The following is a 144179-nucleotide window of genomic DNA, read 5'->3' on the forward strand; positions in this document are numbered from 1 at the left end:
TGCCAGTATTATGTGAGTGAGTCAATACTTTAGAAAACAGTCATTTTCCGCTGCAGATATCACAGCAGTTGTGTGTTTTTGTTCATGGCGAGGTTTGGGGCAGGATAGCCTGCTCTTACAGCGGTATAAAGGTGAAGCGCGTCCCTGTGAAGCGCGGTCAAGTCTGCAGATCTCAGCGCTCCGCTCATACAGCCGTTGCCATGGCGCGGGAAAAACTATGCACTCGCTTTTCTTCCCTCTCCTGTCGCATCTCCCATAGTCTCTCAAAAGACGAGTCACGTGTCGCTGTTTGCGGTCGACTATATGGGACTCCACAATGAGTTTCACTTTTACAGTGTATATCGCGTTCATAAAGCCAGTGAAGTCTACTTGAAGTCATAGAAAGTTATTAAATTTAACCGAAAAATAACGTATGCACCTTTTTCTTTCTGTAATGGTGCGTAACGCACCGGACGCGAATGAAGCGGCAAGCGCGAGTGATTTACATGTTAAGTCAATGCAAAGACGTGAATAGCCATCCTGCGGCGCAAAACGCGCGAATAGCGCGAATGAAGTGGCGCCAGTGTTGCCAGATCGGGTTGAAGATTTCCAGCCCAAAAGCTCACCAAAACCCGCCCACTTCAACAAAAACCAGCCCAAATTTTAACTGCCAAAACAATGAGAATTTTATTGCCATGTCAAGGTTAATAAGGACCATTTTTATCTCTTTAAAAAAAGAATAATGACAAAATAAAATAAAGATAAATCAATTTAACAGGAATATGGATCAAAACAGTCCGAAAACATGCGTAAAATGTCTTCTTTTCAAAGTGGAAATTAACCTATGACTTTAACCCTGGGAAAAACACGTGCATCATTTTCAATGTCTGTAAAAATATGCTAATTTCTGTGCAAAAAGTGCACAATAAAGTGATGAGAAACAAATTTAATGTAGCAGGCATTTACGTTCATGAAGAACACACCCACGTTTTCTTATTTCAGTTACAATTATATTTAGAAGTCTTCTATTCATCTCTCACATGTAATCCACTTAGACTTTTTATCGTGTAACTTATATTTAGGCCACTTTGCCATCGCAATTACTTAAAATGAATAAATGAATAAGCTGCATATTCAAAATCTTGCCCGTTATAGGGCCAAAACCCGTCACTCACAAGTCATCACATCTCACTAACGTTAAAGACGTAAATTGATTGACAGGTCTCTGTTAAACTAAACCAGTAAGGGTTGCGTTAAGCAAAAATGAGTTGATGACTGCACTACACATTATATTACTGTGATACTTTGAGCTCGGAGGTATTAAAATAACAATGACTAATGATAAAAGCGAAGAAAAAAGCAGCTGATTGGCCGGCTTTTGTTTTTTTAAAGCAGCCCAAATTTTGTCTACCCGCCCAATGCGTTATTCTCCGGTCCAAGCCGATCAAAAGAAGCCCAATTGAGCGGAAACCAGCCCAATCTGGCAACACTGAGTGGCGCGCATTGAGTGTTTCAAGCGTTTGCCGCGCCATTCGCGCGAATTGAAAAATCTGAATTTTGGCGAAACTCCGCGCCGCGGTAACCAATCAGGAGCTCGCTCTAGTAGTGACGTGATCAGTAAACAGAGGCTGAATTTTTTTAACAAAGATGGAGAAAATTATCGTTGCTGTGTGCGGACAACATAGTAAATCAAACATAATAAATCAGACATCATATTGTTACATAAAAATATTATTTATGGCAAACATTTGTACATTCATTCTAATTATATCCTATTGCAAATCCACTCAGAGTAGTATAGTCAAAAATGATTTATTTGTGATTGGTAGAGTTGGGGTACTCGGACTCGAGTCCGGTCTCGAGTACAATTTTCAGCGGACTCGGACTTGTCACGGACTCAAGCTTTTTGTACTCTGGAATTATTGCTGAGTCCAGCCGAGTCCAGGGACAGTTGATGGAAATTTTACTGACTCGATACATTATTACGAAAGTGACATTCAGTATTCACACGTGTTTAAAAGTCTTGCCAGTACTTAAAAGCCTGCTGGTTTCTTTGCATACACAAACACCCAAAGCGGGCTCACCAAAAGCGCCCCTCAGTCAGCATGTGAATGCTGAAATAAGCATTCTTTTGCATGTTATTGCTACACGCTTACACGAAAAGTAATGTCAAAATGCACCATCTTGGAGATTATTCATGCAAATGCAGTCGGTTTTGTCTTGAGTGAATTTGAACAGTTGGGAGAAAAACGGATGTGTCAAAATATATGATCTGTGCGTCCGGTCTTAAAGTGACAGCAGCATAAACCTGCTGCAGCAGACTGCGTCATATTACATTTACCTATTTTATCTCACAATCCAGAATTTTTTTATATGTTGTTTATATGTTGTATTTCGGACTTTATAACTCAATTTACCTCAACAGTAGTGAGTTTGTCAGTTATAATGGAAAAAATGCCAGAAGTGTGGGATTCATTTATTCATTAATTCTCATTAATTTTGTGCTGAAAAGGGAAAAGGGAGGATGACTTTTCTTATCAGAATTGTGAGATATAATCTCGGAATTGTGAAATTTTTAAATATAAACTCATATTTACTTTTTTTACTCTTTTATTCTCTGGCTTCCATAGACTGCTACTTAAAAACTGTCATTAACCCTCACAGCCTCATTTTCATCCAAGAAAAAAATAAATAAATGCCATCTACCCTATCTAAGGTCTAACCATTCATCATATAAAACCCAAAACACAGCCACAGAGATAAGAGGTGCTTTCTCTGCTCCTCAGGTCTCATTCACTAAGCTTCCTACCCACCCCGTTGAATTTATACATTTACTATATAACAACAAATAAAGTCAAGTCCTGTCCTGCCCTATAATTTTTCACATTCTGAAAGATATTTCACTCCGAAATATGTCACAATACATAAGCTATAACTTCTGTTACATGACTTGTAATTTTGCTGAGCAGGACACTAATTATGAGATGGTGTGAAATCAAAAATCCAAATGGCAATATGCAATGGTTTGCTTTTGTTACATTTAAATTGGCATTGCCTTATTCTAGTTGTAAAGGTTAAAACAAGGTTAAGAATCTGACAAACAGTAGTGTTTAGTTGGACTCGGACTCGACCCATTTGGACTCAGACTTGAGTCCGACTCGGACCATTTTGGACTCGGACTCGACACGGACTCGAATGGTTAAAGACTCACGGTGTGTTCACACGGTGTGTTCACACACAGCGTCAATGCTTCCCATTGATTTTGAATGGGAGACGTCAAGCGTTGCCAAAAAGAATTGTGGATCGGTCGGCGGCGCTTCACTGGCGTTGCTCATTTTTCAACTTCTGCCGCGAGCAACGCCAGTGAAGCGCCGCCGACGGAAGCATCAGCCAATCAGGATCGCTCTATGCAAATACAGTAGCCAGGCGGCAGCCAATCACGTTCCTGTCTAATTTCATTGGCTGACGCTGCTATGACCATGGCATCAGCCACGCCTTCCGTCAAGCGTTGACGCTGACGCCCCGTGTGAACACACCGTAAATTGTTCAAGCATTTTTTCCGTGCAAGTCGCGTCCGGAGTGAACGCACCTTTAGAGTGGGCGCTACCATTTGTAAATTATATGGGTGTGGCCTTCAGCATTTTTAACTACAAAACAGCTCGTTTTGCTGTGTGATATTACAATTGGTGTGTCTTGCCATAATATTTTTATGTATTATCTGAATTATGAACACACTGGTTTGTAAACAGTTTTATTGTTTACTGCATTGTTTTTCTTCTTGGTATTTCCCTATAGCGTCTAATAAACCGGAAGTCTCGCACATAGGCTTACTTTCGCGTTGAAGAATAAGGTGGATAAATTGTGTCGAATTGAATTTGAATATCATTTATTATTGTAAATTCTTATCAAATCATTTGTATTTTTTGTATGCTATTACGATTATTCAACATTACTGCAAAAAATAATTCATAAGCAGAGCAAGTGATTTAGGTATTTTTACTGAAATATTGTTTACATTAGGCCAAATCGAAAGGTAAATATGGCTAATTTTATGTTTATTTTTCAGTTCACAAAACAAACACAAAATATTCCAAAACAGTTATTTTACAAACTTTCAAAAGAAAATAAACAAATAAATAAATACTGTATAATTATATATTTTATCTTATTTTATTAATTAAATTTTATATGATCTTATTTATCTAACCTTTTTTATTTATTTTAGTGTTTTATTTTATTGTATTCTTTTCATTTTATTTTAGTATATATTTATTTATGCTTATTTTATTTTATTTATTTGAACTTACTTGTTTTTATCTTGTTTTGTATTTAATTATATATCTTATTTCATATTAATTTATTTTTTTCTTTATATTACCTTATTAATGTAAGCTTATTTAATTTATTTTAGGGTTTTTGTTTTATTTTATTGTATTATTTTCATTTTATTTTAGTATATATTTGTTTGCTTATTTTAACTTAATTTTATCTTATTTTGTTTTATTTTAGCCTTTTTTATTTGATCTCTTCTATTTTGTTTTTTATTATTTATTCTATAGGTTTTCTTTCTTTTCTTTTCATTTTTTATGTATTTATTTACTATCTATCCATCTATCTTAGCTTATTTTAATTGTTTATTTTATTGTATCCATTTTTTATTTTGAATGAACAAATTAATTAATTAACAATCAAAAAAATAAAAATACTAAAAAAACTTTAATAAATAAATTAAATTCTATAAATAAATAAATAAATTCTATAAATATTTTTTACTTATTTAATGTGATCTTATTTTGTTTTATTGTAGCTTTTTTATTTTATCTCATCTATTTTGATGTTTTATTATTTATTCTTCAGTTTTTCTTTTCATTTCTATTATTTACTATCTATCTTAATCTTAATTGTTTAGTTATTTTATTGTATCTGTTTTTTATTTTGAATTAATGAATTAATTGACAATCTAAAAAAGCAATTGAAAACATAAATAAATGTTAATAAATATTTTTAACTAATTTAATGTTATCTTATTTTGTTTTATTTTAGCTTGTTATTTTATCTAATCTATTTTGTTGTTTTATTATTTAGCTTTTCTTTCTTTTCATTTCTATTATTTATTTATTTACTATCTATCTATCTTAGCTTATTTAAATTGTTTATTTATTTTATTGTATCTGTTTTTTATTTTGAAACAATGAATAAATTAAATAACAATAAAAAATAAATAAAACAGCAACTGAAAACTCTAATAAATGTTAATAAATAAATTATTATTTAATGTTATATTATTTTAGCTTGTTTATTTTATTTATTTATCTATTTCATTATTTATTCTATAGTTTTTCTTTTTTCATGTCTACTATTTATTTATTTATTTATTTATCTATCATAGCTTATTTCAATTTTTTATTTTTTATTTGAATGTTTTTTGTTTTGTTTTTACAAAAAAAAGCTATTGAAAACCTTAATAAACATTAATAAATAAATTAAATTAATTCCAAAATCTGCATACAGGGTATTTAACTTAAATGTAATGTTATTCTTCTCAAATTTCATTTTATTATTTTACGTATTTTATTTTAGCTTTTTTATTTTATCTGATTTATTTTGTTGTTTTATTATTTATTATATAGGGTTTTTTTTTTCATTTCTATTATTATCCATTATGAATGAATGAATTCTATGGAAAAATACTTAATAATCATTAATAAATAAATTAAATAAATTCCTGCAATTCAAGTATTGAACTTGAATATCATGTTAATGTTGTCAATTTTTTTGTATGCTATTATGACTACTACCCATAACTATTAAAAATAAATGTCCATCAAAGTCTAGTCAGAACCAAAGTTATTCAGTTTCACTTTAATTCTAAAATAAATAAATAAATATTATGGTTGGTCAGCATTCCGTCTAAAATAAATACATGGCTCAGGTCTCTTTTATGTAAGTCTATGGAATTTTTTTCATCTACTTTATTGTCTGCCGGGCAAAAATTGGATTCTGTGAGTTTGATTGACAGGCGAGCTGACCAATCATAATGCCGAATCTATTTTTGTCCGATTAACGTCAGTGGACTTTAACTTGACAAATGTTGTGTATTGACATCTTTTCGTCATATTTCATCGTGCTATAACTAGGATAATGGATAAGACAATCACTTCACAACTGAGTGTGATCTGTCACAACACATTAAAGAACCACAAAACGCTATTTATTGTTTGAATTTCATACAAAATGTTGTCAATTTTCTGCAATATGCATGATGTGTGGCACGAGAGCAACATTGCTTGTCGGACAAAGCAACGATAACATAGTTTAATAGTGATTTTATTAGCAATAGTAATAGATGCTATTTAGTCCATCTAATCTTGATGTGAAAACACTCTTCCAACTTTGCAGAAATTTCATCCTGGTGAGAATGACAAAACCTGCCATAACACATAATATATACACTGGCTCACAGTGACTCTCAAGAGGTCCCATGCTATTGTCACCATCTCTTCTCACTCTTTCCCTTTCCAGTGACTCATTTCTTACACATATCTGCCACAACTACCCCTCGCATGGCTCCAGTCGATATTCGGCCACACTTCTGGAGGAGTATAAACACAACAGCCCATATCTCAGCAGCGGGCTGACTCACGGAGAGTTTATCAGGCCTGAGCTGCTGGAAGGAAGTTGAGGAAACGTAACTGGACGGGATGCTGACCTACGTCAACGCCGCAGTTTGAACCAGGGTTAGTCTCTAAAATCACATAATCTCAAAACCTGCGAGTCACATGAGGACATAACCAACATTGAGTAATATTTATTGCTGTCATCTGAGCTCATTTCTAATCTAGGATGACCCAGAGCCAATGCTCTGGAGTAACTAATACTGTATTATATAAATGTAATTTTAAAATATATTGTATAATATATGTGTAAAAATAAGGTGTATATATATATATATATGTGTGTGTGTATACATTTATACATTAATTGTCAAAAATTAATAATTTTATACTTCATATAAATTATTTTTATATAATTATAATATGTTATTAATAAATATTTATATACACACACTACTAGTCATACGTTTTGAAAACTTTTAATGTTTTTTAAAGAAGTCTCTTCTGTTCACCAAACCTGCAATAATTTTATCCAAAGTACAGCAAAAACAGCACAGTTTTCTATTTTCTATATATTTTTCTTAAATATTAAAACTATGAATGGCATTTGAAATATTATATACGCTTACACAAATTATAAAAACGAGCTGTATGACTTCTGCTATTCTAATCAACAGCCTCTCAACCACTGGAAGCCAACAGAGCCGAAATCTCATTATTTTAAATCTCACAAACACCCAGTTCTCAACCAATTGTCTAATTTCCTCCTCCAGATTGACTGCTCAGATAATGACCTAAGCCTCCCTGCCGAGACGCTAAAGCTTTTCCTTTAGTCACAGACGTGCTTCTTACAGCTAGCTATAGCTCTCCTCTTACCCTAATCCAATATTATACTGAAGGCCAAAACAAGCCTGCATCTCCATCTTCAAGTCCATTTGTACACTAAAACGCAACAGTGTTTCCATTAAAACCCTACGAGACTGAATTCTTGAGTGTTGCACATTAAAGGATACATGTTCCAGGATGCAAGTAGATGACTAAAGCATTACTCACAGCTGTAATGACCGTCTTGTTAAAGGACTGCCTCTTATTTTCCAATCCGGTTTCCTACACTCGGTTCCTCTGGTAAAATCCAGCACCACAAGCACAACACAAAAGCCAGGCCCTGTCTTATCGTATAATCATGCGGCTAGTGCCATATACCAGGTGGACGGGGGTTCACATCCCGGGAATATCCAAAAGTAAACTTTACACTGGAGTAACTACATGCTTCTAAAAATTCCATATGCAACCTTCCCATAAACTGACCATGAAGACTTTCACTATGTTTAAGACGGTAATTATAGCTTCAATAACATGAAGTAAGTCATGTCGAGTATGGGAATTGAACCCATGACCTTGGCATTGCTAGTAGAAAAACATAAATTGAGCTACCCTGTTGAAAAAACCAGCATATGGCTGGCTAGGTATGTTTTGGTGCTGGGATGCTGGTTTCAGCTGGTTTTTGTTGGCCCTTTGCTGGTTTATGCTGGTTCTTGCTGGCCCTTTGCTGGTTCTTGTTGGCCCTTTGCTGGTTTATGCTGGCCCTTTGCTGGTTCTTGTTGGCCCTTTGCTGGTTTATGCTGGTTCTTGCTGGCCCTTTGCTGGTTCTTGTTGGCCCTTTGCTGGTTTATGCTGGCCCTTTGCTGGTTCTTGTTGGCCCTTTGCTGGTTTATGCTGGCCCTTTGCTGGTTCTTGTTGGCCCTTTGCTGGTTTATGCTGGCCCTTTGCTGGTTTATGCTGGCCCTTTGCTGGTTTATGCTGGCCCTTTGCTGGTTCTTGTTGGACCTTTGCTGGTTTATGCTGGTTCTTGCTGGCCCTTTGCTAGTTCTTGTTGGCCCTTTGCTGGTTCTTGCTGGCCCTTTGCTGGTTCTTGTTGGCCCTTTGCTGGTTTATGCTGGCCCTTTGCTGGTTCTTGTTGGCCCTTTGCTGGTTTATGCTGGTTCTTGCTGGCCCTTTGCTGGTTCTTGCTGGCCCTTTGCTGGTTCTTGCTGGCCCTTTGCTGGTTCTTGTTGGCCCTTTGCTGGTTTATGCTGGCCCTTTGCTGGTTCTTGTTGGCCCTTTGCTGGTTTATGCTGGTTCTTGCTGGCCCTTTGCTGGTTCTTGTTGGCCCTTTGCTGGTTTATGCTGGCCCTTTGCTGGTTTATGCTGGCCCTTTGCTGGTTTATGCTGGCCCTTTGCTGGTTCTTGTTGGCCCTTTGCTGGTTTATGCTGGTTCTTGCTGGCCCTTTGCTGGTTTATGCTGGTTCTTTGCTGGTTTATGCTGGCCCTTTGCTGGTTTATGCTGGCCCTTTGCTGGTTTATGCTGGTTCTTGCTGGCCCTTTGCTGGTTTATGCTGGCCCTTTGCTGGTTCTTGCTGGCCCTTTGCTGGTTTATGCTGGCCCTTTGCTGGTTTATGCTGGTTCTTGTTGGCCCTTTGCTGGTTTATGCTGGTTCTTGCTGGCCCTTTGCTGGTTCTTGCTGGCCCTTTGCTGGTTCTTGCTGGCCCTTTGCTGGTTTATGCTGGCCCTTTGCTGGTTTATGCTGGTTCTTTGCTGGTTTATGCTGGCCCTTTGATGGTTTATGCTGGCCCTTTGCTGGTTTATGCTGGCCCTTTGATGGTTTATGCTGGCCCTTTGCTGGTTTATGCTGGTTCTTGCTGGCCCTTTGCTGGTTCTTGCTGGCCCTTTGCTGGTTCGTGCTGGCCCTTTGCTGGTTCATGCTGGTCCTTTGCTGGTTTATGCTGGCCCTTTGCTGGTTTATGCTGGCCCTTTGCTGGTTTATGCTGGCCCTTTGCTGGTTTATGCTGGCCCTTTGCTGGTTTATGCTGGCCCTTTGCTGGTTTATGCTGGCCCTTTGCTGGTTTATGCTGGTCCTTTGCTGGTTTATGCTGGCCCTTTGCTGGTTTATGCTGGCCCTTTGCTGGTTTATGCTGGCCCTTTGCTGGTTTATGCTGGCCCTTTGCTGGTTTATGCTGGCCCTTTGCTGGTTTATGCTGGCCCTTTGCTGGTTTATGCTGGCCCTTTGCTGGTTTATGCTGGCCCTTTGCTGGTTTATGCTGGCCCTTTGCTGGTTTATGCTGGTCCTTTGCTGGTTTATGCTGGCCCTTTGCTGGTTTATGCTGGCCCTTTGCTGGTTTATGCTGGCCCTTTGCTGGTTTATGCTGGTCCTTTGCTGGTTTATGCTGGCCCTTTGCTGGTTTATGCTGGCCCTTTGCTGGTTTATGCTGGTCCTTTGCTGGTTCATGCTGGTTCTTTGCTGGTTTATGCTGGTCCTTGACCAGCAATTTACCAGCATAAACCAGCAAAGGACCAGCACAAACTAGCAAAGGACCAGCTAAAACCAGCATCCCAGCACCAAAACATACCTAACCAGCATATGCTGTTTTCTTCAGCAGAGTAAAGGAAAAAATATCCGTCATTGTTTGGAAATATGCAGTGTGGCCACTAAAAAGTGTTCATCAGGTGCATATATTTCTCTGAAATGGCTCAATTATGGAATATCCATCTGCCACCTGGTGTCCCATCAAACAGTCATAATATAAGAAACGCAATTTTTCAAATGTGGAATAAATAAAACGTAGGCTATATATAAACTATATATAAATTTTCAATTCATTTATAGAGGAGAAAGGGCATTTAACAATCATTTCTAGCCGTTGGTAGAACTAACAAACAAGCCGTCAAGTTCATTAATGATTCACGGGGGTTGTTTTGATAAATGTCTGTTTTATTAATTAGACGCCAGTGGCCATGAGACAGCACTTTAAACAGATAAAACCCAGGTCATTTACATATTTTTGACATTTGTTTGAGTGGAAACCTTATTATAATATGAAAGAACGTGCTTGACACAAAGCGCTTGTGTATCCAATCATCAACGCTTCAACTTGAAGCAAAAATGTCAGCGCTCACAAAACACATATGCTGTGTATGAAAGGAGCATAAATCATCTATACAGCCATCAATGTTTCATTTACATCGCACAGAGGAGGTCTGACATATAAAGAGAACAAGTCGTTGTTTTGTGAGGCAGGCAGAGGGTTTCCTGTGGAGAATATAGTTTGCGAACAAAGAAATGCAACAGACTCATTTCGCATTGAACTGAGTTCAGTCGTGTTTTTTTTTTTTTTTCATGATATGGACGAAAAACTAAAATTCGCGTTTGTTTTGTTTCTAGAGCTAGTCAACGGCTTGTTTACTTCCGTCCCTCGTTTGATTAGCTCCAATGTTATCTTAGGGCATCACAATGTTATTTCAGCTGATTACAAATTTAAATTAAATCACTGCATAATCAATTATGTCTAAATCTAATCAGCCACACTCCAACTGGATGCAGGCACACGGCCAGATGTACAGCATCTTCATCATTATTGAATCGTCGATGCTTCAAACATGACAGTTTGTCCGTCCGTGGATACAGAATTACTCCACCAGTCCAAAACTTTATGCTGTATAGAGTAGGTACTATATTTGGGTTGAAACTTACTTTGTGACCATTATAAAAGTAAGTAGATCTTGTATAGCCCCGCCTCTTTTCCCTTTGTATTCTCACAGAGTGAAAGTAGGTTGTACAAATCTATGAATAAACCGCTCGTTTTAAAATTTCCCGATCTATTTGTTATGAGATCCACCTGGAACATTACAATGCTCATGATCACTTTCGTTTACTCTACAAAATGTTTTCACTATAGCCAATTCTTTAACAGCAAAGCTATCCACCTTATTTTTCTCTTAAAGGAGTAGTTCACTTTCAGAACAAAAATGTACAGATAATGTCCTCACCCCCTTGTCATCCAAGATGTTCAGGTCTCTCTTTCTTCGTAAGGAAATTATGTTTTTTGAGTAAAACATTTCAGGATTTCTCTCCATATAATGGACTTCTATGGTGCCCCTGAGTTTGAACTTCCAAAATGCAGCTTCAAAGGGCTCTAAACGATCACAGCAGAGGAAAAAAGAGTCTTATCTAGCAAAACAATCGGTTATTTTCTAAAAAAAAAAAATAATAATAAAAATAATAATAATAATTATATACTTTTTAACCTTAAATGCTTGTCTTGTCTAGCTCTGTGTGTACTCTGTGTTGAGATTAAAAAGTATATATAAGTATAAGTTGTAAATGTTTTTAGAAAATAACCGATCGTTTCACTAGATAAGAGCCTTCTTCCATGGCTGGGATCATTTGGAGCCCTTTGTAGCTGCATTTAAACTGCATTTTAGAAGCTCAAACTCGGGGGCACCATATATGGAGAGAAATCCTGAAATGTTTTCCTTAAAAAAAAAAACATTTCTTTACGACTGCACTGTGGGAAAAAAAAAAAAGTTGTTTTACCTTAAAAAAGTAAGTGTTCGTGCTGCCTTAAAATTTTAAGTTTACTCAACTCAAATATCCAAGTTGTCACATAATACAACTTAACATTTCACATTGACTAAACGTAAAATTTTAAGGCAGCACAAATACTTAAAGTAAGTTAAAACTACTTTTTTTTTTACAGTGTGAAGAAATAAAGACGTGAACATCTTGGATGACAAGAGGGTGAGTACATTATCTGTACATTTTTGTTCTGAAAGTGAACTACTCCTGTAAAGGAATAGTTCACCCAAAAATGAAATTCTGTCACTTTTTACTCGCCCTCAAGTCGTTCAAAACCTGTAAGACCTTCGTTCATCTTCAGAGCCCAAATGAAGATACTTTTGATGAAATCCGTTGTTTTATTTTTGTTTGCTTTGTGCACAAAAAGTAATTTTGTAGCTTCATAACATTACGGTTGAACCTCTAATGTCACATGGACTATTTTAATGATTTCCTTACTACCTTTTTGGGCCTTGAACATGTCAGTTGCAGGGTCAGAAAGCACTTGGATTCCATCAAAAATATCTTAATTTGTATTCTTAAAGGAGTAGTTTACTTTCAGAACAAAAATTTACAGATAATGTACTCATCCCCTTGTCATCCAAGATGTTCATGTCTTTCTTTCTTCAGTCGTAAAGAAATGGTGTTTTTTGAAGAAACATTCTAGGATTTCTCTCCATATAATGGACTTCTATGGTGCCCCCGAGTTTGAACTTCCAAAATGCAGCTTCTAAGGGCTCTAAATGATCCCAGCCGAGGAAAGAAGGGTCTTATCTAGTGAAACGATCGGTTATTTTCCAAAAACAGTTACAATTTTTATACTCTTTAATCTCTACAGGAGTATGCACAAAGCTAGACAAGACAAGCATTTGAGGTTAAAAAGTATATCAATTGTTATTTTTTTTTTTTGAGAATAACCCATAGTTTTGCTAGATAAGACCCTTCTTTCCTCGGCTGGGATCATTTAGATCCCTTTGAAGCTGCATTTTGGAAGTTCAAACTCGGGGGCACTATAGAAGTCCATTATATGGAGAGAAATCCTGAAATGTTTTCCTCAAAAAACATAATTTCCTTCCGACTGAAGAAAGAAAGACATGAACATCTTGGATGACAAGGGGGTGAGGACATTATCTGTACATTTTTGTTCTGAAAGCGAACTACTCCTTTAAGATAAACGAAGGTCTTAAAGGTTTGGAACAACATGAGAGCAAGTAATTCAAGACAAAATTTTAATGCATGGGTGAACTATTTCTCTAATGCTAGTCAATCAATGTCTTACAGTAACTCTTTAGAAACAGGTGTAAATTTGAGACACTTGCAATGCTTCGAACCTCAATCTTTTGTTAAATTACAATTGCTGACCGTTGTTGTAGCCAATCAGTCAACACAGTCAACTAAGACGCAACTTTAAAACCCTGTTTTTTCACAGTAATTTCATGCCAGTTTTTCTAATCTGGGCGACTCTTCCAGCAGCTGCAGGACCCAACAGCCACTAGGGCTATTAATAAAGCTCAAACTCTCAAGGGGGAAGGAAACAGAATGAAAGAAAGACAAAAAAGGGAAGATGTGGGAAGGCATGGAATGAAGTTCAGGATCCCTAATATTGTATCCCTGTGTGTGAGTGAGTGAGTGAGTGAGTGAGTGAGTGAGTGTGGTTATCAGAGGGCTGTTAGTGATGGGGCACTTGGAGTGAGGCTCCTTTAGGGGAAACTGAGGGTGGGCGGTGTATTAAGGCATCCAACCAAGCGTGCTAAGGGAATGGAAATGGGATTTCGCTGAATTGGAGCGAGCAAAAGCACACCCATAGGGAGGAGACTCCCACCCCGCTCGCTCGGATCCGGAGCCTGTAATTTACTAATGAGCTGCCCGCGCGGTTTCAAGCGAGAAGCCGCAGAACAGCGTGATAGTGCGTTGCATTTCAATTAATCACCATGTAAAAATGTCGATGTCGTTCCTGAGAATCTGAATCATGGTTTACGGGACGCACTGGACAATACGTGCCTTGTAGCCATGAGCGCTGAAGGACAGTGGCGATGTGACGTGAATCGTGGCTCTGAAGTCATCTATAGATAGTTCCCATCAGCTGCAAGGGTCTTGACAGAGGAAAAATGGCTTATGCCCCTAAATGGTCATTTCCTGGAGGCCTCCCTGAGAGGCATTTGTGGAAAAACAGCGGAGAGGCAACTTTTTTTTTTTTCTCCAGTCCTTTTTCTCTTTTTTGAAGAGGACATAAAGGAGAGAGTGGAGAAAGTAAGATCGAGAGAGGGGCTGTGAGTAATGATGGTGAAAGCATTAGGCCGGAGTGAATCTTCCTCTTCGAGGTTCTTTTTTTGGTCCTCAAAGAAGTAAACCTACAAAAGAACAGATGATTATGTCACACTGAAAGACTGATTCACAGGTGCACTCGGACTCATAATGACCCATAGCTGGAATAGGACTATTATTAAAAATGTATATACTAAATATAGAAAAGTAAACATAAATGAATGAATAAAACAATTGTATTGCTACATAGCTATTTTTAAACCTTTGTATATAAAATCAATCAATCGATCAAAAATAAATAATTTTATTGGTATAAAACTATTATTAAACCTTTATATATAGCTCAAAATAAATAAATATACATAATAAATAATTAAAACAATTGTATAGGTATATAACTATTATTAAACCTTTACTTATGTTTATTTTTATATATATATGTGTGTGTGTGTGTGTGTGTGTGTGTGTGTGTGTGTGTGTACAAATAAATATATAAAATAAATATAAATAAATAATTAAACACAAATAATTAAAAGAAATGGTATAGGTATGTAACTATTATTAAAGATTTACATAAATAAATTAATAGATAACATAAGTTTACAAATAAATAAATAAATGATTTTATTGGTGCATAACTATTATTCAACCTTTATATAAATAAATAAATAAATAACCTTATAAATAAATAAATGCTTTTATTAGTATATAAATATTATTAAGCCTTTATATTAATAAATAAATAACATGACTTAATAAATAAACAAATAAATAAATAAATAAAGAAACAACCTTATAAATAAATAAATGCCTTTATTGGTATATCATTATGATTAAACCATTATATAAATAAACAAGTAAATCACCTTAAAAATAAATAAATAAATATTTTTTATTGATATACAACTATTATTAAACCTTTATAAATAAATAAATTATTTTATTGGTATATAACTATTATTAAACCTTTAAATAAATAAAGAAAGAAAGAAAGAAATCATTTTATTGGTAAAAAACTATTATTACGCTTTTATATAAATAAATAAATTAGTAACATAACTTAATAAATAAATAAATAAACAAACAAATAACCTTGTAAATAAATAAATGATTTTATTGGCATATAACTATGATTAAACCTTTATATAAATAAATAAGTAAATAATACCCTTAAAATAAATAAATAAATAAATAAATAAATAAATACTTTTATTGGCATATAACTATTATTAAACCTTTATATTAATACATAAATAAATAACATACATCTTTATAAATGAATAAATAAATATTTGTATTGGTATATAACAATAAATAAATAAATATTGTATTGGTATCTAACTATTAAACCTTTATATCAAAATCTAAAATAAAATGTATCCTAAAATAAATATAAATAAATAATTATACATAATAATTAAAACTATTCCTAAACTTGTGTATATCTTAAAATAATTATAAATATATTATTGTATAGGTACAGGATACAGTTTATTATTTTACCTTTATATAAATAAATAAATGGATAGATAAATAAATAAATAACATACCTATAAATGAATGAATGAATAAATAAATAAATAAATAAATGTTTGTATTGGTATATAAATTAAACTTTATATAAAATGTATTAACAAAACAAAACAAAAATTATTTAATTAATAAATAATTTTTTTATTGTATTTAATGTTATTAAACCTTTATATATATCTAAAAAAATTATTTATTTTATAAATAATTTATAATAATTTAAAATAGCACAACTATAAATAAATAAACAAACAAATAAAATGTATTAATAAATAAAGCAAAATAAATAAATATTATATTGGTATATAACTGTTATATATCTCAAAATAAATATACATGATAAATAATTAAAACAATTGTATAGGCATATAATTATTAATAAACATTTATTTATTTATTAAAAACTGTTGTATTGGTATATAATTAAACAATTATATATAAAATGTATTTAAATAAATAAATTAATAATTGTTCTGATATATAACTATTATTAAACTTTTATGTATAAAATATCTCAAAATTAATATAAATAAATAACTATACATAATGTTTTCCGAGTGAGTTATGTTATATTAAATAGTTTGACTGTTATAATGCAAATGTGTGTGTGTGTGTGTGTGTATATATATATATATATATATATATATATATATATATATATATATATATATATATATATATATATATATCAGAATAAATATTAATATTTACTCTAAAATAAGACAGTTATACAAATAGACCAGCTCTTATGTAATCAGAGAGGGTTAATAAAAATGTGTTTCCCCGTCAAACTATGAAATAGTGAAAGGGGAAACAATCGAGGGATGTAAGTCTGGTTATTAATGTTAGCGGAAGAGATTTTTATCATTTATTTGTCTCTTTTTCCTGCATACCACATTAAAAAAGGTTCTGCGCAAACATCCAGAGTGGAAAACAGGCACTCAGCTGCAATCCACACTGTTAATCAAAGCAAGAGGTGAAAACAGAGAGAAGCAACAGTGCATCAGGTACAAGGGAAATCTTTGGAAGAATGTAATGGAAAAGCCAGGAGCAGAACGTCTGCATCCAAGACGGAATTCCCCTGTTTATGCCGCCGCTGCTTCTCTGATTATAGGATAACAGCAACTCAAGTGAGAAGAAAAAGGAAGTCATGATAATTTCATTAAAACAAACCAGGGATACGCAGACTGGGAAGTAGCACAAGTGACTTCAGATAGAAAGTGAATAGAATTAGACTTTGTGTGTGAGTAATGTGTTGGTCTGGATTTAGTGTGTGAATGTGGCTGTATAATCAAGCATATCAACGGTGGAAATCGTTCAGACCAACAAACAATACAGAGAAAGAGGGGCGTGGAGCAGATATGTAAACACGCCATAATTAAAGCGTCTCATTGGTCATTAAAATTCAATTCACTCTTACGACAACGGAAAGCGCTAATGACCAGATGTTGAGGGTGGAAAAACAAAAGATGCAATTTCTTATAATGGTATAGAGAAGAGGACAATGCAATGCAAGTAAAACTGAAACAAAAATCAAAACTAAAAAAAATATATTTTTTATGTTAATCAAATAAATAGATTATTATTTAAATAAATACATTTATAGATAAATAGATCTATTATTTTTCAATGAATTGATGAAAAACCAATAGTATCTAAAAATGAAAATATTTTTTGCTTTTTGTGCATCAGATAACAAAGATAAAATAAAATAATATGACTCGGGTGAGAAGACTACTTTTTGTGCATCAGATTACAAAGATAAAAAAATTAAATTATATTTTATTTGTTATATATATATATATATCAAATATATAAACAAATAAAATATACTAAAATAAAAACATGACTCGGTTGAGAAGACAGCTTTTTGTGCATAAGATAAAGATAAAAAGTTAAAATTAAATAAATAATAATAAACAATATATATAAAATAAATAAAATATAATAAAATAAAAAAAATGATGGTTGAAAATGATGGTTTGTGCATAAGATAACAAAGATTTAAAAAAATAAAAATAAAATATAAAATAAAATAAAAACATGACTCGGTTGAGAAGACTACTTTTTGTGCATCAGATAAAGATAAAAAAAATTAATTAAATAAAATATAAAATTAAGTAAAATAAAAACATGACTCGGTTGAGAAGACTGCTTTTTGTGCATCAGATAACAAAAATAAAAAAATTAAATAAAATAAATAATAAAAACTTGACTCGGTTGAGAAGACTGCTTTTTGTGCATCAGAAACAAAGATAAAAAAATCTATTTAAATTAAATATAAAATAAATAAAATAAAATAAAATCATGACTCGGTTGAGAAGACTGCTTTTTATGCATCAGATAAAGATAAAAAAATAAAATAAATAAGATATAAAAATAAAAAAATTACATACACATATATATATATATATATATAAATAAATAAGATTAAAAAAATAAAATAGAATAAAACTAAATATATGACTCAGTTGAGAAGATTGCTTTTTTTGTGCATTAGATACCAAAGATAAAAATAATCTAAAATAAATAAAATAAAATAAAAATATGACACAGTTGAGAAGACTGAAAAAAAATGTGGTACTATGAGGGCAGATTGTTGACTTTGTGTGCATCAGATAAAGTTAAAAATAAAATAAACGAAATATAAAAATATAGAATAAAGTAAAATAAACAAATAATATAAAAGAGAATAAAACAAAAAATATGACTCAGTTGAGAAGACTGCTTTTTGTGCATCAGCTAAAGATAAAAATAAAATAAAATATAAAAATAAAATATATAAATAAATAAAAATGATGACTTATTTAAGAAGACTGAAATAATGTTGGTACTATAGGGGCAGATTGCTGTTTGTGCATCAGATAACAAAGATAAAAAGTAAATACATAAATAAAATAGAAAAAAAAAAAACATGACTCAGTTGAGAAGACTGTTTATTGTGCATCAGATAACAAAGATAAAATAAAATAAATAAATAATAAAAAAAAAAAAAGGCCTGGGCCAAAGGTCCTCATCTGAGAAGACTGAGAAAATAATTTTGGTACTATGGGGGCAGATGGCTTTTTTGTTTATCAGATAACAACGATCAAGGCATAGTTCAGTGCGATACTGCTTCCTGTAGCAGATCTGATTGAATCACTTCTCCTAGCCATTCTGCACTGCCTTTAAACCAGCTTCTAGGTTTCCTTTAAGTTAAACCATAACATCAGAAAAGTATCCAAATCCCATTTGGAGTGAGAGTAAACTCAACTTTAGGGTTCACTTGAATTTGATTAGCTGTCCATAAACAAAAGATACCATAAATTTAGTTTAATACGCTTTTCAGCAGGCCCCGTTGATTCAACAAACAGCATAATCCATTATTGCGGTTAAATCTATGTACATCCATTGCTATTTAAGTCTTTCAGAGAGAGATTAAAACAACACAAAGCAATAAAACACACACACACACACACACACACACACACACACACACACACACACACACACACACACACACAATCATATAAGCAGCTATTCATTACACCAAAGATCAATTTCATGGTTTCTTATTCAGCAGCCTCTTTAAAGACAACATCAATCATAAACTAATCGAAAATGTATTAAACAATTTAGAAATGAAATGGGATTTGATGAAATAGTAAACCCTGTTATCAGTCATCAGTTTGAGACACCGTCTAATTCAGATTTGTCTGAAAGTGTTCATAACAAACAGAAGAGTTTAATCTAGAGACGTGCAGGTTTTCGTGCGTGTCTGAGGTTTGCAACTACATGAGAGTGAATAAATAAGGATTTCTGGGTGAGCTTTGCCTTTTAAGTGCATAATAACTTACAACAACAGATGCAACTTCAAGCATATAGCGTGAAGATATCATATAAAACTCAGAAATGATATAGCAGGTCCTGTATGTAATTGTTTGATTGCGTCATTTCCATTGCCTCTTATCCGTCGGCTGCAGACATCAGCACATCAGTGATGTGTGTGTTTATGTTTGGGAAAGGCAGAGTTCGCGGTCAGGATCCCAGACCGCAATGTGCTCCTGTTACAGTAACACTGCAGCCGTTTCCAGACACAGAGCTCAAAGGTCACGCCGTGCTTTTATACATACAAATCTGTCATTAGAACATCAGTGCATTATACACAAACACCACTATATATAGAGTGTGTATGTTGGAGTTTATGTATTGTCTTTAGTTGGCTCGTGGCTTTCCTGTTCAGACCTCAAAGTAGAGGATGTTGTTTAAAGTGAGTTTGACTGATAGCATAGCAGTGCTATTAATGTGTAAACATGCATCTCTGCATTTTTTCTTTCCATTTCTGACTTCCTTTTTTTCCTTTTATTAGTTGTCTATATTAGCAGTGGGCGCTATATCAGTATGAACGTGACTACCGGTATTATGTTGTGCCAGGATATGGATACTGTTACATATTCAATCATTTCCCAAAATGTATTTGTATGTAATCTGTATATGACCTTTTATTATCTATTGAAACCCACAATAATGTTTAAAATATCAGTAAGCTTAATCATCATTTATCGGGTTGGGAGGTGGCTGTCTCGAAGTATCTTCAAAGTATCTAAAACTGTCACTATCGAAACATCTGTTGAAGTTTAGGTAGAAACATCTTTGTTTTTTTGGCTGTTATCCCATAAAATTGTCACAACCAAAACATTTGGTGGAGTTTCAGTAGTGACATCTTTAAGTTGTCACTACCGAAAAAATCATTACCAAAACATTTGGTGAAGTTTCAGTAGTGAGTAGAAACATTTGGCAAAACAATTAATGGAGTTTCGGTAGTGACATCTTTGGGTGTTTTTTTTTTTTGGCTGTTATCCCATAAAATTGTCACAACCAAAACATTTGGTGGAGTTTCAGTAGTAACATCCTTGTTTTTTGGGGTATTATCCCATAAAATGATCACTACCATAACATTTGGTGGAGTTTCAGTAGTAACAGTCATGAGCAAAACATTTAGTGGAGTTTCGGTATTGACACCTTTAAGTTTTTTTTGGCTGTTATCCCATAAAATTGTCACTACCGAAAAAATCATTACCAAAACATTTGGTGAAGTTTCAGTAGTGACATCTTTGTTTTTTTGGCTGTTATCCCATAAAATTGTCACTACCAAAACATTTGGTGGAGTTTCGGTAGTAACATCCTTGTTTTTTGGGGTATTATCCCATAAATTTGTCACTAACGAAACATTTGGTGGAGTTTTGGTAGTGATATCTTTGTTTTTTTGGATGTTATCTCATAAATTGTCACTACCGTAACAGTCATTACCGAAACATTTGGCAAAACAATTAGTGGAGTTTCGGTAGTGACATCTTTGGGTGTTTTTTTTTTTGGCTGTTATCCCATAAAATTGTCACTACCAATTTTAATCACTACCAAAACATTTGGTGAAGTTTCCGTAGTGACATCTTTGTTTTTTTGGCTGTTATTCCATAAAATTGTCACTACTGAAATATTTGGTGAAGTTTCCGTAGTGACATCTTTGTTTTTTTGGCTGTTACCTCGTAAAATGGTCATTACCGAAACAATCACTACCAAAACATTTGGTGGAGTTTCAGTAGTGATATCTTTGCTTTTTGGCTGGTATTTCATAAAATTGTCACTACTGAAATATTTGGTGAAGTTTCCGTAGTGACATCTTTGTTTTTTTGGCTGTTACCTCGTAAAATTGTCATTACCGAAACAATCACTACCAAAACATTTGGTGAAGTTTCCGTAGTGACATCTTTTTTTTGTTTTTTTGGCTGTTATCCCATAAAATTGTCACTTCTAGAACGGTCACGACTGAAACATTTGGTGAAGTTTCGGTAGTGACGTCTTTGTTTTTTTGGCTGTTATCCCATAAAATTGTTACTACCAGAACGGTCACGACCAAAACATTTGGTGAAGTTTCGGCAGTGACATCTTTGTTTTTTGGGGTGTTGTTCCATAAAATTATCACTACCAAAACAGTCACTACCGAAACATTTGGTGAAGTTTCGGTAGTAACATCTTTGTTTTTTGGGGTATTATCCCATAAATTTGTCACTAACGAAACATTTGGTGGAGTTTTGGTAGTGATATCTTTGTTTTTTGGATGTTATCTCATAAATTGTCACTACCGTAACAGTCATGACCGAAACATTTGGCAAAACAATTAGTGGAGTTTCGGTAGTGACATCTTTGGGTGGTTTTTTTGGCTGTTATCCCATAAAATTGTCACTACCAATTTTAATCACTACCAAAACATTTGGTGAAGTTTCCGTAGTGACATCTTTGTTTTTTTGGCTGTTATTCCATAAAATTGTCACTACTGAAATATTTGGTGAAGTTTCCGTAGTGACATCTTTGTTTTTTTGGCTGTTATTCCATAAAATTGTCACTACTGAAATATTTGGTGAAGTTTCCGTAGTGACATCTTTGTTTTTTTGGCTGTTACCTCGTAAAATGGTCATTACCGAAACAATCACTACCAAAACATTTGGTGGAGTTTCAGTAGTGATATCTTTGCTTTTTGGCTGGTATTTCATAAAATTGTCACTACTGAAACAGTTATGACCGAAACATTTGGTAGAGTTTTGGTAGTGACATCATTGTTTTTTTTGGCTGTTATCCCATAAAATTGTCACTACTGAAACAGTTATGACCAAAACATTTGGTAGAGTTTCAGTAGTAACATCTTTGTTTTTTTGGGTGTTGTCCCATAAAATTATCACTACCGTAACAGTCATGAGCAAAACATTTAGTGGAGTTTTGGTAGTGACATCTTTGGGTGTTTTTTTTTGGCTGTTATCCCATAAAATTGTCACTACCAATTTTAATCACTACCAAAACATTTGGTGAAGTTTCCGTAGTGACATCTTTGTTTTTTTGGCTGTTATTCCATAAAATTGTCACTACTGAAATATTTGGTGAAGTTTCCGTAGTGACATCTTTGTTTTTTTGGCTGTTACCTCGTAAAATGGTCATTACCGAAACAATCACTACCAAAACATTTGGTGGAGTTTCAGTAGTGATATCTTTGCTTTTTGGCTGGTATTTCATAAAATTGTCACTACTGAAACAGTTATGACCGAAACATTTGGTAGAGTTTTGGTAGTGACATCATTGTTTTTTTTTGGCTGTTATCCCATAAAATTGTCACTACTGAAACAGTTATGACCGAAACATTTGGTAGAGTTTTGGTAGTGACATCTTTGTTTTTTTTTGGCTGTTATCCCATAAAATTGTCACTACTGAAACAGTTATGACCAAAACATTTGGTAGAGTTTCAGTAGTAACATCTTTGTTTTTTTGGCTGTTATCCCATAAAATTATCACTACCGTAACAGTCATGAGCAAAACATTTAGTGGAGTTTTGGTAGTGACATCTTTGGGTGTTTTTTTTTGGCTGTTATCCCATAAAATTGTCACTACCAATTTTAATCACTACCAAAACATTTGGTGAAGTTTCCGTAGTGAAATCTTTGGTTTTTTTTCCGCTGTTATTCCATAAAATTGTCACTACTGAAACATTTGATGGAGTTTCGGTAGTGACATCTTTGTTTTTTGGGCTGTTACCTCGTAAAATTTTCATTACCAAAACACTCACTACCAAAACATTTGGTGAAGTTTCAGTAGTGACATCTTTGTTTTTTGGGGTGTTATCCCATAAAATTGTCACTACCATAACAGTCACGACGAAACATTTGGTGAGATCTTAGTTTTTTTGGCTGTTATCTCATAAAATTGTCACTACCGTAACAGTCATAACCAAACATTTGGTGGAGATCCAGTCACTACAGAAATTTTTGTTTAAAGTTAAAATTCTGTAATGTGATGTGGTGGCTACAAAAATATTACATAAAATATTACCAAAAATGTGTTGTCACGACTGAAACATGGGATGTTTTGTCAAAAATAAAGTATACTGAAATATCAACTAAGATGTTATGATAGTGTTTAGTTCAATGTATATTTGTAAAACTTAGTGAAAATACAACATGACAAGTAACTGCACAAATACTAGAAATGTATTCCTTGGATATTATACAATTTGCATACGTACAATATTTTTGGAAAAATATTTTTTTTTTCAAGACGTTTTCAACATCTGACTTTGAACCAGTTCTGTAGAATGGCCCATATGCATGTATGTAATCTAAGTTTGGTCTTAAATTGGGTAGTATTAAAAAGGTCTTAAAATGTCTTAAATTGAACTTGTTTAAATAGACACCCTGATTTTGTGTTTACATTGTTTTGTTCAATTTGGTACAACTTTTAACGCTACTAATGACAATAGGTCACTTTTCCTAGTTACATAAGGTAACATGTTTTGCCTTTTTAACTAAGTGTGTAACTATGTGATTGCAATTTTTTCTTCTCATATTGCAAGATAATATCGATTTCTGGACCAGGGGTGCCCAAACTCAGTCCTGGAGGGCTGATGTCCTGCAGAGTTTAGCTCCAACCCCAACTGGACACACCTGAACCAGCTAATCAAGGTTTTACTAGGCATACTAGAAACTTCCAGGCAGGTGTGTTGAGGTAAATTGGAGCTAAACTCTGCAGGACACTGACCCTGCAGAACAGAGTTTAGGCACCCCTGCCTTAGAGTGTATTGCACAGGCAAACACTACTCACATCTTCAGGAAGACAGATACAAATCTAATTGTGAAGTTAGTTTATGTAACTGTCTGCAGGAACACTATGAAGCTCAAAGTAACCGGAAACTTTGCTTTGGTTTAGACAGCTTACAATGTCAGTGACACACACTGCAGTGTTTATTTACAAAGTACTTGAATTTCCTTTGAACAGATTGTCCCGAAGTTCAGGAAACTCGGTCATTTAAGACTTCTCATTCTCTGACTGCACCACACAAACAAACAAACAAACAAACACAACTCATAGAATGAACGTAAACAAGAACACTGTGAAACTGAATAAAAATCTTTTCAACACAACACCCTACGATTGTCAACTTCTAGTGAACAATCACATTTAAACGATGCGTTGCGTAAGTAGAAGTGACATTCCTGGGATGGTCTGATGATAACGTCTGACAGTAGCAGACTCTCTTATCTTCTGCACTACAACCAGCTGAGACGTTCTTAAATTACGCTGTGATACGATCTACATCCACATGGATACAGTTTATGGAGGGTGATCAAAAACATGACTGAACCACAGGTGGCCCTTTTGAAGGGAAAGTGTATCAGCCCTATCATCTGTGGCTTTTTTTCTGCCCGATACTGGAATGACTCTCTGTAATGAGTCACTGTGAGGAGGGATTGAGAGATTGTTGTCTGGCTGGGTTAATTATTTAGGATCATAATGAAGGAAATCATATCGAAACTAACCAGTTAGACAATAACCACAGACACACTGAAACTCCCAAACTCATGTCACAGCTGTTAGCAATGGTTGTTAACAGTTCAAAAAAGTTTTTTCAAAGGTATTTAAAGATTAGGACCGAACTTTCTTAAAATAATGTTTATAGGATGTTCTATTAATGTTATTAATGGTTTATTTACATTCTCGTAACATTAAGAGTAAACATTCTTAGAACAACATTCTCGGAATGTTCTTTTGATGTTATTTGTACACAATTTAGGTTCTCGTAACTAAGACAAAATGTTCTTAGAACAACGTTCTCGGAACGTTTTTTAGGTGTTATTTGTACACAACTGAGGTTCTCGTAACTGATCGAGAAAACGGTCATAACATTCTCGAAATGTTTTTTAGATGTTGTTTGTACAAGGTTGAGGTTCTCGTGATGTTACAAGAAAATGGTCTTGGAACAACATTCTCGGGAGGTTCGAACGTTTTGATGTTATTTGTACACGGTTGAGGTTCTCGTAATGTTACATGAAAATGGTCTTGGAACAACATTCTCGGAAAGTTCTTTTGTACATGATTAAGGTTCTCAGAATCTTACAAGAAAATGGTCTTAGTACAACGTTCTCGGAATGTTACATGAAAATGGTCTTGGAACAACATTCTCGGAAAGTTCTTTTGTACATGATTAAGGTTCTCAGAATCTTACAAGAAAATGGTCTTAGTACAACGTTCTCGGAATGTTCTTTTGATGTTATTTGTACACAGTTGAGGTTCTCAAAATGATACAAGAAAACAGTCTTAGAACAACGTTCTAGGAACATTCTTTTGATGTTATTTGTACACGGTTGAGGTTCTCGTAATGTTACAAGAAAATGGTCTTAGAACAACATTCTCGGAAAGTTCTTTTTTACATGATTGAGGTTCGCAGAATGTTACAAGAAAATGGTCTTAGAACAACATTCTCGGAAAGTTCTTTTTTACATGATTGAGGTTCTCAGAATGTTACAAGAAAATGGTCTAATGGTGCGTTCACACCGCACACTTGTCTGCGTCAGGCAACGCTCCCAACGCATCTAGTTTGACGGATGTACGTTGAAGCTCGCAACGCTTGCTTTTTGGTGCGTTCACACCGCACACGTCAGGCAACGCATCTAGTTTGCACACTTCCCCTGAATAAACAATGGAAAACTAGTAGGGAGTGGACATTTTGAAATCTTCTCATGACCATGTTTCGCTAGCTAACAAAATGGGAAATAATTACGTTGAGAAAAGATTTGATAACTTAGCCGACATCCCGATCTCTTCAGCGATCTTCATCCAAGCAAGTTCCTTTACATTCCTGTCTTTATACAACAGCGAGGACGGATCATACAATTCTCTGCGATTGCAGACGGCTACAATGAGCAATATATGTAATATAATATAATTAAATTGAAAATAATTTTTTCTCTGCTCCCGCTTCATTCAAGATACAAGATACGTGTGGTGACGTCGCTACAGTGAGACGCTCTGATTGGTTGATGCACTACGTCAAGTGCGTTAAGTCCGTCAAAAGTTCAACTAGCTGAACTTCTGCGTTGATTGCGTTGGCTGCGTTGACGCTTGAAACGCAGGTAACGCTTGAAAAGTTGACGGGTCCAACGGACACAACGCAACGCAGAGCCTCTGACGGACCTCTGACGGACTCAACCATTGACTTTACATGTAATCTTGCCGCAACTGACGCATGATGGTTGGGGTGGTGTGAACGCAGCATTAGAACAACATTCTCGGAAAGTTCTTTTTTACATGATTGAGGTTCTCAGAATCTTACAAGAAAATGGTCTTAGAACAACGTTCTCGGAATGTTCTTTTGATGTTATTTGTACACGGTTGAAGTTCTCGTAATGTTACAAGAAAACAGTCTTAGAACAACGTTCTCGGAGGTTTAAACGTTTTGATGTTATTTGTACACGGTTGAGGTTCTCATAATGTTACAAGAAAATGGTCTTAGAACAACATTCTCGGAAAGTTCTTTTGTACATGATTGAGGTTCTCAGAATGTTACAAGAAAATGGTCTTAGTACAACGTTCTCGGAACGTTCTTTTGATGTTATTTGTACAGAGTTGAGGTTCTCATAATGTTACAAGAAAAAGGTCTTAGAACAACATTCTAGGAACGTTCTTTTGATGTTATTTGTACACGGTTGTGGTTCTCGTAATGTTACAAGAAAACGGTCTTAGAACAACGTTCTAGGAGCGTTCTTTTGATGTTATTTGTACACGGTTGAGGTTCTCGTAATGTTACAAGAAAACGGTCTTAGAACAACATTCTCGCAATGTTCTTTTGTACTCGATTGAGGTTCTCTCATAACAGTAAGAGAAAACAGTCTTAGAACAACATTCTCTGAACGTTTTTTAGATGTTGTTTGTACACAATTGAGGTTCTCGTAATGTTAAGAGAAAACGGTCTTAGAACAACATTCTCGAAACATTTTTTAGATGCTGTTTGTACACGATTGAGGTTCTCATAACAGTAAGAGAAAAAAATGTTCTCGGAACGTTCTTTTGATGTTATTTGTACACGATTGAGGTTCTCATAATGTTACAAGAAAACGGTCTTAGAACAACATTCTCGGAATGTTCTTTTGTACTCGATTGAGGTTTTCTTATAACAGTAAGAGAAAACAGTCTTAGAACAACATTCTCTGAAAAATCTTTTGATGTTATTTGTACACGATTGAGGTTTTTGTTATGGTAAGAGAAAACATTCTTATCACTAAATTCTCAAAACATCCTTTTGATAAAATTTGTATCCGAGATTCCGAATTCCCACAGATAAGGGATAATTTTTCACTGGTTAGAATGTGTTGATTTGTGATTTTATTTGTATTAACTCAATTTTACAAGTTTATAAACTAGAGCAATTTTTAATGTTCTTTTTGCCAACGTCTTTGTCTTGTTGTACTGTGTGAGTTTAGCAAAATCATCTGCTGAAGTCTACTAAAGATATGGATATTCAAATATATATAGCTTGCTATCAAGTGTTCAAGTACCAGCTTTGACTGCTCCAATATGGTCGACAGCTTATATTTAAAAAACAGCCACTAATGAGCAGTGTTGGGGGTAACGCATTATAAGTAAGGTGAGTTATGTAATCAGATTACTTTTAAATTAGTGAAGTAATGCATTACTTTTTTTTAATTTAGAAGAAAATATCTAAGTTACTTTTCAAGTAAGTAATGCAAATTACTTTGTTTTCCCATTTATTCACTGACAGCTCTTCTGTCACTGTGTTGAGAGAAATTGGAAGTGAGGAGCACACCAGAGGCACTTCCTTCAGGCCGAGGCTTATTAATTTCACTTTTGGTGTGAAAGGTATACAGTTGCCAAAAATATAACTGTTATAAAAAAAAAATAAGCAAGCAAAAAGTAATGCAAAAGTAATGTAATGCATTACTTTTGAAAGTAACTTTCCCCAACACTGCTAATGAGGCATCTATGTATATATCAAGGAGGTAAATGCACAGTACTCGTGACTTGTTTGATGATAATGTCTGACAATAGCAGTGATTTCCAGAACTATCTGCATTTAAAAACAAAAAATAACAATAGTAGCATGAGCGTCATTAGTCATGAGTCTTGAGTCTTGAGGGACAACAACTACAGATCCAGTAAACTCTGTTTATTTAATTCAGAGTGTACTGAATTTTCCATGGTCTGCATTCCAATCGGTACCAACAAGATGATGTATTTTCAACAGAGAAAACCTTAACGTCTGGGACTCTGATTCACATCCATGCAAGGTCTGCAAAACAAACATTGAGTTGGGTTCGGATATGGATTTGAGCATAACTCGAACCGGATTCTTCAGCTTTTCCCCATGTTTGGTCAGCTGCGATTGTGGAATTGTGCTTCATCCAACTGAAATTGCAGAAGCCTGTTGATTGAGGCAAACGGGGAAATGGTGCACCACAAAACGGATAACCAATCCAATAAATGCTAAGATTGCGACGAAAGCCACTCGCTACCACACGGCCTCCTCCAAAGATAGAAAACAGACGCTTTGAACTATCTTTACGCAATACGTTACACAAGAGATAAGAGACCGGGCGTAATGAGGAGGACAGGGAAAAAAGAAAGATGGCAGGAAAATAGAGAGTGGGGCAGAGGAGAGACGAGAGAGGCCCAGCAACTCTTTGTTAGCCGCACAGAACGATCTCCAATTACCGCACAAAAGGAGCTCATTCAGGAGGCATGGACTGAACACTAGGGCTTTGCATGGGAAATGAAGACTACACGGAATGCTAAGAGGAGCTCTGCTCCGTGCAGGACAACACTCACTCACTCACTCTCTCACACACACACACACACACACACACACACACACACACACGCATTCCCTCAGTTGCTCTGCCATGTGGTTCCACTAAGTCCAGTTTTTTGCAATGGCGAATACTGATTTGTCGCCAAAATCAGGTGTGCACAATTTCCTCATGAGTTTCCCAATACATCTAAATATTTCAAGTAGTGTTCAGATGCTATAATGGGACTTTCCAACAGTTGCTGAGGCAGCATCCTGGACTTAACAATCTAAGTATGCACTTGCCGTGGCATTGTCGGCGTCTGTTTGTTTGGATCGGCAAATCTCACTTTTACTTTGGGGTTTTCAGTGGAAGGATGTGTTGATTTCTATGGCATTTGTAGGGCACGCTCAACGGGACAAAGGTCAGCTTCTGAGGAAGTGACTTATTCTGGCTAGCGCATCCCTTGACTGGAAGTGGACGGCATTCCGCAGGCTCTTCCTGGTCACTTTAGACTTTTCCAGGCCAACATACAAAAAAAACCTGTAGTGTAATTGCCGTGTTCATGACCTTACATTGTTTACACAAGGTGAATATCCTTAATAATGCATGCTCATTACTCTTGAGGCATCTAATTCCTGATGCATCAAACAGTTTAGGGATGTCTCAAATTACTGGGATTCCCCAAGGTACGATTAAAGCAGGACTTGTCCATTCACACGTTGGCTGTTATTGGAACCAAATTCAAATTTGTTGACGAAAGTTCCCAAAATATTTATATATTTGAACAGGTATGCTTTTTGAAAACCTATGCTGCCATCAAGTCATGTTGAAAGAATAATTTACAAGGTTATGAACTAGTAGGAAATTTTATTATTCCTGATTTCTCAAATTAGGGACGTGTCAGAATAGAACTAGTTTTGGTCATAATTTGTTGTAATTATGAACGCTGATAAAATTATTTAGTGTGTACATTTTCCGTGTACTGACATTGATGAAAAATAGCGACAATGTTTGCGTCATTTAGCCGTGTTTTTGAGGCAAACAGTTTGCACAACAACACTTTCAACTTGGAGGCCAGTAATTTAAAGAATCATGGTAGAATCAAATCAGTTTTACTTAAAATTAGTAAAATTTCGTTTGTACATCTTTTTCGTGTACTGATGTTAATGAAAAATAGTGACAAAAAGTTTGCGTCATTTAGCCATGTTTTTGAGGCGAATGGTTTGTGCAACAAACTTTTCCAAGTTGAAGGCCAGTAGTTTAAAGAATGATGGTAGAATTGAATAAGTATTACTCAAATTAGTTTTAATTGTGAATGACGATAGAACAATTTAGTTTGTACGTCTTTTCTTGTACTGATGTTGAGGAAGCAAAGTTTTGCCTACAATTTAAACAATCATAGTAGAGCTGAATCAGTTTTACTCAAAATTTGTTTTAATTATGAATCACAATAGTACAATTTAGTTTGTACGTCTTTTTTGTGTACTGATATTGATTAGAAATAGCAACAAAGCTTGAGTCATTTAGCTGTGTTTTTGTGATGAGTGGTTTGTGCAACAAGTTGGAGGCTTGTAATTTAAAGAATTATGGTAGAATCAAATCAGTTTTACTCAAAATTTGTTGTAATTGTGAATGCCGATAGTACAACTGAGTTTGTACGTCTTTTTCATGTACTTATGTTGATGAAAAATAATAACGTTTGCTTCATTTAGCCACATTATTGTGGGGAGTGGACAATGTTTTTGTTTCAATTTAGTTTGTACGTCTTTTTCGTGTATTGTTGTAAAGTTTTCCAAGTTGGAAGTCTGTAATTTAAAGAATCGTGGTAGAATAGAATCAGCTTTACTCAAAATTAGTTTTTTAATTGTGAATGAAAAATAGTACAATTTACTTTGTATGGCATTTTGTGTACTGATGTTGATGAAAAATTGTGACAAAGTTTACCTCATTTAGCTACATTTTTGAGGCGAGTGGTTTGCGCGACAAAGTTTTCCAAGTTGGAGGTCTGTAATTAAACAAATCATGGTACAATTTAATTGGTTTAACTGAAAGTTTGTTTTAATTGTGAATGTCGTTAGTAAAATTTGGTTAGTACTTCTGTTTCTTGTACTTATGTTAATGAAAAATAGCAACAAAGTTTGCACCATTTAACCATGTTTTTGAGGCAAGTGGTTTGCGCAACAAAACTTGCCAAGTTGGAGGCCTGTAATTTCAAAGAATCATGGTAGAAACCAATTAATTTTACTCAAAATTAGTTTTTTTATTGTGAATGAAAAAATAGTACAATTTTGTGTACTGATGTTGATGAAAAATTGCGACAAAGTTTAACTTATTTAGTCGTGTTTTTGAGGCGAGTGGTTTGCGTGAAAAAGTTTTCTAAGTTTGAGGCTTGTAATTTAAAGAATCGTGGTAGAATAAAATCAGTTTTACTCAAAATTAGTTTAATTGTGAATGAAAAAATTTTACAATTTAGTTTGTACGGCATTTTGTGTACTGATGTTGATGAAAAATTGCGACAAAGTTTACCTTATTTAGCTGCAATTTTGAGGCGAGTGGTTTGCGAGTTTTCCAAGTTGGAGGCCTGTAATTTAAAGAATCATAGTAGAATTTAGTTGGTTTAATTGAAAGTTTGTTTTAACTGTGAATGTCGATAGTAAAATTTGGTTAGTACTTCTGTTTCTTGTACTTCTGTTGACGAAAAATAGCGAAGTTTGTTTCAAAGTTTGTTTCAATTGTGAATAGTAAAATTTGGTTAGTACGTCTGTTTCTTGTACTTCTGTTTATGAAAAATAGCAATAAAGTTTGAATGGTTTGCGCAACAAAACTTTACAAGTTGGACGCCTGTAATTTAAAGGATCATGGCAGAATTTAATCAGTTTCACTCAAATTATTATTTTTGTCTTCTGGTCTTATTTGTGCCCTGTTGTTAATAACAAATCGAGATGCAGCATGCTATGCTAAAGAAAGTTGCAAAGAATACTGAAAATATAGCAAAAGCATTTATTATACACCTAATGTATTTATTTTATCCTTAATATCCTTTTATTCTAAAAACCTAGCTAAAATTACCCAACGTGGTCAATTTATCCCAACCACATCAACTGAACGCAAATTATGACGTCCAAACTCATAAGTTGAAACATTTCAGGAAGATTTGAAGCTAGCATGACTTGCGTTACTTGGTCACATGACGTACATCCATAAGCAGCCCGTTACTATTTTGGATCAGCAGACGTTTTCTCTTTCTGGTCCCACTGGTTATTAGTTGCTATTCAGAGCTCAATGCTGTCAGCTATGTATAACCTAGAGGGAGGATTACGGAGAAAAGGTGGGGAGTGAAAACACAACAGACCACTAAAAAAGACATTCTTCAGTATTCCCCTGACACGTCTGCCTCACAGCGACGACGTACGCAAGGAGCCAGAGACTTCCCACCACCGAGAATCGTGGGAGAAGCCAGCGGCCGCTGAGGGAATATTCACGCCCGGAGCACAGGAATAGGAAACAGGGGGCGTTTTTCCTGTTATTGGTTTATTATAACAGATCTGGGCATTATCAGAAATGTATTGTTTGTGAGTTTGTTTGTATGGATGTAGAAAGGCCTGGTTAAACAAGGGGGTTTGTAATGGATTGAATATTACAAACTGGACATTTCTGTTTACAGAATGTAAACCATGATGCCATGCCTGCTAATAATTTATATTGCTAAGAAAAACAAACTTTACTCAGTATTTTAAGTCCAGAGGTAAGACAGTTTTGCTATTTTAGGTCTTGAGACAAAACAGTGACTAAGACAAATTCAGGAGTCAAACGTATTGGTCCAAACTCTCATCCCTTCATGCCTATCTCAACCTCTTTTCTAGTCCTCTAGTGGTGCCAGGTCCTCAACTTGTGTTGAGGTGGTCTGACCAAACCCTGGGAGTGACAAACAGTTAATTTTTCTGTAGGGACCCTCTCTCTTGCCACAGTCCAACCAGATTGGCCCTTTCTGCTGGGACAATTTGCTACTGGCTGACTGGGCCCAAACAAAACCAGGGAAAAGGGAGACGGGTACAAAGGGGGGATCCCAGTAGAAGCTGGCGTCGTTCCCCATCCATCGGAGAGCTGAATGCCCCTCATACACACACAGGACATCAAGAGACACATTACATAATGTTGCACTCCAAAACGAGAGGATGGGAATGATAAGAAACGAGTTTAGGATTGGCAACTAACCTGGAATTTTTGTACAAATATTTTTGGTCATCTTTAAATGGGCTCATATTGCACCAATCAGAAAGATTTTGCAACAAATAAACAACCAGGAAAAACCCTCTAGATATTTCTCCAGTATGCCTTAGAAGTTCAAGACAAGTATGCGGTATCCAGGCGCCTCATTCCTTCCTTCCTTTCTTTCCCCCCCTTCTCCTCGCCCTCTCCCACCCCCAATTTTCCCACCATTTGCGCAAAGTAAATTCTCATTAAGAACCAAATTGTTTTCAGATGCTGGCCTGGTCCGGTTGCTGTAGCAACGAGCTGGGAGGCAGCGAGCAGCGCTGGCAGTGGAATGGACAGCACCGGATCCAAAGCCCACAGCGCAAAAAAAAACCTCTCTTTGCCAGGCTCCACTAAGCCCATTCTGCCTGGCACAATGCGGACTGACGGAGTCCATTCTGCGCTTTACAAATGGTGAGGAAGCTCCACTGGAGAGGCCTCGAGACGAAGCATACGTTTTCGCGCACACACCTCGGCCTGAGATGTGCTTAACACGTCAGTTTGAGTTGAGGTAAACAACAACGCCTCGATGCGCTGTCTGCAACTTTAGTAAACAGAACAAGAGCTCAGTATGCATAAGACCAAATGTACTACATATGACAGTAAAACGCTATAGCTTACGTACTTTTATTTGCAAAATATATATATTTTATATATCATACATCATGCAATATTTACTGTACATTTTAAACTATATCTTATATCTGTGTATTTTTCCTCTTTTGTATTTATTATTTTATTTTGATTTTTACAAAAAAATCTACCTAGATCTGAGAATGACCTGATTTTAAAAAGGGGATATTACTTTTAAAGATTAAAAAAAATATCACTGGCTGGATTGTTATCATTGTAGGGTGGTTGTGTATATAAACTGCTAACACATATTAATGTTCAAACAACATGTAAAAGTGAGTTTTGCATCCGATGACCCCTTTAAACATAGATTGACATGTTGATGGAAAAAAATCTGAAAAATACATTTCAAAACTTTAGCAATCTCTTTTGCATTTTTGCATACCCCAGAGAAACGTTTGCAAAATGTTCATTTGCAAAATGTTGTGCATTCCTCTGCAAAACCCTTGCAAAATCAAATTTGCTTGTTCCACCAAGAAACTTGCATTTGCTTTTAAAATTTTTGCCATACACCATGAAATTTTGTGTTTTCTTGCAAAAACCTTTGCATTTACCTGCAGAAAACTTTTCGTTTGCTTGCAAAAAAACTTTGCGTTTGCAAAATCTATGCGTATCACTGAGAAACTTCACATTTGCTTTTAAAATCTTTGCGTTCAACTACGAAATTTTGTTTGCTTGCAAAATCTTTGCGTTGCAAAAGCAAATGCAATGTTTTTTTGCAAGAAAACGCTACATTTTCAGTGGAATGTGTAGATTTTGCAAGCAAATGTGATGTTTTTTCTAAGAAATTTTGCTTTGTTTGCAAAACCTTTGCGTTCCACTAAAAACTTAGCATTTGCTTGCAAAATCTTCGTGTTCTGCTGAGAAACCTTGCGTTCTAAGTAGATTTTGCAAGTAAATGTAAAGTTTTTAATAGAACAAAGTTTTTTGCAACAAAATGCTAAATTTTCAGTGGAACGCAAAGTTTTTCGCAAGTAAGCGCTAAGTCTCTCAGTGGAACGTGGCGATTTTGTAAGTAAACGCGAAGCGTTTTGCAAGCAATTGTGACAATTTTTGCAAGAAAACCTTTTTCAGTGGAACACAAAGATTTTGCAAACAAGCGCAAAGTTTCTCAGTGGAACGAAACACGTTTTTTCAAGCAAACGCAAAGTTTTTTGCATGCAAACGCAAAGTTTTGTGGAACGTGAAGATTTTGTCAGTGAACACAGTGTTTTTCAAGCAATTGTGAATTTTTTTGCAAGAAAACACGCATTTTTTGCAAGCAAACGCTCAGTTTCTTAGTGGAACACAAAGATTTTGCACACAAACATTTTTGCATGCATGCAAACAAAGTTTTGTGCATGCGAGTGCAAATTTTTTTGCAAACGTAAAGTTTTTTGCAAGCAAACGCAAAGTTTTTCGCAAGTAAATGCAATGTCTTTTGCAAACAAATGCGATTTTTTCGCAAGAAAACGCTGTTTTCAGTGGAACACAAAGATTTTGCACACAAACATTTTTGCATGCATGCAAACAAAGTTTTGTGCATGCGAGTGCAAATTTTTTTGCAAACGCAAAGTTTTTCGCAAGTAAACGCAATGTCTTTTGCAAGCAAATGCGATTTTTTCGCAAGAAAACGCTGTTTTCAGTGGAACACAAAGATTTTGCACACAAACAACATTTTTTCACACAAAGTTTTTTGCAAGTGCAACATTCTTTGCTAGCAAAGAAGTAAATGCAAAGTTTGTAAGTGGAATCTGAAGATTTTTTAAGTAAACCAAAGATTTTTGCAAGCAAATTAGATTTTTTTTTTTCAAATGCTAAATTTTCAGTAGAACAAAGATTTTGCAAGCAAATTGCATTTTTTAGTGGAATGCAAAGGTTTTGCGAGTAAACGCAAAGTTTCACAGTTGAACACAAAGATTTTGCAAGCAAACACAAAAACATTGTTTTCTTGCAAAAACTTTGCATTTGCCTTCAAAATCTTCACATTCCACTAAAAAAACTTTGCGTTTACTTGCAAGATAATTTACATTTCACCAAAAAACATTGCATTCACTCGTTGCATTCAAAATTTACGCTTTTCAAAAAACGGAAACGGTCTTAACAAGATGTTGTGAAAAAACACTGCATTCACAAAATGTTTGCCCGTTCCCCAAATAACTGTATTCAACAGAAAAATTATTACGTTTCCCAGAAAACTTTGCATTCACTCACAAAACCTTACATTCCCTTGCAAAAATGTTCCACTCCCTCTGTAACCTTTGCATTACTCATAAAATCTTGTTTCACAAACAATTTCTAAGATTTTATTCTGTCTTGTAGGCGCTATGCTTGGAAACAGCACCCTGGGAGCGTGACCAAGATGGCTGCCGACTGACTTCCAAATGACTTGCCCACTCTACTTTACTCTCCTGAAGCAAATAGATTTAAATAATTATGTGTCAATCAAACCAATACACAACAGCCTAAAAAAACCTGAAATGTCATTGTTTGACTTCACGTTACAAGTTCATTGGGGGTGGAGACCAGATGGTCCACGAGCCTTTAGGGCTTGTAAGCCTTATATTTAAATGAAGGACCTTTGACTGCACTGTGTGTTCATTCATTACAGGTATCAGCTGTGTATAACAAAAGGTCCTCACCCTAATTCACAGCATATTAACCCACAAATAAAACAGGTCAAGCTCAAGGTCCGCTAAACCATGGTTATTAAGTACCACGGATTTATCCCTCACATTAGGAGTCATAGTAAAGGCCTATGAATTCAAAACAGCTTCAGATAACACAAGGAAATTATTTATCATTATTTGTGCACATTTTTTCAAGCAATCCAAACAATCCATAAACGGTCTCGACAACACCCTGGAATCCACAACATCTGAAAACTGCCACACAAATCATAAATCAACAACACAAAGTCATAAAATGAGGCAGTCTATGGTATTTGAGAAAGATTGTGTGCTCATTTATCTTCATGTTTTTCTGCAATTTGAGGGTGAAGCTGATGGCTTTACGGAGTAAATAAACAGCAAACAGCACAGTAAATAGCCCTGAACTTGACAATTATTCTCTTGCACTGAATTGCACAACATAATGGTTTTACGGTTAATGAAAGTTTGCAGACTAAATGCCCAAACTTCATTCTAAACCAAGTTTGTGAGCTGTGTGGCAAGTATAAGTCACGCAAAGTTAACCAAAAATGCATCTAAAAACAATATAGGGTAGGGTTGCCACCCGTCCCTTAAAATACGGAATCGTCCCGTATTTGAGAATGAAATTGCGCGTCCCGTTTTGAATCAATACGGGACGGGTTTTGTCCCGTATTTTTTATAATTCTTTTTAAAGCAGCGTCTCATGCAAATAATCACTGCGGTAAAGCCAGCCGAGGTTCAGAAAAACACGGTCAAGCCAGCCGCGATTGATTTTAAGTGTGCGCGCATATTACAGTGATTACGGTAGTTTCAGAAACAACACAGAGAGAACGCGCTTGCAGAGCGCTTTTCATTTAGACGCCCAGGACTGAGAGATAATACTACAAAATGCTCGTGAATTTTTACTTACTTATTTATTTGCATTTCTGCTTTAATATCCGTTTTATTTATTGGTGTACTTGACGGTTCTTTTCTGAGAAATGGGACATTATTAGACTTTAGAGTCTAATAAGTAGAAAAAAACAAAACAATGATCAGTTCTTATTCAGGACGTCCCATATTATATGCAGAACTCACATGAAACCTTTTTACTGCAGCATTTTTGAGATATGGGACATGATTACATTTTAACAGGGTATATAGACCCCATTTTTAAAAAGTAGAAAAAAACAATGATCAGTTCTTATTCGGGACGTCCCATATAAATATACAATTATTACCCGGGCACACCATCCTAGACACAATGAATGTTGTTATTAATGAACGTTTTATCAAGAAGCCTTTTCTAGCGGTGTAATTCAATTCCACTTGCAATCACCGCCGCTTATTTTGTTTCTATGGTTACAGTACGCGACACTGTTGTGAACTACTCTACGCTTTACGGCAGCCGGTTGTCAGTTCCTGCATGCGGCACCCATGTGAGTGCAGAATAACAGAGACCGCTGAAGAGCTGAAAGTATTCTGCAAGCTTTTCTGTGTCTGATAAACAATCACATACAGTATTAGTATATCGTCAGGCACGTTAAAGCGTTTATAAATCTATTATTGTTGTGATTTAGCCTTTTGACGACGCGTAGCTGTGCATTCTGGTGGCGTCTGTGGGTTAGAGATGTTGTATTTCGTCGGTCTTGGTCTGGGCGATGCTAAAGACATCACTGTAAAAGGTTTAGAGATCGTCCGGCAGTGTAGTCGTGTTTATTTGGAGGCTTACACGTCCATACTGACCGTCGGGAAAGAAGCTTTGGTATGTGGATGATAAAATATATTGTATTGTAATATCTGAATCCTGACAGCTGACAGCTCGTTGTACATCACAATCAAAGCCAGATGATTGAATTCTGAAATATTGAAATGGAGAGATACTCACATATTCTGCAATAAGACAAAATAATGCTGCCTGAAATGATACGATTATTTTTTTTAAAACATGTAGTTTAAAACGCACACACGTTTGGAAATGTAATATTTGTGTTCATAACTGTCAGACATTTAAAAAAAAGTTTATCCCATATTTTACATAAATGATTCTAAGAAAAATTAGGCTACTAATAAACGTTTTAAACATTTCATAGTAAAAATAAGTTTTAGAAATGTTTGAACATTAAAAAAAATCATGAACGTTATGAATATTATTATTAATTTGCAAAGCTAAAAAGGTCAAAATATATGATATTTCTAAGAACTTTACTTCTCTTGACATGCCATCATGAAGCTCTAGAGATGTCCTCTCTGTGATATAATTTGCTGTTTAATAGTTTTCTTGTAACCTGACAACAAAATCTTACTGCACCACACTGATTATTTTGCAGATGTTTTCAACTAATTATAATTTTGTAATAATAGTAATAAAAAATATCATGGAAGCCTGTTTCCCCCACTGAATAAAATATTTAAAAAAAGGTAATTGTGACTTTTTATCTCAGAATTGTGAGATATTAACTCGCAATTCTAACTTTTTCTCTGAATTGCATGATATAAAAAAGTCAGAATTGCAAGTTTTTATCTTAAGACAGAATTGTGATTTATATCTCGCAATTCTGAAGAAAGTCAAAATTGTGAGTTTATATCTCGCAGTTCTGACTTTTCTCAGAGTTGTAAGATATAAACCTGCAATTCTGAGAAATAAACTTGCAACTCTATCAGTCTTTCTTTCCTCTCAAAATTGGACTTTATAACTCGCAATTGCGAGTTTATGTCTCACGATTCAGAAAAAAACTCGGAATTGCGAGATAAAAACGTGCAATTCTGACTTTTTTCTTTATATCATGCAATTCAGAGAAAAAAAGTCAGAATTGTGAGTTTATATCTTGCAGTTCTGACTTTGTAAGTTGCAATTGTGAGTTTATATCACACAATTCTAAAAAAAAGTTGAATTGTGAGTTTATATCTTGCAATTCTGACTTTACATCATGCAAATCAGAGAAAAAAAAAAGTCAGAATTGCGAGTTTATATCATGCAGTTCTGAAAAAAAGTCAAAATTGTGAGTTTAGATCTCGCAATTCTGACTTTATAAGATGCAATTGTAAGTTTATATCATGCAATTCTCTGAATTGTGAGTTTATATCTTGCAGTTCTGACTTTGTAAGTTGCAATTATGAGTTTATATCACACAATTGTGACCCTGGACCACAAAACCAGTCATAAGGTTAAATTTGACAAAACTGAGATTTATACATCATATGAATGCTCAATAAATAAGCTTTCTATTGATGTATGGTTTGTTAGGATAGGACAATATTTGACTGAGATACATCTATTTGAAATCAGGAATCTGAGGATGCAAAAAAATCAAAAAGACTGAGAAAATCACCTTTAAAGTTGTCCAAATTAGGTTCTTAACAATGCATATTACAAATCAAAAATTACATTTTGATATGTTTACAGTAGGAATTTTACAAAAAATCTTCATGGAACATGAACTTTACTTAATTTCTTAATGATTTTTGGCATAAAAGAAAAATCTAAAATTTTGACCCATGCAATGTATTTTTGGCTATTGCTACAAATATATCCCAGCGACTTAAGACTGGTTTTGTGGTCCAGGGTCACAATTCTAAGAAAAAAAGTTGAATTGTGAGTTTATATCTTGCAGTTCTGACTTTATAAGATGCAATTGTAAGTTTATATCACGCAATTCAGAGAAAAAAGTCACTTTATTCTGACAATTCTTTCAGTTCTAACTTTATAAGTCGCAATTGCGAGTTTATATCATGCAATTCTCAAAAAAGAGTTTGTCATGCAATTCTGAGAAAAGTCAAAATTGTGAGTTTGTATCTCACAGTTCTGACTTTATAAGTCGCAATTCTGACTATATCATGCAATTCTGGGAAAAAAAAGGCAAAATTGTGAGTTTATATCATGCAATTCTGAAAAAGAAGTCAGAATTTAAAGTTTATATCTGAGAAAAAAACAAATGTGTTTTCTCTCAGGAGGAGTATTATGGGCGTGAGTTGCTGCTGGCTGACAGAGACATGGTGGAACAACAGGCGGATGAGATCTTGAAGGGAGCGGATGTCAGTGATGTGGCGTTTCTTGTGGTTGGTGATCCTTTTGGGTAAGACTAACTAAGTACTTCAAGATCTACAGTAGCAAGTCTCAGTCATATCTAATCCATATGTGACAACAACTGCAAACTCTTCCAACTTTAATTCATGAGGTTTCTATGCATATTTGTCATATGATGCTCCTCATGTTGCCATCACATACGCCACAATCCCACAAGTGCAATGACTCATCAGGAACTCTAAATCCAGACATTACACAAACTTTCATTGGAAAGCTTTATCACTGGTCTCTCTGACTCATATTTCATTGTTTAAAAAATAAATAAAATAAAAAAAAACTGGAGGAAATGTTCAAACTTATTTAACTAATAAACTCCATTCTGTTTGTGATAATGCCCTCAAGTACAATTAAGTGCACTTGAAAGCATGCACTCCTCCAAATAAATTTCCCTTTCAACCGTAAGTGTGATGAAACAACAAAAAAACCCACTTTCTAAGCCTAACAGAAGATAAATAATGGAAATGTATCCTGTTATTCAGGACATTTGTGCCTGAAGAACCACAGAGTGGTTGAGCACCAAAGCTCTGGGGTACAACGTTATCGTTACTTACGAGAAGTGGGATGTAGACGTCTGAGGTGTGGGTACTTTGGAAATTCTCCAGAAGAGATGAGCTAATTACGCCGCGCTTTCTCGTCTCGGTCGCTTCAAGTCTCGCTTGAGCTTTGCGTCGTGTTTGGCTCCAGCGTTTTTCCAGCCAAACCCACATAGCGGAGGGGGCCGGGGGTCTGACTCCTCATTTTCCTGCACTTAAGAATGTGTGGGTTTAATAAAGTTTGATGATATATTCAAGATCGTACAGATAAGCGCTTTTGGCGCACTTTGGATTACTTCCACGTTGTAAACCGTAGATGTTGATAAGTAGCCATTTTTCTGTGGTTGTCGTTTGTTTTGGAGTCGTGTACGCAAAAAAAAAAAACCATGAATTTCTTCTCTCCAGAGCTACGACCCACAGCGACCTGGTTCTGCGAGCATTGAATGCTGGGATTCAATATCGTGTTATTCACAACGCCTCCATCATGAACGCCGTGGGCTGCTGTGGATTGCAGGTAAGGCTCAAGTTGCAGTCATATTTACTGTTGTTCAGCGATTTTTTGCAAGCGAAATCCAGTTATTTCAATAGGAATCAATGTGATTGGGAATTTGTGAGGGTGAAGTTTTCAGCAATTTGACCACACTTTAAAATGAAAATTATCCCATGATTTACTCATCCTCAAGCCATTCTAGGTGTATATGACTTTCTTGTTTCAGATTAATATAATCGTAGTTACATTAAAAAATGTTCTGGCTCGTCCAAAGTTTTTAATGGCAGTGAATGGCTGTTGAGATTTTTAAGACCAAAAAAGTGCATATATCCATCATAAAAAGTACTCCACACGACTTTGAGGTTCATAAAGGCCACGAACATACGACACATCGATTTGCTTCGGAAGGCCTTTATTAACTTCCTGGAGTACTTTTGGATGGATAGATGCACTTTTTTGGCCTTCAAAATCTCAACTCCCATTCACTGCCATTATAAAGCTTAGAATAGCCAGGAAATTTTTATAATATAACTACGATTGTATTCGTCTGAAAGAAGACGAAGAAGAAGTCATATACGCTCACAATTGTTTGAGGGTGAATAAATCATGGGATAATTTTCATTTTTTTGGGTGAATTATCCCTCAAACTCGCTGCTTCCCCATAGTGTCATTGTCAACATGCACTTTCTAAAGAATGTACTTTGCTATCGTGCATCATTCGTGCACAGTCTCTCATAAAAATGATCCAACGGTATTACGGTGTTGAGATTTTGAAGCCCAAAAAAGTGCATATATCCATCATAAAAAGTACTCCACACGACTTTGAGGTTAATAAAGTCCGCGAACATGCATACAGCAGTTCACGAAAAATAGAGATTAAGGCTTAAGTTTTAAATTTGAATATTTTTCTTACACAAACACATCAATTCACTTCAGAAGGCCTTTATTAACATCCTGGAGCTGTGGAGTACTTTTTATTATGGATAGATGCACTTTTTTGGCCTTCAAAATCTCAACACCCATTCACTGCCATTATAAAGCTTAGAAGAAGCAGGAAATATTTATAGTATAACTCTGATTGTATTCGTCTGAAAGAAGAAAGTCATATACTCTCAAAATGGTTTAAGGGGGAGTAAATCATGGGATAATTTTCAATTTTTTGGAGAACTATCCCTCAAACTCACTGCTTCCCCATGGTTTCATTGTCAACGTACTTTCCAGAGAATGTACTTTGCTATCGTGCGTCATTCGAGCGCAGTCTCTCATGAAAATGATCAAACGGTATTACGGCCTTTGTGCCAAAGGCGTCCCAGCGGAGTCTATCAACGAAGCCTAGTGGCCATCAATAACAGCCCCCTGTATTGACCTGTCAGGGCAGCTTTGTGCACCAAGAGGCCCCAGATGCCGCCCTAAGCTCTCGATAGGCATCTTCAGATGATCTGAGATCAGTGCTGCTGTTTCTAAAGGATATTATTTAGGTAGGAAAGCCAGGTAGTAAATCATCTACCCCAGCTGCTGCTTTCAGCCACAGAGGGATCTGGTAGGATAACACACGCTTTGCAGTTACTGTTGGGGTGTAGATCATGATGCACTAATTGGAAGCAATCAACAACCAGGGATGCCACAAAAAAGCATGACTCGAGACTTTCTACACCCGAAGTGTGTCTTATATTTTGTTACCCATAACATCTGGTTGAACAACATCCAACCCCGTAAGACCTTCGTTTATCTCTTTAGAACACAAGTTAAGATATTTTTGATGAAATCTGAGAGCTTTCTGACCCTGCATAGACAGTAATGCAGCTGACACGTTCAAGGCCCAGAAATAGTCCATGTGACATTAGTGATTAAACCAAATTAATCACAGAATTTTCATTTATGGGTGAGCTGTGCTTTAAAAAGTTGCAATGAAACTAAAGTAGTGAGAGATCTTTTCTTCCATAATGAAAAAAAATGTAGCATGGGAACTTGGTTAAAATTCATGCTAAGAAAATAGGTGAATTTAGAAATAGATACAGTGAATTTTCATTTCATGCCCACTTTAAATGGATATTCACCCAGAAGTGAACCTTCTGCCCTTGTGTCTTTCCAAACCTGACTGACTTCCATTCTTCCGCTGAACACAAAAGCAGATATTTTGACAAATGCCTCAGCCGTTTTTGTTCATACAATGAAAGTCAGTGGGGTCCAAAACAACAACATTGAACCCCATTGACTTTGATTGTGTGGACAAAAACATTTTTCATGTGCCATAGACATTTTTCAAAATATCAGCACGCTAAAACCTGCCGAGGCCACACATGATGTGGGAAAAAAAATAGATATGTTCAAAGGTCTTCCCACAATGAATTGATTTGTGGCAATGTTTTAGATATATATCATTTGCTGGGTTGTGGGTACGATATCTTTAAAATTTCCTGATAATTTACTCACCCCCATGTCATCCAAGATGTTCATGTCTTTCTTTCCTCAGTCAAAAACAAATGTTTTTCTCCATGTACTGAACTTCAACTAATCAGCGGGTTGAAGGTCCAAATTGTAGTTTCAATGGAGTTTCAAATGGCTCTACACCAGGGGTGCCCAGTCCTGTTCCTGGAGATCTACCTACCTGCAGACTTTAGTTCCAGCCCTGCTCCAACACAGCTGACTGAAATTATCAACAACTACCTAAGAGATTAATTAGCTGGTTCAGGTGTGTTTAATCAGGGTTAGAGCTGAACTTTGCAGGATAGTAGATCTCCAGGAACAGGATTGGGCACCGCTGCTCTACACGATCCCAGCCGAGGAATAAGTGTCAAACTTGGTCCTAGAGGGCTGTTGTCCTGCAGAGTTTTGCTCCAACCAGCTCCAAAACACCTGCCCGGAAGCTTCTAGTGAGACCTTGATTAGCTGGTTCAAATGTGAGTTTAGCTCCAACCCCAATTAAACACACCTGAACCAGCTAATGAAGGTCTTTAGGCTCATTAGAAGTATCCAGGCAGGTGTTTGGGAGCTGGTTGGAGCCAAATTCTGCAAGACGTTGGCCCTCTAGAACCGAGTTTGGACACCCCTGTCGTAGGTAGTGTTAAAGTCATCCTACATCTACTAAGTCCAGAGATGTGCAATCCTGCTCCTGGAGGGCCACTGTCCTGCTCAGTTGTCCCATCCAACACACCTGCCTAGAAGCTTCTAGTTAGTCTGAAGACCTGGATTAGATGGTTCAGGTGTGTTTAATTGGGGTTGGAGGGCCACTGGATGTCCAAACTTGGTCCTAGAGGGCCACTGTCCTGTAGAGTTTAGTTCCTGCCCCAATTAAACACACCTGAACCAGCTAGTGAAAGTCTTCAAGCTCATTAGAAGTCTCCAGGCTGGTGTTTTGGAGCTGGTTGGAGATAGATTCTGCAAAATGTTGGCACTCTAGAACCCGAATTAGGACACCCCTGACATAGGTTGTGTTGAAGTCATCCCACATCTACCAAGTCCAGGAGTGTCCAATCCTGCTCCTGAAGGGCCAACGTCCTGCATAATTTAGCTCCAAAACACCTGCCTGTGAAGCTTCTACTGAGTCTGAAGACCTTGATTAGCTGGTTCAGGTGTGTTTATTTTGGGTTGGAGGGCCACTGGGTGTCCAAACTTGCTCCTAGAAGACCACTGTCTTGCAGAGTTTAGCTCCAACCTCAATTAAACCAATTACTTGAAGCAGCTAATCAAGGTCTTCAGGCTCATTAGAAGCTTTCAGGCAGGTGTATTAGAGCTACTTGGAGCTAAACTCAGCAAGACAGTGGCCCTCCACAAGCAGGATTGGACATATGTAGTGTTGAAGTCATCCCATATCCACCAAATCCAGTGGTGTCCAATCCTGCTCCTGGAGGGCTGATGCTCTGCAGAATTTAGCTCCAACTAGCTCCAAAACACCTGTTTGGGAGCTTCTACTGAGTCTGAAGACCTTGATTAGCTGGTTCAGGTGTGTTTAATTGGGGTTTGAGCTAAACTCTATAGGACAGTGGTCCTCCAGGACTGAGTTTGGACTCCCCTAACCTATGTGTTTGTTCATATCGCACTAATATGCGCTTCAGAGGGTCTATAGGAGTAACCGGTAACAAGTTTGCCTGCTGTAATGTCACTTTGTTGTGTCAGCTGTGGAGCACTCTAGTGTTTAGAATGATGTCATGCTTACTGAATAACAGGAAGCACCTTGTCGGTGGCTAAACAGAGCTGCCTACTCGTAACCACACTGACCAACACAAAATGAGATCTAGTTTGAGTAAATTAAGAATGAATGAGATTGTGTTTTTCTTTTTAGCTGTACAACTTTGGGGAGACGGTGTCCATTGTGTTTTGGACGGACACATGGAGACCTGAGAGCTTCTACGATAAGATCAAGAAGAACAGGGATATGGGCTTGCACACGCTGTGCCTGCTGGGTAAGCACTTCCTTTGAGGCTTTGTGAATGAGATGCTCTAATTAGAAAGTTATATGATGACGGTTTGTCTCTCGGCTCACGTCCCAAGTATGTATGTTTGATGCATCTTTAACAGTCACTGTAGCAATGAATGTGTCAAAACCAGATGCGACGCCCCCATATTTTGACGTCCCGTCAAATAGGCATTTCCCCTCGGGGCGCACATTAGACTTGGGCCCATCACAAACGCTCTGGTACCCCCAAGGCAGATGGCCGCAAATAATTTACGTTTATATCTGTGTGCCGTGGAGATTTCCAGCCAACTCTTAATAAACCCTCCGTTTTCCAAAGCACCATTGGGATTTCCCATTGGAAGGCATCTTTGGTAATGAATGTTGGTGGAAATCGTAGTCTGCTGGTTGGGGGTCCTTTCCCATTGGCTGGCAGGACAGAGGGGGAGGGGCGGGAGTCCCCAGGTGCTTCCCAGCTGAGGAGACGAGGACAAAAATGAGCAAGAGAGGGATCAGGGTTATTAACCTCATTATTCAAAAGCAAACAGAGGAAGGCGGGGATCGGACACCTCCCCATCCACCCTTGGCCGCAAGAGCGCTTATCTAACACAATAACCTGCAGACACAACAAAAGCATGCACACACACAGAGACAAAACACAGGGACTTTACACTGCATCCATTCATCATAATGTTGCTAACAAGACGGGGGCTATTAATCAAGCTGGCAAATATTGCTCGATTTATTTGCTGGTGTTTCTAAATTAAATAGAAAAATAAAATTAGATTTGTAATTGCGCAAAAAAAAATCTGACACAATGTCAGTCAATGTCAATGGGAAACTCTTTTCATTTCAATTTTTGATATTACACTGCTACTCCAGCCGCTTTATTTTTTCTGTCCAGCTAAACAATACTATCAATATTATTAATACATTTTGAATTTATATTAATTTTCAGCTTTCTTTTTTTGTCATTTACACATATAATTAATTAATTAAATATTTTATTTAATTATTTTATGTCAGTTTTCTGTTTGTTTTTTCCTCAAATATAATTAATGAATTATAAATGTTATTTCACTTCTGTTTTTTTTTTTACAAATATTAATTTTGAATTTTGTCAATTTACACTTTTCTGGTGTCTTTGTTTCTTTCTTTCTTTTTTATTATTATAATTTTTTTTTTACAAATATCATTGATTAATTATAAACGTTATATTTTAAATTTTTTTCCCTATTTTTTTCTTCCGAAATATCATTATTTATTATTAATATTATTATTCTACAATATTTTTAGTGAATTATGAATGTTTATGTCCATTTTCTTTTTTTTTTTTTACAAATATTAATAATTTTGAGTTTTATGTCAATTTTCTGGTTTCTTTTTCTAACAAATATCATTACTTAATTATGTATTGTCTGCCAGTTTTTGACTTTCTATTTTTTATTTTATCAAATTTTTTCAGAAATATCCTTATTTAGTTTTTTTGTAATTTTTCGTCATTTTACAAAGTTTTCTGGTTTCATTAATTAATTATGAATGTGTATGAATATTCTTTTTTTTTCAACAAATATTAATTTAGAATTTTATGTCAATTTTCTGGTTTCTTTTTTTATTTTTATTTTTTTACAAATATCATTAATTAATACATATGTTGTTTCAGAAATATTAGTTAGTTTTTTGCATTTTACAAATATCATTAATTATTTTATGGTTTATATTTCTGGTTAATTTTTTAAAAATTATAAATATAATTTTGAATTTTATGTCAATTTTTTATGTCAATATAATTAATTAATTATGACTTTTATGTCAGTTTTTACTTTCTATTTTTTTTTTTTTTTTTCAGAAATATCATTATTTAGGTTTTTGGTCATTTTACAAATATTAATTAATTAATTATTTTTTTAGTCAGTTTTCTTTTTTTTTTCTACAAATATCAATAATAAAATATATATGTTATGTCCATTTCCTTTTTTCTTTCTTTTTTTTAACAAATATCATACATTTTCAATTTTATGCCAATTTTCTGGTTTCTTTATTTTATTTTAATGATTGATTGATTCATTGATTTTTACAAATGTCATTAATTAATCATGAATTTAAAGTCAGTTTTTTTTTTCCTTTTTTTCTACAAATATCAATAATGAATTATGAATGTTGTATCAAGATTCTTTTTTCTTTCTTTTTTTAACAAATAATTTTTTATGTCTATTTTTTCAGTAATATATATATATATATATTATTATTATTATTATTATTATTTTTTTTTTCATTTTACAAATATCATTAATTCATTAATTTATGTCCATTAAGTTATTCTGGTTTATTTTACTTTTTTTTTTACACATATCATAAATTATAAGTTTGGTGTAGTAATTTTTTGTGTTTTGTGTTAGATTTACATACTTCTTTCCTATTCTAAAATGCATGCAGGGTCAGTTTTAATGTCATATTTCCATTTATAAAGAAAGCAGGAAACAAAGAAAGCGTCTCATTTTACTGCAGTCCAAGTTTAGCCTTGAACTTTCATCCGATTGGCCCGTTATTTACGAACATTTTGAGGTTAACGTTGACACTTTCAGTGCAGACATGGTGTGAGAACATGACTGGTCATGATTTGTACATGTGTCTTTGTTCTCAATATGGGGCCCTCTCAGGTCTGAAAATGTACTCGCGCTCCAGACTGCGTGGGGTTAACAGCCCCAGATGGAGGGGCGACCGACTATTTATGACGTGACAGTAACATCCAGAGAGGCCTAGTTTATAAAACCCAAGCTTATTGTTTCGTACAACACTTACAACTCCCTTTTTTTTTTTACAGATATCAAAGTCAAAGAGCAGTCCATGGAGAATTTAATGAGGTAAGACTCTCACTTTCTGATTTTCTGTGAGGTTCAGGCTGATTTATATCTAGTCTGCTGTGCTTTTCTGGGAGGGTCGATTTGTGGTTTCCAGCAGACATTGAGTTAACATTCATGCAAGTTGCTGGGGGGGCAGACTGGTTGAGTTGGAAAAAAAATAACAAAAGTAAAAACCGTGGCAGCTTGTTTGACTTGGACGCATGATATGTTATCATGGACCTTCTCTGGGCCGCCTCCAGAACTGCCACGGTATAATTTTCCCATCTGAAGCCTTCAGAAATATGTTTATCGGCAACTTCGTCGTCTGCTTTCAAACTTGAACTCCAAGTCCTTCCTAAAAAACCTTCACTGGTGTTGAATTATTTCTCGTCGTAGAAGACGGTTGTTAACTCCTTGCTGTCTCCGTGGTGTCCTGTAATTATCTCCCCCCTCGGTCGCGCACTTGGTGTAATATTATATCCAGTCCGCATAAACCCCAAATGGGTTTTAGTGTTCCACTATGTACGCTATAAGGAGACGAGCATTAGGCCTGGTGCATGCTCCCTGTTCAAGGCTGGAAAGTGTGCTAATGTCTCCCAGATTTATTGGCACTGTTGTACCATTACTCGGAAATGGAATAACCATATGCTGCATGATTTTGGTCGCAGTCAGATGCTTGTCCAGTGAGGTTGGTACCCTTCACTGCAGGGAGGGGGAAATGGCCCCAAAAAGAAATTCAAAGCATGTCTCCAACTTCCTTAAGTTGACTGATTTCATCAAGGACGCACTGATGGTCCATTAATGGCTAATGCACCTTAAGTAAAGCATGCAGACTATTTAACTTTAAAGCTCAGATGTAAATTGCATTAATGGCCACCTACACACTTAGTGTTCAGGGACCACCTGCACCAAGGTTTAATATGTACATAAATGATGTCTCTTACTGAAATATGTAGTAGAAAACCCATGGAAGATTTACGTTATTTAACAAAATCCACATCATTTTATACATATTTTGGACTATGGGGGCAACATTACTTTTGGTGCACAGTGCATTCTGCATCGATGATGTCAAATGGTTGCACTCGGTTGGTATTTTTACCTCAGAATACACAACTCGGAAAATAAAATACTGATACGATGCAACATTTTGTGGCTTTTGGTTGTAAATTTTAAGTCGAAGGGCAATGAGAGAAGTGATGTAAGTCATCACTGCTTTCTTAGCGATAAGAAGATGTCTGTGGACGCATAAAACTTCTTAAAGACCAGTGTCTTTGTTCTCTCCACTTTAGCACTTACTATATGCATTTGAGGCTTTTAGTAGACCACAGCTACTGAAAGAGTGGCAGGTGGCAATGGATATCAAGTGCAGAATTAAACCAAATGCAGTACCATCAATTTGAAATCCACACTGAGAAACTTTTTCAGTGGCTGCGGCATCATAACAAGCGTTGGCAAATCTGTAGTAGAAAACCCATGAAAGATTTTGGTACTTAGCTGGTTTTATACATATTTTGGACTATGGGGGCGCCATTACTTTAGGTAGGCAGTGCACTCTGCGTTGATGATGTCAAATGGTTGCACTCTGTGAGATACTGGCGCTACCTGTTGGTATTTTTACCCCAACACGACTTAGAATACACAACTCGGAAAATAAAATACTGATACAGTGCCACATCGTGTGGCTTTTGGTTGTAATTTTCAGTCGAAGGACTTCAGAGAAGCGATTCTTCACTGCTTTCTTAGTGATAGGAAGAGCAAAAAAGAATGGAAAGATGTCTGTGCTGCCCTCCAAAGGCAAAGTCCAGTAACTACTCCAACACTGAAACTGAGAAAAATGCCTTTAAAGTTTTTACGCCAGCTAGTCAAGCATGTTGACGCTCTTGTTTCTCTGAAACACTCTCGTTTCTCTGGGACAAAATTAAACCAGGAGACTTTGCCACAGGACAAAACAGTTGTCACAAAGTCCATTTTAAGCCCTGACTCAATTTTGACCAAATGTGTAGTTACTGTGCTTTGCCTTTGGAGGGCAGTGTGGATGAATAAAACTTCCTAATGACCCGCATCTTTGTTCTCTCCACTTAAGCCTTGATGGCTTTGAGGCTTTTAGTAGACCACAGCTAATGAAAGAACCTATAGGTGGCGATGGATATAAGCGTAGGCCTAAACCAAGTAGCCTACAATCGTTTTTTCCTCACAAGGAGCCTTCAGATAATGAGTAAAATCTGTGCTTAGAAACTCCTTCAGCAGCCGTGGCGTCATGACAAGCATCGGCATGTTTACATCCTGTCAGGATGGCATCTAGCATTTCTTGTCTCTGCCATTTGTAAGCTCTTTCAGTAGCTGTGGTTGACTAAAATCCTTAAAGCCATCTGGGCTAAAGTGGCAAGAACAAAGACGCTGGTCTTAAGGAAGTTTTATTCGTCCACAGGCATCTTCCCATTCTTGTCTTCTCTTTTTATCGCTAGGAAAGCAGTGCATTGCTTCTCTTGTTGCCCTTCGACTGAAAATTATAACCAAAAGCCGCACAATGTGGCATCGTATCAGTATTTTATTTTCCAAATTATGCATTCAGAGTTTTGTTGCGGTAAAAACAGCAACAGGTAGTGCCAGTGGCTCACTGAGTGCAACCATTTCACATCATAATGGTCCAAAGTGTGCATAAAATAACGTATATGTTTCATGGGTTTTCTTCTACATATTTCAGTAAGAGACATCATTTACATTATATTAAGCCATACAAGTCTTAATACCCAGAGTGCCTTTTAAAGTTTACCAGTCCCCTCTCTCTCCAGGGGTCGAAAGATTTACGAGCCTCCCAGGTACATGACAGTTGCTCAGGCAGCTGAGCAATTCTTGGAGATACTAAAAAAACGTCGGGATAGGGGCGAGGAACTGGGTAAGTAACTTTCTGAAAACCTTTGTGAACCCTGTGGTAGAACCATCTGGACGTCTGGCCGACTTGAGACACTGGCAAGCATTGACGGAAAATTGGATTAGTTTGATTGAGCGTTGGTTTCATGGTTTATTCCGTTTTCTTTCCTTCAACGCAGCAATGACTGAAGACACAGTGTGCGTCGGTCTGGCTCGGGTCGGAGCCGAGGACCAGGCCATCCGTTCGGGGACGCTCCAAGAGTTGGCGTCCTGTGACCTGGGAGGACCACTTCACTCAATGATCATCAGCGGACACCTTCATCCTCTAGAGGTGGACATGTTGAAACTCTTCAGCGGTCCTGAGGGATTGAAGACGTTGAAGATGACTGATAGTTCCACATATGTTTCTTGATATCCAAGAAGCTTGTGCGCCTCAAGAAAAAAAGCTCCAGGGGTTTCTTAAAAAGAAAAAAACGGACGGTCCACGTGAGAGCCTGGAGCTGCCAGAGGGTCAGGAGAGCACTCAAATGACATAGTTGTTTTTCCAGATCAAATTTGACCACTTTAACCTTTAAGCACAGGTCAGGCCAGGGTTGCGTTTCATTATAAGATTTAGATTGGGAGCGGGATGATTATTTTGACATGTGACAGTCATGTTCTTGCTGTCAAAAAAGTAAATGATGGAATTATAACAGGGGAAATGGAAAAGGTTATTGTGGACCAACTGCATCTGGGTTGCATTAGTGCCTCTGAAATTGAGCTTTCTTCGAAATTGGCATAATGTTTCCGAACCGAGAGCCTTTCTTAATGGAACTTTCTCAGTGAGAATGTAAATAAGATAAAAGCGAATACTGAGATTCCTTTGAGCCTGTCATAATGGATGAAGATTGATTTTCATACAATAAAGACACTCATTTTGTCACCACTGATTATATCAATGCCTTACATGTGGTTGGACTGTTTTTTGTCTTCATCTGTGGTTTTGTTTGTGATCTCTCATTTCATTTCTGTCAGCATGAATTGCATAGGAAGTGAGCGGAGCTATTGTCAGCAAGTAGTTCAGCTTTATTTATGCAAAGTCAAATTTGAGTTTGCATGTTGCGTTTAGAGATTATTGGGTTTGCCGATCTGCTTTTTTACTGCCATCAAAGTAGCCCAAGATTCACCAACTTTCATTAAACATTTACTAGTTCAAGTGACGGTTATGTTTCTTTGGGCACACCTTTGACAAATTGTAAGATGCGACGCAAAGCTGTAAAACCCTCTTAGCTGTTATAAAATAACTGTAAACCATGGCTTCACGGGGCTTATTGCTTTTATAAAATGGTTATTCCATCTAAGTAGTAAGGTTTCACAAAATTAAACGGAGCAAATAAAGTGTATTGATATAAAAAAAACATTATTCTTCCGCCAAACAATGTAGTTCCTTAAAAACGGTTGTTGTTACAACAAAGTGGTTGCCGAGCAACACACAAATGTAAACAAAGGTGTGTGTTTGTAGAGTAATTAACACCAGCTTCGAACGTGGCTCAACCAATCAGAATCAAGGACTGGAACTATCCGTTTTAAAATATACATTTTTAACATCCGAATATTCTTTAGATAATTGCATGTCTGCTTGTTGTATAAGTGTGAGCCTATTTTGTCTTGTTTTTTTGCAGAGCACTTATATTTTCCTTTTTGCATTTTTCTAAGAACTAACTTAATGGGTTGAAAATAAAACGCTCAAGAATATCCGGCGTTTCTCAAAGGAGCACGATTTATTCTTACAAAGGAGAAGTGAAATTTCAGTGTGAAAAGTGTCTGTACCCATTCTGCAAAAGCGGAATAGTGCATTAATCCTATTGGTTGAAGTCGCCCAACATTAAAGTAATAGAAAATTGTGTATATATATATATAAAAATGATATCTAACATGTTGGTTCAATTTTAATGCCACACATCTTTTCTCTCAACTGTGTCGTAATAACAAGATATATAATTTTAACATAATTTCTCTTAAAAATGACATTATGTTTATTGGTTAGCATTATATTTTAGATGGATTAATCAAAATAAACATGCCGCTACAATAACAATAATAATAAAGTACATTTAAAACAGATGCCGTTTTAACAAGAAAAATAGGTCAATTTAACGACATATCTCATTATTTAAAAAGATGTTTTGACCAGAAAGATGTTGTTTTAACGACAACATCTTATGACTAGAAAACGTAATTTTAACAAATCTCATTGCGAGAAAAGATGTAGTTTTAACGACATATCTTATGAGAAAAGATGGCATTTTAATGAGAACAGTGTTTTAATGACATCTTGTTATTACGAGAAAAGATGTAATGTTACTGGCATAACATCTCATTTCTAGAAAAGATGTTGGTAGCACTTTAGAATAGGTAACACTTTTATTAAAAGATGTAATTTTAACAACATATTACGAGAAAAGATGTTGGTTTAATGACAAATCTTATTACAATAAAATGTTTTAATTAGAAATGTTGTTAAACATCTTTTTCCTGTTAAAACATCTTTTTAAGAGAAAAGTGAGATTGGTTAAACGATGTCGCTTTAAAAAAATATGTAATTTTAACAACAAAACATCTCATTATGAGATGTAATTTCTCTCATCTCATTACGAGAAAAGATGTTGTTTTAATGAGAAAAATGTTTTAAAAAGAAAAAGATGTTTAACAACATATTACAATTTATTTATTGTTAATGTCATTTTATTGGTGCTGTCATTGTCTCTTATCATGAGAAAAGATGTTTTAACAAGAAAAAGATGTTTTAACATCTCATAACATTAATCTTGTTATTACAAGAAAATGTTTTAACAAGAAAAAGATGTTTAACGACATATTTTATTACGAGAAATGATGCCGTTTTTACAAGAAAAAGATGTAATTTTAAAGAAATCTCTTCTCATTAGATGTCGTTTTAATCTTGTTATTACGAGAAAATAGTTTTAACGAGAAAAATCTGTTTTAACATCTTATTATGAGAAAAAAAATCATTAATGATATAACGTCTCATTACAAGATATTATTTTAACATCTCATGAGAAAAGATGTTTTAATGACAACATTACGAGAAAAAATGTTTTAATAAGAAAACAATGTTGCTTTAAACGACATAACATTATTGCGAAAAAAGATCATTTTAACGAGAAAAAGATGTAATTTTAACGACATCTCATTACAAGAAAATATGTCAGTTTAACGACATCTTGTTACAAGAAAATAATTTTAACGAGAAAAATCTTTTTTGTTACGAGGAAAAAAAAACAGTATAACGTCTCATTACAGGAAAAGATGTTACTTTAACATCATGAGAAAAGATGTTTTAATGACAACATTACGAGAAAAAAATGTTTTAACGAGAAAAAGATGTTTTAATAAGAAAATTATGTTTCTTTAATGACATGTTATTACGAAAAAAGATATCGTTTTAATGAGAAAAATATGTAATTTTAACGTCTCATTACGAGCAAAGACGTTTTAACAGCATAACATCATATTACAAGAAAATGTAATTTTAACGAGAAAAAGATGTCGTTTAATGACAACATCTTACGAGAAAAGATAACGACACAACATCGTTACAAGAAAAGATGTCAGTTTAACGACATCTTATTACAAAAAAATTGTTTTAACGAGAAAAATCTGTTTTATCATCTTAATACGAGAAAAAAATTGTCTTAACGATATAACATCTCATTACAAGAAAACGACAGTTTAACGACATCTCATGAGAAAAGATATTTTAATGACAACATTACGAGAAAAGATTTAGTTTTAACGAGAAAAAGATGTTTTAATGAGAAAACATTATTACGACAAAGATATCGTTTTAATGAGAAAAAGATGTAATTTTAACAACTACGTCTCATTACAAGAAAAGATGTTTTAATAAGAAAACGATGATGCTTTAATAACATGTTATTACGAAAAAAGATGTTAACAACATAACATTATTTTAACGAGAAAAATATGTCGTTTTAACAAATATAATTGAGAAAGGTGTTTTAACAAAAAAGATGTTTAATGACAACATCTTATTACATTATTACGAGAAAAGATGTTTTAACGAGAAAAAGATGTTTTAATAAGAAAACGATGTTGCTTTAATGAGATATTTTTCTTGTTAAAATGATAGCTTTTCTCGTAATATGTAATTTTAACGACATCTCATTACAAGAAAAGATGTTATAACGAGAAAATTGTTTTAACGAGAAAAATCTGTTTATCATCTTAATACGAGAAAAAAAATTGTCAACGATATAACATCTCATTACAAGAAAAGATGTTATTCTAACGACATCTCATGAGAAAAGATGTTTTAATGACAACATTACGAGAAAAAAGTTTTAACGAGAAAAAGATGTTTTAATAAGAAAACGATTTTGCTTTAATGACAACGTTATTACGAAAAAGATATCGCTTTAACGAGAAAAAGATGTAATTTTATCATCTCACTGCGAGAAAAGATGTTATAACATAACATCTTGTTATTACAAGAAACTGTCATTTTAGCAAGAAAAAGATGTTTAATAACATCTTACGAGAAAAGATGTTTTAAGAAAACAATGTTGCTTAAATTACGTTATTACGAAAAAAGATATTTAACAACATATCTTATTACAAGAAAATGTCATTTTAACAAGAAAAAGATGTCGTTTCACGACAACATCTTATGAGAAAAACGTTTTTTTAAAACAAATATTGAGAAAAGGTGTTTTAACAAAAAAAGATGTTTAATGACATAACATCGTTATTACGAGAAAATGCCATTTTAACGATATTGCGAGAAAGAATGTCATTTCTTATGTCTTATGTCGAAATCTTATTACGAGAAAAGATGTCGTTCTAACAAGAAAAAGATGTCACTTTAACAGCATAACATCTCATTACAAAAAAAGATGTTTTAACGACATAACATCGTTATTACGAGAAAATACAATTTTAACGACATTGCGAGAAAGAATGTCATTTTAACGAGAAATTTTTTTATGTTTTAACATACCTTGTTATTACAAGAAAATGTTAAAAACGGCATGACATCTCGTTATTACGCTAACAATTGAGTGGAAAAAATCACGTGTGCGGCAGCAATGCAATGTTACCATATAATAGGTTGGCAAACAATGTCTAACAACTGATTTAATACTTATATGACAGTATTGTCTTGATATTACAATATTGCTCAAAACTCTTCATCTTTTCAAATGCAACTTAAAATGTTCCGGTGTCCTTTCTTCAACCCATTCCAGAGTGGAATTAACTTCATTTTAATTTATTTGAAGTACAGCTGAAAAACCCAAAGAAAGAGTATTTATATTGAAAAATCACTGGAGGAAATCTTGATTAATTTTAAACTGGAAAAAGATCTGTGTCCAGACAGGATCAGCCTTCATGAACTGTTTCCACCTATTACTTGAAAAGAAATAAACATTAATAGGCTCTGACATATTACCACAAATATGCTGGACTTGCCTACTGATGCTTGTACCTTCTTGTGCATAAAAAAAAACCAATCTCCATTTAAGTCATTCTTCAGACTTACGGATGAAAACAGCTGGTCAACATTTTTAGGAACTTGTTCATACAAATTGTACACCATGCAAAGCCAAATGCAAAGGAATGTTTTAATTGTAGACAGAACGCAAGGTCATAAAGATCCAGTTTTCATCGCATTCACGTTGACCATCAAACACGGTCCAAGCATGGTCCAAGCGATTGTCCGTGATCGTTTTTAAAAAGGCACTTAAGAAATGCAGACAAATGTTTACATAATGGCAATGGCGAACGAATTCTGCACCTCTTTACAACTGTGCAACTGAAAAACAAAGCAGGTGATGTACAAAAAGTCAATGAATCACATACTGCTATTTTTTACAAATGTCCACTGAACTCCACCGATAATTAAAACCCTATTCTGGTGATGGAAAAGGGCAGCGATTATGAGGAAAAGAAACGGTTTGTTTGGGATTATAAAAATCTAAAGCAATGGGAAACTTCAAGGACAAAACAAAGTTCAAAAGACAAAGAGGGTGCACCAATGTTGCAAGTTCTTGCTTCCCTCAAAAACATCACATTGTTGTAGCTGGTCAAGTTGTTTTCTGGCAAGAGTGGAGTCAGACTGCTGGACTGCACCAGCTCCATCTTGATCCAAGATGGAAGTGGAGCGACAGAAACCCAAAGAGAGATGGGTTGAGGTGGAGAATTTCCCCACAGCAGCACAGAAGGCCTTTGGTCCCGGGACTCCCAAAGATCAGGAGAAGTGTGGCGGGCTTCTACATGGCTGCCACGTCAATCTGAACATACAGTTGTCTGACGCCAGCCTGGGCACAGGACACAAAAGATCATGTGATGGAAACTTTGAAATGTCTCTCAAAGGGATAGTTCACCCAAAAATGAATATTCTGTTATTAATTACTCATCCTCATGTCGTTCCAAACCCACAAGATCTTTGTTCATCTTCAGAACACAAATTAAGATATTTTTAATGTGTAGACTGCAACTCAACAGACACGTTTAAGACCCAGAAAGGTAGTAAGAACATCGTTAAAATAGTCCACGGGGCATAAATGGTAATTTTGTGAAGCTACAATAATTTTTTTTTGCACAAAGAAAGCTAAATTAACAACTTCTCTTCAGTGTCAGCCTTCATCATATGTTCATGAGAGTACCATGGTGCACGCGTGTGAATAAAGTTTTTGTTTTCTTTGCACATCTCGTTATTACGAGAAAATGACGTTTTAACAAATTAACATCGGTATTACGAGAAAGGATGTAGTTTTAATGAGAAATAGATGTCGTTTTAGCAAAATGACATCTCGTTATTACGAGAAAATGTCATTTTAATGACATAACATCTTGGTATTACAAGAAAAGGTGTCGTTTTAATGACAACTTCATTATTATAAGAAAAGATATCGTTTTAACAACAAAACATCTTATTACGATAAAATGATATTTTAATGACATACCTTGTTATTTTGAGAAAAGATGTACTGACAACATCGAGTTATTACAAAAAAGATGTAATTTTACAGACAAAACCTTATTATGAGAAAAGATGTTGTTTTAACGAGAAAACAACATCTCGTTATTACGAGAAGATTTTTAAAAAAGATAACGTCTTGTTATGAGAAAAGACGTCGTTTTAACATTTCTGTTACAACGACAAAAAATTAATTTCATGACATAACATCTTGTAATTATGAGAAAATATGTCATTTTAACAACATCGTTTTCTTATGAGAAAAGATCTTTCTCGTAAGAAACTGCATGAGAAAAGAACATCTTTTTTATGAGAACAAAAAGGCGTTTTACCGAGAAAAAAATGTCGTTTTAACATTTTGTTATTACAAGAAAATGTCATTTTAATGACATAACATCTTGTAATTATGAGAATGTCATTTTAACATCTTTTTTTTTTAGAAAAAAAAAATGTCGTTTTAACATTGTTATTACGAGAAAATGTCATTTTAATGACGTAACATCTCGTAATTATGAGAAAATATGTAATTTTTTTATATTTACTATGTTCAACGAATTGTCAATGAGATGTCATCTTGCTAAAACGACATCTATTTCTCATTAAAACAATATCTTTTTCTCGTAAACGTGTGATGAAGGCTGACACTGAAGAGAAGAAATAGTTGAATAAAGTTGTTAATTTTGCTTTCTTTGTGCAAAAAAAAAAAATCCTCGTAGCATCAAAAAATTAACGTTTATGCCCCGTGGATTATTTTAACGATGTCCTTACTACCTTTCTGGGTCTTAAACGTGTCTGTTGAGTTGCGGTCTATTCAGGGTCAAAAAGCTCTCGGATTTCATCAAAAATATCTTCATTTGTGTTCTGAAGATGAACAAAGATCTTGTGGGTTTGGAACAAGATCGTTTACCGAGAAAAAGATGTCGTTTTAACAACATATTTCGTTATTATGAGAAAATGTCTTTTTAACAACATTTTATTATGATAAAATGTTGTTTTAATGACATAACATCTTGTTATTACGAGAAAAGATGTTTTAACGACATATCTTGTTATTTTGAGAAAAGATGTCATTATTTCGTAAATATGAGAAAATGTTGTTTTAAGGACATATCTTGTTATTTTGAGAAAAGATGTCATTATTTCGTAAATATGAGAAAATGTTGTTTTTACGACATATCTTATAATAAATGTTGTTTTAAGGACATATCTTGTTATTTTGAGAAAAGATGTTGTTTTAACGACAACAGGTTATTACAAGAAAAGATGTAATTTTAATGACAAAATCTTATATAAAAAAAAATTGTTTTTACGAGAAAATGTGTCGTTGAATGCAACTAACACGTTCAAGGCCCAGAAAGGTAGTAAGAACATTGTTCAAATAGTCCATGTGACATCAGTGGTTTAACATTAATTTTATGAAGCTACGAGAATAATTTGTGAGCTAAGAACACAAAAAAAATAACGACTTTATTCAACAATCTCAATATCATTTTAACAACATCTCGTTATTACAAGAAAATATGACACTGAACAAAACTGGTAGTAAGAAACAGAAAGGGGTGTGAATAAAGTTAGTTTCGCTTTCTTTGTGTGCAAAGTATTCTCGTAGCTTCATAACATCACAGTTGAACCACTGATGTCACATGGTCTATTTTAACGATGTCCTTACTCACCGTTATGGGTCTTGAACTTGTCAGTTGCGTTGCTGTCTATGCAGGGTCAGAAAGCTCTCGGGATTCACCAAAAACATCTTAATTTGTGGTCCAAAGATGAACGAAGGTCTTACAGGTTTGGAACAACTTGAGGGTGAGTAATTAATTTTTCCAATGGTGCTCACCTGTGTGAAAATGTTGTGCGTTTGGCTGAGAATCCATCTAGAATCTGCGTCGGGCGCCACGAGAAGTTTAAGCGTACCAATGTAGACATCTGTGCAAAGGGTCCAGAAGTGAGGTTCTTGGAGGTTGTAGACACCCTGAAGCTGCTGGACCTAGAGGGAACATTAGAGGTTAACAAACGCAACCCCAGATATTTCTCAGAAGTCGAGTAGGTTCTGACAGTCATCAAGGTGCTTGGGCCATCACTGGCTATCTAGAGCCATTTCAAGCAAAAACTTCAAACTTGATGAAGATTGAAGTTCTGACCCTCAAGTTCAAGTTCCCATTCTTCAAATGTGGCTACTTAGTTCACTAGTTACTTTTCGAAACAACTTAGGTCCTGTTTACACCTGGTATTAAGATGCATTTTGGTCAATTGGATCACAAGCGCATGAGGAAGACACATTCCTGTTCACACTTGGTGTTTTAATCCATCTCTTCTGTCCACTTTCAACGACTTCTGTCCCAATATCTTTTGAGAGGAGGTGAGGGTAATTTCATCAGCGCAGGGGTTCCCAAACTCAGTCCTGGAAGGCCGGTGTCCTGCAGAGTTTAGATCCAACTTGCCTCAAATAGTAGCTTAATGATAGTAGCTTAATTAGCAGGTTCAGGTGTCTAATTAGGGTTAGAGCTAAACTCTGCAAGACATCAGCCCTCCAGGACAGAGTTTGAACTCAGGAAGTGGTCAAAAGTAGACAAGCTCAAAACGTTTGCACTTGTAAATTGGCATTGTCAACTTGACAATTGATTGAAAACGCATCTTAATAGCAGGTGTAAACAGGGCCTTGGCTACAATTCCAGTTGATATCCCAGGTTAACTCTGTCTGTCCAAGTAGCCAATGTTCTCAAATAGGATCCAGAAGATAGAAATGACTCACCCTTTGGTAGCATTCAGGAAGGGCATGGTCCAGAGAAGGAGGCGTCCGTTGCATCAAGATCCCTATGGATTCCCTGAGCAGAGGAACCACACTGTGGGAAAGAGGGAGGCGAGAAATGAGTCGAAGTTCTGTGAGACATGAACTCAATGGAGCGCCAAGTACTAGGCAAACTCTGGCAACAGGAAGGGACGCCACACATAAAGACGTCATTGCTTAGTGACTTTACAGCTTGACACATCGTGTTATAAGCTGAGGAGAGGAAATTCTGTCATTATCATGACAAACAAGAACTCCTTTCATTAGGATTATTTCAGGGCATGCTCAACGTGGTCCAACATAAACTTGCCAATCTTATGGTTGGGGTGGAGTAACAGAAAGCTGTGCTGATGTCATTCCGACAGCTGTAGTGCGCGTGAGTCGGCAAGCAACCCTGAGCGCACCAGGATATACATCCAAACCCATTCATTCTGCTGAAGAATCACTTGGCAGAAACGGTTGACCGGTTAAGAAAGGACTAGAACTATTTCTCTCCTAACCAGTCAGCCGTTTCTACCCCATCAAAGCTAGGTCTTGGCTAGGCCAGCATCTTAGAAAGTCATCAGTCCTCCTTGAAACCTTCAAGGCCTGACCACTGCTCCATCTGGGAACCATTAGAGGGTTCCTTGGTTTGGACTTTTTTTTCCCCAGTCCCTAATCTACTCTATCACCCCCACGTTCTCCTGAACTCCTCCCTGAAACCCCAGCCTCAGTTTTGGGACACGCCAAAGTGGAGAAGCTGATCGTTGTCTCATTTGGACGTTCGTAAACTGGAAGCAAATGTTGCTGTTTCACAACATCTGACCTTGCTAAACACTCTTTGGCACTGTGTGCCTTCAAAATATTTTGCCCCAACATCGTTTTGATACACTTTTAAAAACTGCCATCGTGTTACTCACAAGGCTTTGATTTCGCAATAGTCGTGTCTTGACCAGTGAGATGGCATAAACTTTTACTATCCTACGTTGAGAGCAAAGATGAGTAATATCAATATAAACACTACGCTCCAGACTGATTTATAGCCATACTGCCTACTCAGCACTCTTTGTGGTCAAGTTACATTAGGTAATGCATTTAAAATGCAAGCGTTTTTGTTCAATGCCACAATGACTGTGGTTTACCAAGCAATGTTTGCAAGCAAACAAGCTTATAATCTATACTCAAGACATATAGGAACATAAAACCGAAGCCTGATTGGTCTGTCTCATCCCTCTTTGGATCGATTAGCTTTAGTACACCTGGAAAAGTGCACCTCAAACTGCAGAAAAAGCCAGGAAAGTTTAAAAAGTATGTGATTATTCTGCAAATTTAATTTCCGAATGCAATTGGATGTCTGAAATTCAAAAAACAAAGTAGTAAAATATCGGATCATCATGTTTTCATGCCATTTTACATCTTATTATTAATGGAACTAACTGGTTATATCTAAGAGTGTGAGTTGTTTACTTACTCTTTAAATTATTCTTCCCATTAACGCCATAAAATTGTTCATTCAGACTGATTCGCGAATGCGCAATGCGCACAAACACAAGAGGTGGGATTTATCGCACCAATCACAGCTAAACCTAACCAGTCATATCCAATCATATTGTGATGGAGGCGTGGCCTCCTTTCACGTGACTTTCCCCTATTCATTCTCAATTACCCCCCAACAAACCTACCGCACACTATAAGGGGTCTGTTAAAACTCAATGGGCTCAGAGGAGGCAAGAGACAGATTCCCACTGTAACTTTACCTGCTGGTATTTCTGCAGACCAGTCAAGTTCTTCCACACTGACTGAATTAATCATTTATTTTTTAACCTTTGCTTATACACAAAGGCACTGTCATGTTAGAATTGAAGAGGGTCCTGGCAAAACTGTTGTTGTAAAAGTAGAAGCACACAATCCCCTAGAATATCATTATATGCTTAAACATTAAGATTTGTACTCATGGAAATTACTACAATAGTCAAACCTGTTCATTAGAAGGGGGTGTGCCAATACTTTTGGCAATATAGTGTAAGTACCTCTTCAGAAATATTGCTATTTTCAAGTCAAATTCAAGTACTTTAAGCACTTTGTACGAACCCTGATGTTAACACTGAATGCTATATACTAATAATCCATGTAGATTATAAAATACTGATTAAAATAGTGTTAGACTGAGTATAGCATGTCACACCGCAGAACATGTCAACTTTCTAAAAGTTTTTCTACCATATGTTTCCATCAACGTACTGCCGCAGGGCATCATAAATCTGGCCACTGTGCATTCCTCTCAGTAACTGGTGTGTTTGTCCCTCTTTTGGACAATTAAATGAAAACAGGAAAGTACTGGATGAGGGTACCTCAGACCTCTTGACATCATACTATTGTTCCACACCTTCCTGTTCAGTGAAACAGAGGCACTCTTACTCACCGTTCGCTGGCGCGTGATGGCTAACCTGCCCCGAAAACTATGTAATGCAGTTACAAGAGTGACTCAGCTGGCTGAAATACAATAACGTGCGAGCATCAAGGTTAAGCTGGCCAGTGACACAGACGAAATGCCACCACCTAGGTCAGGGTGACAATCAGGATGAAATACTTCTGCAAGGACGCTTGTAATCACTTATGGACTTTTTTGGAAAAGCAGGAAAACAGCTCGGAGTCACATGGCACCAAGCAGTCACTCGTAAAAGCACAAGCACTTCTAAACCACATGGACGTGATTGGTTATCACGCCCCTAGACAACCTGAGTACCTAACTGGAGCACAGAAATATTTATGACACCAGAAACACCGCAAGAATGAGGCGACTGTAATGCAGTCTGCGTCTGAAATGGCGCAGTGGGAATTAGAGCAGGTACATTTAACTTGAGATTTATATGCAATAGGACCTAACAAACTTTTCCATTTCTAGGGCAAGTGGTTATTGGGATTCCACCACAGAAAGCTTTAGATGCTTTGCTGCTAGGAACCAACTGCACTTGCACTATGGTCATAACCACAGGATTGATACTACACGTTCTATAGCCATTAAATATTGTCTACTTTTCACCCAGCCTGAATGAATGAATGAATGAATGAATATATATACATATACATATATATATATATATATATATATATACACACACACATATATACATATACACACACGTGTATATATATATATACACATATTTTTTGTATAGCGCATACACACACACACACACACACACACACAATCACATGAAATCACGATTAACTACTTAACAAAATATTTAATCCAGCATACTGATTATACATTTAAAAAATACATTTATTGTTAAATTATTAGATTTAAAAAATAAATAAATTTAGCCTATAAAGTGCAAAGATAAATAAATCGCAATTATCGCATCCAAATAAGCGTGTGCACATACACATATATATATATATATATATATATATATATATATAGAAACAAATTATGCATATATATTACATATATTTATATATATAAGATAAATAATATGAATGTAAATATATACATAAATATTTTCAAAATATATACTGTATGTGTGTGTCTTTATATATACACACATAATAAATATACACAGTACACACACATATAATGCACACAAAAACTTTAATTTTGGATGCAACTAATCGCGATTAATCGTTGCCCAGCTCGAATTAAAATATAAAATAGATTTTTCTTTTTCTGATAGTGTATGTAACTTTGCCTCCTCATTTTAGAACACTAAATACTAAATATAAAAAATAAACAAATACATTTTTAAAAAATACTACATTTTAAAAATAAAATATTATTCTATAATTTTAATGTATTAGTATTAAATGTGACCCTGGACCACAAAACCAGTCATAAGGTTAAATTTTACAAAACTGAGATGTATACATCATATGAAAGTTCAATAAATAAGCTTTCTATTGATATATGGTTTGTTAGGATAGGACAATATTTGGCCGAGATACATCTATTTGAAAATCTGGAATCTGAGGGTGCAAAAAAATCTAAATACTGAGAAAATCACCTTTAAAGTTCTCCAAATTAAGTTCTTAAAGGAACACTCCACTTTTTTTGGAAATAGGCTCATTCTCCAACTCCCCCCGAGGTAATAAGTTGAGTTTTACCGTTTTGAAATCAATTCAGCCGTTCTCCTGTTCTGGCGATATCACTTTTAGCATAGCTTAGCATAGATCATTGAATCCTATTAGACCAATAGCATCACGTTCAAAAATGACCAACGAGTTTCCATATTTGTCCTATTTAAAACTTGACTCTTCTGTAGTTATATCGTGTACTAAGACCAGCGGAAATGCAAAGCTTCAATTTTCTAGGCTGATAAGATTAGGAACTACACTCCCATTCTGGCGTAATAGTCAAGGAAGTTTGCTGCTGTAATATGGCTGAAGCAGGAGCAGTAATACCACGAAAGACACATGTGCAAATGCTAAACTAGCTGGGAACTCATTTCTGATAATACTCCGCCTGCTTCGGCCATATTACGGCAGCAAACTTCCTTGACTATTACGCCGGAATGGAAGTGTAGTTCCTAATCTTATCAGCCTAGAAACTCGCAGCTTAGTACACAATATAACTACAGAAGAGTCAAGTTTTAAATACTACAAATATCGAAACTCGTTGGTCATTTTTGAACGTGATGCTACTGGTCTAATAGGATTCAATGATCTATGCTAAGCTATGCTAAAAGTGATATCGCCAGAACAGGAGAACGGCTGAATGGATTTCAAAACGGTAAAAATCAACTTATTAACTCGGGGGGAGTTGGAGAATGAGCCTATTTCCAAAAAAAGTGGAGTGTTCCTTTAACAGTGCATATTACTAATCAAAAATTACATTTTGATATATTTATAAAAGGAATTTTACAAAAAATCTTCATGGAACATGATCTTTACTTAATTTCCTAATGATTTTTGGCATAAAAGAAAAATCTATAATTTTGACCCATACAATGTATTTTTGGCTATTGCTACAAATATACCCCAGCGACTTAAGACTGGTTTTGTGGGCCAGGGTCACAAATGTAAAATTACATTAATAATTACATTAAAATATTTAAACGGCATACAGATTATACATTTATATTTCTCCTGAAATAAATAAATAAATTTAGCCAATGAAAGTATGATTTTAATTATTACCAATTATCTTTTTATTCTCTTCTGATTTGGGGGTAAATTAGTTTTAAAAGACTCACCACTTCAGCCTGAACCAAACCCTTGAAAACCGCATTTTAATTTCATATTAACTGGCCAAAACCAGTTAATAAGAAATTAAAATGCAATCAATTCAAGTAGCTCAAACAATAACCTGCAATTAGTGAAACCCAATGGAAATCAACACTCCAATCAAAAACTCTCCAGCCCTCATTTAACATAAACAACTACTATATGCAAAGCTGAGTGTTAAATAAAGTGTCACATGTATATGTGGCTTATTCCCCACCAGCACCAATTCTGAAAAAAAGGTGTTAAATAGCTAGTAGCCAGCACTAAAAGCGCATTATGTAAAAAAAAACAAAAAAAAAACAGAGCAGATCAAAGAATAACACATTAACATGCCAGCAAAGCAGCTTTGGAGAGCCGTTTAAACACATTCGCACTGAGACCTGACAAATGAATCCATCCTCAAAGGCCCAGCTTAGTACGGCCAGAACAAATGTTAATTACTGTTAGCGTTTTACGCACCCATTCCTCGGGACCCAAAGCGATTAGCGGTCTTTGGAAGACTTTGGTGGTGGGGGACTGCTGTAGGTCACAGCAGCAGGACTCCTCCACTCCCTCCAACTAATCACAGGGTACCGGGACACATCCAGCCACTGCAGCCGTACCCAGATATCCCCCTAAAGGAAGGCCACCCCACCCAAAGCGGCCTTAGCTAAACACGCCCTGGTTCGCGTACAGAGGGGGGTCTTTTGCGGAGAGTCCCGCACAAATGTGTCACGCCTCAGGTGCGGCTGATGAAGGAGAAGTCCATCATCCCAGCGAAAGGTCAAACATCCAAAGGCTGGATCAAAACGAGGCGCTCTCCTGAGAATATCAATCTCACAATGAGGGGTACATGGGAAAAATGCTGTCCAAACAAAGCAGAGTCCATCTTAACGATCAAACGGAGAACCACAGACATTCCACGCGGCCAATTATGGCCGGTCGATCTCGGGACTCCAACGATGGATGATTCTGCTGTGCCAGACGTACACAGGCATGAAGTTCAAATGCGTAAGAGGGTCTAGAGTTGCGCATGAACTCATGCTTTGGTCCACAGTACCATCTTTCACATTAGCGTATTGTGTGTTTAATAAATCTATATACATAGCAGTGTTTCCCCAAAAACATTAAGCCTAGTTCTGGAGAACACATCAGCTGTCTTAGGCAATGTTCGGGATAGCATACTACTATTTTCTGCAGAATATAGTAGGTATGCTGTACTTAGTGTGCATATTTTAAACAGTGACAGTTAAGAGGTTAAATCAAAGTTTAGTATCTGTGAATATTAAGCGGTAAAAATACTATTTAAATATGAATTGAATCCTGCATGTTCTGCTCATCTCTGTGTGAATATGAGTATATGAGCACATAAACATAACTCTTGAACTACTCTGAGAGTCAATTCATGAGCATTTTACCATTTCTTTTGAGAAAAACTATCGTCATTTCATATACGAACAAAAACTTGAAGGTCTTCGCAGCAATCTGTCAAAATAAGAGTTCGGTTTAACTTGAAGAAACTGTGACAGAAATATATTACTTAATGTAATGATAGCCTAATTACTACTAATATTAAAAATATTATTAAAACATTATTTATTAAGGAATATTTACCAGAAAAATGAAGTGAATGAGAAAAAAAAAATTATTTGTGTTAAACTTTTAATAAATTGCTGTTAAACTGTGTATTTTTTATTTTTTTAATTAATTAGACATGCTTTATGGTTAATATTTTTATTTAACTATTAAAACAGAGTCTAGAAAAAATAAAACAATAAAAAAGAGGAATCCTAAACAAATGAAATGGAAAAAAATGGAAATTCAACATGCTTTTTAATATTTTGTTAATATTTTATTTAACTATAAAAGCAAAAATTAAAAGGAAAAAAATTGAATCCAGAAAAAAAAAATGGAATTTGGAAAAAAAAAAAAAAAACAGAAATTGGAATTAGATTGGCTTTTTGATTCATTTTTTTATAATTTAACTATTAACTATTTAAAAATTTAAATGGAAAAAATGGAATTTATGACAAAAATAAAAAGGGAATTTGGAATTAGACATGCTTTTTGATCATTTAAAAAAAAAAAAACGGGGAAAAAATGGAATTTGGAATTAGACATGCTTTTTGATTAATATTTTTTTATTTAACTATTAAAACAAAGGAAAAAATGGAATTTGTGAGAAAAATAAAACAGAAGTTGGAATTAGACATGCTTATTGATTTTTTTTTTTTTTTTTTAATTTAACTATTAAAACAGAGTCTCTAAAAATTAAAACAGAAAAAATGGAATTTGGAACTAGACATGCTTTAATAAATATATTTTTTAAATTTAACTATTAAAAAAGAAGAATTCTGAAGAATTAAAACGGATTTCACAGGGCCCTAATATTATTACAAAAGATTTTTATTCAAAGACAAAATCAATTTTTTACAAAAATATGACAGTAATTTTTTTTCAGTGTTGGATCATTTAAAAAAAAAGAAAAAAAAAAGAAATAAATATTTTGAATTTGGAATTAGACATGCTTTTTGATTAATATTTTTTAAATTAATTTAACAATTAAAACGGTGTCTAGAAAAATTAAAACAGAAAGAAAAATTTAATTTGGATAATAAAAAAAAAACTTAATTTAGAATTAGACATGCTTTTCGACTTATTTAACTATTAAAACAGAGTCTAGAAAAAAAATTAAAATTGAAAAAATGGAATTTTTGTTAGAAAAATAAAACTATATGGAATCAGACATGCTTTTTGATTATTTTTTTTTAATAAAAAAAGGGATTCCTGAAAAATGTTTAATGGGGGAAAAAAATGAATTTAGGAAAAATTAAAACAGATTTCATAGGGCCAGGGCTCGAAATTGCGACCATTTTGGTCGCATATGCGACCAAAAATTAACCTGTGCGACCTCAAATTATATTTGGAAGCATTTGTGCGAGTGAGAGAAATGATTGTGGTGCGACTCGATTTCAAAACTGTCGCTATCCTTACTGCACAGACTGCTGTGAGCTGATACAGTGACGGTTTCGCCGATTTCTCCAACATTACATAACTATTTAAGTTAATCTTCACATTATTACCTTAAATGCAGATTTGAGATATTAGCCGGCAGGGCTCGTAAAATCGCTAGCCCGACGTCCCTGGGCTCTTGTGTTTCCAGTAAGGCTACCAGAATGTTTCACCGGACTGTCAGACGTACTATCGTGAAGTAGAGGACTTCTGCAGGTCCTTAAAACTCCTCAATTTATTTGTATCAAATGCAAGGCCATAAAAAGTTATAAACATGTAAAATGGTGTAAGAAAAGTCTTGATTAACGTATAAGTTTAAGAGACGGAAAGTCGATCGCGATAGGGCTGGATAAATCTTCAAAAATGCAATGATGTCATTGAATAAATATGCAAGATGTACGTTTCAAAGTCAAAACGCGGCACGGATGTCTTTATATGAATGTATCTGAGGGAACCGACTGTCCTCAGAAACGTGTCGTTTGCATTGTCAATTCATGTCTGATAAAACTGCGTTAAGGCTGGTTTGTGTACAGCTGTTACCATGGAAACCGTATTATTTCAGCGCTCCTAAAGCGCCCCCTCGTGACAAACATTAATTTTTATTTCTAATACATTTTTTCAACTGTTTATGGTCAAATTATTGCAATTATCGATCCATGTGTAAATGTGAAAGAATTTAATGTGCCTTTTAAAAATCTAAACAATTAAGTTATACTAATGTTATATATCTTATATAAATATAATAAATTATAAACTTGATTTATCCCTTTTAATGGTAAAAAGGTTGAAATGCCATTTTATTAGATATTTTTTTTGTGTCTGTATCTGAATTATAAATCATGTCATTTTATGGCTTAATATTCTACCGTACATTGTCCAACCCCAGCTCTTTTAAAAAAAAAGGGGTCATAAATTGCCTTAAATTGATATTTTAAAATGCTGCAGCGACACTAAATGGTGAAATAAAATTCCTTCCTTGATATTTGTTTATATTTGTGTATTGAAAACATTTTTGATTGACATTTAGACTCCTATCTGATTTTCTATATTTAAAAAAAAATGTCTTTTTTAATTTGGGCTAGTTAAATTAATTTTTGGGCAATCAAAATCTGTTAATCAGAATCGCCCATGAAGAATCAAGATCGGCGCATAACTAAAAAGAAATTGGGTGCTCCTAAATTTTTTGGGATGCTCCTAACTTTTTAAAGTTGGGAGCACCAGTGCTACCAAGTAAAAAAGTTAATTTCGAGCCCTGCATAGGGCCCTAATATTATTACAAAAAATTTGTATTCAAATAATCCTGAAAAACAAAAGTCTAATTTTCTCTACAAAAATATTACACAGTATTTTTTTCAGTGTTGATATTAATAATAATAATAATAATAATAATAATAATAAAAGGATTTACAATAAAAGCAGCATGAGACTTCTTTTGAAAACATCTTAAAAAACAGTAGTGCACACTGCACAAAATGCTAGTATTAAATTATTCCAAAAAACAGTCAGAAATTTTGTTTAAATTGAGGTCTGGGAAAACCAATACACATTTAGTCATCCCAAAATCAGTCAGTATCAATAGACACAACATCTACAGATGGACCACAGGAACGTCAAGCCTTAAGCTTCACAAGCTCTTTAACAAGCTCATTTCTGCTTTGCAACTGCTTTTAATTAGCCACTTTGGAATTTAATGGCTTTCCATACCCGTGTGATACCTTTGTACGTGCGCCATACCAGACCGGCCTCCAGATTGCACCTGAACGAGACAGAGACGCTGTCACGCAGGTGCAATGTGGGAAAACGGCCAGTTTAAGCTCTAAACCCAGCTCTCGATTCTCAGAATTTGGCCACTGGATGGAAAACTGAAGAAGAGGGGGAAAAAATGTCTAAGACGGGGACTCGATGACATAAACCCCCCTTTTTGAGAAACAAAGAGAAGGAAAAATCCATCTTAAAAGATGCCTTTGTTGAAGTAACATTCACAGATCGCCACCACATTCCAGAGAGGGAGAAGAAAAGCCTCAAACACGGACAAGAGGGAGAGAGAGAAAGGGGGGTTGGAGAGACGACGAGATGAATATGCGGGAAAGGCTTCGTGTTTTTTGCAAAAAGGGGCCACGAACGGTGGAGCACAGTAACCACAGGCCATCTGCAATTTAAAGGAGAAATTCAGTTCCAGAACAAAAATATACAGATAATTTACTCACCCCCTTGTCATCCAAGATGTTCAACGTCTTTCTTTCTTCAGTTGCAAAGAAATTATGTTTTTTGAGGAAAACATTTCAGGATATTTCTCAGTATAGTGGACTTCTACAGTGCCTGCAAGTTTGAACTTCCAAAATGCAGTTTAAATGCAGCTTCAAAGGGCTCTAAACAATCCCAGCTGAGGAAGAAGGGTCTTATTTAGTGAAACCATGGGTTATTTTATTTTTTTTAAATTATATTCTTTTTAACCTCAAATGCTCATCTGGTCTAGCTCTGCTTGTACTCTCTGTATTGCGGTTCATGACAGCAGTGTTGGGAAGGTTACTTTGGAAATGTAATAGGTTACAGATTACAAGTTACTTGATTTAAAATGTAATAAGTAGTGTAACTTTTCAATTACTTTATAAAAGTAATGTAACTTATTACTTTTAATTACTTTTTGATTACTTTTCTAAATTTAGAATATTTTCAACTGTTATTCATTTTGAAACATTTAAACCAGGCAGAGTTAATCTTACAGTAGCACTCAACATTGATTATTGTCAGACTTTCGAAATCCTTCATCACTTGAATTAAGTAAGGGATAATATACATCTTTATTTTGCGGTAACAACTGGCTACATACATCAACAACATTATCCCACTTATTACACAACTGCTTCATAGATTATTTAGATGTTTAGGTCAAAATTATTAGACACGAAACACTGATCTGAGTTGAAATATTTGAACGCAAAGCTTCCATGAAGAAATCAGTTGTTGGCAAACGGCAAGTTCAAAATAGACATTTTAGGTATAGAGTGCAGTCTTATCAGTTTTCTTACACAACATTTCACCACATAAATAATTAAGGAAGTAGTACTAGTTTGTTAGTTATCTTATAATCCATTACAGTGTACAAAAAAAAAAATAGCAGCAGCTGCATTTGTATGAATCAATGCAATTTATGAAAGAAGTCAATTAAATCTGTAAGTGGGGGTGAGTGTGTGAAAAAATTCAGATGTAATCCCCTTTGTAATCGCTGGCATTTTTCAGAAGTAACTGTAATTTAATTACACATGTTTTCTCAGTAACTGTAACTAATTACAATTGCATTTATCTTGTAATTAAATTACGTAATTCCGTTACATGTAACTAGTTACTTCCCAACACTGCATGACAGTTAGGGTATGTCGAAAAATTCCTATCTTATTTTCTCCTTCAACTTCAAAATTGTCCTCCACTGAAAAATTTAAATGAAAAAAAAAATTAATTTGGGAGAAAAAAAAACTGAAATTAGAATCAGACATGCTTTTTGGTAAATATTTTTTAATGTCACTATTAAAACAGCGTCTAGAAAAAAAAAATGGAATCCTGAAAAATTAGAATTTGGAATTAGACATGCTTTTTGATCAATATTTTTTTATTGAACTATTAAAAAAATGTCTAGAAAAATGTAAACGGGAAAAGAAAAATCTGAAAAAAAAAAAAAACTGAATATGGGGAAAAAAAATAAAACTGAATTTGGGAACAATTAAACAGATTTAATATTAATTTTTGATTAATATTTTTTTATTTAACTATATTTAAAAAAGAGCCTAGAATGAAAAATAAGGAATACAGAAAAAATTAAATGGCCAAAAACGGAATTTGAGAAAAAAATAAAATGGAATTTGAAAACAGGCATGTATTTTGATTATTATTTGTTTATTTAACAATTAGAAAAATATTCTACGAAAATAAAAATGGAAGATAATTTAAATAAATAATAAAGATTTAAATAGAAAAAACAGAATTCGGGAAAAAAATTAATACAACAGAATTTAAGGGGGGGGGGGGGGGCGAGACGGAATTTGGGAAAAAAAAATAAAACTGATTTCATAGGGCCTTAATAATATTACTAAAGATTTGTATTCAAAGAATCCTGAAAAAAAGTCTCATGGTTTCCACAAAAATATTGCACAGTAACTGTTTTCAGAAGAAAAAAAAAGAAAAGAAAAAAAATAAATGTTTCTTGTGCAGCAAATCAGCATTTTAGAATGATTTCTGAAGGATCATGTGACACTAAAAATAAAAATAAAATGTAATTTGGAATCAGACATGCTGAAATCCTGAAAAATTTAAAGGGAATTTGGGAAAAAACTAATTTCATAGGGCCCTGATAATAGTACAAAAATTGTCCTACATCGCTGTTTTACCTTTTTTTTTTTTATAAAGGGCATTTGATCTTCTTTGCACATTCACTTTGTAAACACTAGGTTGGTACTTCTGCAGAGATGTAGAATGACTTTAAAGTTGGAGGAGAAAATGAGATGGTTTTTGGGCATACCCTAACTGTCTTGAACCAGAATACACGGAGTTCACGCAGAGCTAGACAAGACGAGCATTTGAGGTCAAAAAGTATATAAATTGTAAACATTTTTAGAAAACAAATAACCAATTGTTGTGCTAAATAAGCCCTTCTCCCTCGGCTGGGATTGAATAGAGCCCTTTAAAGCTGCATTTAAACTGCATTTCGGGGGCACCATGGAAAGGCCACTATATGGAGAGAAATCCTGAAATGTTTTTGTCAAAACACAATTTTTTTTACAACTGATGAAAGAAAGATGTGAACATCTTGGATGACAAGGAGATGAGTAAATTACCTGTAAAGTTTTGTTCTGGAAGTGAACTTTTCCTTCAAGCATGCTCAAATGTACACAGCCTTTACATTTACATTTACAGATCATTAAGCATCTGATGGCATTTTCAAGACTGGTAGGCTGCATAGCATTTGCTTCTCAGCTGGTATCGTTTGAAAAATGCCACATGAGAGAGGCAAATCCAGGGTTTTCTGGCTTCGCCACATGTTGAGAAAGTGTTCTGGGCTCCACCCTCTGAGCGTGTATCCTGTAATTCACCCGGCTGGAGCGCCAACGGCTTCACAGGGCTCTTGGTGAAGGGCACTGTGAAGTGGCTTTTGTATGATCTGTGTTAGGTGCTGTTGAGGGTTTCTGGGTGGGGTTTGAGGGTGGAGGATTGTCTGGAGTCGGGGCGAGAGAGGTCAGAGCTTATTATAGCACAAGGTTTGCAAACTCACCTCACTCCTATGAGAAGCGCGATGAGCATGGAGCAGATGGGGTCGGCGATCATCAGGTCGTATTTCTGCATCAGGATGGCTGATATGATGACGCCTACGCTACCCAACGTGTCCGCGACAATGTGGAGGAAAACTCCTGAAATCAAGAAAATGGGGGGTTTAGATTAATTCTGTGCAAAAATCTACTCTTCAATTGTTCATTGTTGGAGTCTAAAATATAAAAAAGTAATATTGTAAAATATTATTACAATTTAACACTTTCGATTTTTATTTACATTAAAACCTTATTTTTTTATTTAATTTACTCAATTTATTTAATATTATCTTTCATATTATTATTTAATATTCCTGTGACGTAAAGCTGTATTTTCAGCATCATTACTCCAGACTTCAGTATCACATGATCCTTCAGAAATTAAAATATGCTGATTTGGTGCCCATATTTTTTTTTAAATATCTTTTTGAAAATCTGACTTGTCACTTTTGATTCAGATTTATGCATCCTTGCGGAATACAAATATTAATTGCTTTTAAAAAAAAAAAACACCTACTGACATCAAATTTTTGAGCAGTAGTGAATATAAATATAAAAACATATTCAAAAATATTTAATATATGCTTTACCATATCTCAAAATGAATATACTTAATGTTATTGTTAAAATTAACACATTAATATTTATGAAATTTTAAATAATTAATATTTAAAATAATATTTATTTTTTGTTATTTTAATGTTATATTTATTATATATTATACATATTAAATACATTAAGTATATTAAGATAATATATAAGATATATAAAAGATAATATAACATATTACCATAAATATTACATATATCTTTCAATAATAATATACTCAAAAACATTAATATTTATAAAACGTTATATAAATATTATAAATAATAAAAACTGAACCAACTTAATGGACTTTTACCAAAAAATATGTAATACATTTAATATTAATTCTATTTATTAAGTATATTTACATATTGTGTGTTTTAAACATATTATTATTATAGTATTATTATATTATAGTATATTTATATTGAGAGTAAAATATAGGGTAAATATATATTTCAATATTAATATTAAAACTACTACATTAATATTTCTGAAATATAAAATAACTATAAATAGTTATATTTATGTTCATTTTAATATTAATTATATTTAGTAAGTATATTTATATCTTAAGTATATTAAATATATTAAGTATATTTATATTGAGATACAGAATATATAATATAGGATAAATAAAATGTTAAAAACGTTATAAATTAATATAAAAAATATTTAATGTTTTTATATTAATTTAATATATGTTTTACTATGTCAATAATACACTTAATGTTAATATTAAAACTAATACATTCATATTTATGACATTTATAATAACTATAGTTATATTTACGTTTATTTAATTTTAAATATATTTAATAAGTACATTTTATATATTATATATTACGCATATTTAACATATTAAGCATATTTATATTGAGGGTATATAGGATAAATATATATCTCAATAATAATAATAATATACTCATAAAACAAATATTTATCAAACGTTATATTAATATTATGAATAAAAAAAATTTTAATTTACAATTAAAAAAACTATAAATTATATTTAATACATATATTTATACATTATGTATATTACATATATAAAGTATATTTCTATTGAGACAAAAAAAGGATCAAATATAGGATAAACACATATCTTAATATTGATATACTCAAAAAATATAATATTTATAAAAACATACTTAAGTATTCTTAATATATTATATATTGTGTATATTAAATATATTATTTTTAAAAAAGGTAAAATATAGGATAAATATATCTCTCAATATTAATATACTCAGAAAACATTTATATTTATAAAATGTTATATTATTATAATAAAAAATAAAACTTCAAATTGAAAATGAACTTTTACCAAAAATTTGTGCACTTTTAACTTAGCAACTTGCTAACATAAAACTATTAAAAACAACTGAGTTGAGTAAAAAAATACTTAACATTAATATTAAAACTAATACATCAATATTTATGAAATGTAAAATAAGTCTAAACGGTCACATTTATGTTCATTTTAATATTAATTATATTCAATAAGGATATTAATATATTACGTATATTAAATAAATTCAGCATATTTATATTAAGATATAGGATAAATAGATATCACATATTAATATACACAAAAACCATTAATATTTATAAAACAATATTACAATTAATTAAATAAATTGTGAATCGAGTTTAAAAAAAAATAATAACAACTGTATAACTAAAAATTTAAATGACATTTTTGCATAATAATAATAAATGACAAAATATTAACAAATGTATATTTCATTAAAAATATATTTGTTTCATTAACACTACTATTCATAATAATTGTATTATTAATTTCTTTTTGTATCACTTTTTTCAGAAATAAATAACTAATCTACTAGTAATCTATTTTTATAAAATTTTATATTAATACTACAATTAATTAAAACAATTGTGAGCAAAGTAAACAAATAAATAAAAATAATGATGCAAAAGTTAATGTCTAGAGTTTTTCTAAATTGGTCTCTTACGAGCTAAACAGTTTTTCAGCAGCTTGTGTAGGTAGTTTACAGCAACTAAGGTTTTGGTCTACATAAAAGGTCGTGGTTTGACTTAAAGAAGCACCAACATTGAGTTAATATTGCGTCTGGGATGAGGATACAACATTTGCTAGCACTCATGTTTAAACATGACTACTGCGGACGGAACGAACCCGCTGTCTTGGATACGGTCTCTCGCGGTAACCCTCAAACTGATGATGTCATTCCACACACTGGTCATACGAGCACATCCTCCAACCAAACAGTCAACCTGCAGGACTGCATTTCCAGAATATATCACAGCATAAGCTACTATGTTAAAACCAACATGAGTGAGTCAGTCAACATTTCCCGTACTGTCTGTCCTGATGGACACTGGAGAATAGCTGTGGACTGCGGTGTGACGGCACGCTATGAGACGCTCCACTAAGTCCTTTCCTTCCCTCAGAATGAGATGACATATTTGCGGTCGCTTTCAGTTTTGCAGAAAGCACGACCGCAGTAATGGAGCAAACTCCCTAATATGTGAAGACCCCGTCCAAATGTGGTCAAAACAAATACTAGAAAAAGAAATAACAGGAATGCTGAAGCTCTTCGTGTCCTTAAAAACAACGGCTACAATCTACATCATAACAAAACAACAGTCTATCAGTAACAGAATTAAAATAAAATAGACATTTTGTATAATTATAATAAGAATAAATTATTATAAAATATTTAAAATGATAAATATGGACATATATGAACAAATAGTCTGTTTTTTGTCCATTAATAATAATAATAGATTATAAAATATTAAAACGATAAATATGAAAATATTTTTATTTTACTAAAAATATCTTCTTTTCATTAATACTACTACTAATAATTATATTAATCTATTTTTGTACCACTTTTCCACAAACAATCTACTAATAATTGTGTTTTTTGTAAAAACAAAAAAATAAGTCAATTAAAACATTTATTATAAAATATAAAAATTATAAATGACATTTTTATTTTATTACAATAAAATAATAAATATGAAAATATTTTTATTAAAAATATCTTCCTTTTATTAATACTAATAAGTATATTATTAATCTATTTTTGCATCACTTTACCACAAATAATCTACTAATAATTATTTTTGTAAAAACAAAAAATAAATGAATAAAAACAACATTAAATGTATTATAAAATTTAAAAACCATTTCATTAAAAATATAAAAATGATAAATATAAAAATATCTTCCTTTCATTAATACTAACAATAATTATATTATTAATCTATTTTTGTCCACTTTTCACAATCTACTAATTGTTTTTGTAAAATAATGACAATAGTAATAATAATAAATTCATTATAATAAAATATTAAATTGATAAATACGAAAATGTATATTTTATTAAATAATAACACATTGTAATAAAACATTAAAATAATAAATATGAAAACACCTGCCTCTCATTAATACTATTACTAATAATAATTAAATTATAATGAATAATTAAAATTAAAAAATGTATTATTATAATTATGAATCTATTTTGTAACAGTTGTTCATAAATAATCTATGCATAATCTGTTTTTGTAAAATAATAATAATTATAATAAAATATTAAATATATAAATCCAAAATATTTATATTTTATTAAAAATATATATTACTCTCATTAATACTACTAATAACAATTATATTATTAATTCACTTTTCCACAAATCATCCACCATTAATCTGTTTTTGCAAAAAATAATAAATGATTATAAAATATTAAAATAATAAATATTAAAAGGTTTCATTACTGCTGCAACTACTAATACTACTAATAATTATATTAATATATTTTTGCATTACTTTTCCACAAATAACCTAATAATCTGTTTTTGTAAAATAAAAATAAAAATAATAAAATTTACTATAAAAATAAAAATGACAAATATGAAAATATTTATATTCTATACTATATATGATGTTTGATACTAGTAGCAATAATTATATTAACCTATCTTTGTATCGCTTTCCCACAAATAATTGTTTTTAAAAAAAAATCTCATTTAAGACAATGAATACAATCATACAATAACAATAGTAAAACATTTGATTATATTTTGTAAAAAAAATAAAGATAATAAATATAAAATATTAATTATAAATTATAAAATAACAATAATCACTATTTTATTATTCCAATAATAGCAATTAAAAATATCAATGATACTAATCTATTTTTTGAAATATAATACTATTAATTAAAATATTTTTAAAGTGACCATAACAAACATAGCCAAAGTAAGACATGAAACTCCTCAGGACAAGAGGCTGGTACAATCTACTTTCAATTCATCATGGGGAGTGGAGAAGAGGTCCCTCGGCTGGGATGGAGGCAGCGTAACCTTTTGCACTGTCACCTCCTCTCCTCCCCTCCCCCCTCTCTACACGGTCCTCCCCTCCGTGCCCCGTTCTTTCTCCCCTGAGCAGGCCTCCCAAAGGATCCATTCTCTCTCTCTGTGTGCCAGGGTGAAGGGGACAAACTACTTTCTCTGCTCTGCTCTTTCCCACACAAGCTCGGACAAAAGGATTTAAAGCGACAGCGTACCGCGTTTGCTCTGGTGTCAGTGTTAACCCAGTTAGCCCGAGTCAAAGGTTAGAGGTTGGGATGGTCAGAGGTGTCACTTGGTTGCACATAAAAGTCCATCATCCTCTCTCATCTGAGCACTCATTTAAAGTGGTTAAATGAAGGAAATTATATTTTTTTAGGCGTTATGACTACAGGACCTCATCTACTAAGAATTCAAAATATTGCCCACCTATAAAAGAGGAAAAAGCTGTCTAGATCTGATAGATGTGATTGTAAATATTTTCATATCGGTGCCTGTGTAAAAGCAAGGCAAGTATTTTGAGATCTCTAGCGCCATCTGGAGGAGAACAAACTAGCAAAAAAGCCATACCTTGTAATATCTGTTTGCTGGCGCCTTTTCCCGGCGTGTGGAAGTGGTCATCTGAGGACACAGACAGATTAGAAGTGAATCACGCTATACCAGACACCATTATGGTCAAAACAGCTTCTGCAATTTTCACACAGCATGAGGACCAAATAACACATCTGATGCATTATAATGGTACTGAGTCATAAGAGAAGCTGCACTCGAATCAATGAAGCAGCTTGAGGTCTGACCGTGGCAGTGTGGATCTTCGTGTGAATGTCCGTGTCCTCCATGTGAATGTCCGTGATCTCCGTGTGAATGGCCGTGATCGTGTCCGTGTTTGGACTCATGACTGTGTCCGTGTCCGGCACTGCCGTTAAATAGAGAATGACTGTGGCCGTGACCTTTAAAATAAGAGGACACATCTATAAACAAACTTTGCACCTTATATCAGCAAATATCAATAATGTTTATTCATATACATACATACATAGATACATATACAGTCAAGCCCGAAATTATTCATACCCCTGGCAAATTCTGACTTAAAGTTACTTTTATTCAACCAGCAAGTTTTTTTTTTGACCGGAAATGACACAGGCGATGTAAGACGATGTATAAGAGGCATCATTGTGGAAAAAAATATTTCTCAGCTTTTATTTACATTTGAACAAAAAGTGGCATGTCCAAAATTATTCATACCCTTTGCAAACTGTCACAGTCAATGGGAAAATCCAAAGTTCTATACCATTCCAAATAGTCAAAGCTTTTCTAAAGCATCCTAATTACCCTGATTCATTGGGAACAGCTGTTTTAATCAACTCAACAGGTGAAAAACAGAAGCTCTCTGCTGTTGGTTTGTGGACAGTCATGGCTAAGACAAAGGAGCTCACTGAGGCCCTGCGGCTGCGCATTGTGGCTGCTCACAAGTCAGGAAAGGGCTATAAGACCATATCTAAATGTTTTGAAGTTCCAGTGGCTACAGTGCAAAGTATTATTAAAAAATACAAGACGTTCCGCACTGTGAAAAATCTCAGAGGACGTGGTCGGAAGCCAAAAGTGAAACCTGTGCTGGCCAGGAGGATAGTGAGAGAGGTACAAACGAATCCAAGGTTCACCACCAAGGCCATCCTGATGAATCTGGGCTCTGCTGGTGGCAACATCTCAAGGCAGAAAGTTCAACGGACACTGCACACCGCTGGGTTCCACGGACGTAGACCAAGGAGGACACCACTTCTCCAGATAAGGCACACAAAAGCCCACTTGGCCTTTGCAAATGCTCATCTTGACAAAGAAGAAGACTTCTGGTCTTCTGTTTTATGGTCAGATGAAACAAAAATTTAATTGTTTGGTCACAATGATGTAGCCTTCATTTGGCGTAAAAAAGGAGAAGCCTTCAACCCTAAGAACACCATCCCCACTGTCAAACATGGTGGTGGGAACCTAATGTTTTTTTTTTTTGGGGGGGGGGGGGGGGGGGTTCAGCCAGGGGACCAGGGAACCTAATCACAGTCAACGGCACCATGAAAAAGGAGAAATACATCAAAATTCTCAACAACAACATCAGGCAGTCTGCAGAGAAACTTGGCCTTGGGCACCAGTGGACATTTCAGCATGACAACGACCCAAAACACACAGCAAAAGTGGTGAAGAAATGGTTAGCAGACAAAACATTAACGTTTTGCAGTGGCCCAGCCAGAGTCCTGACTTAACTCCAATTGAGAATCTGTGGAGGGAGCTAAAGATCAGGGTGACGGCAAGGAGACCCTCCAACCTGAAAGAGTTGGAGCTCATTGCTAAAGATGAATGGGCAAAAATACCAGTGGAGACATGCAAACAGCTGGTCAGCAATTATAGGAAGCGTTTGATTGCTATAATAGCCAATAAAGGCTTTTCTGTTGATTATTGAGAAGGGTATGAATAATTTTGGACATGCCACTTTTTGTTCAAATGTAAATAAAAGCTGAGAAATATTTTTTTCCACAATGATGCCTCATGTACATCATCTTATTATCTTTTGGGAAAAGCCTGTGTCATTTCTGGTTTTAAAAAAAATACTTGCTGGTTGAATAAAAGTAACTAAGTCAGAATTTGCCAGGGGTATGAATAATTTTGGGCTTGACTAAACCATTCTTGTCTTTGATCCACTTCAAATGTTGACAACTATACAATACAATAACAATATATATATATAGTTGTCAACATTTGAAGTGGATCAAAGACAAGAATGGTTTTTGTTTTGGTTTTAGGACAACTTTGATGAAAGGTTTTGATCCATTTCAAATGTTGACTATTGTAAATATAGGGCTCTATGATTCTGTTATGCAGAAAACACGGACCGAATCACGGAATCAGGTCAAAAATGGAATTTACTGTATAATGCGGAATGTTAAGGAATTCGCCAAATTTTGTATGAATACATCAAAAGTAGATCAAGGGTCTTCAAAGCAACCAGTCAAAATAAAAGTTTGGTTTAACTTAAGGAAACTGTGACAGGAATATATTACTGAACGCAATGATGATACTTAGAATATATATATATATTTTTTTTAAATAAAATAAGTTATTCGGAGATGCTATTGATTATTACTATTTAATAAAACCATTACTATAAAATCTAGTAAGCTATTGGAAAACAGAAAATCATAGGGCCTTAAAAATGTTTTGTTAAACTTTTCATTTCAAATTCGATTAATAAAATTTAATTTAACCATTAAAATTAAAAAAAAAAAACTGAATCCAGAAAGACTATACTATAGCTTATTAAAATAAAAAACGATGTACTTAAAGTTTACTTATTTATTTATTAATAAAAATACATTTGTATATAGACACGATTTAAAGAATATATATAGCATATCTAATATTTACATACACATTTTTATAAAATTTATAACAAATTGTTGTGTATGTATATATATATATATATATATATATATTTGTGTGTGTGTGTGTATATATTTCTTTTCTTTAAGTAATCATATAAACATTTATATAAAACAGAATAGCTATATATATATATATTGTTGTTGTTATTACACACACACAAAGCTATAATATTTTATTACAGTGTTAAAAAAATAGCAAGATAAAAATAACAATGGGCTAAATATTTATTTTTAATATTAGACCTATAGTAAAAAAACTATATATAAAATGTAACAAAATATATATTTTTATATTTGTCAAAACATTTGTGATTCAAAACATTTTTAAATAGTATTGTATGTGAAGCAATATAAAATAGCTATTATTTTAAATCTACACACACAGTTTATTAATATCAAAAACTATGATTATATTGTATATAGAGGTTGTTTTATTTATTTATATAAAACATTTTTATAAAATGTATAATATAATTTAAATAATTTATATTTTTTAACTAATGTAATTATATACTTTATTTTTATTTATTTATTTTATTTATTTATTTATTTATCTACAAAATTGTCAGATGTTTTTTACCTGCTGGGTATTAAAATGAGCATTTAAAAAAAAATCACATAAACCACAATACTATTGAAACTCAACAGAGGGAATGTTTTTAATGAAAAACATGGATAGATGCTTATTCTATGTGAGATACGTACCTTCACCGCCATGTGAATGTCCATGTCCTCCATGTTGAAAAACGAATATTCCTACAAGATTGACCAGCAGCCCTGCTATAGACACCGGGAGCAAGCGATCATGGTGCACATCAGGGGGTTCTAGCGCCCTCTGGTGACAAGACAAGATGCCATCATTCAACAAAAGAAAAGATATTAGTGCACTAGTATGTCACTTGACAAGTAAATCAACTGTAATCTTACACTAGTACATACCTCTACACCTTCTGAGAAGATAAAGAAGGCGGTAAAGATTAGGAAAAGGCCATTCACGAATCCTGCCAGCACTTCTGCTCTCACATACCTACAAAAAATCAAATGGACTTGCATAACAACTCAGTGATGAAACCAAAGACTTGCAGTTTCCTGTCAACACCACTTAGGCAGAAGTGAATGCATCATTTTTAGGAAACTTGTGTCATTGGTACTCTACCCACGAAAGCTGTTTTTAAACTAAGTTAGATTGTATTGTTCTCTCACCCATATGAGAAGGAGTCATTGGACCTCCACCGTGAAATGACCGATGCTGCAAGGCCTGCCAGGAGAGCGGTGCAGTCAAAGAACATGTGAAAGGAATCCGATATCAAACCTAAACTGAGAATCAAAGCAACACAAAAAGGGAGGTGTTAAATTATCACGAAATCTGAGAAATACATCCCACCCCATATTGAGGTCAGAGTCATTTTGCATAGGGCCTTTTGTTAGACATTATTCACTCTTTCACTTGGAGACAAAAATAAAACAGTTCGAAAGGTCCATTTGTGTAGACAGAGAAGGAAGGTTCAAGTGGGTCAAACTAAGCAAAATAAAATAACATAACAGTAAAGATTTATTAATTTATAAAAACAAGAATATAATAACTCAGTTATACTCTTTCACAAATGCATTTATATTTAAAAATGATTTAACAGACAAATTGTGTATGTAATGTAATATAAATATTTTGTACTCAAACTACTACTACTACTAATTATTAAAACAAAAAAAGTGTATTAAATAATCATAAACAACAACAATAATAAATTAATAATAATCGTTGTTGGGTTGTGCAATTTAGATAATATATCAACTACATAATATCAGTATTTACAATAAAATATAAACAAAAACAACATCAATATTAATTTATAAATAAATGAGTAGAAATAAATAAAAAATACACTACTATATAATATATATTACTATTTCATTATTACTACTGGTACTATTATTGGTTTATTAATAATAATAATACAGATATAATAAATAAATAAAACACTACTACTGGCACTATTATTGTTTTAATAATAAATAAATAAATAATGTATACTATCATATTACTACTACTGGTACTATTATTGATTTAATATATATAAATACATAAAATGTACACTACTATAAATTACTATTATACTGACACTGGTATTGGTTTAATAAATAAATTAAATGTACACTACTACCAGTATTATTATTGGTTTAATAAAAATAATAATTAATAAAAAATGTATGCTATTATATTATTACTATTGGTACTATTATTGATTTAATAAATAAATAAATAAATAAGCAAAAACTAATATATATATTACTATTATATTATGACTACTGGTATTATTGATTTAATAATACATAAATAAATAAATGAAATACAAAAAATACATATTACTACAATATTATGACTACTGGCACTACTATTGGTTTATTATTAAATAAATAAACAAATAAATAAAATATTATTAATTTATTAATAACAAACAAATATATAAATAAATAAAAAATAATGTATATATAATAATGTGTATGCTATATATTACAATAATATTATGACTACTGGTACTATTATTGATTGAATAATAATAATAATAATAATAATAATAATAATAATAATGTATACTATTATATTATTACTACTGGTACCATTATTGATAGATAGATAAATAAATAAATAAATAAATAAATAAATAAAAAACTATAATATTATGACTACTAGTACTATTATTGATTTAATAATAATAATAATAATAATGTATACTATTATATAATTACTACTGGTACCATTATTGATTGATTAATAAATAAATAAACACATACATACAAACTATGATATTATGACTACTGGTATTATTATTGATTTAATATTAATAATAATAATAATAATAATAATAATAATAAAACAAATGTATACTTTTATATTATAGCTACTGGTACTATTATTGATTTAGTATTAAATAAATAAACAAATAAATAATATTATTGATTTATTAATAATAAACAAACAAATATATAAATAAATAAAAAATAATGTATACTGCTATATATTACATAATATTATTACTACTGGTAACATTATTGATTTAATAATAATAATAATAATAATTTATACCATTATATATTGCTATTATATTATTACTACTGGTACCATCATTGATTGATAAATAAATAAATACACAAATACATACAAACTATTACATTATGACTACTGGTATTATTATTGATTTAATAATAATAATAACAATAATAATAATAATACAAATGTAGAATATTATATTATGGTTACTGGTACTATTATTGATTTATTATTAAATAAATAAACAATAAATAAATAATATTATTGATTTATTAATAATAAACAAACAAATATATAAATGAATAAAAATAATGTATACTGCTATATATTACCATAATATTATGACTACTAGTACTATTATTGATTTAATAATAACAATAATAATAATGTATACTAGGGGTGGGCGGTACACCGGTGTCATAGTCATCACCGGTGTGAGATAGCGCCACGACATGGATTTTCTAATACCGTCAATACCGGTATATTTAAAACATTAAATTTTCTTCAAACGTTCAGTTGTGGTCTGAATACCTGTCCTTATACTATATATCTTGTTGTAAATAAAAAAGTAAAACATATTCGTATCAGCTTTGCAGGTGGTAGGTAAAAGGGGAGTGGCCATTAAACGGCTGGTGAAACATCGTGAAGAAAGGTCGGCCCTGTAGCCTATACCAGGGGCGGAGTGGCAATCGGGACGACCGGGACTTTTCCCGGTCGGCCGGCCAAAGGATTTACACAGCGGATCACAAATTGAGCAGGCGCGAGGCGAACGCGACCGGCCTGTTTACGTTTACTTTCGATTTTGTAAAGGGAGCAGCACATCTTATAATAGATATTTGTCAGTGAATACAAGATTGCAGCAAATCCTCCAGTCTATTTTTGTCATCTCTCTTTACTTTCGACCCGTGATCGTTCAAATCTAAAGGTCATTGTACACTGAGTCCGATTTTCGTATGTGTTTTTTTTTTTAGTTTTCTCATATTCGCCATCCTTATCAAAATGCTTATTATGGATGTGAAAATGCTGAACATCAAACATGATCCAAATTTTTTTTATGACGGATGAAAGTTTCAGAGGCAGTGTGTAAACTCGATTAACATAACCTGTATTTTTTTTTAACGTGCAAAAATGTCGGACGAAAATTTCGTACTCACGTGTGCAAAGACATTAACTCCAGCAGCTCATGTTGGATGCAGGGTTGCCAAGTCCGCGTTTTTCCCCACAGAATTGGTCTACTTTTAAACTGTTGCCATGGGTTGATTTCCCCCAGTTATTTAAAGGTTTTAAATATTGCAGAAATTAAATTTAAAAAAATAATTTTTGTTTTGTTGTACACTGTTAAGTAAGATCTTTAGGTTTTTTGCAAAATAAATATGTTGAGAATGCATAATACTCTCCCATGTCTCTTTTTGATAAGGATACCTACCATATACTTATTATATTATGAAAAGATTAACTTTATTCACATACTAAATGGACAGGACAGGCTACTTCTCCGAAAATGTACCAAAAAAAGTAATACCGTGATATTATACCGGCACCGTTCAAAAGATGAAAAATACCGTGATATTAATTTTAGGTCATATCGCCCACCCCTAATGTATACTATTATATATTACTATTATATTATTACTACTGGTGCAATTATTGATTTATTAACAAATAAATAAACAAATGAATAAACAAATATTATGGATTTCTTAATAATAAACAAACAAATATATAAATAAATAAAAATAACAATTTATACTGCTATATATTACCATAATATTATGACTACTGGTACTATTATTGATTTAATAATACTAATAATACTAATAATAAAAATAATACTTTACTGTCTGCACTCCCATTTAGCATTCATGGGATTGTGTCATCGTTTTGCACAATTATATTAATATAAAATATTATAATAAATAATAACAACAATAATTACAAAATAAAACTGTGGGATTGTGTCATTTGCATAATGCTGAAATGCTCAACTATGTTGCAAGCACAGCTACAATGTCACCTAAATCACATAAACTAAAAAAAACTTCTGGTCACTGTCACACTACAAATTACTGTCAGTGCATGCAGCTTGATAAACATCAGATATGGACATAAACGATAGAGATCTATTCATCAAACCTAAACCAAAAATATTACAGCCTCTGTGAGTAAGCACATAGTGCGATGCACAAACTGGAAGACTTATAGTTGTTAACACACAATGGCATACAAACAGTTAATACCACTTCCTGTCATCAGCCGGTTTTTCCCCACAAGGGTTATATATAAAATACAACAGTCATTTCTGAAAACCAAGCAAGCGCTGCTTATCCAAAATGCATTTTCAGCCATCGGAGGCGTGTGTGACCATTCAAACACACCTACAACCTCCTCAACCTCAAAAATGCTGTGTAGACAGCCACCTCAACAGGTTTTGCGACGCATCCTGCATTTGCTGAACTTTGATCAGCCCTCAATCTCAACTTCAAGTACGACTACGATAACAGACCATAGTGAGAAACCCAAATCAAATCACTGCCAAAAGAAGTTAAGGCCCAAAACAAAAGCACACACACGAGCTCATCCCACATTTAGACATACGTGGCATATTCTTGTGTTTGGCCCCCTACTGTTACCTGTTACTCCATATGCCATACAGCAGCTCCACGAAGGCGAACGACAGATTCAGACACAGGAAGAAAAACAGATTGCGAGAGGTTTTATCGGCGAGAATGGATCTGGGGAAGGACACAAAGGAAAAGTGGTTTAGGACAGGTTCATTTATAAAGTGGCCTGACCAGACAGACTGGCTGTAGGAAGCCACAGCTAAGCAAATACACTACAGTAGTTTATTAAAATTAAAAAGCTTTAGGAAAAATGACATGTGGTCGAAATAAACTCTTAATAGATGTATTATGTTCCGGAATATATCTGAACGTAATTTATAAAGTAAAATCAGAGATATTACAGAATGTATCAAATGTTTACTTCGTCGTGCTAACATCTGTCCACTTTAAATATTACGTTTTCTGAAGCGGTCTGCTTTTTTATTATAACTGTTAAATATAATATACAATTGTAGCCTTTTAGACATTTACAATGTGAATAATGTTTTAAAGACACGAGTTTAATTTCTAATAAAGTCTAGCGAGCTAACTAGCGTGCTAGCTGCCTTAGCCGCACGAAGCCGACAGCTGTGAGTGAAACTCAATGAGATATTCAGCATTTTGCTGTCTTTACCTGAACCAGCCCGATATCTTGACGAACAGGTTGAATTTGGCAGGTTTGTACTCATCATCTTTGACGGATAGCGGGAGCATTTTTTTAGCCAAGCGTCTCTCCGGTAGCTGTTAAGCAGCACTGCGGCTTCTCGAGCGTCTGGACGCAAAACGGCGGAGTCCTAACGTCGACGTAACGTACGTCATGTCACTGACCCGTGGAGGATTAAACAAAACCAACACAAATCTCACTCATTCACTCATGGTAGAAATACTCAGACGTTTTGTTTTGTTCAGAAGTGAATCATTCATTTGTTCATTCATACATACGTTCATTCATTTATTTTTTCGTTTATCCATGGTGGAAATTAATGCTAGGTTAAATTTATGAATGAAATATCCTTTTAATAGTATTCTTTTTGTTTTTTATTTTCACACATTTGCCAGATAATTTATTTCATTGTCTTTGTTTCTCTGTTTGGATAGCGTTTTAAATCTATCCAGCAATTTTAACCATTTGCTAACCAATTTTGTCATGTTTGTATATTATATTTGTATTTTCATCAATGATATATAAATTAATTAGCATTTAAAATACATAAAAATTAAGGAACGTTTTATATATTTTATTAGAATAATTATACGGCTGCAGACATTGAATTATAAATTAAATTATTATTTTATTACTAAATATATAGCTAAATTTCTCTAATAACTTTTATTTATAATTTTAATTGTTATTTACAATATATTGGTTTTTATATAAAAATAAATATATAGTTACATAATTCAGAAACAATGTTATTAAATATATAATTATAGTTTATTATAATAACTATTATTATTATTAAACCAATAATAGCACCAGTAAAAATATAATAGTAATATGTAATAGTATACCTTATTATTATTATTATTATTATTATTATTATTAAATCAATAATAGTGCCAGTAGTAATAATATTATAGTAATATATAGTATACATTTTTATTTGTATTTATTTATTATTATTATTATTATTATTAAATCAATAATAGTGCCAGTAGTAATAATATTACAGTAATATATAGAATAAATTTTTATTTGTATTTATTTATTATTATTATTAAATCAATAATAGTGCCAGTAGTAATTATATTATAGTAATATATAGTATACATTTTTTTTTTTTTTTTGAAATTTATTTCTGAAATTGCTAATAGTGAATAGATAGACCATTTTGCATATGCAAAAAGAAAAAGAAAGAGATATTGTTAATAGGAAAATGTTTTTATATTGTTTTTATATGGATATTTCTAATAATGATAAATAAAAAAAGATTTTATTAGAAATACTCAGACTTACAGAGTAATAAAAATTGTTTATGAATTATGTAAATAGAAAAACATTTTATAATAAAATCTCTTTTTATTTATGATTATATCCATATAATATAATGTTTATATAACAATATAAAAATAATTTCCTACTAACAATATATCTTTCTTTTTTTTGCATATGCAAAATGTAATAATAATAATAATAATAATAATAATAATGGCATATATAAATTAATTAACATTTAAAAATATATATATTTTATAAGAATAATTATATGGCTGTAGACATTAATAAATTATTATTTATTACTAAATAAGTAAATTTGAATTTTCAATTTTTTTTCTATAAAAATAATTATATAGTTACATAATTCATAAACTATTTTTAATACACTGTAAGTCTTGAATATTTCTATTAAAAACTTTTTTATTTATCATTATTAGAAATAGCCATATAATAAAATTATAAAAATATTTTCCTACTAACAATATCTCTTTTTTTTTGCATATACAAAATGGTCTATTCATTCACTATTAGCAATTTCAGAAATAAATTTCAAAAATAGATAAATAAAATAAAATGTTTACTATATATTACTATAATATTATTACTACTGGCACTATTATTGATTTAATAATTATAATACTAAAAAATAAAAATGTATACATTACATATTACTATTATATTATTACTACTGGTACTATTATTGATTTAATAATAATAATAATAATAATAATTAATAATTATTATTATTACATATTATTACTGGTACTATTATTGATTTAATGATTAATTAATGAATTAATTAAATGTACTCTACTATGTATTACTATTATATTATTACTATTATTAAAAACAATTATTTAGCTGTATTTGTTGTATTAAGGCCATATATAAATTAATTAACATTTAAAATATTTTTAAAATTAATTATTAATAATTAATAATAATTTATTTTTATTTTACATTTTATATATTTTATAAGATTAATCATATGGCTTATTTTATTACTAAATAAGTAAATATGAATATTTCTAATAAAATCTTTTAAAAAGTAGTATTTTATTACTCAATATGTAAGTCTGAGTATTTCTAATAAAATCTTTTTTATTTATGATTATTAGAAACATCTTTTGGAAATTTTTAATAATATTTCCTTCTAGACATTTTTATACTGCTTAGATGAAAAGTTGAGTAATGTAATATCCTTATTTATTTGTGTGAATAACTTTTTAATTCAAATCCATATTTTTAACAATTTCAGAAATACCTATTAATAATTTCTTGTGTATTTTTGCATTAATTAATTTCATAAATAGATTAAATAAATTTAAAAAAAAAACTATTATGTTAAGAACTATTATATAGTTAGGGTTCCACAGATGTATGTAATGCATTTTTTAATATTGTGAAATATCTTCAGTCTTCTGTCAGCACAAAAGGCACAGGTTCTATGATTTAACAAATAAAAAATATTGTTCAATTAATACTTAATAAAAGTTTTAATCTGATATTGATCTGATATAATATCTTCTAAAAGCCAGCTGAAAATTTCTGAAATATGTTATATGTCATCTTTTTTTCACCACAAGATGTCACTCTTTTCCTTGGTAGTTTCCTAAAGTTATGCACACGATTTTAGAGCAAACTTTGTAGAAAGATTTGTCCTCTCAAACTGATTTCATAACAAATATTTGATCTAGACTCTAGAAAAAATACAACAGTATTAATATTTTTTTCTTTTTAAAACGCATGAAATGTAAAATGAATACTAAAAAAGACAAATAAAGATTTATGATTGTTGTTACAGGAAACGCTTAATGTCAAATAAAACATGATATACACATTACTATAGAAAAGTGAGGTATATAATCTCATAACCTCAGTCTATGTGATGGCCTCTAAAGTTTAAACTAAGTAATAAAGAACCAATTCTATAAATCTAAATAAATTACACCTATAACTTACAAATTAAATGAATGAGTAAAAAAAAAAACAAGTATTCAATAACCAAGTGTTCAAGAAGAATAAAGGACTTAAGTGCAATAAATAGCTAGTAAAACACAAGTTTTAACGCCCAAAGATGAACAGAAACTAAATGCTAAACTGTGCAAGACCTGCATTTTAAATACTTCAAAACAACACTTCAATGCTCCCTCAATACTAGGGGAAAAAAGGGTGTTCCCATGGTAACTGCTTCAGCAGACAGGAATGGGAACTCAAGCACAGCCTGTGTAACACGATCGCCAGACGCTCACAATATGTTTTCCCTGACATACAGAAATGTGAAATGACACTTCTGTTAACGCTGATCAGAAGCAAATCTGCTTTCTTGTAGAGAGCTGTTTGATAATTCCAAACTGATCCATTGATTCTAGTGCAGCTGAAATGCAAGTGTTTGATCAACATTTAATATGCGCTGATGCATATTAAAATTGATTTGAACAATCGGATCCTTGACACGAATCGTTTGACACGCAAGAGCATCTTAAAGGGCATGGGAGAGGCTTCAAAGTGAGATTGTATTCTCAAAGACATCACACATCTCATTCATTAATCTCATTAATATGCATGAGAAGACCCATCGCGAGCTTTTGTTAGCCCAGAAATATCAAACTTGAGGCGCTTTCTAATAACTCTTAGATGTGCTGCAGAACGTCACAGTTTGCTGTTTTAACTAATGGTTAACGTGAGGAATAACATACACTTGTGCAACATTTCCTAACGGACATCGGTGTTTAAAAATAATAAAACATTTTTCCTCCGACATGGTGGGGGTTTCTCTGGATTTCAATTCAACAAGTTGTTCTTCCCAAGCAACCACATGTGGGGTACAAAATACAAACAAGGGATACAAAATCGTTAAATTATATTGGATGTCTTGTCACAGATTATGGCCCGTTCCCACCAAGAACTTAAAGGTCCACTGAAGTGCCTTGAAACACGCAGCGTTATTCTATGTGGTGACGTACTTTTAACTGAAACAAAAACATATCGCCCAGCCCCGCCCACTAATTTTGAATAGCCAATAGCGTTCCATTAATATCTGCTCGGGCAAGAGCCGTTGAGCTCAGTAAAGCCGCATTTGTAAGCTTATGACAGCCACAGAGTAATAAATTACCGCACAGATTAAATATGAAACTTGCTAAAACCAAATAGTGATCATAATCATGCTGAGGCTGTGTAATTTAATACATGCCGTCCGTGCTCCCGGTTAATGCGTCTTTGTGTAGGGGGCGGGACATTACGGACTCTAGAGAGCATTTGATTGGACAGAACGTTTGATGAGAAACTGAAGTGCACGGTGATATCATCCAAATCCTTGATTCATATTGGCGGAAGTGACGAGACTGTAAGTTTTGAATGTCCATATCTTGTAAACGCGAATTTTGTCTTTGTTTTGCAGCACACTAGCTTATAGATAACCTTAAGGCTAATATATTCATACTAAAAGCCAAAAAACTTTAATTTTGATTTCAGGGGGACTTTAAGCTGCCATAACATTTTGTTTGCAGTTTTTTTGTTTGCCGCTTTAAATGTTCTTTCAAGTCAGGTGCATTCTGATTGGCTGTTGATGTCTTTAGCGTTCATCGCCTGAGAATCGTTCTAAAAGTGATTCCAACAATGTTTCTCTTTGTGATTAGCATTATAGGCTAGTTGTGGTCCAGTAGTTATGGACTGCCCTATTTTTTCCGACTGACTACGTACTAAAGTATAAGATAGACGGAAAAAATATATTTTGAATGCTTCTGCATTTTTATGCAAAATTTGAGTTCCCCGAAGAAGACGTTGCATTCATTGAGAACATTGGCCACTTTCCGAGTGAATGCGATGTTTTTCATTAGAACGCAAAAGATTTGGGATTGTGAGCGCAAGTTTCTTCAGAAAATGCAAATGTTTCTGTAAACGAATGTGACATTTCTATAGAAAATGACAACGGTTTTGTACATGAAGTGTCTCGAAAAACAGCTTTTGCGATTGATTGCAAAGTTTCTTGGGAAAACTCTTCTTGGGTTTTTCTGTGCAAACGCTAAATCTCTCAGCGCAAGCGAATGCAAAGTTTCTCTACACTACAAAAAAGCCGTAAAATTTACGGGAAAACCCTGGCAGCTGTGGTTACCAGAGTTTTTCTGTAAAAAATACGGTAGCAATGTTTTACATTTTACGGTTTTCATTTAAATATACAGGTAAATACCGTAATTTCTAATTTTTTTTAACTGATATAATGGTGATGTACCAACCTTTTGAAGTACTGAAATCTGTTTTGTACCTTTGCAATACACTGATAACCACCAAAAGCAGGTGGTGATGACAACATCACATGATCAACCAAAGCCCATCATAAGGAGGTTTTAAATAATATGTGCACAGTAAAAGGTGCACAGTGTCATTCACATAAACACTAAACACCATCATGGTAACACACATAAAACTGATTTAATGCAAAAAACATTAATTTAACAGCATTATATGTAACATATAACCCTAATGTACAAAACTGCCAAGAAAAATCTAAGAAGAAAAAGTTATTTCCACAAAAAACATCAAATAAAAAAAATGAAACACAGGGAATTCTGGGAATGTCAGTTTACGGTTATTCACTGTAAATTTTACGTTCTTTTTCACTTCTAAAAACGGTATACTGCCGTACCGTATATAGAAGGGGAACTTACCGTTAACCATATCACAGGTTTTTACCGTAGCATTTTTACAGTTTTTTACTGTTAAATTCACGGTTATTTTTTACAGTGTAGGGAACAAAAGTTTAGTGAGGGGAACACAATGTTACTCAAGTAAACGCAAATGTTTTGCAAAAGAATGAAACATTTTGTGAAAAAAATGATTTTTAGCTAAACGCTAAGTTTCTCTGAAAAGCAAAGACGAGCAAACGCAAAGGTTTTGAGAGTAATCACAAAGTTTCTTGGGAAAACGCTAAGGTTTTGCGAGCAAATGCTAAATTTCGCGGGGAATGCTACACCTTTTTCTGAGGAACAGCATTTTGTGATAAAACAGAAGTTTTGTGAACTGAATGCTAAGTTTCTCTGGAAAACGCAAAGGTTTTTAAAAGTGAAAGCAATCTTTTGAGGAGTTTTTGCGATTAATTGCAAAGTTTTTTGGGAAAATGCTAAGGTTTTCTGAGCAAACACTACATTTCTCGGGGGAATTCTAATGCTTTGCGAACAAATGCAAAGTTTCTCTAGGGAACAATAGTTAAGTGTGCAAACAAGTTTCTCAGAAATAAGTAAACGTTTCATGAAGAAATGCAACATTTTATGATAAAACTGATTTTGTGAGCTAAATGCTAAATTTCTCTGGTAAACAAAGGCGTTGCGAGCACATGCAAAGGTTTTGAGAAAAAGTACAAAGTTTCTTGGGAAAGTTCAGAGGTTTTCTGACTAAAAGCTATGTTTCTTGGAAAAACACTAAGGTTTTGCAATCGAATGCTAAATTTCATGGGGGAATGCCAAAGCAATGTTTTTCAGGAAAATATTTTGCATCAAAACAGATTTTGTTAAGACAAACGCTAAGTTTCTCTGGAAAACAAAGATTTTGAAAAGTAAAAGCAACATTCTTGGCAAAAATGCAAAAAGTATCTTGAGTTTTTTTTTTGACTGAAAGCTAAGTTTCTTGAGAAAACGTACAATTCCAAACGTTCAAAACTTCCAATTCCAACTTCCAAAATCTCTCGGGGGAATGCTAAACCTTCGCAAGCAAACGCAATTTTTTTCCGAAAACAAATGTTTAGTGAGCGAACACAATGTTTCTCAGGAAAACAAAATATTTCGTAAAGGAGTGCAACATTTATCAATAAAACAGATTTTGTGAAGTTTTGAAAAGTGAAAGCAATATTCTTGGGAGAATACAGAGGTCTTTTCAATGAAAGCTTTGTTTTTTTGGGGGAACGCAAAGGTTTTGCAAACAAGTGCAAAATTTCTCAGGAACTTTTGGATGGAATGCAAAACATTTGCAAGAGAATGCATTGAAAAACACGGAAATATTTTTTCCCCCAGTCTCATATTTTCTTCATCACCATTTCCCTTTAGGGAGTTAAAACTTCATGGTTATAGTTAGCACTTGGTGTGAACGACCCTTTAGAAGCGTCTACAAAGCCAAAACATGAGGGCTTTGTAGTCCGACTAAGTTTCACCAAAATCCTGGGGTCATGATCTCATATTACAACTGCTTATTTCAATAAGAAAATCAAGGCAAGCTAAGAACACAAACGTCAGACGAAATGTGTATGTTGTGAATGCGTAAAATGATTAGGGACGGTTTTTCACAGAGTTTGTACTTTGGACTGGACAGTCTCTATAGATACAGCATGTGATATTAAACGCGAGAGGCCTCTATTTGGCTACATTAACTGTAAATTAAACAAGAGGAAGGTACAAATGTTTGTTCTGGTCGGGTTGTATCTGATAAAAAGAGAGAAAGAGAGAGTCAGCGGGGCGCTAAAACTTAGTGGGAGATGTTTTTGAATAACATTCCCATCTTAAGGGGACAGTGCAAGTGAATGGTATTTTGCATGTAACAATTAAACATTTTGAGTCTTGTTTAAAAGTATTTAAACCTTGGAACTTCTAGTGTTTCCTATGAAGTTGCTACAGTGTTTAAATGGCTTTTAATGCATTTATATGTGGTTGATAGGGTAAGGTAGATGGTTGCTTCAAAATTTGAAAGTGACAACTGTGATATTCTGGTCCTTATATGGCTCTTTCAATAAGTCTATGGAATTGTTGGCAAGGTCATCGTCCACTAGGCGAATAAGGTTAGAAAAATAACAATTTCATCTCCAAAAGCATATGATTTGAGATATTCGTGTGTACCACAAACACTGCAGTCACATAAATATATGCAAAAATAATAGACATCACTAATGATGATTAATCTCTGTGCTTTCTAAAAGTTCTAGTTAAAAAGAGTAAACAGGGTCAAAAAGACCACTTAGAAAGTCTTTAAAACCATTTTTCTGACAGGCAGCTGTTCAGGTCAAAGCGTCACAGTGTCTGAACAACTTAAGCACAGTTTGTACTGTGGTTGGCAAAGCCTGTGCTGAGCTTGCACCTCGAGCCTCACGCCAACATGTCTTGATAATCACTGTCTTCAAGATGTGCGCCGTACACATAGGAAGGTCACACAGCCGAATTGTAGGTCAATCTGTGTTCCGGAATACATGCTGATAGTGTATACAAACCTCTGCTTCCTGTGGAATGACATGAGGTTTATGCCATGTTATGTCACATATGCATTATGCATCGCATTCTCACAAATTTGAAGAAAAGCCAATGCCAACGGAAAGATTTACATTCAGCGTTTACATTGTGCTGAGGTGGAAAACACACACACACACACACATATATATGTTTCACAAGAATGGGGCCAGAGCTCAGATAGGGCATATTCAAGGTCATTTTGAATTAAAAATAGACCACTCTTGTAAATGTAGGCATGCAAGCTTATCAGTATAGGCTAGACTGATGTAGGCATGAGTATTACATTAGCCTACATGAACTATATGGTGGAGTCTGTATGATTGAAGCAAGGCAAGAATCAGGATTACTTTTGCTTAAACTTGAGAGTATGAATTTAAAAAAGAAGCCTAGCTCTAAAAATTTAATTCTAAGTAAAAGTGATATAAACATAAACGTTACCTCAAATCACAACGACAAAAACAGGCATTATACAGGTGTAGGCTATTTAAAAAAAGAACGCCGTTTGAACTCCGCTTGTTAACGCCATTTCGCGGGCTTTTTTTTTGAAAGTCGAGGCGTTTGTGTTTACCTTCTAACGGTTTTTTGAACGTCGGACCGCCTAGGTTTTCTCGTACGACGTTCTCGCACGTCAAGAGCTGGGTTTGTAACTCTTTCAAGGACATCCTAGGAGTTGAGGTAAAAACGTGCGGTTGTGCGGTTATATATATCACTGTTTGGCGAATTTTCACGGGCGAAATCCAGTCACTTAAATAGGGGTTATGCGCAACAGGTCTCGTTGCTTCAGGTTCACACGTTTTACATATGCCTCGTTAAATATGAAGCTGTTTTACTCAAGATGACTTTAAGGTAGACACTAAAGATCATAACCAATGACCATCACATGTGTGGATTGATATATAAAAGTGGTTTATTTTTTTCTTTTTACTAACATTTATATATAAAAATCGAACAAAACATCACAGCAAGATAGTTTAATTGATTACCTTAAAAGTTGATCAATATTGCCATTATTTACTGCTATTAACGCGAATCTCCTGTTTTCCGGGTTTGCTCAGGCTGATGTTCGACATTATAAGCATCCATGTGATTGGAAATTTAGAGGTTGAAAGATTTCCAAAGGCAGATTTTGTGTCAGGTTGGTACACACATTTTCTTTTTAAAGTGAGACTAAATTTCGCAGAAATGTAAAAATTAATATGCTTTAGGCGACTCATATACACAAATTCTGTCTAGTTTATGCATTACTTTGAAAAACACGTGATATATTTGTTTTTGAATGGCTTTTATCGTTAATGTATTATTCTGTTATTTATCATTTAAAATATTTTATTTGACTCATCCTGTTTTTTACAATTTCATTTAATTCCATTTGCTATTTTACTACCTTCATATTCTAATTTTCTGATCCTAATATTATGATTTGCTGCTCAAAAACATTTATTATTGTTATTATTATGTTAAAAACAGCTGCGATTTTTTTTCTTTTTGTTTCTTTGATGAATAGAAAGTTCAGAAGAACAGCATTTATCTGAAATAGAAATCTTTTGTAATATTTAAATGTCTTTTCAAGCATCCTTGCTAAATAAAAGTATCAGTTTGTATAATTTCTCAAAAAATCAGCTTTAAAATCACAAGAATAAACTACATCTTTAAAAATATTCAAATAGTAAAAGGTTATTTGACATAGTAAACATATTTCACAATTGTACTGTTTTTGCTGTACGTTGGATCAAATAAATGCAGGCTTACAAACAAATTACTTACTGTTCAAAAACATTTGACTGGTAATGTAGTATGCTAATGGCTGAATCACAGTCATGCTGATATTCAGACAACAGCGCCTTTTTATTGCCATACTCACATAATCCAAGTTTTGACGGACAAATCTAATGCATCAAAACGGATGTTGTCTTACAAAACTACAGTACATGGGATGTTTTATTGCATAACACTCAGGGCTGTCTAAAGTTCAAAAGCAACATTTGGGGAGTCAGCATGAAACTGAAAGTCTGAAAAGAATACTCATCTGACCTGCACTGATAAACTTGCCAGCCAAATGAAACATTCCTCATGTTATTGGCTGCTTTTCTTGGAAGAGATCGTCTTCCATTTAATACACAGACAGACCTGTGAGACATCTGTGTGCAGTTTAGCGCTTATCTGCATCTGTTTGTGTGTATCTATAATGTACCAGCGCCGAAAGAAATGCAAATACATATAAGGGAAACAATAAAAAAAAAAAAATCTCTCAGAAAAGACAAAGCACTGGGGACGTTGTTAAAAAGCTGCTGATCTGCTACATAGCCAAAGGATGCGCCACAAGAACACAGAGACCCTGGGTCAAACGCCATCTGCTGAACCAGGGGGTTCATCTCCATAAATATTCTGTTTTTCTTTTTAAACAGCAATCAAACAAACAAGCTGGAGTGGAGGCGTTCAGAGCCGCTATGCTCTCGAGATGTTCTGCGTCCACACAGAACCAGGAAATACCAGTGTCTTTAAGTGATTAGAAAAGACAGGACTCTGCACAAATCATTGTTTCTGTTCTTTTTCACCAGAGAGTTGCATAAGCAAGGGCATTTAGGGGCCTTCGGGTTAGAATGTGTCACTGTCTTGCACAAACTCATCATAAGAAAGCTTTTAAAATAACGACGGTTTCGCAAGATGTATAAACTATCGATCTTTCTCGTCCTTGGAGAGGTTTTGCTCCAAATGTCAGCAGTGGTTCATTCCCCTCGTCTAAGCAAACAGAGTGCAAAAAAACATACTGTAACTGTCAGGGACTACAACACTGGCCAACGAAAAACAAGCAATGAATTTACTTTAATTATGTTTTAGAGGAAAATAGGAAAAAAGGGGCATGAGAGAATCAGGCTTGTAACCCGAAGGTTGCTAGTTCGATCCCCACACCGGCAGGAATTGAAGGGATTGTGAATGAACAGCACCCTTTCCACCGTAAATACCATGACTGGGGTGCCCTTGAGCAAGGCACCGAACCTCCAACCTTTGTGTGTGTGTGTGTGTGTGTGTGTGTGTGTGTGTGTGTGTGTGCACTTGGATGGGTTAAATGCAGAGCACCAATTTCGAGTGTGGGTCACCATACTTGACAATACGTCATGATTTTTTTACCTTTTTTTTTTTTTTCAAAAAGAGGTAAGTGGTTTGCTATGCGATTTCAAACCACTTTCTCCAAATTTGGTTTTGTGCAGCCCAATTCATAATAGACCTTAGTCAGGGTAGGATCATATTTAATTTTTAACAGAAATTAGATGAGGGACAAACCTGTGAGGGTTAGAAGTACAGTGCGGTCATTGGACTGTACTGTTGTTTAACAACATATCGATCGTTCAGCTGATGAAACGTCTTTATGAATAAAAACAACTTCAGTAGACAACAGCTCCTTAAAATAATTTTTAAAGTTATGAGTTTTAAAAATTACTAAGACTTTTCTACAGTGCTGTATGTGCCATTTTAAAGACTGCAAGTCTATCCCTCAGCCTATTTTTTGTAAAAAAAAAAAAAAAAAAAAAAAAAATTCAGCATGGTGCCTGAATCAATTAAATCTATTTTGCTGGATTTTTAACACCCATTTTCAACAAGCCACGTATTTTGAGGTATCATTTATATCCATAATACAAAACTGCAGGCCCGTGTTAGGCGTAACTTAATTTCACTAATAGAGGGTTTGTATTTACGTCACAATATTGATGATACTCGGATGTAAACAGCAGCATGGATTGCACGGCTCATTTATGCTGTCTAAACCACAGAAAAAAGGAAACTGTTAAATCATATAGAGAATGACTTAATAAGCAGGAAAGGGCACAATATTTTGACAAACTAAAGTTAATAGAGAGTAAAGATACATACGAGCAGTATTAATTAAGATATTAGCCTAATATTTCACCTACCTGACTGGAAATGATACTGTAAGAAAGAAATCCTGGTTCAGTTTGGCCAACTATAATCACCTTTTGTTCCTCAGACAGTTTATGCATTCTTTTCCTTGATTTTTATAACTTTTGGCAGTCTATATAGTACTCAATGTTTTTCCCGGTCAGACTGATTAGTACAGCCCAAAACATGACAATAATTGACCATTTTCAGCAGAAATAATCAGCAAACTATGCAAGTTTTGTTCAGTTGAGTGGCATTGTTTATGCCTAATTCTGCGCATATAGAGGATTAATATTAGGAAATAAACATATGAATCTTCCCTGCTGAAAAAACAGCATATGCTGGTTAGGTATGTTTAGGTGCTGGGATGCTGGTTTATGCTGGTCCTTAGCTGGTTAATGCTGGTCATGTTGCTGGTCAAGAACCAGCATAAACCAGCAAAGGACCAGCATAAACCAGCTAAAACCAGCATCCCAGCACCTAAACATACCTAACCAGCATATGCTGTTTTTTCAGCAGGGTTAAAAATAATAACCCTTGAGGCTACAACCTAAATGCGACAAGAAAAAAAAAATCACAATAAAAGTTTAAAATCTAGTCAGATATATTTATATTAGATATAACATATCTAAAAATATCACCTCATTATTAGAGTTTGCGTTTGTTTCCTCCTCTTGAACAAACGACTCTTATGAAGCGGTTCTTTTTATTGACTGAGATCAAATTTACCACAGTGTTGAACTCGCTCGCAGGAATCAAGCTCACGTCATGAATTATTTAGAGCTGTTGATGAATTCCGCGAGTCGTTTTTCATTTTGAAATGAATCAGGAATCGTTACTCAAAGGGATTCGGTCTATTACGGACTGGTCGGAACAACCATTTGCACCACTAAATTTGTCATATGTCTCCTAAATGTGTTATTATTGTAGCTACTGGCATTTATTTTGTCTGGAGCCCTGCTAAAAACTAGACACCAGATGAAAGATGAATCACTGTTAAATCATTCCTTCAAACATGAGTCACTTCAAATAATCAGATTTCGACAGACTGATTCTTATGAAGTGTTTTTTCTTTAATGACTAAGATAAAAGAATTGAATTAAATTAAAATATGAATTAAATTATTTAATGAACTCGCTAGCAGGTTAGCTGTTTAAATCATACTCAAGTCGTCAATTAATCATTTACAGGTGCATCTCAATAAATTAGAATGTTGTGAAAAGTTCATTGATTTCAGTAATTCAACTCATTTGTGAAACTTGTGTATTAAATAAATTCAATGCACACAGATTGAAGTAGTTCAAGTCTTTGGTTCTTTTAATTGCGATGATTTGGCTCACATTTAACAAAAACCCACCAATTCACTATTTCAACAAATTAGGATGAAATGACATACCAGTCAGCTAATAAACTCCAAACAACTGCAAAGGTTTCCTGAGCTTTCAAAATGGTCTCTCAGTTTGGTTCACTATGCTACACAATCATGGGGAAGACTGCTGATCTGACAGTTGTCCAGAAGACAAGCATTGACACCCTTCACAAGGAGGGTAAGCCACAAACATTCATTGCCAAAGAAGCTGGCTGTTCACAGAGTGCTGTATCCAAGCATGTTAACAGAAAGTTGAGTGGAAGGAAAACGTGTGGAAGAAAAAGATGCACAACCAACCGAGAGAACCGCAGCCTTGAGAGGCTTGTCAAGCAAAATCGATTCAAGAATTTGGGTGAACTTCACAAGGAATGGACTGAGGATGGGGTCAAGGCATCAAGAGCCACCACACACAGACGTGTCAAGGAATTTGGCTACAGTTGTTGTATTCAGCCACTCCGGAACCACAGAGGCATCTTACCTGGGCTAAGGAGAAGAAGAAATGGACTGTTGCCCAGTTGTCCAAAGTCCTAATTTCAGATGAGAGCAAGTTTTGTATTTCATTTGGAAACCAAGGTCCTGGAGTCTGGAGGAAGAGTGGAGAAGCTCATAGCCCAAGTTGCTTGAAGTGAAGTCCAGTGTTAAGTTTCCACAGTCTGTGATGATTTGGGGTGCAATGTCATCTGCTGGTCTGCTGGTCCACTGTCTTCCACTTCCACACCCATTTACCAAGAAATTTTTCTTCTGCTGACCAGCTTTTAAAGATGCTGATTTCATTTTCCAGCAGGATGTGGCACCTGCCCACACTGCAAAAAGCACCAATAGTTGGTTAAATGACCATGGTGTTGGTGTGCTTGACTAGCCAGCAAACTCACCAGACCTGAACCCCATAGAGAATCTATGGGGTATTGTCAAGAGGAAAATGAGAAAAAAGAGACCAAAAAATGCAGATGAGCTGAGGGCCACTGTCAAAGAAACCTGGGCTTCCATACCACCTCAGCAGTGCCACCTGATCACCTCCACGCCACGCCGAATTGAGACAGCAATTATAGCAAAAGGAGCCCCTACCAAATATTGAGTACATATACAATAAATGAACATACTTTCCAGAAGGCCAACAGTTCACTAAAAATGTTTTTTATTGATCTTATGAAGTATTCTAATTTGTTGAGATGGTGGGTTTTTGTTAAATGTGAGCCAAATCATCACAATTAAAAGAAACAAAGACTTAAACTACTTCAGTCTGTGTGCATTGAATTTATTTAATACTCACGTTTTACAATTTGAGTTGAATTACTGAAATAAATTAACTTTTCCACAGCATTCTAATTTATTGAGATGCACCTGTAGATCCCTTGATGAATTCCGCCAGTCATTTTTCGATTTGAAGTTAACTAGGCAGGAATCGTTACTCAAAGCGATTCGGTCTGACTCTGAACAACCATTTGTACCTCATGATTATCTAATTTATCACCTAAAAAACTACTTGATTCTTGTAGCCAATAACAAAAAAAATGTCATATGGTTCCTAAATTCTTTATTATTGTATCAAATCGCATTCATTTTGTCTGGAGCCCTGATAAAAAGTAGACACTAGATAAGATGAATCACTGTTAAAGTGTTCCTTCAAACATGAGTCAGAAGTCAGCAGACTATGAGAACAAGAATGAGATGTTCTTGACCATCATCCAATTATTCTGATAGTAGGTTTACAAGGACGGCACTTACACCACTAACACACAGTTCTCACATAATCACCATTCAAGTTCAAAAACACTTCAAGTGCAAATGTGCATAAGTGTAAGTAAGTGTTTTACTGGAAAACACATTTATAAAACAGGATGTCAGTTAGTCGTTCATCACTATTAAGCTATTAATCATACTTAAGTCAAACACCAGCCTCTTTGGAAACATTCGTGAGATGTAGTGTCAAAACAAAGACAAACATTAGCACAAGTATGATAAAATACTGCTGGTTCTTCAAAAAAGATTGTACTAAATTTATTATGAGGAGGCTAAGAATAGAAATGGGTGAGTGGCCCTCCATCTTTCAAAGAGAACACAGTTCCATTCGCACCTTTGCTTCTCCTTCTTTTCCCTGTGGAACATGAAAACACGACCCACCCCCCTTTCCCGTTGCATCTGGATGGTCACCATGGCAACAGCCTTTTATAGCAACACTGACAAAAAGAAAATCAATATAAGACACTAAAAAAGAAGTGAGGAACTGGATTTTGAATCGCTTGGTCTTAATTTGCTGGACAGAAATGTTTTTTTAGAAGGTGTGAGGAAAGAGGCACGCAGTGGAGTGGTTTATTTTTGGAAGGTGTGCTAGATGTTATTTTGACCGGCTTGTTCCTTTCTATTAGGAATTTCGGAAATGGCTCGTACGCATGCAGTGAATACGTCTTACTAAATCTTTCCAGCTTTCATTGTGCTAAACGGATAGTTTACAGGAAAACCAAAAAGCGAAAGTGAAATATCATAGAGTAAGTGAAGCTAAAAAAGACGCTGTGGATCCCCGGAATTTCCCATAAACGCTTTCTCAGAACAAATTACAGAAAGCTGTTATTTTAATAAATATGAAAATGAAAGCATTTGACCAGACTTGACATAATTAGATACAGATTTTTTTTAGGACACAGTATCTACTTGGGTACATCAGATAATCTAAAATGTACCAAACAGTTCAGTTAAAACTTTCTCTTAAATGTTTAAATCTATGTTTTAGTTTTTCATTCGTATTTCAAGCTTTAGCACTTCTTTAAGTGCAGACAAGGTGGTGTTTAAAACAGCTGACGCTTCCCAACACAAGACCACGAAGAAACGGCACCGGTTCGATTTTCTTCCTCTGCGGATAGGCGGCAAATCACGGTCACATTGATTGTCTCTGGCTGTGGAGAATGCAGGTTCCCATCCAGCTGGGTTATTGTCACCTAATGTTCAAGGTGATGAATCCAGTCGCCTGCAGTTCTCACTTTACGGGGGGCCCTGGGCCCTGACAAGACAGTTCAGCCGAGCGTAGCTACTTCCAAAAACAGTCCATGGAATGTAAACACACCCTACACGGTACTCGGATTGCATTTGGTGAGGTCGTATGATCCCTTCTTTCTAGCTCTCCACACGTGCACCACAACGCCGAGCAGCGAAGAAGCGACTCCCAGGCAAATCGCAGGCATTAAAAAGTCGTTCCAGCCTAATGGGGGGTCGGCTTGTTTCTCTGTAATGAAAAGTCAAAGAGATTGGCAAATTTGAAATATGTTGTAAAATGTTTGTAAACAAAATTATTTGCTTGTCCTAACCACATGCAATTGAGAAAATCTATGAGGCATACTTTCCTATTATAGACCTTAGTTAGGGTATGAAAATGAGACTGTGAGGGACTGAAGTAGGCCTACAGTGTGTTCGATAAATTGAATAAAAAAAAAAAAAAAAAAAGTTCAAACGACAGCAAAAAACTCACAAAAACTTGTGCAAAATTACGTGATCTATGACTTTTATTCAGCACATGCCAATGTTAAGATTATAAGTCTTCCTCACAGCCTCCTTTTCAACATTTAAGGGGACAGTTCATCCAAAAATGAACATTCTGTCAGTAATTATTTACCCTCACGTCGTTCCAAACTATAAGGGTTTGCGTCGTGAATGCACATCCAAGACTGACACAGAAGCAGGGCTGAAACGATTAGTCGACATTATCAACAACGTCGACGATTAAAAATGAAGGTTGACAAATATTTTTGTTGTCGAGTAGTTGTTTGATCTCATATTTAATGTAGATGGTGAAAGAGAGTTTCTCTCTCTGTCATTTTATTCTGTGCCAAATATATTTATTTGTATAAATTAATTGTATAATACAGTACCAGTCAAAAGTTTTTGAACAAAAGGCTTTTTAATGTTTTTAAAGAAGTCTTTTCTGCTCACCAAGCTTGCATTTATTTGATCCAAAGTACAGCAAAAACAGTAACATTTTGAAATATTTTTACTCTTTAAAATAACTGCTTTCTATCTGAATATGTTTTAAAGTGTAATTTATTCCTGTGATTTCAAAGCTGATTTTTTAGCCTAAAAAGCTTTTGTAACATTATAGACTATACCATTCAAAAGCTTGGAGTCTATTGAACTGTATTCAGTTATTTTAAATAGTAAAAATATTTCAATATTTTACTGTTTTTGCTGTACTTTTGCTGTATAATAAAAGCCTACCGATTAATCAGTGGAATAATCAACGATTAGTCGATTAATCGTTCTAATAATCATTAAATTAATCGAATTATCAAAATAATCGTTTGTTGCAGCCCTATATGGACTATGGACATGGACTATTTTAACAATGTCCCTACAATGTTTCTTGAAAATGGTAGTTGCGTTAGTCTATACAGGATCAGAGAGCTCTCAGATTTCATCAAACATATCTTAATTTGCAATCCGAGGATGACAAACGGGTTTGGAGTGCCTTGAGGGTGAGTAGTTAGGGTGAGTATTATCCCTTTAATGTGGCATCTAACCTGACTTAAAACAGAATGTGAAAAGAATAATATCTCTGAAATTCCCATAGACTGTAAAAAATATGGACGTAGTATCCGTGACGTCACCCGTAGGATTCTGAAGTGCTATTTTGAAGCCTATGGTGGGCGGGAGTCGGCCGTCGCCATCTTGGAACGCGTCACCGTGCGTCACTCCCGGATAATCAAAAATGGGCAAAAAGACGGGACGTGGGTGGAGCTTGTTGCTGAAACCACGCCCACCTAGCGCGACAGTGGTGACAGCGGGGGCAATCCCCCTGTCACTCAAGTGACCACGCCCTTAATTATGCAGAACTTTAAGGCTTAATATAACTTAAACGGATGAGTTATAAAAAAATTCACCCCCCTCACAGTTGACATGAAGGGCAAAACTAGCTATAGAGACCAAAACCATTTTTTGAACCAGGCTGTAAACATACTTTTTTCTGCTGTAAAGTTGGGCATTTTAACATGGGGAGTCAATGGGACTGACTCCCTTCTGCAGCCAGTCTCTAGCGGCCAGTGCATGAACTGCAGTTTAAGTCACTTCCGTGTTGGTTTCAATAGAGAGAGCGGGAGGTTGCCCCTTGGAAATTCCTAAAATATTCATAAAGCATCTGATGGACACTTTACTATGCCATCAGGCCATGAGAGATAAGATGTGAATGGCAGTGAAGCGACGCAACTGTTGCTGGATATCAGTGAAGCGATGCAATTAATGCCAGATATCACATAACAATGACAAGTTCATTCCTAGCCAAATATAGTAGACAGTATGCGAATTTGGTTGCACATGGGTACCAATATTTCACATAAGCATTAAATATTGGCCGACCAGTTGAAATTTTGTCAATTTGAACAAGTTACTTCTGCTAAACTTGTTAGGTCTAAATATTCAATGTACTTAGAATTACAGTAACCTAATATGAAGTATGACCAGTTTCACTCACCAATCACATTGATAGTAAAAGTCTCCGTCTCGTAGCCCAGGTCGTTGGTGACATTGACCTGATATAGACCTGTGTCGTTGGGAGTGAGGTTGATCAGCAGGAATACACCATCAACAGAGTAGACATTTTTCTCACTATCCAGCTTGCTGAGGACCACCGCAGGTGGAGGGAAGCTCACGGAGTGACAACAGATGGTGATATTCTGCCCCTCTTGAACATCCGTGGATGGAAAGATCTCCACTGTCGTGTTCCTGGGTGGTGCTGGGATAAAAGAGGCATAATAATAATCAGTTGCCTGGACAGGATCCACTTAATAAGAGCAAAAACACAGTGGAATCGAAATTTCACCATTATGATTAAAGGAGAACAAGGCAAAATGGAGAGCAAGGCACTTCAAAAATTTCAACTGTTGATATTTCAAATACTACAACATGTTGATAGTGTGGATACGGATGTAATTAGTAACTTACCTTTCACTGTGATCTCCACACTATCATTGTGGCTTCCATACATATTAGAGGTTTCACAAGTATAGACGCCAGAGTCATCCAACTTGACACGAGGGATGGTAAACAATGTTTCAAGTGCATCACTGGTCACTAGCTCTGTTTGTACGCCATCCATCACCCTGTACAGCACGGTGCGCCCCACTGGAAAGCTGTCAGAAAGGCAAGAAATGCTCAAGGATTCTCCTTCCTTCAACTGCGTCACTGGGCTCACAGTAATTCTGGTTGCTCTCGGGGGATCTGTAAAAAGAACACAACGTAAAAAAAAAGAACCAAGACAAAGTCATTTTTGAAAAGAGCAAAGAAACAACCTTCACTTACAGTGAATGGACAACACAGTAGATGCCGTCTTTACTGCCTGAGCGGCTGGCACACCATGCATTTCCAGTAAAACTTTGCAGGTGATGCGTTTGTCCTGGTCTTCCGTGTTTACACGGTAAGAATACTCTGAAGACAGATCTGTTGTACCACTTAAAAATGACCCAGTTTCCGAAAGAATTTCTCTTTCTCCATCCATCCAAAGGATTTGGAAAAGGTTGGCTGGGAAAACTTCCAGAACAGTACAGGACAATTTTATAATCTCTCCCACAAGTGAAGGTCCAGAGTTTCTTACGAAAGGACTTGTTGGGAATGCTGATAAGAGAAGAAAATGGAATATCTAAGCATTTAAGTATAAATAGACACCGGGTTATAAATACAATGAGATTAAGGAGAGCCTTGACTGAGGACAGCTCATACAACAAGTACAAGAAGTAATGTAAACAAAGCAACACTCCCTCACACATTCTAAGAGCTGATGTCCGTTGAGAGCAACAGAACAGTTTAAGACAGTCTCTATGGCCTATAAAGCAATGATGCTTTCTATCAAAGGAGTTTTATATGTTGACAACATTATCCACTTTGATAACCTCTAAAGTCTTCATTCTCATTCTGGAACATATAATAAATGCTCTATTTCCTGCATCAAGCCTATGTCAAAGAGAGCTATTTTTATAACTTTCCACAAAGAGACTTAAATTACTGTTCCCCGATGACTCAACTCAAACTCTGAGGAGTTAAAGGGAAGGGAACTCCCAACTAGTCAAACACAATATTGGGTCAATGAATTTTAGATGGGATTATTTGCTTTGTCAACCAATGGTAGATGAGGGGAATGTTTGGAAAACTTTTTCGATTCCATCTGGTGATGCTAGTGATGTAGAAATGACCAGGGCTGTGACGATAAATCAATGCACCACGATTTGTTGATCGATTCTGAGATTTTCGAAAAGCATTGTGATTCTCTCTGGAATCTGAGCTTAGTTTTTAACAGCAGATGGTGCTCTAAAGAATGCTTACGAAGAAGAGCACTGAAGAGTGCTTGTGCCTTCGGCTGAGTCAAGTAATTGCACCAAGAATCGATTCAAGAAAGAATTGTGATGAATTTGGAATATCGCAGAATCAATGCATCGATTTATTTTGCCAGCCCTAGAAATATATTTCACCATGAGATGTCGAAAACTCTCGGTTCTTCAACCTGTTACTACTTAGTACAACGTTTGAAGACTCTTCCCCATGAAAACAATTTTTTACGTAAACTCGAGACTGGATAGTAAACCTTTCGAGATACTTACAGAACACCTTCAGGTCGGTCTGCTTGGACTTCTTGATCGAGCCACATGTGACCTCACAAAGGTAAGATCCCTCGTCTTCCAACTCTACTAGATTGAAAAACAGCTGGGACTGGAAGCGATCTGTCTTAATTTGCCTGAGGATCGACATATTTGCAAGATTCTTCCAGGAGAACTCGGGTTGAGGGCAACCTGAAGCCTGACAGGAGAGGACCAGGCTGGAGCCTTTCTCCAACACAACCTCGCCTTCCGGTTGTAGCGCCACTTCTAGCAAATGAGCTGTGCGGAAAAAAAAGAGAGAATTTGTCTCGGTGCCTCAAACTGAATCTCAGTGTTACTCATTTAGGAGATAATAGACTACAACTGATTCAACCTTTCAGTAGGGGCTTTCACACTGCGTAGTTCTAAGAACTTATATCTAGGAACTAGCCAGGATGGTGGTTCCTAGAGAACCAATTTTCCCATCGGGCATTTTCCTGGTAAAATTCGCACCACCAGCAGGAACTCTGAAGCGGCTGACGGTAACGTCTTTATTCGCAGCATTTACAAACGTCAAGAATTGGTGAATAGAGGACGCCATAAACGTTGTGTGTCGTGGGTTTCGTGATGGCAATGGGATGTAAACACACAATTTACGTGATTGAAAGAGCATGAAAATCTGTTATCTGTTTTTCATATTCGTGGAGTAAATATTTGTACACTGCTTTTAAAAATGCCGGGTAGATTGTGTTTCGTATGTATTTGGCCAATCATCGTACACATCGTACATCGTAGTTCCTATAGAACTGTTTTAGACCCTACCCTGAAGTAGGAAGTAATATAGTTCCCCCAATAGGATTTCCTAGAACTAAAACCATTCCTAGTGGCTGCCAAAAAGCATGGACTTCGGCCAATAGTTCTAAGAACTATAAAAAGGTTCCTCCAGTGTGAAAGCTCTTACTTTTACACACCATTACAACCCATACTGTAACTGCACTCAACAAGATCAATATTTGTACCAACAATATCCACTAATACCAGACGTTCAAGGTCTTACCTTTAACGGTTAGATTGAGAGTGGTCTTCTGACTGCCATACTCATTGAAAGCCTCACAAACAAATGTGCCAGCGTCGGCCAGCTTGACGGAGGGTATGGCAACGGATGCTTCTGCCCCTTTACTAGACATTAGCTCTTCATCTACACCTTTCACCCTCCTACTGAGCACCACGTGTGTCACTGGAACGCTGCTGGACTTGCAGGAAATGCTCACCGAGTCTCCTTCCTTCAGAGTGGATTGTGGATTGGCTACAATGAGGGTATCCATAGGAGGTGCTGCCAAGAAAAACGAAAATCAGGTTAATTGGAAACAAAGCAATGTTTTCATCTTTATTTAGACAGCACAGTTGAAGAAAGAACAGGAAACTAAGTGGGCGACTGGATCTGGAAAAAACAACAGGCCTGGGAATTCTGTCATTACTCCCCCTTATGTCGTTCCAAACTTGTAAGACCTTCGTTCATCTTAGGAAGACAAATTAGGATATTTTTGATGAAATCTGAGAGCTTTCTGACCTTGCATCGGCACCAATGCAACTACCATGTTCAAGGCCCAGAAAGGTAGTGAGGACATCGATTAACGTCAGTGGTTAGACCTTTCAGATTTCATCAAAAATATTTTAATTTGTGTTCTAAAAACTGAGCGAAGATCTTACAGGTTTGGAACGACATACGAGTTTGTAATGACAGAATTAAACTATCCCTATAAATGAACCACTAACCTTGAACGACTACTGAAACGCTGGCCCTTTGCCTTCCCAAGTCATTGGTAATGTCACAATGGTAAGTACCAGCATCCGACAAGGACACGTCTTGCACGAAGAGATCTTGGTCCTTTCCCATTTCCACAGACTGGCCATCTGGTTTAAGAGCCGTCCATGTAAACTCAGGCTTCGGCTTGCCCTCAGCCTCACAGGTCAAAGTTAAACTGGATCCCAGTGGGACGGCGGTCGCTCCAGACACTTTAACGTTATGCGGTGCAGCTGTGAAAGCAATAGGAAAAACCAATGATCATTGGAGGTCATCTTCTTTAGGGAGGAAGTTTAATTCCTACATCCGTTTTGGGTTTAATTTTTAGATACATTAATATGTGCAAGTGTAGCTTACAGAGAACGCTCATGTGTACAGACGTCTCCTTGGTCCTCTCATCAGATGGTATATCATCCACATGGAGTGTTGCGCTGCATGTTATCACCTTTCCATCATCCTCACTTGAAGGTGTGAATGTGTAAGGAAATGAATATGCGTCTTTGTCGAGTTCTCCCTCATCAGTCTGAAGAACTTTGTCTCCAATGAGCCACTGCACTTCAAGGTACTCCGAAGGATATATAGAAGACACTTCACAGGCCAAAATGGTTTCCTCACCCAGTTTCAAGCGATCATATCCGGATATAACTGGGTTTGTAGGAAAAGCTGAAATGGAGTCCAAGGCTTAAATATTAGCCGACAAGCAAAAACTATGAAATGAGTGATTCGTATATTCGTATATAGCATCAGTTATGAAATAAACAACCTGATCTCATGACGAAAACAAACCTGTTGGAATTTTTTCACGTTTCATGTACATTTCGTGACATCTTCGGTGTGAAATGTCCACTGAGTGGCGCTAAAGGAGTGTTCAGTTTGGTACGTTTTATGTGACGTTGGTTTTGTACATATCACCCTCATCTTTCAGATCTTTCATAGTGAGTCATGTTTTTTTTACCGTCTCTAGTGTTCATTTCTGTTTGGAAACTGCAGTGATATGTACCTATTGGTATTTCGCGCCTTGCGAAAAAGTTCCCACAGGTACGTTTTCGTCGTGAGATCAGGTAGGAAATAAGAGACTGGGGTCAGATTTCACATATCTCAATTTTGGAGTAAAAGTTGAGACAACTTACCCCGGTCTCTGCTAACAGTGCATTATAATATATACATATATATAGTGAAGTTGAAAATGAACTCACAATAAACTTTAATCGCCGTTTTCGCCTGTTTTGTCTCCATTCCACAGGTTGCTTTGCACAGTATGGTGTTTTCGTGATGGTATGCCACATTGTCGAAGACCAGCACAGATTCTTTGTCCCGTGAATCAATAGTGGCGAATATCGGTCTGTCTTCTAAAGTGGTCCAAGAAAACTTCACTGTCTCTGGGCAGGAGGACATGCTGCAAGTCAACTCTTTCCTCTCGCCCACTTTAAACAGAACTTTGGGGGGCAGGTTCACTCCGTGGGAAACAACTGTTCAAGAGAAGAGTTAAAAGTAAGTAAAATAATTATGCATAATTATGCATTTATTTGATCCAAAGTACAGCAAAAACAGTAACATTTTGAAAGATTTTTACTATTTAAAATAACTGTTTTCTATTTGAATATATTTTAAAATGTACTTTATTCCTGTGATCAAAGCTGAATTTTCAGCATCATTACTTCTTATGTATATCAAATACGTTGCATATGCGGTTATGGAAGATTTATGTATAAAGTAAAGATATTTTATAAGGCTCGAATTTGCATATATGGTGGTAATACTATTTTATGATTAAAATATAAGTAATTATAGCCTACTAAAAAAAAACAATCAACTGAACAATAAAAACAAATAAAAGGTTGCAATAAATAGAATAATTTATTAAAATCAGTGCTATTTTAGCATTGAAATACGAGTTATTAATATTTTGATTTCGTTTATATTTTATGTTGTTTTTAGCTGTGTTGTATTAAAAGTTTTAGTCATTGTATTTTTTTTGTCATTTTTAGTAGTTTTTATTTAAATACACTATACTCTATGCACTACAAGTCAAAAGTTTTTGAACAGTAAGATTTATGTGTTTTTTTATAGAAGTCTCTTCTGCTCACAAAGCCTGCATTTATTTGATTTGAAGTACAGAAAAAAACAGTAAAATATTGAATATTTTTACCATTTCAAATAACTGCTTTCTATTTGAATATATTTAAAAATTTAATTTATTCCTGTTTTCAAAGCTTAGTATAATTACTCCAGTCTTCAGTGTCATGTGACTCTTCAGAAATCATTCTCATATGTTGATATGATGCTCAAGAAACTTTATTATTATTATTATTATTATTATTATTATTATTATTATTATTATCAATATTTAAAACAGTTAAAAGTCTTTTTTTTTTCAAGATTCTTGAAAGCTTTTATAACATTATAGACTATACCATTCAGAAGTCGGGGGGAATAAATGGTAGAAATTAATACTTTTATTTAGCAAGTATGCTTTAAATTGATCAAAAGTGATGATAACAATATTTATTTATTTTTATTTTTTATTTCAGATAAATGCTGAATTTGCTATTCATCAAAGAAACCTGAAAAACATATACTAAAGCTGCTTTCAACATAATTAATAACAATAAATGTTTTTTGAGCAGCGAATCAGAATATTAAAATGATTTCTGAAGAATCACGTGCACATGACTGGAGTAATGCTAAAAATTCAGCTTTGAAATCGCAGAAATAAATTAGATTTTAAAACATATTCAAATAGAAAAGAGCTATTTTAAAAAGTAAAAATAATTCAAAATTGTAGTTTTCGAATCAAATAAACGCAGGCTTGGTGAGACAAAAAACATTAAAAATCTTACTGTTCAAAAACTTTTGACTGGTAGTGTATACATTTGATTAATTTTTACTTAAGTTTTAGATATTTACAAGTTAAAAATGTTGATTTTTTTTTAAATAACAGCCCTGATTGCAGCTGCAATGCCTAAAAGAGGAGCAGATGGCAAGACTCTAAATTATGTTAAAATATGCAAAATACTTAGCATACAAAACACCGACATCTACTAGAAAGTCTTGAGCAAAGTTATGAACGTACCTGCAACCGGCAGAAGCAGAGTCAACAGCAAAGCTGAATTCATGGTGTCCACTTCTGAAGAACGTCCAGAGATCTCCAAGAGAGTAAACCCGAGTTAATATGCTTTCTTTCATTCAGCTCTGGATGGGATTTATAGTAGAAGGGGGAGGGATCGTAACCCACCTCCTCAGCACTCCAAAAAAGCGGTGGAGGAATTTCCCAGCCCCATGCTTTGTGTTCTCCGTCCCTCCGCAGGCTCCCCCTGCTGTTCTGAAGGGGTTCTTCCCAATTACAGGAAATAACTTTGAAGATAACATTTCCATTATGAATTACCATTGACTGATTGCATATTAAAATAACTCCCGATGTTTATACAAGCTTGGGCTGGTAAGTTTTTTTTCCCAGAAATGCTGAATCTGCAAGAAGCAGTTCTATTTATAGAGATGGAGGCTGAGGTGATCTCTGTAGGCCTAATTGGTTTATTTTAAAGGGTTTAATTACTGTACTTCTTATAAGTTATAATTCATCCGTTTGAATATATTTTGTTAACTAAAGATGTACATCTGTATTTTTAAATACATCTTTTATAATGCTGTTTTCCACTTGTTTTGTACAGGTTGCTTGCACAGATGCTTGCTCAGGTTTTTAACAATAGAGTCTGAGGGTTATGTAAGCGAGTGTTTAAGAGCGGATATGACTAGATGGAACTTTTTATCACCATGTCAAAGTTTCGTCCTGTTCAAACACTTGATGAAAAGGAAAGAAGAAAACACAATTTTTGGACTTTTTAGATGATGGGGAAAAAATTGTACATAACTGACTGAAAAAATAGTCTAAAAATGTAATTATTAATACTTTTGCATAATAAATGATGGTGTATAAATATATAAAATATTTTAATAATTATATTATCAACATCAAGCTGTTAAACAGAAAACATGCACTATCAAACAAAATGTTAAGCTTTTTAATCATTATTCTTATTCTATATGGATATTATAATTTTATTATTATTGCCTATGAATATTAAGCAAAAATAAAATATGAATAAAATACAAAAAATAAGCATTTTGCATATTTTTTATCATTAATACACTTTCTGAACACTATTTTAAAATGACTTTAAGTAATATAATTGATATTTTAAACAAAATCAATAAAATAAAAATATAACTAATCTTTTAAGCAAGCTGTTAAATAAAAAATGTACTATTAAATAAAATGTTAAGCATTCTATATATTATTATTATTATTCTATATGGATATTACCCTTATTATTATCCTTTATGAATTTTAAGTGCACATAAAATATTAATGTAATATTAAAAATAAGCATTTTTAAAAATGTTTTTATCAATAATACATTTTTGAACATTATTTCAAAATGACAGTAATATAATTGATATTTTAAATATGTTAAATAAAATACACTGATAAAATGTTCAGTAAATGTTAATGTTATATTAATACATTTTGAATATTAATTCTGAATAAAATCTATTAATATAGTTGATCTTTTAAACAAGCTGTTAATTAAAATGTTTTTCATTTTATTTATTATTTTTATTATCCTATATGCTTATATTATTATTATTATCATCATCATTTATGAATATTAAGTACAAATCGAATATTTATTTAGAAATATAGTAATATAACTGATATTTTAAATATATAAAAATAAATACATTTTACGCTGTGTATATATTATTATTTTCCTCAAATATGAATATTATTATTATTAACCTTTATGAATAATAGAATTTAATATTTATATTATATTATATTCAATATAATATTTTACTTAATATACCAAATGCACTTATATTTTTATTATTACACTTTATGAACATTATTTCAAAATAATTTATAATATAATTTATATTCTAAACATGTTAAATTAAATACAGTGTTAATATTTTATGTAAAATAATATTAATACACTATGAATATTAATTCAAAATAAAATCTATTAATATTACTGATCTTTTAAACAAGCTGTTAAAAATGCAATATTAAATTAAAATTAAGCATTTTATATAATGAGATTATTAATTTACTTAATGAATATTAATTCAAAATAAAGTGTATATAATTGATAATGAACACTCTTAAAATAAAATAATTTATATTATATAAAAAAGCATTTTATATAATATTAATACACCACAAATCTTAATTCAAATGAAAACATCACACTGTTAAATAAAAATCATTAAATATATCAAATATATTAATATATAGAGATTTAAAAAAGCACTGTTAAATAAAATGTTTAGCATATTATCATATATGGATATTATCATTTATTATAATAATAAATATTATTATTATCCTTTATGAATATAAAGTACAAATAAAACCTTACTAAAAATTTTAACATATGTGGTTATAATAATATAATTGATCTTTTAAATACTCTTACAATATTAAGCATTTTATAGAGTAATATTAATACACTATGAATATTAATTCAAAATAAAATCTATTAATATAACTGATCTTTTAAACAAGCCATTAAATAGATATTTCAAATTAAGCATTTTCGATAATAATATTATACATATTACTTCGAATTTAAAATATGAATTTAATTGACATTAAACATACTCTTAAAATAAAATGCTATTTTCAATAAAATAAGCATTTTATAATATACTTTTAATAGATTAGAAATATTAATTAAAATGAAAAAATAATCATATAAAAAACTAAAATCATTCGACATCTTACCAAAAATTAAAAACATTCTATATAAAATATTAAATCATTACTATTCATTTTTATAATACTTACAAATTACAAATGAAGATGACAAACGACTCAAAGCTGAGATTTTTCTTATTTATTTGAACATTCATAAACATTTCTCATTGAAAAAGTGGCAGTGCAGCCGTCACAGTTGTGCAAAAAACACTTCACACTTTCCACAAAAATATTACAAAAACCTTACAAAACACTGTAAACCACATGCAGCTCGTCGTGACTGAAAAAAAACCACCAGCAGATTGTATAGAAGCATCTCAGACAGGCACGAGCGAAATTTGGCCACAGTACTCATAAGCATTCGCAGGTCTATCTCAGTTCATCTCTCCCAGAAAAGCCCTGCGGCTGTTTTGTCTGGGAAAGATGTGAGAAATAGTGTTGATGGTGATGGGCTCGACTCCAACCGTGGATCCACGCAAGAAGTCCCCTCTCATCACAGACCTGAAGGACTTGCGAAACTCCTCGTTCTTCCAAGTGTACAGGAAAGGATTGGATATGAATATAGTGCAGAACACAATCCACGTCGACGTCCAAAGTTTGACGGACACCTGGGCGAATAGTCCCGCGACGAGAACCCAAAAAATCGGTTCGGTCGTGAGGATGAAAATAAAGCAGACCGCGAGAACGTAAAACCCGAGTCGCTTGTCCTTTCTAGGAAACGAATAGGGAAGATTGTTCACGATTTGGAAATTCAAAATGCTGACTCGTTTCACACTTATTTGCACTCGGCGGAAGATTTTAAAGTAGCAGTACACCACAACCAAAGTTTGGCCGATGATGGTGAACGCAAGGGTGCCGGTAGCAAACCGACTAGACAAAACAGACATGGACGTTCCCTTAGCGAACGAAGCGTCTTCAGCGTCTTGGGCGTCCCGGCACCTCTCGGGCGGATACCGAAACGACGTTATCCAGGGAAACAAGGAGCCCAAAGAGATCAACCACGATCCTGCGATCATCCATTCGGTGTTTCTCTTCTGATACAGGCTTTGATACACAGCAGGCGTTTTGGTGATCAACACATACCTGTTGACTGCAATAAGCGAGTGCGAGAGGAGCGAAACGGTGATTCCCAAAAAGAGCAGCGCCTCCTTGAACGCCTGGTAGCCGATCACCAAAAAAGTCCCGGTGGAGGTGGCCACCGCTTCGTGGGGCATCCAGAAAGCGCAAACCAGAAGATCCGCCACGCAGCCGTTCACGATAAACGCATTGCTTGCAGTGCGGAGCTTCTTGAACGTCACCACCAGATAGATCACCAGCAGGTTGAGGACGGTTCCCAGCACGCACATGAAGGAGTAGACGGTGGCGAGGGAGATGCGCGAGCCGCGTCCCAGAGCGCACGCCGACAGCGGCACGTCTGTGTCGTTTGGCATGATGTGAGATCTGCGGATAATGTCATCTCATCTCATCCCATCTCACATCGTGTGAGGAACGTGTGTGTGAGAGAGCATGGCTCCTTTTGGCGATGCTGCGGTGGAGAATCGGTTTATAAGTGTGTGCGCGCGTGAGCGTGTGTGTGTGTGCGCGTGTGTGAGTACGAGAGGCGTGAGATCAACAGGAGCCCACGCTGTATTCTCACGTGTTGTTCATTATTCCTAGGGTGCGCAATCACCATGAAGGCAAGTAATTATTCATAGTGGATTGAGTCTTGTGATAATCAATAGTGAGGGATATAATGGGCTTCCCATTGAGAAGCTTTAGGACTGAGAGGAAGAGAGTCGGATGTAGTCAATGTGAATCCACCATTGGTTTGAACTTTAATGATAATCTACTGATGTTTTAACTCACCCCCATTGCATCCAAGATGTTTGTGTCTTTCTTTCTTCAGTTGAAAAGAAATTAAAGGTGCCATAGAAAGGAAAACTGTATTTACCTTGGTATGGTTGAATAATAACATGTTGTGTACATGGATATGACATACCGTGGGTCTCAAACTATAAAAAAATCCAAAGTAAAAAAATCCAGTTTTTCCTAGGGTTTACAATCTTTTTTTTTTCTTTCTTAAATTTGTGCGTGTTCATTTTTTCTGGTAATCAAATGAAGGCATTACAACTTTATTTTTAATAATAAAATACATTTATTAAATTAAACCCTTTTATTTTTTGGCAAACAAACAGAGGTTTACCATTAAAATTAATAGAAGGAAGAAAAATTGTGTGAATAATCTGTCTAAAAAGTGTAAAAAAATAATTAATATTAATCTGGTTGTAATATTTATTTTTATCATTTAATTGTTTTATTTACATTTGCCAGAAATAGGAATATATAAAGATGTACATTATACTGTATTAAAGTAATACAAGAGTAATATATTTCTGTTGGGGGGTTGCACTTCGAGTCCTGATCTGAAATTCTGAACTTCAGAGCGTGTTCGCAAATCTTTTGCTTTAGATTGCAACATTGCGATTCATTTGATTCCGATCAGGACTTTGGTGTGGGTTTGCGAATCATTTGTTTCAGATCAGGATTTCTGAGTGATTTTGCAAGGTTTGACTCAGACTCGAGTCTCAAATTTGTTGACTTGTGACTTGACTTGACACAATCAAAGAAGACTTGCGACACGACTTAGACAGCAATGACTCGAGACTTGACTTGGACTTGAACCCTGTGACTCGGCAAGTCTTTATGGCCTACCGTCTTGGCTCGAGACTTGAATGCAAAGACTCTACTTACAGGTTACTTGCAAAACAATGACTTGGTCCCACCTCTGAGAATCAGATTACCACCACGTCATGTGTTTTAATTCACTAAAATCAACCAAGTCATATGACTCGTTTGTTGGGAAACGGACATCACTGATCATGTTGTACGTTTTTGATTTCACTAAAAATAACAAGCTTGTAAAATAATTAGTTTGAGAATTGGATTATCACTGGTCATGCTTAGTGGTTTTGATTGATTCAAAATATCTGAGTCAAGAAATGTACTAAAACACGCCTCGTCCTACGATTCAATCGTAGGCATTAGTACTGCTTCATAGGAGTCATTTGTGCATTTGAGAACCAGATGACACAACAGATGTTGTTGATTTGCTACAACAACAACAAAAAAAGGCTCATTAAAGTTGTTCATTCCTTCAAGAATTATGACACTGATTGGATTTTAATATTTCTGATTTACTAAAAAGAATCGGTGCATAAAAGATCTCACACATTTTTTATCCCTAAAAGAACTGAATCATTCTCTAATGGTGCGTTCACACCAGACGCGAATGGCGCGTTAAGCGCGAGTGATTTACATGTTAAGTCAATGCAAAGACGCGATAAAGACGTGAATCGCAAAAAAATTTGAACTTTGGCGAAAATTCGCGCCGCGTTAACCAATCAGGAGCTTGCTCTAGTAGTGACGGAGTAGTAAAATCACTGTTGCTGTCTGTGGTTACTCGGAGCTGTACGATACATCTTTGTACTTTTATAGAAACACGAATAAAAAGGATCTTGCTTGGCAGAAAGTGAGTGAAAAGGTCGGACAATCTGGTAAGTTTTAAAAAATGCTCTTTACTCAATTTGACCTACATATATATATATATATATATATATATATATATATATATATATATATATATATACATATATATATACATATATATACATATTAAGACTACAAGCAAGCTAAATCTGGCAAATTGAGCTCATTCACTTATTTTACAACTACTTTCCCGCTGACGAGTGGCAGACGCCCCTCCCATGACGCGAATTCGCGTCTGTTGTGAAGTAAATTGGTGTGAACGCCCCATTAGAATTAGAAGAGTTGCCTCATAAGAGTGATTCATTCAGGTACTGGAATACCACCGAGTCATACGATTTATACGTCAGGATCGTGTTGTATGTTTTTAATCGACTAAAAAGATGTGACTTGCATAATTTGGTCAGTCAAGAATAAAATGACATTATGCTGTATCTTTTTGATTCCCTAAAAACACTGGCTCATATGAGTCATTTGTGTGTTCAAGAATCAGACAAGACCGATTACACTAGGTTTTTCATTGACTAGAAAGAATTATATTTTAAGGTTAGACGACACTGAAGGTGTTGCATATTTATGATTCACTAAAAAGAACCGGCTCATAAGAATCATCCGTTCGTTCATTGTAGAAATTGGTAGGTTATATTCCAAGTGTAGAATAAATAGATTCAGCGCATAGTGGTGCGGTGGTCTGAGAAACTTTCGAGCTTTTCCGTCCTTAAAAGGAGCAACGGGAGTATTTTCTTCATCCGTGCTCAAATCAAGTATAAGTTCTTATAGAAAGAACAACCGTGTTAGTTTTGACAAGCTGCCTTCAAAGATACTTGAGCTCTATTATTATAACGACTGCAGCCTTGAAACCTGCTATTTGCTTCGAGCTTATCGTTGAGTTTAATGCGTGTTCAAAGACAGACATTACCATCACACGCTGAATGAAAGGGCTCGGGAAAACACGAGGCCACGGTTACAATTACACCAACGACTATAATGTTCAAGTACCGTAACTTAACTATAGAGGCCAATTACATCTCTTAAGATTGAGTGACTTCCTCGGGGCTTACAGAACGGAGATACAAGCAACTAATTGTTAAGAAATTAAACCGACATTTTGAAATACTTACCGAATTCATGGCTGTAAACAGTCAGTCGACTAGCAGCCATTTTCACAGCTGTCTCCAAACGCCCACGGCACGACGCCTGCTGCCAGATACACTCAAAATGAGACTTCGGTTCACAAATGTGCCGATTTTTGCAGTTCACACTTTGTTGGTTGTCAGGGAGAGAGCATCGTTGGCACTTAATTTACTTTTGTGAAGCTGTTATAAAAAAAAGCGGGTATTTTTGTCTCGGAATAACAATCTGCACGGCACTTACTGAGGAAGACTAATTGGAAAGCTGCACTTGAGAGAAATTATGAAGAAAACGAACAAGCTAAAGCAAAATTAGTCTTTTATTTGTTCTGCTCTTTGAAATCGTGTTTACATTGTAAAAGAATAATGTACAACCCACTACTTTTGTGTTTTAAAGTCCATTCATTATAGTTTGTGAAAAGCAAACACTGCTCTAACATTGTTAGATTTTCTTTACACACTGCTCCAAAAATATATATATATATTTATATTTTCATAAGCAAGAGAGTAGTTTACATCATGTATATGTCAAAGAGGTAGAATACTTCAATCAAATAAGATTCTCCCAAAACATATATATACACATAATTCATAACACCATCCGGAATGTACAGAGTGCTACAGGACTATTAGATAGAGAACAGTCAATCATAAAGATGTAACAACTGCATACATTTGCACTGGAGTATTTGATCAAATAGAAACTCATAGGTTAGTTTAACCCCAAAATTAAAACGGTTATCATTTACTGACTTTCCTCCGTGGAACACAAAAGGTGATATTCGGAAGAATGTTCACGCTGCTCTTTTCCATTCAATAAAAATAAGTCCAAACATGCACCATATAAAGTATTTTCTGCTGTTTTCTGAAGAAATATGATACTGGAGTTTACCAAACATGTGCGAAAGCTAAATGTACATCGTAATTTTTGTAATTTGTAGCTTTACAATTTAAATAAAATAATTTGTTTTACATTATGATCGTAAATGGCGCAATCTGGCGCAATCATATTTTGATGAGCGATTTCAATTTAATGTAATTTGAGAAACATTTACTTAATTACGCATAGATATCTTATTCACCACAAAACTGACTTGCAGTACTTTTATGGTGCTTTCTTCGTCAAAATTCTTCGAAAATGAACTGAAAAAATGTTTGCGTTCTGTGGAACACAAAAGATGATGTTTGAAAAAAAAAATTTTCACGCTGCTCTTTTCCAATCAATGAGCATAAGTCCAAATGTGCGTCATATAAGTATTTAATTTAATTACATTTAATTGTTTTTTTTATGACGTTTTGCGCCAGATTTTACATTATGGTTGTAAATGACGCAATCATATTTTGACAAGCAATTTTTAAATTGAATGAAATTTAATAAACACTTCACACTGGTCTTTTCCATTCAATAGAAATAAATTCAAACACGCAGCATATACAAGTATTTTCTGCTGTTTTCTGAGGAAATATGTTAACATAGTTTACCAAACGTGTACGATAGCTTTACGTGATGAACAAAACTAAATGTACATTGCTGCTGTAGCTCTACAATTTAATTTAAATACACACAATTGTTTTTTATGAAGTTTTGCGCCATGTTCGACATTACGATCGTAAATGGCACAATCTGGCGCAGTCATATTTTGACGAGCGATTTTTAAATTGAATGAAATTTGAGAAACTTTTTATACAATTACGCAAAGATATCTTATTTACCATGAAATTGACAAACTGCGGTACTTTTATGGTGCTTTCTTCGCCAAAATTCAACTTCGAAATGAGCTTTGTGCATCTCGTAAAATCTTATTTTGTGTTTCACAGAAGAAATACGGAATGACATGAGGCTGAATGTATTGTAATTTTTGTGCGAAGTAAATAAGTATAAACTCGCTGGTCACCTTTAAGAACACTGTACGATAAATTATTTGCACTAGATTGTAAACATCAAATAACCAAATTTCAGATTAGTTAGTACTAGCGCTGTCAAACGATTAATCACGATTAATCACATCCAAAATACGTTTTTTGTTTATACGTGTATATTTATTACGTATATATGTAAATACACACACATACAGTATATATTTACATATACATTTTCTTAAATATATACATGTTTGTGTATTTATATGTACATAAACATACACTAAAACTTTTATTTCGGATGCGATTAATCGCGAATAATCGTTTGACGGCACTAGTTTGTACATTCATTATGTGCACTAACATAGGTTTTGTTATGCATATTATCGCCTACACATAAGCTCATCTATTGTAACAGTTTGCGATTAATTGCATTTCTATCGTTAATGTATTGTTTTGAGCTACTTTATGCAAAAACGGTGTATGTTAAAACCAGCAGCCACTCACTTGTACATTGAGAGGTTATATATATATATATCAGATGTGCTGGTGAAATGGACACTCGTTAAAAAAAAAAAAAAAGTGAAGTGTCGACAGTTGTGTTCTCAACAGCCCTTGACGCTCTTGAAATGTGTGCAAGCCCAGATCTGTATTCGTTTAATAATAATGCACATTGTGATGTCACAACGGCTGGGAAAAAAAGAAAAGGAGTTCACCGTTACTCATACTGAACAAACAAAGCCCTTCATTTTCGAGAAAAATAAGTTTGCGTGCAAATGAGTTGTGGACTCATTAGCCGTCCACCGTTGCGTGGAGACAAACCCACCTTAGACCCCAAATGAAGAAAACAGACACTCTTTATGGCTTTCGCGGGCAGCGAATCCCTTTGAAGATGACACGTAGCTGTCGAACCATTTTACACCTTTCAGAAATAGCTCTCGCACTTGATATGTTGCTCAGTAAGTACACTCAGGAGACAAAAACGTGATAATTACGTCCCTAATCCAAAGATTCACAAATATCAACAAACCCCGTCATTGAGCATAAGAACTGTAGATAAAATAGTACAAAATTTGTTATCTAAAAATATTTACCTATGTAAATTCATACATGGAGAGTATCTCTTTAAAAAAAAAAAAACTAAATGAAAAAATAAAAGACATTTTGAACAGCCATGGCAAGTTCGTGTCGTGTTTAACAGCATGCAGCAGGACGTATCATGACCGTTCGTTCCGTCTCAAAGCATTTCCTTTCGGTCTTCGTTCCGAAGTCAGCCAATTGGTGGTCACAGTGAAGGAGTCACGGGTCGGAACCAGGCCAGCAGCTCGGGACGGGGGTTAACGGAAGGATGCGGCTTTAGTACTGAACATACTCAGACTGAAGGGACTGCGAGAGAGGGGGAGAAAGAAAAAAAACAGAAGATGAAATGATTACGATGCCGAACCTAATTACAGAAAATTACGTGGCAGAGGGTAGTTAAATAATAGTCTAAAAAGCCTGAGACATTTCTATCACAGCCCTCGCTGATGTAAATGAGGGTGAGATGAGAATAAAAAAGTCAAAGCTTGGAGAGGAAATAATTAGCATTAAATGTGTGTGTGTGTGTGTGTGTGTGTGTGTGTGTGTAGGGAGGGGGATCAGAGTTTTGGAGAAAAAAAAGCCACTTAGGTTAGAAGACACAGGTGTATAACATGCATAGCTGAATGCTAATTATTCGGAATTGTGCAACAGTGGGGGGGGGAATGAAAAAAACATACAACCGACAAACAGGAGCAACAGAGTATTTTGTTCTTTGTGTTGTCAGTTTACTAACATTTAATCCACGTTCTAGTAACAGCAGATTTGCATATGTGTTCACACTAGCGCTGTCCAACGAATAATCGTGACTAATCGCATCCAAAATAAGTGTGTGTTTTTGTTTATATATTGTATGTTTACTGTGTATGCATTTATATATTTAAGAGAAGTGTAATGTTTATATATCAATAATATTTACAAACAATGTAAACAAATGCGATGAATCGCAATTAATCGTTTGATAGCACTAGTGCGAATACATATGCAAATCTGCAGTTTTTTATGATCATTAACATAAAAAGTGTTGTTATATCATCACTTAAACATTATTTTGTTGTTTGTTTACAAACATTTGATCAACTTTCTAGTAACAGCAGATTTGCATATGTATTCGCACTAGTGATGTCAAACGATTAATCACGATTAATTGCATTCTAAAATAAAAATGTGTTTATATAATGTATGTGTGTGTACTGTGTGTATATATAAGTACACACACACGCTTTAAAAATATTTACACACAATGTAAACAAAAACTTGGATGCGATTAATCGCGGTTAATCATTTGCCAGCACTAATTCGCAAAGATTGCGCATATGATTACACAACGTTGTTTGAACAGGAATCTTGAAGGAACATCTCAAAAAACGTGAGAATTTACATTTGTTTGTAAACATCCTAATAACTGATGATTTTACAGTAAAAAATGTGCAAAAAATGATCGATTTTGAGCACGTACAACTCTCGTTAAATTAGACTTTTTGTATTAGTTTGTACATTCATTAGGATTGTTAACATAAAAGGTTTTGTTATTAATATCATCGCTTAAACATTATTTTGTTGTTGTTTACAAAAATGTTTACAAACATTTGATCAACGTATTAGTAACAGCAGATTTGCATATGTATGCTGTCAAACGATTAATCACGATTAATCGCTTCCGGAATAAACATTTGTGTTTATATAATGTATGTGTTTACTGTGTATATTTATTATGCACACACACACATGCATTTACATACTTATGTTTATGTTGTGTTATGTTTATATATAAAAAAATATTTACACACAATGTAAACAAAAACTTATTTTGGATGTGATTAATCGTTTGACCGCACTAATATGCACAGTGCACATATCACATTGTCAAAATCAACTATAAAATTGTGTCAAAAATAACAAAATTTGAGTAGAATACAACTGTTATTAGCAAGTACTGTCTACTTCAATTTTATTCTTATTGACCCGATTTTTCCCTGTAAAGTCTTCAACTTTCAGAAGTTCAAAAAACATTAAGTAGCCATTAAGTGCAACGTTTTACAATTATTGAATAAATATGATTTTGTGTTATAATGAGTAGTTGGGCAGTTGACAACACTTACTAAAGCAACCTTTTCAAATTATTTTGCTAATAACACAGAATCGTATTCATTCAGCAATTGTAAAGCGTTGTGCATACAGCTACCATTTTTTTTTTAATTTCTGAAAATTGATGACTTTACAGAGAAAATCTGAGTCAAAAATAACCAAATTTGAACAGAATATGATTGTGTTATTAGTGAGTATTGCCTACATAAATTTGGTTTTTCCACTGTAAACTCTTCAATTTTCAGAAATTCAAAAAACGTTAAGTAGCCGTATGCACAACATTTTATGATTATTGAATATATATGATTCTGTTCTCTCAAATGTGAGTAGACAACACTCACTTAAGCAAACTTTTGTAATTATTTCACTAACACAGAATCGTATTCATTTTTTAATCGAAAAACGTTGTGCATACAGCTACTTAACTTTTTTTGAACTTCTGAAAATGGACAAATTTACAGTGAAAAATCGGGTCAAAAATAAGAAAATTTGAGTAGAATACAACTAATATTAGAGAGTACTGTCGACTTAAATTTTATTCTTTTTGACCCGATTTTTCCCTGCAAGGTCTTCAACTTTCAGAAGTTCAAAAAACGTTAAGTAGCCATATTCTGTGTTATTATGAGTAGTTGAGGACTTGTCTACTCAAATTTGAGTAGGCAACACTTACTTAAGCAATCTTTTCAGATTAGTTCACTAACAACAGAATCAAATTCATTCAATAATCATAAAATGTTGCACATACGGCTACTTAACGTTTTTGAACTTTTGAAAATTGTCTACTTTACAGTGAAAAATCGGGTCAAAACAACCAAAATTTGAGTAGAAAACGTTAAGCAGCCATAAGTGCAACGTTTTACAATTATTGAATATATACGATTCTGTGTTATTATGAGTAGTTGAGCAGTTGTCTACTCAAATTTGAGTAGACAACACTCACTTAAGCAAACTTTCCAAATTAGTTCACTAATAACACAGCATCGTATTCATTCAATAATCGTAAAACATTGTGCATACGGCTACTTAACATTTTTTTTTTTGATATTCTGAAAATGGACAAATGTACAGTAAAAAAATCTGGTCAAAAATAACCAAATTTGAGTAGAATACAACTGTTATTTGCGAGAACTGTCTACTTAAAATTCATTCTTTTTGACCCAACTTTTCTCTGTAAAGTCTTACAGTCTCTTATGTTTACGTAAGTCTTACGTTTCTTGAACTTCTGAAAACTGATAACTTCGGGTAAAAAAATCGGGTCAAAAATAACCAAATTTGAGTTGTGAGTTTTAACTGTTATTAGCGAGTATTGCCTACATAAATTTGGTTGTTTCTGACCCGATTTTTCACAGTAAACTCTTCAACCTTAAGAAGTTCAAAAAGCGTTAAGTAACCATAAGCACAATGTTTTATAATCATTGAATATATATACAAATCTATGTTATTATGAGTAGTTGAGCAGTTGTCTACTCAAATGTGAGTAGACAACACTCACTAAAGCAACCTTTTCGAATTAGTTTGCTAATAACACAGAATCATATTCATTCAATAATCGTAAAGCGTTGCACATACAGTTACTTAACGTCTTCTAAAAACTGATGACTTTACAGTGAAAAATTGGGTAAAAAAAATGACCAAATTTGAGTAGTCAATACTCATTAAAGCAAACGTTTTAGATTATTTTGTACTTTCATTATGTGCGCTAACATAACAAAATTGTTTTTTCATTTCGTAGCCTACACAAAGCACTAAACAAACAAAGCAACAGAAAGCATTGTTTCATTTAGTGTCTGTTTACAAATGTTTTAACAATGAAATGTAATCATTTCATAATCGTAAAACTTTGCAGTTCTATTCTACGGATGTTTGTTCAGTAAATATAATTGAATTTATTAAACTAATTCGATAATGCGTTCAGCTACCTGAGAATATATTATAGAGAATCTAGAATTCTGACGTACAGAACATTCTAAGAAAGTTCTTCATCTTTAACGAGAGTTACATTTAAAATTGGACAACACGGCAATGTTGAGAAATGAGAAACTATGCTAATTTATTATGACATAAAGTTGCTATTTTTAGCAGCAAGAAAACGGATGGCATCTCGACTCTAATGACCATTAAGTTGGATGCCCTTTGAGGATGAGCATTGAACAGAGCACAGTGCTGCTGTCAGCACAAGACGGAAAGCGATATTTATCATCGCTGCAGTGAAACTTTGAGTCACTAATGTTAAGTGTGTAGGCGTCGTGATGTTCTGAACAAAGACAGCACACTACACTCTAAAACGAGGATGATACGAGCAAATCATTAACCACATAAACAAGAGAAAGTGCCTAGAAAGTTGTGAAATCACATGATTAACATGTACAGTATCATATGCACAAAAAAATCCCTGACTCACAATGGACAAAAGGCACCAACAGGAAGCAGCAAGGGGAACTACCGAACTCCCTCGAACAGGACAACTTCCAAGAGGTCTGGAGAAGATCCAAGAACAACAGACCACTAAATTCAAGCTCACGACCTTTCCATCCGACAGGTCACGCGATACCACAATGCGTTTTCATTGCATCGGTCAAACATTTCTTATAACTCTAGACCTCTTCGACATCTTTTTTCAATCGAAGCTCTATAAGGTGCAATTATATTATTAAAATAAAAATAGGCATGGTCACGGACGTCCACATAATATTAGTTGAACCAAAATGCAAATCAGTTTTTGCTTAACAGCTTTAAGAGTTTGAAGGTGAAGCGAAGACTACCTGAAGCAAGGGATGATTTGTTTGACGGATTCAAACAAATATTAAATATTGCAGGATTGTTTTGGAGCATACACCCCTCCCTTTGCATCAAACAGCAGCATTGAGATGCCATTAGTACTTGTTAGTAGACATGTTACTGGCCAACCAAACTAAAGCTGTCAGCCTGCCATCATATTCCACATGTTTTAAAGCCTGTATTATATCTCCTTGATCTGGCTTTTTAATGTTTATTTAGTATTAATTTTCATTTCCTCTGAGCATCAGCGTGGGATGCAATCAGAGAGTTAAAGGGCAATGGATTAGCTCAAAATGACAAAATTAGTCTCATCCTGACTATTCGATTAAAGCTCACTTGACAATGGTAATTAGGTAAATATTAGATCATTTGGATGAGAGTTTTGCGAGAACACGCTAGAGACTAGAGAGTGAGTGACGTGCATGGGACTTTGTAATTGGTACAAACTGATTAGATGCAACATGCTCAAGAAAGTGTATAAAAGACTTGGTTAGGAAAATCTGAAGAAGGGTGCAAAAGATTGTTAGATTAGAGTGAGGTAGTGAGGAGTTTAAAAATAATAAGAGGTTTGTCCAAGAAAAATGTACCATGATAACCAGTTTCCACCAAAACACAATTGTTAAGATTTTAAAACATAATAAATACATAAAGAATCTTGTTTGAGCAGTTCAAGATGATTCTAGAATTAGAAATATAATGTCATATAATATAAATGTAAAATATAAGTAAAATTCATCTTCAATTTTTTTTATACATGTCATTAAATATTTGGTGAATAAGTAATCTTTTAATTTAATTGTAGTCATTTTCTGCATTTTATTTTATTTTTTTATTATTAACATAATATATAATGGATAAAATTGAATGAAAATTAGATCTTCCGTTTTTATTAATTCATTGTGAATATAAATGACATTAAGCAATTGTTCTATTAATTTATTAAATATTTCAGATGTGCAATACGAGGTCATATAACCATTACATTAAAATTTTAAGTTAATCGATTAAAATAAAATGGTTAATATGTATTTACAATTATATGCACTTAGTTATTTAATAATAATAATAATTGTAATGGGCGTATAAGTTAAAATAATTATGTATTTTAAATAATTTACATTATAAACATTTATTATTTAAATTGTAAACATAAATTATAGACATTTTCAGTAAAATTTATCTTCTTTGCACAACAAATTTAAATGTCATATTTGTTGTTGTATAAGTATATTAATAACTATAAATAAAAATAAATATGCATTTGTCAAATTTGTGTCAAGCTTTACCTTGAATACACTTTTATTAATTAATTGTAAACAAACTATTAAACAACTTATTAATTTATTAAATTCAAAATAATTTGAATATAACCATTACATCAAAATTCAAATTTAATAAATTAAAATAAAATACTTAAATATGTTATTATAGTCACTATTATTTAATATTAATAACATCAATTTAATAATTATAATGAACGTATAATCATTTTAAATAATTATGTATTTAAAATTTACATTCATTTCTTTGAAAATTATTATAATTATAAACCTTTAATATTTAAATTATATACTAATTATAGACATTTTCAGTCAAATTTATCTTTGTTTTGTATCTTCATATTTTTCAGTAAATATTTAGTGAATAAGTGTTTGTTTTATTTAATTTATTTTTAATTTCAAATTTAATGGCAGAAAATTCGATCTCATTTGTTATATATATATATAAATAAAATAATTTCACATTTTGTTTCATTTTATTTAATTTCAGTAATTGTATGCACATCCATTATTAACATAATATATAACTATAACATTTAATGACAGGAAATGAGATCTAACATTTATGAATTAATTGTAAATATAAATTACATGAAACAACTGATTATTAATTTATTAAATTAAAAATATTTCAGAAATGTGCAGTAAGTCATAACCATTACATCAAAATTAAAAGATAATAAATTAAACTAAAATGCTTATGCATTTACAATTATTTTATTTAAAGATTTATTATCTTCAATCTTTCTTTTTCAGTAAATATTTGACGTTTATTCTAAGCGTTTATTCTATGTGTGTGTGTGTGTATGTGTGTGTGTATATATATATATATATATATATATATATATACACATACACACACACGCACGCACGCACGCACGCACGCACGCACTATTTTTAGCCCATATTGGTTGGCATATTAGTTACTATGGCATTTTAGCAGAAACCGGCAGTTAACATGGTAAATGTTCTGAAATGCTGCTGCTGAGTGTGTTTATCTCGGGAGGGTTGATGGGATGCGAGATGACTTACAGGAATGGAGCGGCTGAGGTATCGTGCCGAGAGCCCGCTCAGCCCCGTCGGGGGGCTTCTGTGGTGCCCCGGTTCACTGGCCCCCAGCCTTCCGCTGGTAGAATGTCCACTGGGGCTGCTGTTGTTCAGGTTGTAGGTCAGGCTTTTTGCCCCGCTGCTCGGGCTCACCCCGTTGCTGTTGGGGGTGCTGGTGCTGTTATACCGATTGTTGTTGTTGACCTCGTAGTGGTAATTGTGGGTGGCGATCGGGGCGCTGTAGCCCGTGCGGACGGGGTGGGAAGTGAACGAGGAAGGGGAAGGCGGCTTCCCAGAGCTGTTGGCTTCGCCGTTTGGTTCGTACAGGTTACCCAGAGAGCTGGCTAACCTGGTGCTGGAGGATGGGAGGGAGGGAAACACACATAAAGGGTGGATGACAGGGAGGATGATACCCATATCTATACCGGTAATGATAATGGGACAAGGAACTGCATGCATTCTGGATGACACTGTATTTTTGCTGTTTAAAACATTAAACTAAGCCTGGAGTAGGGCTGGGCGACTTATTCAATACTGACAATCTTTCTAATCGTTTTTAATGCAATATTGATTCGGCAAAGTAGAGAAGTAGTTAAAGTAGTTAGAATTATTAGTGCATTTTTTCCATACACTACCAGTCAAAAGTTTTTGAACAGTAAGATTTAACTTTTTTTTTTTTTTAAGAACTCACCAAGCCTGCATTTATTTGATCCAAAGTACAGCCAAAAACGTACAATTCTGAAATATTTGTTTCTATTTAAAATAACTGTTTTCTTATTTGAATATATTTTAAAATGTAATTTATTCCTGTGATTTCTAAGCTGAATTTTCAGCATCAGAAATCATTAAAATATGCTGATTCGCTGTTTTATTATTTCGCATTTATTATTATTATTAATTTTTAAAACAGTTCATTAAGTTTTTTTCAGGATGCTTTGATGAATAGAAAGATCCAAAGATTCCATATATCTGAAATAAAACGCTTTTGTAACATTATAAATTATATCATTCAAAACCTTGGAGTCAGTGTATATATATATATATATTTTTTTTTTTTTTTTTTTTTTGGGAAAGAAATTATAGAAATTACTTATTTTGCAAGGATGCTTTACATTGAGCAAATTTGATGATGAAGACATTTTTATTTCAGATAAATGCTGTTATTCTGAACTTCTGTCCATTAAAGAAACTTGAAAAAAATCTACTCAGCTGTTTTCAACATAATAATAAAAGGTTTTTTTTGAGCAGCAAATCATCATATTAGAATGATTTCTGAAGAATCATGTGATACTGAAGACTGGATTAATGATGCCAAAAATGCAGCTTTTAAATCACACGAATAAATTACATTTTAAAATATATTCAAATAGAAAAAAAAGTTTCTTGAAATAGTAAAAATCTTTCAAAATTCAAAAATCTTATTGTATATTAAAATGCTTAAGTTGAAATTAATGTGGACACATACTGCTCTTAGTATGTATTTTTATATTTATGAATATAAAAGTAAATTCTTATTTAGCTGCATTCTCAAGTCAATCTTTACATTTATTATGCAACTACTAAAAAACAGTTTAAATTAAAATGCATTCTTTAATTTTATTTTTACATCATATTGTATAATATATGATAAACTATACTTTCTCTCACTCTAAGTTGACATGTTTTTTTCTATAAATAACATTTTTGTGCTAATGTTTTGAGAACACTGATAACCAGAGTTTTATATATAAAATGTTATTTCTGTATTTCATCCAAAATTTCTTAATTTGTGTTCCGAAGATGAACGAAGGTATAACAAGTTTGGAACTACATGAGGGTGAATAATAGTTGACAGAATTTTAATTTTTTACTGAACTAACCCTTTAAAGTTTAAATCACCCAGCCCTAGTTTGGAGAGTGTTAAAACGTACTTTAAAACATGGTTTGAACACTACTAGAAACTAGTAGGTAAGCACTTGGTCCAAAAATACACTGTTATGACCCGATAGGTGCTGGTTTGGAGAGAGTGATACAGCAGTGGGTAGGTGATATGGCTCTGGGTATCGGATTACATAAACAACAGGAAATGAGTCGCTTGAAACCACCAGCACAGAGCAACCAACTTGGTTTCTTGCGTACGGCTCTCTGTTTCAGATCATGGGGTAATCACAGAGAGGAAAGAAGGCCACCAGGGAGCTGGGAGGACAGATAGATGGGAGAGAAAGAAAAAAGGAGGAACAGGTTATACGAAAGAGCTGGAAATAAAGACACAAAGAGTAAGAGGTGGACGAGTGAGAGAATAACGCAGAAGGAAGAAAGAAATGGAAAGTGTAGAGAAGATTGGAGGAAAGCTGATTAGAGGGAGGTCAGGCTCACCTCTTGAGGTTGGTTGATGAAGATGAAGAGCGGCCAATTCGCTTGGCAGAGGCAGAGACGGAGGAGGATGGTGGGACTTTAGAGGATTTGAGGGGGGAGATGGAGCCCTGGCCAGCGGCTGCCACTTTCACCCGGCTGTAAAACACAAAATCAGCTTAATAAAAATGCATATACGTTTTTAACCACTAATTTTTTTGAAAAATGACAGATCATTCCATTAGATTTATTCCTCGGCTGGGATTGGGTAGAGCCCTTTGAACCTGCATTAGAACTGCAACTTGGACCTTAAACTCGTTGAACCCCTACTGAAGTCCACTATATGGAGAAAAATCCTGGAATGTTTTCCTCAAGAACCTTCATTTTTTGACTGAAGAAAGAAAACCATGATCTAGTGAAACAATCGGTTTAAATTTTTTTTTTTTAAATAAATAAAAAAAAAAAAACGTACAATTTCTATACATTTTAACTTCAAATGCTCGTCTTTTGTATTCCGGTTCAAGACAGTTAGGGTAGGTTGAAAAAAAACTCCCATCTCATTTTCTTCTCCAACTTCAAAATCATCCTTCGTCGCTGTTTTACCTTTTTTTGTAAAAGACGTTTGATCTTCTTTCACTCTGTAAACACTGGGTCGGTACTTCTGCCGCGATTTTGAAGTTGGAGGAGAAAATGAGATGGGAGTTTTTCGACCTACCTTAACTGTCTTGAACCGGAATACACAGAGTTCAGACAGAGCTAGACAAGCATTTGAGGTTAGAAAGTATATAAATTGTCATTTTCTTTTAGAAAACAACCGGTCGTTTTGCTAGATAAGACCCTTCTTCCTTGGCTGTACTTCAGAGCCCTTTGAAGCTGCATTCAAACTGCATTTTGGAAGTTCAAACTCGGGGGCACCATAGAAGTCAACTATATGGAGAGAAATCCCGAAATGTTTTCCTCAAAAAACATAATTTCTTTACAACTATTATGGAAGCAAACTTAACTTTGGAATTAAAACTTGAAGTAAAAAGAAAGCAAAAGCAGGTCTGCAGTTCATTTAAATGTGCACTGAATAAGCAAGATACCAGAATTCCAGGCGGCTACTGTAAACCTGACTACTGAGATATCTGACTATATCATTTGATCAGCAAAATCTACTCCCACACAGAATTCATGAAAAAAGCCGGACTGTCTGTCCATAATGACCAAAACTTCCCATGCCTAAGTGCTCAATGTTCCCGCCAAACACATCTTCTGGGAATTGAACGGTTTAAGAGAAAGTTTCGAAAATATCAGGAACTCACTTTCGCTTCATTCTGCACAAGGGAACCAGAGCATTGTGTTTTTAAAGAGGCTTTGTTTGAGAAAAAACAAAACGGGGAAAGTTGTAGGCGAGGATCTAACAATTCTGGAATTCAGTCATTCGGCGCCATGGCCTAGTAATTAGTGCAAATGCTCCATATATGAATATATAACTTTTTGCTCATACAGGAATACAAATCTCCTTCGAATTTAGTTTCAGTGTCTTTTTTTTTTTCAGGTCTTCATTCTTCAGTGCTCTTTTCTTTATTAGTTGCTCTCCCTAACTCCAATCACAATCTCCCACACAGTTTCTCCCTTTTCACCCACTCCAAAAACTCCTCTTTGAGTCACAGTTTAATCTCAATGAAATAACCGACAAAATGTGAAAAGCAGTGATGCAAATGATTGATTCATTAATTAATAACCTTAAATTAAAAAAAAAAGATCAAATACATCAGTATTTAACGTTTCAAGAGCTCAGGATTTCACAAGAACTCAAGTTAATTTTTAAAAATGCACTCGCGTGCATTTCATAGATATTATAATTTTTTTTAATTAATTCTGAATTAAATGCTTTACATTTTTTATGGGAAGAAAAATGTCTGTATATAATTTTTTTATATGTGAAAATTCACCCTTTTTCATTCAGAATAAAAAAAAATACATAAAATTGAAATAATATTATATACAATATAAATTATATAAATAATAAATTATAATAAAATGTCCATCCATCCATTTTCCAAACAACTTGTCTTATGTCACTGGGAAAATATAAATATGTCAAAATGTATTTGGACATTTTGCACATATTGTATTCATCTTAATATAAAGTTAAAAGTTCATTTAACAAAGTAAATGTAAATATGAATCAACTAATATAATACATTTTCAAAAATCTTTAAAAATTGGTTAAATATTAGTCAGTTTTATGCAGAAGTATTAAAGTTTTATACTTTGCGTAAATTTAAAAAAAATAATTGAATACATTATTATTTTATGTGGCAACTAATTTAAGAGCTTACGTTACAATTAATTTTAAAAATGCACTTGCATGGACACATTTTATATATAATATTTATTAATTTATGTATTTTTAATATATGTTATAAATAATGAGTTTATATATATGATTTTTGTTTAATTTAATTAATAGCATGTATGCTATTTTCTAATTAAATTAAACAATTTATAATGGAATAGATATAATTTATATAGATACCCAATACAAATATAATAATAGAAAATTATATAAATAAAATATTAACTTTAAAAGTGATATATATATTTATCAGAAATATTTAAATATAATTAAAATGTATATATTAATAAATACTACATTTTAATTATTTAATAAATAATTAATTTAATTTAAATTAAAGGAACCGTATGTAAGAAATTTATTTCAGTTAATCATAAAATGGCCCTGACATGTCACTAGACATTAAGAAATCATGTTCATTTCAAATACTTATGTTTTATATAAAACAGTATGCAGTATTACATATACATAGTAATTTAACATTCAAAACTATGTGATTTGGATCCATGTAGTTTTTTAATAAAGGCTTATTATTATTATTATTATTATTATTATAAAAATGAGTAATTTGCAAATGCTTTATAATCATTTGCAAGATGGACCTTTTCTATGCTGTGTTGGACAGCCTAAACATTCAAATTAAAAAATAAAAATCTATGTAATATGAAAAAAATATTTTCATAAATGTGTACACATGTGAAATATAAAATACCTAGTCAATTGCAACTAATCCATAAGCAGTTCTCTACAAAAAAATGGTCAAAATTTTAATTAAGCTCGTTCCCTTTCTATCAGCTAAACACAAAATAAACAAACAAATTTGCCAAGAGCTCATCCTTCATTCTTGTGAGAAAGAGCTGCGACAGGAAGAGTAGGAGGGCCAGTTATGTCCGAGAGGCCTCTTCAACTCGCCGCTCTTCATGGGAAATTAATTAAGGACTGCGCATTTGCTCACGAGGGGGTGTTTAATTTACATCTGGGTTAAACGTGCTAAAACGAGGCTTGTTCAAATTATCGACCACATCATCATGCACAACGAGGATGCGGCGTCCTGTTCTCATCGAGCGGTACTTGAAGATCTCGTTTTATTAGCGTTGTGGGCAAGGAGGGGGTGAAAATGAAGATACGCCAGGGTATAATTTGTCTTCGAGTGGCTAAAGTACGTAAAACGGAAAGCACAAAGCAGGCTGTGTTTGTTCTTTGGGCTATTTTTGTTAACTTGGAGAGGTCTGAGGTAAAATAGCTAGTGTAGTGAGCCAACAGCTTACGCAAACCATTTAGATAAGATTCAAAAACAGGCCACATAACCATTTTCCAGGCTTAAACAGGTGGTTGTGCTACTGTGGCTTTAAGACTATGTAAATGACCTTTGTTATGGCCTTTAAAGAGAACGGACTGAAAACTTGGAAGATGTAGTTACCTGAGAGGCTGAGATGCAGACCTAGAGTGTATCTTCATGTCCTCGAGTCTGTTGGAAGAACATTGAGATGTCACTGGGTTCAAGTACACACTGCATGGTTACATAAACTGCATTTGAAAAAAACTGAAAATGCAATTGAATGCAATGCTTGTGCTCCAAATGCAGCACAAAATGATGCATACTACATTTTTTTTTGAAAGAAATTAGTATGTAGTATGCATGCTTTGCACCCTATGAGCATTTTAGTATGCATTCAATATGCAGATTATCTACTAGACTTGCTAAACTGTGCAGTATATAACCAGAGCACACTGTGCGGAATACTATATCCCACAATGCAAGACGCTAAAATGTATATTTCTGATGTAACATGAGTTTTCTAGTTGCATACAAATTAGTCACGTTTAGTCACATTAGTATATATTATGAACTGCGCAGTATGCAATAAGCAATCGCATTCAAACTAAACATTTTAAACAATTAGTATGTAGTATACATACTTCGCACAGTATGTACTTTTAGTATGCATTAAATACCCGGAATGTTTACTACATTTGTAAACTGTGCTGTATACAAGCAGAGCACATTACATAATATTTAACAAATACTAAATCTCAATGCAATGTGTACAAATGACATTTCTAGACATATTTCTGAGGTAATATTTGCACAAAGTAGTGACGTTTGCATACTATTTGACTAAAAATAGTACACATTATACATTTCACATATCATAGCCTGTAATAAGCAATCTTGCTAGTAGTCAAATTAACCCTTAAAGCTAAGGTTTACAACTGTTTTAAAGGATTTATTTTTAGGTAGTATGCATATTGTGCACAGTAGGTTTATTTTTAGTATGCTTTAAATACTTAGATTAGCTAGTGCTACTACTTGCTAATCTGTGCAATATATAAACTGCTATTTTTAATTACACACACAGACTATTTTATCAATTTAATATGTATAGAAATAGCATTTCTACGCATTTTTGCATTACAAATGCAGAATAATCTAATTTCTGAGGTAATGTTTGTACTCTAGTTGCACTTAAATTAGTTAGGTCCCTTTTAAATACGTTGCATACTATTTCTTTCTAAAAATAGTACTAAATTAACTAAATGGTAATTAGTATGCATACTGTGCATTCTTAGTATGACAAATTTCATCAGACTTCCAATTATACACTGTACAAAAATGCTGAAAAAAATATTTTGTGCTTAAAACTGCAAGTTAGTCACTGATTTAACACAAAAAGTAAGGCTATTTTATAACAGCTTAAAATGTTTTGCATACTATTTTGTCAAAAACAGTACATAGTATATACTGCATAGCATGAAATACACAATTTGCTAGTATTCCATTTCAAACGAAGCATTAAAACTAAACATTTTAACATTTTTTTAAGGATTAGATTGCAGTATGCATACTGTGCACAGTATGTTTATTTTTAGTATGCTTTAAATACCAAGATTATCTAGTACTACTTGCTAAACTGCGCAGTGTATAAACCACAATTTTTAATCGCACAAGACTATTTTAACTATTATGTATAGAAATATTTCTATGCACATTTGCACTACAAATGCAGAATAATTGCATTTCTGAGGTAATAGTTGTACTCTAGTTGCACTTAAATGAGTGCGGCCATGTTTAAACTACTTTGCATACTATTTTTTTTCTAAAAGTTGTACATAGTATACATTATACACTTCATAGTATGCAACAGTATGTTAGTTGTCCATTTCAAACCAAGCATTTAAACATTTTTGAAAGAAATTAGTATGCATACGGTGCAAAGTGTGTGTATTTTTAGTACAATATATTTGCAATTTGCTAGTATTCCATATCAAAATATGCATTCAAACGAAACATTTTACACAACTGTTAAAGTAAAGTATGCGGTATGCATGCTATGCACAGTATGTGTATTTTTAGTATGCGTTAAATACCCAAATTGCCTACAGTATATAATTTACACTGCATAGTAAGCTATAAGCCGTATGCTAGTATTCCATTTCAAACATTTTTTTTTTTCAAATAAATTAGTATGTAGATTGCATACTGAGCACAGTGTGTTCATTTTTAGTACGTATTTGATCAGACCTCCGAATGTTACAAGTTTGTACAAAACTGATTAAATATGTTGAAAAAACATTTTGAGGTTAAAACTGGAAGATAGTCGCTGAATTAAGAATGCAAAAAGATATGGTCATGTTAAAACAGTTTAAAATATTTTGCATTCTATTTTCACAAAACAGTACATATTATATATTATTATACACTGCACAGTATGTAATAAGCAGTATGTTAGTGTTCAGTTTCAAACTAAGCATTCAAACTATACATTTTACACAATTTTTTAAAGCAAATTAATATAGAAGTATGCATACTGGGTACAGTACGTGCATTTTTAGCATGATACATTTGATTAGAAACTGATTAAAAATGCTGGGAAAAAACATATTGAGGATAAAACTGGAAGTTAGTCACTAAACTAAGAATACAAATATGTAAGATCCTGTTATAACAGTTTAAAACGTTTTGCATACCATTTCCACAAAAACATTAGAGAATATAAAAACAGTATATATCATACACTGCATAGTATGCAATAAGCAATTTGCTATTATTCCATTTCAAACTAAGCATTCAAACTAAACATTTTAAACAAGTTTTAAAATTAATTAGTATGCAGTATGCATACTGAGCGCAATAGGTGCGTTTTTGTACGATATATTTGATCAGACTTCCAAATTTTACAACATGCAAGTACAAAACTTTTTGAGGTTAAAACTGGAAGCTACTCGCTGAATTAAGAATACAAAAAGTAAGGTCGGGTAACAGTTAAAAACATTTTGCATACTGTTTTTACAAAAATAGTATACAGTACATATTATACACTGCATAGTATGCAATAAGCAGTATGCTTGAGTTCTATTTCAAACTAAGCATTAAAGCTGAACATTTCACACAATTTTTCAAGTAAATTAGTATGCAGTATGCATACTGAGCACAGTATATGCATTTTTAGTATGATGTATTTGATCATATCTCCAAATGTCACGTGTCAGTACAAAACACCAAAAATGCAGAAGTATGCTAGTGTTCTATTTAGTATGTAGTATGCATACTGAGAATGTATGCATAGTTTTAGTATGCATTAAATACCCAAATCAACTACTAAATTTGCTAAACTGCGCAGTATACAACCATATTACACTGTGTGTGAACACTCGATCTTCCATTTTCTAACAAATTAACATTATTCAATAAAAATAAAGATGATTTCAGTTATTTATTTGATTCAACTTCCAAAAGTTACAACATTTTGCCACAAAATTGGGGGAAAAAATATTTTGAGGTGATAACTGGACACTAATTGCATGCAAAGTAGTGTAAATTAGTTTAAAATGTTTTGCATACTATTTCCACAAAAGCAGCACGCAGTATGCAATATACACTGTATAGCGTGCAATGAGCAGTATGCTTGTGTTCCATTTCAAACTAAGGCGATATAAAAGCAGAAAGCAGAATGTTTCTCGAGGGTCCGCCCATCCTGAGGTAAAGGGAAAGCATCTCTCCAAGATGCCATGTTACTATGCCAACCAGCTCTGCGCCTAGTACATCAGCGCTGTGTTCTTTTGTATTCATTTCAGCTCGGTGTCTTGCATTTAAGAGTGGACTGAAAACACTAACCGTGGCCTGGCGTCATTTAGCTCTTCACTGAGCTAAAAGCTAATGGAAGTTGAAAGAGTCGTGATAAAAGGCTTCATTCATGAACGGAAGGAACGAGTGTCATTTATGTAATGTGGCTCATTACACTGCATATATGGAGACCTGAATAGATGATGCCATATTGGTCTTAGACCAGCTTTGCTTTTTATGTCAGGGTTGAGATTCATGGCCAGAATAGAATGCTGCAACACAAAATGCCTTTGAACGCAATTTCTAATGCAAAAATGATGAGTTGCATTCTCAGTGTGACCACAGGGGGCGCTATTGTGGTTTGTGCTATAGTTAAACCAATTAACGATTTAATTTATGTCCAGGCTGAGATTTAGGCCTAGAATGCTGAATCACAAAACACCTCTGAGAATGCAACTCATAATTGTTGCATTATGAATTGCGCACAGTGTTGCCACAGGGGGTGCTATTGCAGGCTGCACTATAGTTAAACCGATTATTGATTTGTTTTTTGCTTTAGAAGGCCAAAGGAATAGTTTATGGCTCTGGCAAAGGAATACCTTATGGCTCCGGTGGTCGCAGACCTTGGTTGCCGTCGACCCTTTAAGGCACGCAGTTTGTCTCCTTGCGTCATACCAAGATCGTTCTCTGCGTAATCATTCTGTTGAGAGATAGAAAACATCAATGTTTATTTACATAAATATGTTTCATATTTATA

The 144179-nt window shown here is 34.0% G+C and overlaps 5 protein-coding genes across 5 annotated transcripts in view; 1 reads left to right on the forward strand and 4 right to left on the reverse strand.

Moving 5' to 3' along the window:
• Nucleotides 1–38279: 38279 nt before the first annotated feature.
• dph5 (diphthamide biosynthesis 5) lies at nucleotides 38280–53012 on the forward strand. The gene is made up of 7 exons (XM_073844222.1): nucleotides 38280–38624; nucleotides 40811–40935; nucleotides 41885–41993; nucleotides 46252–46372; nucleotides 49187–49226; nucleotides 52001–52104; nucleotides 52259–53012. Exons 1-7 carry the CDS (start codon nucleotides 38490–38492, stop codon nucleotides 52489–52491), a joined length of 867 nt encoding a protein of 288 aa, XP_073700323.1. The 5' UTR covers nucleotides 38280–38489; the 3' UTR covers nucleotides 52492–53012.
• A 4695-nt stretch (nucleotides 53013–57707) lies between these two features.
• On the reverse strand, nucleotides 57708–90148 carry slc30a7 (solute carrier family 30 member 7). Its single transcript, XM_073844270.1, has 11 exons — nucleotides 90013–90148; nucleotides 89409–89510; nucleotides 84933–85046; nucleotides 84669–84756; nucleotides 84435–84564; nucleotides 81093–81245; nucleotides 80866–80916; nucleotides 75324–75459; nucleotides 61832–61922; nucleotides 60917–61066; nucleotides 57708–58417 (listed from the first exon to the last, which is right to left on the reverse strand). The coding sequence occupies exons 1-11, from the start codon at nucleotides 90090–90092 to the stop codon at nucleotides 58370–58372; spliced, it is 1143 nt and encodes a 380-aa protein (XP_073700371.1). The 5' UTR covers nucleotides 90093–90148; the 3' UTR covers nucleotides 57708–58369.
• Nucleotides 90149–106345: 16197 nt separating this feature from the next.
• Nucleotides 106346–116321, reverse strand: vcam1b (vascular cell adhesion molecule 1b). The gene is made up of 10 exons (XM_073844216.1): nucleotides 116216–116321; nucleotides 114339–114611; nucleotides 113500–113805; nucleotides 113115–113375; nucleotides 112396–112671; nucleotides 111363–111638; nucleotides 110071–110382; nucleotides 109714–109989; nucleotides 109244–109504; nucleotides 106346–107008 (listed from the first exon to the last, which is right to left on the reverse strand). Exons 1-10 carry the CDS (start codon nucleotides 116256–116258, stop codon nucleotides 106851–106853), a joined length of 2442 nt encoding a protein of 813 aa, XP_073700317.1. The 5' UTR covers nucleotides 116259–116321; the 3' UTR covers nucleotides 106346–106850.
• Nucleotides 116322–119083: 2762 nt separating this feature from the next.
• Nucleotides 119084–120557, reverse strand: gpr88 (G protein-coupled receptor 88). Its single transcript, XM_073844935.1, has one exon. The coding sequence runs from the start codon at nucleotides 120328–120330 to the stop codon at nucleotides 119275–119277; it is 1056 nt and encodes a 351-aa protein (XP_073701036.1). The 5' UTR covers nucleotides 120331–120557; the 3' UTR covers nucleotides 119084–119274.
• Nucleotides 120558–123854: 3297 nt separating this feature from the next.
• Nucleotides 123855–144179, reverse strand: part of cdc14ab (cell division cycle 14Ab) — a 75659-nt gene continuing 55334 nt past the window's right edge. Inside the window, exons 11-15 of the mRNA XM_073843625.1 lie at nucleotides 144022–144122; nucleotides 139778–139825; nucleotides 136038–136172; nucleotides 133668–134037; nucleotides 123855–126798 (exon numbers count right to left, since the gene is read on the reverse strand). Coding sequence (XP_073699726.1) covers nucleotides 126769–126798; nucleotides 133668–134037; nucleotides 136038–136172; nucleotides 139778–139825; nucleotides 144022–144122 — 684 coding nt within the window. The 3' untranslated portion in view covers nucleotides 123855–126768. The remainder of the gene's footprint in view (nucleotides 126799–133667; nucleotides 134038–136037; nucleotides 136173–139777; nucleotides 139826–144021; nucleotides 144123–144179) is intronic.

Source organism: Garra rufa, chromosome 7 (assembly GCF_049309525.1).
Source record: "Garra rufa chromosome 7, GarRuf1.0, whole genome shotgun sequence".
NCBI lineage: Eukaryota > Metazoa > Chordata > Actinopteri > Cypriniformes > Cyprinidae > Garra > Garra rufa.

What these genes read in the sequence shown, in the direction of transcription:
- dph5 (XM_073844222.1), top strand. Translation starts at nt 38,490, where the DNA reads ATGTTGTATTTCGTCGGTCTTGGTCTGGGCGATGCTAAAGACATCACT. An exon ending in CCGTCGGGAAAGAAGCTTTG is followed by an intron (nt 38,625 to 40,810) that starts GTATGTGGATGA and finishes GTTTTCTCTCAG; the next exon opens with GAGGAGTATTATGGGCGTGA. An exon ending in GTGGTTGGTGATCCTTTTGG is followed by an intron (nt 40,936 to 41,884) that starts GTAAGACTAACT and finishes TCTTCTCTCCAG; the next exon opens with AGCTACGACCCACAGCGACC.
- slc30a7 (XM_073844270.1), bottom strand. Translation starts at nt 90,092, where the DNA reads ATGCTCCCGCTATCCGTCAAAGATGATGAGTACAAACCTGCCAAATTC. An exon ending in TCTTCTCAGAAGGTGTAGAG is followed by an intron (nt 84,565 to 84,668) that starts GTATGTACTAGT and finishes TCTTGTCACCAG; the next exon opens with AGGGCGCTAGAACCCCCTGA. An exon ending in TTCCTGAATGCTACCAAAGG is followed by an intron (nt 61,067 to 61,831) that starts GTGAGTCATTTC and finishes TGTTCCCTCTAG; the next exon opens with GTCCAGCAGCTTCAGGGTGT.
- vcam1b (XM_073844216.1), bottom strand. Translation starts at nt 116,258, where the DNA reads ATGAATTCAGCTTTGCTGTTGACTCTGCTTCTGCCGGTTGCAG. An exon ending in GACCGACCTGAAGGTGTTCT is followed by an intron (nt 110,383 to 111,362) that starts GTAAGTATCTCG and finishes TTCTCTTATCAG; the next exon opens with CATTCCCAACAAGTCCTTTC. An exon ending in TTTTACTATCAATGTGATTG is followed by an intron (nt 107,009 to 109,243) that starts GTGAGTGAAACT and finishes TTTTCATTACAG; the next exon opens with AGAAACAAGCCGACCCCCCA.
- gpr88 (XM_073844935.1), bottom strand. Translation starts at nt 120,330, where the DNA reads ATGCCAAACGACACAGACGTGCCGCTGTCGGCGTGCGCTCTGGGACGC.